At 36.5% G+C, this 111127-nt stretch overlaps 4 protein-coding genes, 1 long non-coding RNA gene and 1 other non-coding gene across 15 annotated transcripts; 3 read left to right on the top strand and 3 right to left on the bottom strand.

Annotated features, from left to right (window-relative positions):
- Positions 1-18731: 18731 nt before the first annotated feature.
- On the bottom strand, positions 18732-107578 carry LOC129012642 (olfactory receptor 4N4C-like). 10 transcript variants are annotated; one of them, XM_063651345.1, is made up of 6 exons: positions 107476-107507; positions 94911-95000; positions 82370-82464; positions 68647-68821; positions 33429-33550; positions 18732-19846 (listed from the first exon to the last, which is right to left on the bottom strand). In XM_063651345.1, the coding sequence occupies exons 5-6, from the start codon at positions 33441-33443 to the stop codon at positions 18887-18889; spliced, it is 975 nt and encodes a 324-aa protein (XP_063507415.1). In that variant the 5' UTR covers positions 33444-33550; positions 68647-68821; positions 82370-82464; positions 94911-95000; positions 107476-107507; the 3' UTR covers positions 18732-18886. The 10 variants fall into 10 exon arrangements, with proteins under 10 accessions (XP_063507415.1, XP_063507413.1, XP_063507420.1 ...); XM_063651343.1 differs by lacking the exons at positions 94911-95000; positions 107476-107507 and adding an exon at positions 93078-93157; XM_063651350.1 differs by lacking the exons at positions 33429-33550; positions 82370-82464 and having other exon boundaries at positions 107476-107496.
- Positions 30963-33726, top strand: LOC134738125 (uncharacterized). Its single transcript, XR_010123669.1, has 2 exons — positions 30963-31075; positions 33492-33726. It is a non-coding gene; the product is annotated as an uncharacterized LOC134738125 (long non-coding RNA).
- On the bottom strand, positions 35013-35954 carry LOC129012651 (olfactory receptor 4M1-like). Its single transcript, XM_054448562.2, has one exon. The coding sequence runs from the start codon at positions 35952-35954 to the stop codon at positions 35013-35015; it is 942 nt and encodes a 313-aa protein (XP_054304537.2).
- Positions 52313-52413, top strand: LOC129013468 (small nucleolar RNA U13). Its single transcript, XR_008493940.2, has one exon. It is a non-coding gene; the product is annotated as a small nucleolar RNA U13 (small nucleolar RNA).
- On the bottom strand, positions 68073-72884 carry LOC129012648 (olfactory receptor 4Q3-like). Its single transcript, XM_054448559.1, has 2 exons — positions 72784-72884; positions 68073-69036 (listed from the first exon to the last, which is right to left on the bottom strand). Coding segments are annotated over exons 1-2 (966 nt in total). The 5' UTR covers positions 72786-72884.
- LOC134738116 (olfactory receptor 11H12-like) lies at positions 97833-98813 on the top strand. Its single transcript, XM_063651353.1, has one exon. It carries the CDS (start codon positions 97833-97835, stop codon positions 98811-98813), a length of 981 nt encoding a protein of 326 aa, XP_063507423.1.
- Positions 107579-111127: the final 3549 nt, after the last annotated feature.

Genomic DNA, 111127 nt, shown 5'->3' with positions numbered 1-111127 from the left:
ATGAGGGAAAAGTTTTTGGGTAGATGGAGGAACAAAAGGGGAATGAAACCAGAAGGGAGAAAAGGAGGGTGTCCAGTGAGGGGGGAAAAGTTTTTGGGTAGATGGATGGCGAAAAGGGTGGTGAGCAGGAGAGTAGAGAAGGCTTTGCGAAATGACAGTGGGGAAAAATAGTGGGAAAAGTGTTTTGGGGTAGATGGAGGAAGAAAAAGGTGGCGAGAGGGAGAGGGCCAAATGTGGTTGAGAAAAGAAGGTAGGGGACAAAGTTTTTGAGTAGATCTTTTTCTGAGTTTTAAATCAGATTATTTGTATTTTTGCTTTGAGTAGTTTGAGTTCTTTATATATTTTGTGTTATATTAACCCCTTGCCTGATGCATAGTTTGCAAATACTTTCTTCCATTCTCTGGATTGCTGCTTCTATTGATTGCTTTCTCTACTTTGCAGAAGCGTTTAAGTTTAGTGCAATTGCATTTTGTCTGTTTTTGCCTTTTGTTGCTTGTGTTTTTAATGTGTATTTGAAAATCCCTTGTCCTAACCAATTTCACGATTGGTTAACTAACCATAGCTAACATTTTCCTATGTTTTCTTCTCTAGTAGTTTCATAGTTTCATGTCCTACATTTAAATCTTTATTTTCAGTAGATGGTAAGATAACAGCCTAGATGTATTCTTGTACATGTGGGTGTTGGGTTTTCCTAGCACAGTTTATTGAAGAGATTGTCCTTCCCGAATGTGTGCTTTTGGTGCCTTTGTTATAAAAGAGTTGACTGTAAAAGCTTGAATTTATTTTTGAGTTCTCTATTCTGTTTCATTTGTCTATGTCTGTCTGTCATTCGTCTATGTGTCTCTGTCTCTCTCTCTCTGTCTGTCCCCTACCTATTTTTTTTCTTTTGCCACTACCATGCTGTTTTGGTTACTAGATTTGTGGTATATTTTGAAATCAGGTAGTGTGATGCCTCCAGCTTTTTTCTTTTTATTCAAGATTCTTTTGTCTATCTGAGGTATTTTGCATTTCCATGTGAATTTTAGGATTTTTTTTTTTTTTTTGAGACGGAGTCTCGTTCTGTCGCCCAGGCTGGAGTGCACTGGCGTGATCTCGGCTCACCAAAAGCACTGCTTCCTGAGTTCAAGCGATTCTCCTGCCTCAGCCTCCTGAGTAGCTGGGATTACAGGCGTGCGCCACCATGCCTGGCTAATTTTTATATATGTAGTAGAGACGGGGTTGCACCATGTTGTTCAGGCTGGTCTCAAATTCCTGACCTCGTGATCCAGGCGCTTTGGCCTCCCAAAGTGCTGGGATTACAAGCGTCAGCCACCGTGCCCGGCGGTTTTTTTTTTCCTGTATCTATGAAGAATCTCTTTCCTAATTTGACATGGATTCCATTGATTCTATAGATCACATAGGGTGATACAGATATTTTAACGATATTCTTCTAGTGCTTGGACATGGGATATCTTTACATTTACTTGTGTCTGCTTTAATATCTTTCGTCTGTGTTTTATAGTTTTAATTGTGGGATCTTTCACCTTTTTGTTAAGCTTATCTCTAGGTATCTTTTTTGGGGGGCATTGGGTAACTATTGCAATGAAATAGCTTTCTTGATTTCTTTCTTAGGTGTTTCACTATTGGTGCATGGGTGTGCTACTCATTTTTATATATTGATATTGTATCTTGCAAACTTTATGAAATTTGTTTATTATTTCTAGTAGGTTTTTTTTGTGGAATCTTTAGGGTTCTGCATATTTATATGATTATGTCACCTGCAAACAGAGACAATTTGACTTCCTTTTATTTCCAATTTGGATGCCTTTTATTGTGTTCTTCTATCTAATTCCTCTAGCTAGGACTTCTAGTACTGTGATGAATAAAAGTGGTAAAAGTAGCCACACTTGTTCCAGATCTTAGAAGAAGAGCTTTTAACTTTTCCCCATTGATTATGATGTTAGCTGTGGATTTGTCATATATGGACTTCATTGTGCTGAGATTAGTTCTACTGTTGAGGCCCTCTCATGCATTTTTCAGTTCATCAGTTGCATTTTTCAGCTTTGAGGTTTCTGTCACCTTTTTGAATTACTTCTATCTCTTTGTTAAATTTCTTTGATAAGTTTCTGAATTACTTCTCTATATTTGAATTTCATTGAGTATCCTCAAAACAGCCATTTTTACTTCCCTGTCTGGAGAGTCTCACATCTTTTTATTTTTATTTTTATTCTTATTTTTTTTGTGACATGGAGTCTTATTCCATCACCCAGCCTGGAGTACAGTGGCACAATCTTGGCTCACTGCAACCTCTGCCTCCCACATTCAAGAAATTATCCTGTCTCAGCCTCCCAAATAGCTGGGACTACAGGCACCTGCCACCACACCCAGCTAATTTTAGTATTTTTAGTAAAGACGGGGTTTCACCTTGTTGGTCAGGCTGGTTTCGAACTCCTGAACTCAGGTAATCCACCCACCTCAGCCTCCCAAAGTTCTGGGATTACAGGTGTGAGCCAACACACCCAGCCGAGTCTCACATCTTTAGCTCTGGTCACTGGTGACTCATTTATTTTTGGGTGAGGTCATATTTCCTTGAATGTTCTTAATGCTTTTGAGCATATGTTCATGCCTGGGAGTTGAATAAGTGTGTATTTATTCCAGTTTTTGCCGTCTGTTCTTGTTTGTGCTTGTCCTTCTTCAGTCTTCGAGAAATTCCAAGAAATTCAAGACTGTTGAGTTCCCCAAGCCTGTGGTCACTGCAGCTGTTACAGCACCAGAGGGCACCTTAAGCTCAGGTTCACTGTGACTTTTGCAGACTGAGGTCCCTGGTGGCTGTGACACACTTGGAGAAGATAAGGGAGGGATTCCCTGGGTTCCCAGGCAAAGTTCTTCATTCACGTCCCTCTTCTTCCCCTTGCAATGAATCTTGGCACCAAGCTTTGTGGATCTGGGAGAAGTGTGATTTGGGCACTCTCATGGCCACTGCAGCTGGCGCAACACACCTGAAGCCCATAGCCTCCCAGACCAGAGCAGCACTGGGACTTTTCTGAGTCCTGTGGCCACTATTTTGCCTGACTGCTGCTGACTTATTTAGGTTTCTAAGCCAGGTTAGTCTGCTGGTGATGAAGCTGGCCTGGGTTTGGGTCCATCCCGCCAGGGTGGCAGAATTCCTTCTCCCTGCAGGGGGCTCTGTAGGTGTCTGGGAGCTCCTGCCTGGAATCAGGGCCACAGTGTTCTGCCTGATGCTGCGTCCACTGTGTTAGGTCTGATACTGGATTCTCCTCTTTCTTGCATAGGGAAGGAATTCTCTCTGCACTGCACTGCCTGGAGTTGGGATTGGGGTAACACAGGCAGCCCTGTGGCCACCGCAGCTGATGTCACATAGGAAGCCCACAGCCTCCCAGACCAGCACATCGTTGGTGGTTGGAGCTCACCCAAGGACCAAAGTGACTCTGGCCTGCCTGCCACTGACATTTACTTGGGGCCTGAGGCCACTTGAATCAGCTAGTGATGAAGCAAGTCAGGACTCAGGTTTGTCCCACCGGGTTAGTGGATTGCCTTTTAGACCAGGTCATGTCTAAATGCTCTATGGGCACTGGCCTGGAATCAAAGGCCATGGGGTTCTTCCCAGTGCTGTCCTTTACTATAACAGAGCTGGCACTGGGCTCCAAGGTAAAGTCCCATGGACCCTTCCTTGTCCCTCCTGCAAGAGGTGGACACATTCTCCGCACTGCACTGCCTGGGGTTGAGGGAGGGGCAGTGAAGGCACTGAAAGACTGTCTTTTCCCCTTCTTTAATGTGTCTTCTCTTGTTTTTAAGCTGAAACCAGGTTCTGTGATCTGTCCCCTGCTTTCTTTAGCTCTTGTGAAGGTATTATCTTGCTTGGATTGTTGGATGGTGGTTCAGTTTAATGTTCCCGCAGAGACGCAATCACAGAGATTCTATCCTCCATCTCGCTCCACCTCTTCTCATTTATTTAGTTCTTCTTCAATTTATTTCAATAATATTTTGGAGGTTTCAGAGTATGAGTTTTGAACTGCTCTTGTTAATTTCTAAATTTATTACTTGTTTTGTTGCTATTATAAATGGGATTGTTTCTTTAATATCATTTTAAGGCAGTTCATTGACAGTATATAGAAATAAAATTAATTTTTAGTATTGCATCTATATCTGGAAACCATGCCAAATTTATTATTTTGAATACTATTTTACAAATTTATTAGAATTATGTATATATAAGAGATCATGCCATCTGTAAATATAAATAATTTTATTATTTTCTTTTCAATCAGGATGTTTTTAATTTTCTATTCTTTACTAACTACACCTCACTAGAATCCGTAGTATAACGTTGAGTAGAATTTGCAAGAGTGGACATTCTTGTAACTAATCCTACCAGGAAAGGATTCACCCTTTCATTGCAGAGTGTAATGATAGCTGTGCGTTTCATAGATAACTACCACTAGTTTCAGGAAGTTATCTTACTGTCCATAACTGGAGTGTTTTCATGATGAAAATGTGTAATATTTTCTCAAATGCTTTGTCTATTGAGATGCTCATATATTTTGGTCTTTTATTCTATTAATATGGTGTTTGCATTCATTGATTTTTCAAATATTAAATCAATGGTGCATTCCTGGGGTCAATCACATCTGCACACAGTGCATAATCTGTTTTATATGTTGCTGGATTCAGCTTGGCAGTATTTTGTTGAGGATTTTTGATTTTATAAAACAATTAAAGATACTGGTTTATATTGTTTTGTGATTCAGTTTTGGGGACAGTAATCCTGTTTGTAAAATGAATTGGGAAGTGTTCTCTCCCCTTTTATTTTCTGTAAGAGTTGGTGAACAATTGATATTAATTTCTCAAGAGTGTTTGATTCACCTGGGAAGCTAGGTGAGATGAGATTTTTATTGTAAGGTTTTAAAATGACAACCCCATGTTTTAACCTTCCATAGATCTATTTATATTTTTTATTTCTCCTTTAGACTATTTTAGTTTCTGTCGTTCTAGGACTTTATTCTATCTAGGCTATCTTACTTTTTTGGCATAAGATTTACATTGCTTTCTCTTTTAATCATATTTATTTTGGAATACTGGCAGTGATGTGTTCTCTTTTATTACCAATTTTAGTAATTTGAGTCTCTTCTGTTTTTTTCTTGCTTGGCCTAAGTAAATATTTGCCAATTTTTTTTAATCTTTCCAAACATTTAATTTTGGTTTGTTGATTTTCTCTGTTTCGTATTCCCTTTCTTTCTGTTATCCTAACTCTATTTTCCCCTCTTCTTTTTTTTTTTCTTTTTTTTCTTTTTTTTTTTTTGAGACAGAATCTGGCTCTGTCACCAGGCTGGAGTGTAGTGGCGCGATCTTGGCTCACTGCGACCTCCGACTCCCTGGTTCAAGCGATTCTTCTGCCTCAGTCTCCCTAGTAACTGGGATTACAAGCGTATGCCACCAGGCCTAGATAATTTTTGTATTTTTAGTAGAGACAGGGTTTCACCGTGTTGACAAGGCTGGTCTCAAACTCCCGACCTCAGGCAATCCGCCCGCCTTGGCCTCCCAAAGTGGTGGAATTACAGGCATGAGCCACCCTGCCTGGCCAGCTTAATTCTAAAGAAATGTTTGTCTTCAGGAACATTGTATTTGGTCAACTAAAATTTAAGATTCTGGAGCTTCAGCTGTTCTCTTATATGAAAATAAAAGCATGAATTGGGAAATAATGAGTTCCCCAATTTTTTTGTGGGGGGAACAAAACAACTATCCATGTACATACAGTTTTTGGTTCCCCAGATCATTGAGCCAACTTGGCCAAAATAAGTAACCCCTCATTCCTTATCTCAAGAAGGTGGTCTTGCCTCGCTTGGAGAAGTTAAAATGAATTCACTGGATGTAGTTACTTTTAAGCATATCAGTTTACTTCATGTCCCATTTTCAACCAGTTACTGTATCTGGAATAATTAATAGAATTAAATTCTGTCACGCACAGGTAAATAAGTAAATTCTGTCATTTAATATCTAAATTATGTATATATATATTTACATATGTATATTTTACTTGTAATTCAATGAAGATAAGGCTTTGTATGTATGCTCTGTGTAAAATATGCTGTCTATATTCTCATGATAGTAAAGAATAGATTGAGTAATGGAATGTATTTGAATTTTACATATATCTTTCATTTAGTAGCAGAAATAAAATCTTAGCACTTGATTTAGTAAATTCCTCCATTTAAAATAAGATGTTACTTTAGCAGAAACAAAATTTATCTTAATGGGATGATAATTCACTAGTTTACCTCTGATGAGCATCAGCTAGTATTTAATGCATTGTGAAATTACACAGCATCAAAATAAAATATAATACAGTCAGTTAAAACACAAAAATTATCTTATTAATTTAGACATAAGAAGTTAGGTTATAAAATCAAGGTATTTTTGGTGTTTGTTTTGTTTTTAGGATATTAGCTTATACTACCAAACATGAACCATAGTAAAAGCTGTTCAGTAACACTTATCATTCCATTTTCAAATAACCTGAGTTTGTGTGTCAGGCTGAAAAGCTTTTAGATGAATGGTTTATGTTTCTGTATGTATCCAAATATTTGTATATCATGTAGACAGCCCAAGAAAATATGCACATATGTCAGCTATTGCATAGAATGGTAAAGAATACATTCTTAAAAGAAAGAAGAGAGTAAGACATATTCACTTAATGTTCCAAATAAGTCTCTAGTATCTCAAATGTACTATTTACCCATTACTTTCAAACATTATATCAGGGCCAGGCACTGTGGCTCATGCCTGTAATCTCAGCACTTTGGGAAATTGACGTGGGTGGATTACTTGAGGCCAGGAGTTCCAGGCCAGCCTGGCCAACATGGCAAACACCTGTCTTGACTAAAAAAACAAACAAACAAACAAAAAAAAAACTAGGCATGGTGGCACACCCCTGTAATACCAGTTATACTTGGGATGTTGAGGCACCAGAATCATTTGAACCTGGGAGGCAGGAGTTGCAGTGAGCTGAGATCATGCTACTGACTCCAGCCTGGGCAACAGAGCAATACTCTGTCTCAAAAAAACAAAACCAAAAACATTATAACAAGGTATGTGATTAATCTGAATTCAAAACATTTTAACATAAACTAAATTAAGATTATACAAAATTTTGCTTGTTATCTATTTGTTTTGAATTTACCAACAATTCAAATCTTGCTGAGAATATTTGCACTGTAAATATTTTTGTGATTATTGGTTATATTCAAATTCGCTCTCCTTTTCAAAGCAACGTGTATGAACTTATTATTAAAATTGTACATAGCTTGAAATAATATGTTGAATATAATTGTCTTGGGATACATTTATATATAATAATTAAAAGCACATTACAACACTTGTACCTGATCTTAATATTACTTAACCTTAGAAATATAGAATAAATGATAGGAATAATATGGGAGACAGAAGACTGTGTGAAAAGCCACGTATTGTATATCTCTATTGTTTTTATTAAACTTTTTTTCCCACTGCACTTACAAATAAATTTGTCATGGACCATGGTAATTTTTATTGTAATCTTACTGTAGGTACATTCTGTTAGCAGGTTAAATAAAATACATGATCAAAGTCAAAAATATATGCAAGGAAAATATAGAAAATTTAAGTTATAAAAAGCTACTGCTGGTCGCCTGTGGCCGGCAGGCTGGCAACCCTAACACAGGCAGGGCTGTGAGTGCAGTCGCCCAGGTCTGCAGCAGCAGCAGGCCGAGGCCAGTGGAGATGACCCCGATGAGCCCACTTCAGGTCGGGGCTGAGTGTGGGTGCATGGTTCCCGGCAGCGTGTGACCCAGTCCTGGCCAGCCGCCACCCTCTGCATGTGTAATTTTCCGTGGGCCCCAGGGCCGCCAAGAGGCCTTCTGCCTGGGGCAGTATCAAGGCCGCAGAGCTTTCCTCCAAAGCCACACCTCGACTGGAAGGGGCGAGTTCGAGGACCCTGTGAGTGGTAGCCATGGGCAGATGCAGAGCTGCCATTGTCACTTTGCAGTGCCTGTAGGACTTAGAGGGCCTGGAGCCTCGGTTCCCTGAACAGCACCCAGATCACCCTGTATCGGGGAACACAGTTCATTCCCCCCTTCCCTAACTCTGGAGTAAAATCTTGAGGCTGTCATCTGGGGAAGCCACCTTGTCCGTTCGGCCATGAAGACAGAAACTGTGCCATCGCTCCAGGAGACTCCAGCTAGATCCAGCTGTCACCTCAATAACCTGTTGAGTAGGCGGAAGGTGATGGCTGTGGGGGTCTTGTTTGCTGGCTCCTGGTCATACACCTTCTGGTCAGCGTGTGGCTGCTGTGCCTTCTATCTGCATTGCTAGTGGTGCTGGGAGGATGGCTGGGCTCTGGTGTCTCTGGAGTGGCTTCAAGTCCACTGCTCCTGGAAGGCTTCATCCCATTGGCCACCTGTCCTCTATGCTCTGAGGCAGAAAGACAGCTGGAACAGAAGATCAACCGCACCATCCAGATGTGATTATTTGAGATTTTGTATTATCCTGGTACCGTTCTGTGAGCCAGGAGCCAGCCTTTGCGGAGGAAATGGAGGCAGCCATGAAAGAGTTGGTCCAAGAGCTTCAGAGGAGGATGAGCATGATGGAACATCATGCTCTTGCCCAGAGTGTTCTGACTCTCTGTTGTTTTTCACCTGCAGAGCTGCATTCAGGCAAAGGAGGCCACTACAAGGAAGACTGGTCCAGTTGAGCCTTCCCACCTCTGGGAGGCTTACTGCCGGGCTACTGCCCCACACCCTACTGTGCACAGCCCCAATGCTGAAGTCACCTACACACGTGGTATTGTGAATTTGCTGCTTCAAGGGCTGGTGCTCAAGTCCCACTTGGAGACTCATACTGGATGCCATGTAGTGGTTGAACTCATCATATGCAGTGTAGTCTTACCACTGATCAGCTGGCTGTCAGATCCTGACTGGATCCACCTTGTACTCATCGGTATCTTTTCCAAGGCCAGAGATCCAGCACCCTGCCCAGCCAGTGCCCCTGAACAGACCTCAGTGCCCACATCTCTGCCACTGATTGCTGAGGTACAGCAGCTTCCAGAAGGGAGAGCTCCTTCTCCAGTAGCTTTTTCATTATTGATTCTATTTCACAGCTTGATGTTGGTCTAATCAGGGTTTGAATCTCTTCCAGGGATTCAATCTTGGGAGATTGTGTGTTTCCATGAATTTATCCATTTCTTCTAGATTTTCTAATTTGTGTGCATAGAGGTGCTTATAGTATTCTTTGAGTATCTTTTGTATTTCTGTGGGATCAGTTGCAACATCATTTTTGTTATTTCTGCTTGTACTTTTAGGTCTTCTGCTTTTTTTCTATGTTAATCTAGTTAGCAATCTACCAGTTTTGTTTATTTTTATTTTGAAGGACCAATTATTGGTTTTATTTACCTTTTGTATGTATTTTTGCATCTCAATTTCATCAAGTTTCTATTTGTAGTTATATCTGTTATTCTGCTAGCTTTGAGCTTTGTTTTTTTTTTCTAGTTCCTTTACGTACAAAGTTGGATTATTAAATTCAGATTTTTCTAACTTCTTGATGAAGGTATTTAGTGCTATAATCTTTCCTCTTATTATTTTATTGACTTATTTATATAAAAAATATTTATTTCCTGCTTTAGCTTCGTTTCAGAGATTTTGGTTAGTTGTGTCCCTGTTTTAATTTCAAATAATTTTTTTGATTTTTGCCTAATTTCAGTGTGCACCCATGAGTTATTCAGGAGCAAGTTGTTTACTTTCCATGAATTTGTGTACTTTCGAGAGACCTTCTTGATGTTTATTTCTAATTTTATTGCACTGTGGTTCAAGAATATGCCTGGGATGATTTCAGTGTTTTTGAATGTTTTGAGATTTGCTTTCTGAGCAAGCATGTGGTTGATGTTACAATGTGTTCCATGTGCAGATGAGAATGAATATTCTATGGTTGTTGGGTGGAGTGTTCTATAGATGTTTATTAGGTCCAATTAGTCAAGTGTCAAATTTAAGTCCAGAATTTCTTTGTTAGTGTTCTGCCTTAATGATCTATCTAATACCATCAGTGGAGCATTGAAGTCTCCGAGTATTATTGTATGATTGTCTTAAGTCTTTTGGTAGACCAAGAAAAACTTGTTTTATGAGTCTGGGTGCTCCAATATTCAGTGTGTGTACACTTAGCATAAAGTCTTCTTGTTGAATTGAACCCTTTATCATTATGTAATGCCCTTCTTTGTCCTTGGTAATTGTTGCTGGCTTGTTTCATATGCTATAAGAATAGTGACCCCTACTATTTTTTGTTTGTTTTTTGTTTACATGACAAATCTTTCTGCATCCCTTTACTTTGACCCTGTGGGTTTCATTACATATGAGATTAGTCTCTTCAAGACAGCAGACAGTGGTGTCTTGCCTTTTTATCCAACTTACCACTCTATGCCTTTTAAGTAGGGCATTTAGATAACTTATATTTAAGATTAATATTGATATGTCAGATTTTGATCCTGTCATCATGTTGTTAGCTGGATGTTTTATAGACTTGACTGTGTAGTGCTTTATGGTGTCTATGGGCTATGTGCTTAAGTGTGTTTTTGTGGCAGCAGATGTTGGTCTTTTGTTCACGTGTTTAGAACTCCCTTAAGGACCTGTTGTAAGGCTAGCTAAGTTGAAATGTATTACCTTAGCATTTTATTTTCTGAGAAGGATTTTATTTTTCCTTCACTTACGAAGCTAAGTTTGGGTGGGATATGAAATTCTTGGTTGGAATTTATTTTCTTTAAGAATATTAAAAATAGGCCCCCAATTTTTTCTGGCTTATAAAGTTTCTGCTGAAAGGTCTGCTGCTAGCCTGATGGGGTTCCCTTCATACATAACCTGACCTTTCTTCCTAGATCCCTTTTCTTTTGCATTAACTGTGGTGAATCTGAAGATTATGTGCCTTGTACATCTTGTACAATAACTAGCCAGGGTTCTCTGTATTTCTTGGATTTGTATATCATCCTCTCTAGTAAGATTAGGAAGATTTTCATGGACTATATATTTGAATTTATTTTCCAAGTTGTTTATTCTCTGTCCTTCTCTCTCAGTAATGGTAATGAGTTGTAGATTTGGTCTCTTTATGTAATCTTTCTGAGAAGTTTTGTTCGCTTTTAAAATTGTTTTTTCTTTATTTTTGTCTCACAGTGTTAATTCAAAGAACCAGTCTTTGAGCTCAGAGATATTTTCCTTAGCTTGGTCTATTTTGCTGTTAATACTTCCAACTGTATTATGAAGTTCTTCTAGTGAATTTTTAACTCTAGAGTTTCACATTGGTTCTTTCTTAAAGTGGTTATTTTGTCTTCCAGCTCTTCTCTCATTTTACTGGATTCCATAGATTGGATTTCAAATTTGTCCTAAATCTCAATGAGCTTCCATGACATCCAGATCCTGAATTCTATGTCTGTCATTTCAGTAATTTCTTATGGGTTAGGAATCATTGCTGGGAAACACACAATCTAACCTTGAGTGACCTTGAATATAAATGAGTTAAATGCTTCAATTAAAAGGCATAGAGTGGCAAGTCGGATAAAGAAGCAAGACCCAACTGTATTCTCTCTACAAAAGACCCATCTCACATGCAATGACATCCAGGGGCTCAAAATAAAGGGATGGAGAAAAAATAGACCAAACAAAAAGAAAATGGAAAAAAGCAAATGGTCTGATTCTAATTTCAGACAAAATAGACTATAAACCAATAACAATCGAAAAAGACAAAGAAGGGTATTACATGAAGGTAAAGGGTTAAACTCAACAAGAATACCTGACAATCCTAAGAATATATACGTCCAACACAGAAGTACCCAGACTTATAAAGGAAGTTCTTAGAGACCTTTGAAGAGACTTTAATAACCACACAATACTACTAGGAGACTTCAACACCCCACTGACAGTATTAGAGCATTGAGACAGAGAATGAACAAAGAGATTCAGGACGGAGCTCAACATTTGACAAAATGGTCCTAACAGACGTCTACAGTACTCGCCACCCAAAAACATTAGAATATACATTCTTCTCATCTGCACATGGCACATACTCTAAAATCAACCACACTATCAATCATAAAACAATTTTCAGCAAATTCAAAAAATCCAAAATCATACAAACCACACTTTCTCAGACTACAATGCAATAAACATTGAAATCAATACAATAAAATACATCAAAAGCATACGTGAAAATTAACCAACCTTCTCCTGAATGAATTTTGGGTAAACAACGAAATTCAGGCAGAAGTCAAGAAATTCTTTGAAACTAATGAGAACAAACATACTACATATCAAAATCCCTGGGGCACAGATAAAGCAGTATTAAGAGGAAAGTTTATATCACTTAAAAAAACTACATCAAAGATTGGAAAGATTTCAAATTAACATCCTAACATCACACCGAGAGGAACTAGAGAAACAAGAGCAAATCAGTCCCAAGGCTAGCAAGAGAAAGGAAATAACTGAAATCAGAGCCGAACTGAAAGAAATTGAGATGCAAAAACCCATACGAAAGATTAACAAATCCAGGTTTTGTTTCTTCAGAATAACACATCAGATTGACAGAGCACTAGCTAGACTAATAAAGCAAAAAAGAGAAGAGATAAAAATAAACACAGTCAGAAATGACAAAGGGAACATTACCACCAACCCCAAAGAAATATTTTTTAAAAACCCTCAGAGATTACTATGAACAACTCTATGCACACAAACTAGAAGAAATTAATTAATTATTGGAAACATACAACCTCCTAAGATTGAACTAGGAAAAAATTGAAACCCTGAACAGACTAGTAACAAGTTCCAAGATTGTGTTAGTAATAAAAAGCCTACCAACCAGAAAAAGCCCAGGATCACAGGAATTCACAGCTGAGTTCTACCAGATGCATAAAGAAGAGAGCTAGTACCTTTCCTCTGAAACTATTCTGAAAATTTGAGGAGGAAGGACTCCTCCCTAATTTATTCTATGAGGCCAACATCATTCTGATACCAAAACCTGGCAGAGATAAAACAAAAAAAGAAAACTAGCAAAAGAAAAAGAAAATACTAGCAAACTGAATCTAGCAGCATATTAAAACTCTAATCCACCACAATCAAGTAGGCTTTATCCCTGGAACACAAGGTTGGCTCAACATATGCAAATTAGTAAATGTGATTCACCACATCAGCAGAACTAAAAACAAAAACCGTCTAATCTTCAAAAAGGCTGACAAAAACAAGCAATGGGAAAAGCACTCCCTGTTCAATAAATGGTGCTGAGATAACTAGATAGCCATATGCAAAAAATGGAAACTGAACCCCTCCCTTATACCATATATGAAAATCAATCCAACATGGATTAAAGACTTAAATGTGAAACCCAAAACTATAAAAACCCTGGAAGATAACCTAGGAAATTCCATTCTCAGCATAACCCCTGACAAAGATTTCATGACAAAGATGACAAAAGCAAAAATTAATAAATGTGACCTAATTAACCTAAAAAGCTTCTGCACAGCAAAATAAACTATCAAGAGAGTAAACAGATAACCTATAGAATAGGATAAAATATTTGCAAAGGCAGGCCTGTAGTCCCAGCTACTCGGGACGCTGAGGCAGGAGAATTGCTTGAACCCAGGAGGCAACGGTTGCAGTGAGCCGAGGCCACACCACTGCCCTCCAGCCTGGTGACAGAGCGAGACTCCATCAAAAAAAAAAAAAAAAAAAGTAGTCAAGGCTGGGCGCAGTAGCTCACGCCTGTAATCCCAGCACTTTGGGAAGCCAAGGCGGGTGGATCACCTGAGGTCAGGAGTTCGAGACCAGCTTGGCCAACATGGCAAAACCCCGTCTCTACTAAAAACACAAAAATTAGCCAGGCATGGTGGCAGGTGCCTGTAACCCCAGCTACTGGGGAGGCTGAAGCAGGCAAATCTCTTGAACCTAGGAGGTGGTTGCAGTGAGCCGAGATCACACCACTGCACTCCAGCCTGGGTGACAAGAGTGAAACTCCATCTCAAAAAATAAAAAATAAAATAAGACATACACTTGGCCAAGAAGCATATGAAAAAAATGCTGAACATCACTAATCATTAGAGAAATGCACATCAAAACCACAATGAGATACCATCTCACACCAGTCAGATGGGCTAGTATTAAAAAGTCAAAAAATAATAGATCTTGCTGGCGAGGTTGCAGAGAAAAGGGAATGCTTATGCATTGCTTGCGGGAATATAAATGGTTCAACAATTACGGAAAGCAGTGTGGCGATTTCACACAGTACTTAAAACCAAAGTAGCATTCAACCCAGCAATCCCATTATTGGGTATATACCCAAAGAAATATAAATCATTCTACCATAAAAACACATGCACAAGTATGTTCATCATAGCAATATTCACAATAGCAACGTCATGGCATCAACCTAGATGCCCATCGATGGTGAACTTGATAAAGAAAATGTGGTACAAATATACTAGGGAATACTATGCAGTCATAAAAAAGAATGAGATCATATCCTTTGCAGCAACATGCATGGAGCTGGAGGCTATTTTCCTGAGTGAACTAACATAGGAACAAAAAACTAAATACTACATGTTCTTACTTATAAATTGGAGAAAACGTTGAATACACATGAACACAAAGAAGGGAACAACAGATACTTGGGCATAGTTGAGATTGGATGGTGGGAAAAGGGTGAGGATCAGAAAACTGCCTATCAGGTACTATGCTTGTTACCTGGGTGATAAATCTGTTCACCAAACCCCAATGACAAGCAATTTACCGATATAACAAATCTGCACATGTATAACTGAACCTAAAAGTTAAAAAAAAATAAAATTAAAAAAGTAAATGTTATCCCAAAACAAGCAAACAAATAAGGAAATCAAATAAAAAAATATCATTGTTTGGGGTCTAGTGGACTCACTTGGAGGTAAGGGGAAACTGGCTTTTTGAATTGTCAGAGTTCTTGCACTGGTTCTTTCGCGTCCCTTTACCTGTCATGTAATTTGAGTATAGTCAGTTGGCTTTGTTTCTGAATGTTTCCAGATAGCCAAGGCTTTGTGCAGGGTCTTTATTTGTGGCTGGATTCTTGCCTTTGATTTCACTGGGGGATATTAGCAAAATATTTTTGGTGTTGTAGCAGTTTTGGCTGCAATCCAGTAGATGTCGCTTAAGAGTAATGCACAGTGGATAGGCTGTTGCTCGGACCTGTGATTCCCATGTACTTCCTCACATCTACAGCCTGGTCTCCGGTACAGCAGGGAAAGAAGTGACCACCTCACCAGGTCCGCTCCTGAGCCTTGGTGGAAGCCCCTCCGATCACTAGCACTGCACCATCATTTCTTTTGCTAGGTGTTCCAGGCTGCGGGGCTCCCTCGGGCAGAGGCCACCGCAGGGAGACAGGCCACACCTTTTCCAGGCTCCTCCTGCAGAGGGAGGCATGCCTCGCTCCCACAGCAGCCCAGGAACTCATGCGGTTACCCATCTCAGTGCTCTGAGAGTGCGGGTTTCTCTTCCCGCTCTAGCGTTGGACCTGGGGCGAGCTCGGGCTTTTTATTCCTTCCCCAGCTTGGGGGAGCAGGGGACGGGACCTTGGCGGTGTCAATGGCAGAGGGCTTGTCAGTTGTCTCTGGGAACTCCACCCCAGAGAAATTCAGAGCCGCTGCCAATCAGAATGATCAGCCCAGGATGAGACGTTTGTGCTGTGGGCCCAAGCCGAGGGCCCTCCCTGGTGAAGAGGAGAGAGATCCGGGGCTTGTTGGGGGGACTGTCTGGCCTCCTCTCCATAGTGCAGCTGTGGCATGCTGGATGTGCAAGCACAGCAAGCAGGCTCTTTGTTCCCTCCCTAGCCTGGGGGTGGCAGCAGTGGCAGAGGGCCTGTCAGCTGCCTCTGGCAACTCCACCCAGAGCTACTGCCAAGGGTAAGGATCCAGGGGTGGGGCGGCTGTGCTGTGGGCCCAAGCCGGGCCATGTCAGCTGAAGAGTAGCGGGGGTCAGGGGCTCGCAAGGAAGACAATCTGGCCGCCTCTCCCTAGGACAGCTGCAGTCAGGCTCTTTGTTCCCTACCTAGCCTGCGGGGAGCAAGGAAGGGTCTTACACTCAGCTGGTGATGGCACAGGGCCTGCCGGTTGTCTCTGGGAGCTCTACCCCAGAAAAACTCAGGGCCACAGCCAAATGAAACATCAGGTGGGGGTGGGGCAGTTGTGCTGGACCCCAGGTCGGGAGGCCCTGTCCAGTGAGGAGTAGCTGGGACAAGGACCCACATGGAAAATAATCTGGCCGCTTTTCCGTATGACAGCTGTTCGTATGACAGCTGCCTTGCTGAAGGTCTAGGATAGTTCCCGTGCTCTTTGATCCCTCCCCAGCCTGAGGGCAGCATGTGGGAGACCACAGTACCAGAAATCTCAGGCCTATTGGTTACCTCTGGGTGTTCCTTCCCAAAGAAATGGAGAGCCCTGACTGGCCTGAGTGCTCAGGTGGGAGTGGGGTGGCTGCGTGGGCGACCCAGGCTAGTGGGTTTTGCCTGGCTTGATGAAGCAAGCGGGGCCTGCAGTCAGTCTGCTCCTCAGCACTGTGGATGCAGCCCCTATTCTAGGCGCATGCAAGAGAGCTGACCTCCCTTGGTGGTGGGGCTATGGCAGCTGGCACCAAGGTGCTCAGGGCCCCAAGGCTCACGGGGCTTCAGGTGAGCCTAGCTGCAGCTCTGCCCAGACTCATTTAAGCAAATTTTTTATGTATTAAATAAATTTTTATCGTTTATATCAATTTTTAATAATTTTTATTTTAATTTTTATGCATGGATGCCCTCTTATACAATCTTGGAGTAGGGAGAAAATATTCAACTTACATACAAACCTTATAATCGTGCAGAAAATAATCTCCACATCTATTTGCCATAGAAATATTTTCAGCGTTTTTCTGCCTTTTGCCCATATAAACTTTTTTCATTTTTACATATCAAAATATGTAGAAGATATCAAGATTTAATATACCTTTTTATTTTCATTTTCTTTGTCAAACTTCAATGGCCTTTCTCACCTCCAAGATTGCAAACTTTTTATCCTATATTTTACCACCATTTTTGTTTGTTTTCTGAAGAAGCTGTCAACATATAGACAGGTTTGTTGAAGACTTTTGCCACTAGCATTACAGATTCTATCAAATATACTCATACAAAATTTAACTTAGAAAAAATAATTAGAGAGACAATAACATGAGAGGTGCTCTCTACAATTCTCTTCATGCCAGACCGTGGGTGATTGATGTGTTCCTTGAGCCAAGAGCTGGGAAAGTGGCTTCTTGCCCTCTCGGTCTCCTGGTTATTGCAGGGATAGGTCACTTAGCAGGTTAGTTTTACAATGTTTTTCTGGCAACAATTTCTATAATAGATGCCCAGCATAAATAATGGTCTTCTATACTTGAAAAATTTTATAAGTACCTAATTTCTCACATTAGACCCCACTATTAATACAGGAGTTATTAAGAAATTATTTTTAGGCAGCTAGAAAGGGTAAAATAGTCCTAAGAAAGGCTTTTCCTTTTAATAAAAAAGCAGCCCCAAACCATTTCTTTTCTAACAGAAAGCAGCCTGAAAAGCCATGCTGGAAGCATAGGTATGTAAATTACAGGCTTGCAGAAGTAAATGCAGGTGGCTAAGAGCCAGGTCCACTCAATATGACTGTTCCCGCTCACTTTCCTTTATTGCCACATGTGCAGATGTCATGGCACCAGCCAAGCAAAGCCACATGTGCAGGCATCATGGCGACAGCCAGATAGAAGCTGCATTTGCAGAATAAAAGATTAGGGTGGGAGGACCAGTCTTTTCATGGGTTGTGTGAATGACACACCTGGTCAAAGGAATCCCCTGGGCCCTATGCAAATCAGACAGTACCTCCTAGAACCTCCCAATATAACTGACTGCTTTCCCCACAAGTGGGGTTACTCCATTCAGAGCCCTTCTCCCTCTGTATGGGGAAGCTCTTCTCTTCCCTCTTGCCTAATAAACTTTCTGCTCCTTAACCCACTCTGTGTGTGAGTCCGTGTCATTAATCTGCACAACATGAGACAACGAACCGCAGGTATTTCCCCAGACAACGAAGCTGCTTCACTATGCTGAAAATAACTGGAATGACTTATGTAATCTATAATACAATCTGTAGTACTAAATATCTAATAATGTCTAATAATCATCGTGAAGCTCTGAAGAAAAAATAAGTGAAATAATTTCATGACATTTTACCATGAAACAAATTGGCCGCCTTTCTTATCTCTCCACCAAATTTGGGGGGGGAATATATTTATTTATATATTGATTAAATATATATAAAATATATATTTATAAATATATAAAAATATGTTACTTATTTTATATGTATATGTAAATATACATATTTATAAAATATATAAAAACATTAAAATATATATAATTTTTAATATATTTATATAAAAGACTATAGTCTTTTTCACAACATACTTGCAACATACATTTGGTTTTTGATATTTTACAACTTATTAATCTCTGCCTAAAATCTTGCTGATGTTGCTCTAACCAATAGAGGAAAGCATTGTAGATGAACTGCTCCTTTGCTTAAAACATTAAAATGGGTTCTTACCACAATTAAAATATGAAAAATTCTTACCTCAGACTAAAAGACCCTTGCAGTCACATAAGACTTAACCCCTAAATTTCTCACACTTACTCATTATACTTCAACCACTCTGGGGTTTCCTTTATATTCTTTAAATTTAATAAGTTTATTCTCTCATTATGCGTAACTCTCCTCCATTGCCTACAATGGTACCTGGCAAATGGGAGGTACTCAGTGAAAAACAGGACTTGTTAAATGAATGATATGAATTCCAGCCAGAATTCCTCCTTCTCAGTTTCTTATTATAAAGTCCGCTTGACAGACTACATGTTGACTCAATAACCTCTTCATGGAAGTTTTCACTTCCTGGTTGCAAAGGGTATAAATCATAGGATTCATCAATGGAAAGATCACTGTGTGAAAGAAAGAAACCACCTTGTCAGCTGGTAAGGCCCTGAAGGGGCGCGTGTAGATGAAGATAGCAGGTCCAAACATAAGAAGTATAATAATGACATGAGTGGTGCACGTGGACATGGCCTTGTTCCTCGCTTCAGAAGCTGCCCTACGAACATGGCAGAGGATGACTGCATAGGAAGCCAGAAGCCCCAGAAAGCACAGGAGTGTCATCAGGCCACTGTTGAAGACTATCAGAAGCTCCATCACAAACGTGTCGGTGCAAGCCAGCTTGATGACCTGTGGGACATCACAGAAGAAGTTGTCCAGCTGGTTTGGGCCACAAAAAGGCAAGCGGAGGATGAGGACCACCTGGATAATGGAGTGGACAAAACCCCCGAGCCACAGAGCCAACATCATTGCATAGCAGGCTCTAGGGTTCATGACAGTCGAATAGTGCAGAGGCCGGCAGATGGCGATGTAGCGGTCAAAGGCCATCACAACGAGGAGTAATCCCTCCCCTCCTCCAAGGAAGTGCAAGAAAAAGAGCTGAGTGATGCAGCCTTTGTAGGAGATTACCTTCTTCGCAGAGAGGAAGTCCACCAACATCCGGGGAGCCGCAATGACGGAGTAGGATGCATCCAGGAAGGCCAAGTTGCCCAGAAAGAAATAGAGGGGGGCTGTGAGGCCAGGGTCTGACTTTATGGTGAAAATGATGAGGAAATTTCCGGGGAGGATGATAAGGTAGAAAATTAAGATCAGCACAAAGACCAAGAGCTGAATATCTTGACACTGAGTCAGACCAAGGAGGATAAATTCTGTCACTACTGTGTTGTTTGCTATCTTCATTTCTTCTGCCTGTAGAATATCAATAAAAGAGTTTATTTTCAGGCGTTACTTCTAGATTATAGTTCTTGAACTAAACACAAGGTATGCCACATTTATATCATTCTATCTATCTCAGCAACCTAAGAAGTCACTTCTACTGTTTATGCTTCCTCATGATGGCCAGCTCCCGGGTCCTGAAGCCACAGTCTTCCTTCTGTTTCAGTCCTGTGCTTCTGTTTCAGTGCTCACTCATGTGAGACTTGGATGCTTCTGCTCTGAATTTGGTCCTGATTTGTATGAGGCATATGAAAACTTTTCTGACTGAGAAAAAACTTAACCCTAGTTATTGAGGTCTTCATGTTTTACTTTGAATGGAAGATGAGCTGGGATTGAGAGCAAAGAAGAATGACAGAGCTTTTCAAGGGGACAGAAATGTTCCATTTTTAATTATAATGGTTATTATGTACCTATTTTTGTCAAAACTTATTGAGTATTGAACCATACAGCAATTAGTACAATTTGTTTTATATAAATGCTACCTTAGGAATGTTTATCTGAAAACTTTTATAAAGGCAACTGTACTTACCAGAAGTAATTCCCTTTTCTCTCTAGAATATCAACCAAATGAACTCGTCTAAATAAAAAGACTCTTGGTCACTCTGGAGAAAACAAGATCTGAGGCTTCTCTGTACAGTGGCCTCCAAATTGAGACTGTGCTCACGCTTGGGGATGTGCATGATAATTTATTGCTATGAAAGCAATAATAGGAGAATTTCTACAATTACATTATTGTATCCTATTCTTTGAAGTTTCATTTTTGAACATTTTACAGTTTACATAGAATCATGGTATAATTAAATATGAAATGCATAAAGAAGATACATATGTTTTTGATGCATGCTCAAAAAATGGTTTGTGGTTGAAGTAAAAAAAATTTAAAAGCTAAAGATCTTGAGCTAGAACAAAACACTACAATGTGATACAGAAAAATATTTCATATGCTTCTGTTACATGGCACATTTGTTTTAAAATAATGTGGAATATGAAGTGCAGAGTAGAGGGAAAGAGGTTCATTAACTAACTGAATGAGGAGACAGTGTGTAAGAGGAGAGGGAAAGAAACAAAAACAATGAAGTCCAAAATTAAGAAATCAAAGAAAATATTTATAATGGCACATCTATTTGAAACATCAAAAGATATGCTTTTTAAAATATATCTAACCCTAATGTATTAATTAATAGCAGAGGTTTTCAGGTATGGTCAAAATTGGGAATTATGAAAGAAGTACTTAGGCCAGGCACTGTGGCTCACACCTGTAATCCCACCCTTTTGGGAGGCCAAGGCAGGTGGGTCACTTGAGGCCAAGAGTTCGAGACCAGCCTGGCGAAACTCTGTCTCTACTAAAAATATAAAAATTAGCTAGGTGTGGTGGCAGGAGCCTGTAGTCCCAGACACTTCACAGGCTGAAGCATGAGAGTCGCTTGAATCCGGGAGGTGGCAGTTGCAGTGAGCCCATATCGCACCACTGCACTCCAGCCTGGGTGACAGAGCAAGACTCTGTCTCAAAAAAAAAGTATCTTACATCACATGTATGTACCTCACATAGACACACATAAATACACACAAACACATGTATTGTATCCTAACCAAAACAGAAGCATAAAATTTTACATATGATACTCTTCTTCTTTTCTTATTTCTTTTTTTTTATTTTTGGCACTTGGCCATTTATTGACCTTCATATTTATCAGTCTTTCTGTGCATATAAAACCTGCTAATAGAAAAGTCAGGAATCGCTCTCTGCTTACTCTTAAGTTGTGTGCATCTTGCATGTTATTATGCAGTTTGTTATTTCACACTTTCAAAATTTGAGGATGTATTTGGGTCATAGGAGCAACTTTTAAGTATCTCTGAGATTGGGAATTATAGGTTCTTGCACTGTACCTTGCATTTTATTCCCTGTCATCCACTTCTGCTCTCCCATTGACTGTAGTATCTGGAACCTGCTACCATCAAATATCTTTGATTCACTGTGTTCCCTTTGTGTACTTCCCTCTCAGATCTTTCGTTATATCGATAGTGCTCACATCATGCTCATTATGGATCCAGAGACCAAATATAAGTATTCATAAGATGGACATTCATAAGATGGACATTTTTGGCACTTGGCCACTTATTGACCTTAATATTTATCATTCCTTCTGTGCATATAAAACCTGCTAATAGAAAAGTCAGGAATCCATCTCTGCTTACTCTTAAGTTGTGTGCATCTTGCATGTTATTATGCAGTTGTTTATTTCACACTCTTCCAAAAACTGAGGATGTATTTGGGTCATAGGAGAAATTTTCAAGTATCTCTGAGATTGGGAGTTTCAGGTTCTTGCACTGTACCTTGCATTTTATTCTCTGTCATCCACTTCTGTTCTCCTACTGACTCTGTAACATCTGGAACCCACTACTACCAAATATCTTTGATTCACTGTGTTCCCTTTGTGTACTTCCCTCTCAGCTCTTTTGTTATACCAACAGTGCTCACATCATGCTCATTATGGATCCAGAGACCAAAAATATATATTCATAAGGTGGACATTCCTCTAGGTAAAATGAATTAAGTCCTAGCAAAATAAAAGCACAGAAATTCCTGCAAAGACAAGCTTGGTCTTGTCTATATTAGAAGAACATAAATATATTAGAAGGATCACTGTCAGTGGAAGCTGAAATAGAAATCTGAATGACTGCCATTTTCTCTATCCTATATTTCAATTTCAACAGAAGCAAACTTTCATCTGTTCCTGACAATGCTGGAGCAGCACAGAAGAGGAAAGAGTAATGGGTGGGGGCACACATGCATTCCAGCTAAAGGCTGCCCTGTACACTGCCCTGTACTCATGCTTAGAGTCTAGGCTCTTGTTAGAAAATTCATGGAGCAGGTATTTGGGGACTTGATTCCCATCCACAGGCACTAATTCACTCATTTTTCTTTATACTTCCTCATACCTCCTTTTAAAATATTTATTTTATGGCCTTCCACTCCCATCTCACTAAATATTTCTACACTTCATTTTTTAAGTTACACTTTTACTTAAGTTGATTCCTTTTTCTCTATTTTTATCTTCTCGCTTTTTCTCTCTCATATTTGTTCTCTAATTATTCCCCTTGCTTTCCTCTTATCTCTCTTCTATTTTTCTCCTTTGTTGCTTTTATTTCTCAATGTTCTTGCAGTTTCCAATATTTCTCCACTCTCTCTTCTTGTCTCCTCTATTTACTTCTCCTTTATTAGATCTCATATTTGCCTTCCCATTAATTCTGAGAAACATCACTATTGTTTTCTTTTGAAACAATAGTAAGGACAGCACATGAAGTTTCTTCACTCCAATTTTTCTAAGAGTTAAAAATAACTAACCCACCTTTCAGTACTAAATTACTTTCCTTGAATAGTATCCTCCTTAAAATATACTCTGTAAATACTTTTATATTATTTCCCATTACCTCAAATATTTTGTCTGTTTATAACTGATCTTAATAAAAGTGGCACCATTCACCTTTATGCTTGCAAGAAATTTCTCATTAATCCGCCCTACCAGCAAAAACACATTTTATAAATGTTCCCAAAATAAGAATAAGAATGTGATGCCTATTAATATGTGCTATCTAGTTTGTTACCCATAACCTATATAATCACTAATTTTTTGTGTGTTCTGAGAAATGTGGATAAAGTTAAAGAGTATCATGAAATCATTAACTGATACCAATGTTTATAATGCCATGATTTCTAGGCAAAGTAATGGATGTCATTTAAAAAGCCCTCATTTGGGCATCAGTCTATCTGGTTTTAAATTCTTCATTCTGCAATTTTTTTAACCCTGAGATCTTGGGAAGGTCATCTCCCTAGCCTGAGTTATTTTATCTCACTGCGTTGATTTATGAATATAATAAGATGAGAATGATAGCAATAATTAGCATATTGAAGTCCAACTAAACCAAAAATAAACAAGGAAAAAATGTAGATATTAAGAGGGCCTTTAGTTTCTAACAAGTAAATATATAATATAGATCCTCTGTCACTGCCTTTGAAATGAGTTACTAGGGTAATGGTAGCTATGTAAATTTAAGAGATTACAAGAAAAGAATTTATGGAGGCTTCACTTCAGCCAGATTGGTATATGGTAAGACTATTTGTAGAAGAACCTCTCATCCCAGCAGGTGTGGGAACTAGACAGAGCTAGTCTCCTGCAAAATCGTGAAGTTGGTGAAGATTTTCTCTGCACTCTGGCATTTTTGCATTGGATATGATTTCTGTTCCCGCATGTCTTTCAGTTAACAGATATAGGTTTAGGACCAAGTATAAACATTCCCTAGGCAATGTTAATAAAGGCTTTATATATTGCTAATAAATTAATTCTAAATATTAGGAGAAACTGAAGCTATATTATTAAGAACAGGTAAAAGGTGCTACTGTGTTATTGAATTCAGATTCAACATATTAATCTATTTCTGTTATAATTTTGATCTTTGCATTTCAAGGCAGCAGATGTCCCACCTGAGGTGTTACAATATCTGTTTCCATTTCTTCCTTCTTTATGTTCCTTATAAATACAGAGAATGGCAAAAACATTTACCTCTCTAGTAATCTAATGTTCTTCTCAGACAGCAGATATAACCTCCTTCTAATAGAAGGAACAATAACTGATTTTTCCTGATTTCATTCTTAAATATCTCTTCTCAAAGAGGAATATCTTACACTTTGAAATATGCAATCAATTTGTGATGCAATGGAGAATAATACACTTTGGGAATTTGAAGGCTAAAAAAGCTGCAAAACACTTTCAATGGGAATTGTGGAAATGCCAACAAAATGTAGTCAGAGAATGAGATTAGAAACATGTTATATATAAATAGTGAAGTATATATGATTTAAAAGTCACTATGTCACTTCTAAGTTTTAAAATCAACATTCTATCAGTGACAGAGATTACAGAATAGCCAACATGTTTATTAGGTCCATGTGGGCAGAAAGCCGAAAGAGGTTATTTTATTTCTTATGTTACTATTTTTTTTAAAAAGTATATAATAGGAAATCATTGATATATCAAGAAAGGAAGTAATGTGGTCAGGTAAGTAGTATGTTAAATTCAGTATCTTTCTGGTGACAAAGAAACAGTCAAAGAAAAATAAACGATGTTCACAAAGACTCTTTGGCATAATCCTTCTTGGAGAGGAGAACTGCATGTTGAAGGACTAATTCCTCACAAAGAGATGTATTCTTAAATACATCTTATTGTGGTCTTGGCATTTGTTGTTTTCATTTTAGGAATAAATGTTTCCTATGTTCCACTAAAGCAATGACAACTATGTTTTTAAGCTAAATATTACTAAACAGAAGAAAAGTAATTAATAATCCTATAGTAGAACACAATATAATTACATTTCAGTAGATTTATTTTTATTTCAAAAGATTTTTTATTCTAAAAATTAAAATACTAAACAATTTTTCAACAAACATAATGCATAATCAAAAATATTTTGTTCTAATTTATGTCCAATTCAGAAAATAATAAGTGGGAAAAATGGAACATGGGGAAAAAAGAAAAAGGGAGAAAGAGATACACAAAATCATAAAGGTAAAAAAAAAATGGGCGGGAGAAATGCAAGAACAGGAACATATGCAAAGACAGTAATGGAATAACAGGAAATAAAAAAAGACAGAGAGGCACAAAAATGCATATTTTGCAAAACTATATACCAAATAAACTAATAAATGCAGTGTTTACTTTCTTAAAAGAAACAGAAAACAAGTGATATAAGTAAAGAAACACATGGAAAAACATTCCCGTCTTTGAGTATATTACAGTCTTTCTTGCTACCGAAGACTTTTTGAAATATGATTTTTTCATAATTATAGACATAATTAGGGACTTTGCTTCCTAATGTTTTCCACAATACTTAAAATGCAGATAGTCTGATGATCTAAATTAATCCTTAGAATGAAGGCTTGTTATTCCTGCTAGGAAAGATTTGTCTCCCTAGACTATCTTAGAAGCTAAAACCATGAACCAGGCTGTATTGTAGTGTCTACAATGCAGCACCGAACAAGACAGAAAATATCCCTGTTCCTGGGGATTTTACATCCTAAAGCATGGAAACAGACAACGAACAAACATACCAGAGAGAAAACAACTGATTGTAATGAGTGCTATGATAAAAATATAAGAGAGCAGAATAGACTACTATTCCAAGTGAGCTGGCCAGAGAAGGCCTTTCTGACAAGGTGACAACATTTCAGTTAAGATCTGAATGACAGAACTACACCGTCTCTGGGAAGATCTGAAGATAGATTTGTTGAAAGCTCATGAAGGGAGAGACTGGTGCATTGAGAAGCAGAAAGGAGGCTAGTGTGGCAAGACAGTAGTGAGCAAATGGAAAAAATTGTTAGGGAAGATAGAGAGGTAGAGCTGATATAGGCCAAATGGCAATCGGTCAACATACTATGTGTGAGAGGTAACAGGCAGAGGAGTGTTCCTATCTGATTTACATGTTTAAAATGTTGCACTGGCTACTGAGTGAAAAACGGGCTATAGAATGCAAGAAGTGGAGGCAAGGGGAACAGTAGGGAGCATTTGAAGTACTATTAATATAAATAAGAGATGATGGTAGGTTAGGATAAGAGGTAAAAAAGAAGACAGAAGAAAGAATTTATACCAAAGATAAACTTTGGAGAGATGATGAATGGGACTTATTGAAGGACTGCATATGAGAGGTATGGAAGCAAGAGTAACTCAGAAATTTTAATGGCATAACCATAAGGTTGGAAATTAGGCAGTGTGCTTTAAACATACTTGACTTAAAAAATGTATTTAATTTTTGAATACCTAACATATTCACATTTTTAAATAAAAAATAATTCATACAGTGAGAAATTTCCTTCTTATATCTGTCCCTACATGCCCATTTCACCCCATACCTCAAAATTGGAAGCTAATATTAATTTTTGTATCCTTCAAGAAATTTATGTGTATTTACAAGCAAGCATGAAAATAAATTCTTGGTTGTATTTCTTAGAATATAATGTATATACATTAAAATACACATATTTAAGTGTTCAACTTGGTAACTTCTGTTAAATAGATGCACTTTAGAAATTAGTATTCCAAACAAGATAAAGAATATTTCCATCCCTCCAGAAAGGTTTCTTGTGATATTTGCCATCCACCCCACCCATCTATCATCTTAATGAGCTTTCATCTTCTAATTCCTAATAGCACAGATTAGTTTTGCCTTTTCTTGGATTTTATAAAAACAGAAGTATATGACATGTGTTATTTTGTATCTGGTTTTAAACTCAGCATTGTGATTTAGAGATTCATGTGCGTTGTTGCATTTTCTGTAGTTGTTTCTTTTTACTGTGGACTAATGTTTCATTATATACTTAACCCTAAGTTTGTTTATTATCATTTTATCCTTTTATGGACATTTGGGTTGTCTCAAATCTTATGCCACCAATAAGGTTTTCATTAACATGCTAATGTAAATCATTTCATAGACATGTCTTGGCTAAACACGGGTGGGATTATCAGGTCATAAGGTAGCTGTTTGTTTACATCTACCTGAAATTACCTGAAGTTTCTATTAAGTTTTTCAGAGTGGTTAGCCATTGTAAATTCCCAACATCAATGTATGAGAGTTCAAGTTACTCCAACAATTAATTCACCAGCATTTGCTGTTGTGTTTTACTTATGCCATTATATTTTCTGCATTTCTAACGCTTTGATGTCTTGTGCCTTCCTAACACTGGAGGAACTGTCCCTCCTATGGCTAGCCAATTCCTAGAGATGGTAAAAGCCTCACTTGCGACCTATCCAGAACCCATACTCCAGCCACTTCTTTTATCAGGCACCTATAGAGCTATTACACTCCAGGCCACTATTTCCCTTCCCTAATCACCCCAGGGCCAAGTACCAGACACTTAGAGACAGCCCCTAACCTCCGGAACCCACTGGAATTATTCAATCTAGCCAATTCTGAACATGCTGATCATGCCCCATCCATTTATTTCCACAGAAACCATGATAAAGGCTCTTACCTGCATTTTTCCCATTTCCCCACTCACCTAACCAACCTCCTATTTGTAGGGATTTGTGAGTCTAAAAACTTCTTCCTTCGTGACAGTCATTTCCATGGCTGTGTGTCTTACCATTCCCGATTAAAATAAATACCAGGCACCTTTAAAATAATTGGTGCAGCAGACAAGGCCTACATCTTGATGGCAGCTACATTGTTTTTGTCAGTAGTTGCCACAGACTCCCAACATAAAATTGTGGAGCTCGGAAAGCTGAGTCCTCCCAGTGCTGCTGTATAGTCTAGAGTGTCAAGTGCCTGGGACTGAGCACCTGGAGGCACTCAATATATTTCTCCATGTTGGTAGAGCATCCGGGGTCCAGGAGAGAGCACGTGATGGTGAGGATGTATTGGTAATTGGCTATATAAGCTTCTAGAAAGATTCCTCTGATGGGGATGAGAACTGACTGCCTTCCTAGTGCCATGGATGAATCTGGTCCACTGACCAGGCAGCAATAACAGGCAATGGGGAAACAGTCATTTTTATGGACGTGTCTAGTCTCCAATATGTTATATGTTCCTGGGGCACTTGATAAACCCCTTCCTCTTTTCCTTCTCTGCTATTTTGTCCTGTTCCTCAGAGTAGTGGGAGCGTGCTCTGCCTGAACACTTGATCGTGTGTTTTGGACCATTCCCTGCTGAGTAATGACGTGCATCTTTTCGTGAACTTGCTAATCACTTCTGTATCTTCTTTTCTGGAATGTCTGTTCACATTTTTTGCTGATTTTTCTTTACTTGAAGACAGAGAGAAACAGGGAGGTTAAGAGAGACAAAATTTTCCTGCCAGTGTATGATTTCCTTATTAATTTGATGATAGTGTATCTTTGACGAGCAGTAATTTTTAATTTTTTGAGGTTCATTTGATCACTTTTTATGATTATAGCTGCTTTTATGCTGCTTAATAAATCATTACTTATTCCAATTTTGTAAGCAAATATATTCTTCTATGTTTTCTTCTAGATACTTTATATTTCTAGTTACTACATTTAGGAGTATAATTCAGCTCTGAAGATGCCTTTATTTGATTATAGTTTCACTGAGATAAAAACTATTTTCTCTTGTCATAATATAACTCTTCACTGGTTTACATTTTTGTTGTTAAAGAAGTTAGATCAGTCGGGTGTGGTGGCTCCTGCCTGTCCCAGCACTTTGGGAGGCTGGGGCGGGTGGATCACTTGAGGCCAGGAGTTCAAGACCAGCCTGGCCAACATAGCGAAACCCCTTCTCTACTAAAAATACAAAAATTACTCAAGCATGGAGGCATGGGCCTGTAATCCCAGCTACTCAAGAGGCTGAGGCAGGAGAACCACTTGAACCTGGGAGGTGAAGGCTTTAGTGAACCGAGATCGAGCCACTGCCCTGGAGCATGAGATACAGAGAGTGAGACTCTACTACAAAAAGAAAAAAAAATGAAAAAGAAGAAGAAAGAAAAGGAAGGAAGGAAGGAAACCAGTGAGATACTATCCTGACTGCCTTTCCCTTGAAGATGATCTCTACTTTCAACGTCTGCTTAGTTGTCTTTATTGATCTGCAGTTCTACTATTATGTGCCCAAATGTGCATCTTGTTTGTTTTTTGTTTTGTTTTTTGTTTTTTTCTTGTCGCAGAGTCTGGTTCCGTCGCTTAGGCTGACACACAGTGCACTGTTGGGATCATAGCTCACTGCAGCCTCAAACTCCCAGGCTCCATTGATCTCTCACCTCAGCCTCCAGAGTAGCTGGGACTACAATTAGGCATCACCACCCCGGCTAATTTTTTTTCATTTTTTTGTAGAGACCGGGTTTCACCGTGTTGTTCAGTTGCTCTCAAACATCTGGGCTCAAGCGATCTGCCTGCCTTGGCCTCCCAAAGTGTTGGGATTACAGGTATGAGTCACCACACCTGCCCCCTAAATGTGTATTTTAAAACATTTATCCTATTAATATTTTGGTGGGATTCCTGATTATGAAGTTTTGTGGCTTTTATTAGGTTTGGAAAAATGTCAGCAATATTTCTTCAATATAGCCTCCGCTACATTTTATCTACCCTTTCCTTTGAAATTAATGAGATATATTTAGATCGTTGTGTTCTATTTTCAATATCTTAGTCTCTTCATACCAGTATGTCTCTTCCCTGCATAATTCAGTTCCTTAGCTGTATATGCTAAGTTACTGATTCTAATTTACAACTAAATACATTTGTTGAATTTTTAATCTGAATCTGAATTTCTCTTTTTCTTAAGATTTTCTGTTTATTTTTACAGCGTCTTTGTCCCTCTTCATATTTTCATTCCCTTCTTTTTTTAAACATACCAAATCTACTTAATTTACATTCTATATCTCTTTGGTGGTTTTGGTCTTTCTCTGTGTTGTTCTTCTGATTCTCCCTCACAGAGCCTTGCTTTATTGTGTATTCACTCATGTCTGACTGTAAGCTCTTCTTTTTTTTTTTTCTTATTATTTTTTTTTGAGACAGTGTCTCACTCTGTTGCCCAGGCTGGAGTGCAGTGGCACCATCTCTGCTCACTGCAACCTCCACCGCCGCCCGGGTTCACGGCCTTCTCCTGCCTCAGCCTCCTGGGTAGCTGGGACTACAGGTGCCCGACACCACTCCCTGCTAATTTTTCGTAATTTTTAGTGGAGACGGGGTTTCATCGTGTTAGCCAGGATGGTCTCTATCTCTGACCTCTTGATCCGCCGGCCTCGGCCTCCCAAAAGTGCTGGGATTACAGGCGTGGGCCACCGCGCCCGGCCACCTCTTACTTTTTGAAAGTCTATCTACAGAATATTCTAAGTCCTGGAATAAATGTAAGAACCTCCAGAAGATACTGGTGTTTCTTTCTGTAAAGAGACGTTACAAGTCTGGAACCAGAAACTTTGAACAAAATTATTAGCATGCAGTGAACAAAATTATCAACTTGTGATGAATTTCAAACTCAAAAAATGTGTGATCCCACTTGTGTTTCATTAATTTTTGTTTTCTCTCTTTTGCGTTTTTGAGGTGGTGGGATTTTTTTAAAAGTTATTTTATACTACCCTAAGAATATATATCCTTTGGGACCTTAGGTAGTTTTGGAATATATCATTGGGTGAATATACCATGGTGTGAATCCTGGGCTCTGTCTGCTATCCATCTGCAGCCCCACCACCAGGCTTGAAAACAGAATGTAAGTCTTCACAGTAAAAGCTGGTTTCTGTTCATTTATTTCTCTGGTTTCCGAGTTTTATATTTTTAAAGATGTTTATCCAAAACATATATTTTCTCTTCTTTTTTTAGTGAGAGATCCACAGGATGGAAATGGAGTACAGTTCTATGGTTTCTGCATTGTCAGAGCAGATAGCATTTTGTACAGTTCTACCTTGCTTACCTTAGTTTTAGTCTTAGGTTTATAGTTTAATAAGCCTAATATTGGATTAAATACAGTAGCCCCCTCCTATCCACAGTGTCTACTTTCTGTAGTTTCTGTTGTCCATGGTCAACTTCAGTCCAAAAAATGTTAAATGGAACATTCCAGCAGCAAACAATTCGTAAGTTTTAAATTATGCCCCATTCTAAGTAGCGTGATGAAATATCAAGCTTTCCTTCTCCATTCTTCTAGGGACATGAGTCATCCCTTTGTCCAGTGTATCCATGTTATACATGCCACCTGCATGTTAGTAACTTAGTAGCCACCTTGGTTATCAGTTAGACACAGCATCACAGTGCTTGTGTTCAAGTAATCCTTATTCTATTTAATAATGGCCCCAAAGTGCAATAGTAGTAATGTTGGCATATTGTTATAATTGTCCTATTTTATTATTAGTTGTTATAAATCTGTTACTGTGCCTAATTTATAAATTAAACTTTATCATAGGCATGTATGTATAAGAAAAACAGAGTATATATAGGGTTTGGTACTATCCATGGTTTCAGGCATCCACAGGTGTCTTGGAACATATCTCCTATGGATAAAAGAGGACTACTGTGTGTATATATGTGTGTGTGTGTGTGTGTGTGTGTGTGTGTGTGTGTGTGTATACCCAGCCTTTTGTCCTAGTCACATGTTTGAATGTAATTTGTTCTCTGGTAATTTCATCAAAAGAGTTCTTAAAAACAACGTTCTCAGATTTTTGTTGCATATTTAAAACTTCGTGGCCTTTTTATTTAAATGCCAGTTTTGTGGGATATAAAATCTGAGGGTTACACTTATTTATGTAAAGCATGTTGTAGCTTGTCTTCACCTGGACCTCTATTTAGCGGTAATTATATTTTGGAACAATGCATGATAGGCCAACTGGCCTGCTTACAATGGAGCTGGAGGGGTGAGACTTTATAAACCTTGTTAAAGAAAATCCCTGAGAAAAAAGATTACCAGTGATACTTGTTTTGTTCTTTATATATTCATATGTTTTCAACTTTTAATGCATATATATTATTTTAGTCATTAAAAAAACAAAAATCTTTAATTTTGTTTGAGCAATAAAGCTCTTTTTTAACCAGATGTAATAATAAAATTCTGGTTAATATTGAGATTAGCAAAAAGCCAGAAGATGAATGAGATTTGGGTTCTGAAATCTCACACAAGTCAGTGTATAATTGAAAGTATAATCACAATACTGAACTAAAGATAATTTACTCAATCGGGATATTGCTGATTTTAAACATAGTAGCTCAGCGGCAGTTTTGAAAGAAGGAGGAGTAGGAGAGACTGAAGGGGGGAAAAAAAAGAGATTAAAAGACATTTAAAGTAACTGAAAGAAAATGTAGGAGTTATATAGGGAAAAGGAGTCCTGAGACATATTTTCTATTTGACTGCTGAGGATACTGAGCTATTTGGAAACAATATTCAATGAGACAACGTTGCATATGAGGTTAGCACCTATTTCTTCTACACTAACCTGCCTTATCCCTGCCCATTATTTAAGTCAGGGTTTCTCAGCCTGATGGAGTTCTTTATTCTCAGCACTATTGACATTTTGGGCCAGATAATTCATGTGTGAGTCAGGGGCTGGGGGCTGTCCTGTGCATTGTAAGATGTCTAAATAGTACAAGATGCAATATACGTCCTCAGTTGTGACCACCACAAATGTCTCTGGGCACTTCCAAATGTCCTCCAAGGGGTGAAAATGCTCTCAGTCCTTATTCCAATTATGTCCTCCATGAATCAGGCTCAGTTATTACTTACTAGAGTTTGCCAAAAGTTCCCCTTTTTCTTTACTGATATTAATTTCTAATTTCAGATAATATTCCTAAGTAAGCAATTAGTTACCACACTACTATGTTTATGGCTTTTTCCTTTGTATTACTAGCTTCAATATTTTCAGTAAATATCCTTCTATGGTACAGTGTGCTGGTGTTTGAAGAGCATATCAAATCAGTGGTCTCTTTCCCAAGAACATCAGTCCTAGTTTGATGAAAGACAAGTGACACAATGAATAGAAGTCTAGCTAGATCAAATACAGAGAAATGACAGTAAGATGATAAAAGATTTAGAAACATAACTCATCATTTTATATTTTATATATATAAATCTTTTTTACTTTATATTTTTTCATGCTGTGTTACAAAATGTTAGAGAAGTCTACTGTTTTATTCACTTCCAGGTGATGAGAAGTCAACTCAAAAATCAGGACTCATAACATCAATCCGTGCCTTTGGGTTCCTAGAAAAGAAGTAACACAGCATTGAAGATCGAAGAAGGTCACCATAAGGAAAAATTCCCAAAGCGAAAAACAAGCTTTGTGTACCACCATTCCATCCTGTGCATCCGAGGTACACTGGGTCTGGCACAAATTACCTCCTCAATTAATAAATAAAATCTCTGTAAATAAATAGTAACTCTAGGAATAGTTATACCATTTATTTTTATACATTCATTCCCAATGTTGACAAGGATCTAATTCACTTAAAATTTAGTCCATATTACATTATCAAATTTAAAAAATAAGACTAAAGCTTAATACACCCAATGCATTCTTGCCCTTCAATGAAAAGATTCCCTAGTTTTGAAATAAAAAACTAATAAATTTAAGTAAAAAAACATATAAAATCAAATGTTCTAATCTACCTCTTACATTCTGAAGCTTGGAGAGTGAGTTTTTAGTGCTTGAGAACAGGAAATCAGTCCCTAATAATTCTCTAAGGGATCATGGGAACGAATACATCTAGGTTTCTCAGTGGGAAAGAACTCTGAATTAAGTACTAACAAAAACAGCACCCTGCCAATTTAAGTCTAACATGAGAGGCAGAATTAGCAATTATGGAAAACATACAAAAGTGGCAAAGGAGATGATAGTTTAGAAAAAAATTACACGGCTAGATGTCTACCAATCCCAGTCAACCTAGAAGCTTTCTCCCCAAGCCTGCTTTCACTCTGAAGGATGTTGTAAGTAGGGGCTGGCTATAAAAATTGCTAGTTGCCTGGAGGCTTCATCTGGAATGACATGAATCTCATGTATCAGCCAAATTATACTCTGCTTTGAATTCATAAAAATTGTTTTCATAATGTGATAAAATTTTGAGTTCTGTCTCCAAACTGTTGAATAGACATCACCTGAAATATAAACTGAAATACCTTGTATAAATGAATCCTCATTTTCCATCAACTCTGGAAATAAGAGGAGATAAAGGACAAATAATCTGTTTTCAGACCCAGCAGTTGTTTACCAGATACCATTCCACTGAGCCAACACTGAAACATGACAACAATATTTATTTGCTAACTTGAAGCTAGCTGCACCCATATGCTTGCCATTTACTTCATATTTGTAATGGACACGTCTCCATGTCTTATTTATTTTTCTCAACATGTTCCCCTCAAAGCCAGAGCCTCTGCAGAGTAGTTACTCAATAAACAATTAGTTAAAATGTACTTTAGCAGATTATTATTATATCTCAAATTCTAATAATGATCTGTCAGGAATTTCAGGGTAGGTGTGAGTAAATTTATTTTCATCTTAATGCCTCTATCTTTTCAATATAAAGAGGAATTAATAGAGAAAAATTATAGTAAAATTTTAAGAACACAAATGAAAGGAGGAAGTGAATGCAGCATTATTACTGCAAATACTTCCTGCTTTAGGACAATGATCCTCAGGAGGACTATAAAATGTATAATCTATCTTTCACTTCTCTTTACACAAAATATATTTGGTGACCAACTTCCTCATGGCTGCCTTTACTTCCTTGTTTCTCAATGTGTAAATAATGGGATTAAGTAAAGGGAATATTACAGTAAGAAACACAGACACCACTTTATCTAGGGAAAATGAGTCAAATGGGCGAGCATAAATGTAGATGGATGGCCCAAACATTAGCACCACAATGGTAATGTGGGAATAGCAGGTGGACATGGCCCTGTTGGTATCCTCACCTGAGCCTGAATGTTTCTTGAGCAAGGCCAGAAGGAAGGCATAGGACATTAACAGAGCAATAAAACACACCACAGAGATCAGACCACTACTACAGATCATCACTAACTCCTCTGGGAAGGTGTTGGCACAGGCAATCCGGACAACCTGTGTGATGTCACAGAAGTAACTGTCTAACTCACTGGGCCCACAGAAAGGAAGTCGAACAATGAGAGCCACCTGTATTATAGAATGAATGAAGCCCCCCATCCAGGAGAGAGCCACCAGGATACAGCAGAGACGTGGATTCATGATGGTAGCATAGTGGAGGGGTCGACAGATAGCAGCGTAGCGGTCAAAGGCCATCACTGTGAGCAAGAACATCTCCGAAGCCCCAACAAAGTGTGAGAAGAAGAGCTGTGCAATGCATCCACCAAAGGAAATTATCTTCCTCTCCACAAAGAAGTCTATGAGCATTTTAGGGGCTGTAATGGAAGAGTACCAAATATCAAGGAAGGCCAGATTAGCCAACAGGAAATACATAGGAGAAGTCAGATGAGGGTCTAGCCTGATGGTGCAAATGATAAGGATATTTCCTGGTAGGATGAACAAATAGAAGGATAGAAATATAACAAATAGGACTAGTTGGAAATCCCGAGTCTGGGACAGGCCAGTGAGAACAAATTCTGTCACCTTGGTGTAATTTGCAGTTTCCATTTCTTCAATTTACTCTTTTCATAATATAGCTATGAAAATTAAAGAAACTATAATTAGTCCACATAGCATTTACCTAGAGTTATATCACTGCTTTCAAAATTGTCATACGTTCCCTGTCACTAACAGGTTACATGAGGATACATTTGGTTGCCCATTTTATATTTGATAAACCAAGAGGGAGAGAGTATGTGATTAACTTATAAATTGGAAACATTAAAACTATATGAAGTGTGGCATATATTTGAAACTCAAATCTCAGCTTGTTAATGTTAAAAATCTTACTTTTTCTGAAATTCGGCAATGCACTACTTCTTCCCCCAAACATCTACATTAGTAAGCAATATGTGAAAGTACTTCTTAGTGTAGCCAAATTTTAGACTGGCAATCAGAGGTGTGGCCTCTTTTTTCTAGATCTTTTTTTTGTTGCAAAATCTTGCCAACCTGGAAACTTAGGCTTGCATTCTAATAGCACACATACAGATCTAGCAGTATTTTAGTTGTGATACAGAAAAGAGATCCCAAGGCTTCATAAGTAGTGAATGGACATTTTTTTCCATAACCGTAACCAAAACCTGTACAGCTTAATCCTTGGTAACAGGTAACCAGCCACAATATACAGCTATGCAAGGCCCTATATAAAAAATTCTTCTAGCTGTGACCAGATTCATCAATACCTGATACTACATTGAGTATAAAATTTGCTCACCATTGCAGGAACATAAGTAGGTGTAGTGATCTGAGAAATGAGTATGCTTGCTACCCAATTTGATTCTCAGCTGATCTGCTCTGCTGTTTCAAGGTGACAATGGGAATAATATTATTTTTAAAATTTTGCTTACTGCTCTGTATTGAACCTGACACCACTAAGTAGAACAAAACTTGTCAAATAAAAATGACATTAGAGTTCACGTTACCAAATATGCTTTTCTTTAAGTAAGGTTAAAAACTGCCACACCAAAGTAAGTTTTGTTGTAACCAACATCAAATACAAAAGAGTTGTTTCTTTTCTGTTGATGTGATATTTTATGATATTGCCTCTCCTATTACTTAAAAAAATTAAATATGAAAAGGAATTTTTAAAAAGTTAAGGTTCTGTAAAACCAAATAGATGTGGCTGTGTCCAAACACTTATGGGCACTCTGTATACTACTGAGAAAAGAAATTAAATGCACCATTTTTGGAACCTACTGACTCAATTTATACATAATTTAACAAACATAGATAAATGAATTTCAGTATCTTATAGAAGCATTGTATTTTGAAGAAGGGATGGCTTACTACAAGCAGACACACACACAAAAAAACAGTGTTTTCCAGGAATCTGGTAGCAAGCGGAAGAAAGGTAAAAATACTCAGAAATTGAGTAGTGTGGGACTATTTAGAAAAGGGATCAATTTCCCCATGTCCATAAATTGCCCAGTGTGGACCTCAGTGAGTTAATTAAGCATATTTAATAAGATTGAAAAATTTAAAATTTGGTTTAGGAAGATTTTAATCAAAAGAAAGATAATAAGGTTATCCAGAATGACACATTTCCTAAGATTCCAAAAAACAATGATCTTATTGTACTTACCTGGAGGAGGCAGCTCATAGCCCCCATAACTAATAACACAACAAGTATAGCTTATAATTATATACTTGCTGTGTTATTAGTTATGAGGGCTATGAGCTAGTTGTGTACTAACTCATTTACATTCACTGATAAGTCAACTATGAGGTTCCAACAATCAAATAAATTTCTACCAAAAACATCTGAAATATTATGATTACTCACCTCATTTATATATTTTGCTATTATGCTATGTAGTTTTTGACGAGATGGAAGTGATTATTTGTTCCTAAGTAAATAATTGTCCCTTTATTATTGAAAGGAAATGAATATTTCAAAGCGGTAAATACCATTACAAGACCATATGCTTTTTTTTATTATTATGGGGACATGATGCAATGATTCTGAGTGTCGTCACACAAAACACCCCTGCCTCCTCTGCTCTACTCCATACCCATTCCACGAAAACAGAAGTAGAAAATGGCACTAATCTAGAAAGAATTTAGGTGAATTAGTGTTGAAGTCTTGAAAAGACAAACATACATCAGGTATTATGGAATCGAAAGGGTGATTTTACCAGAAAAAAGTGTCAAAGAGATTTTCTTTTGTACCTCAGTGTTCAAGATATGTCATAAAATTAGAAACTAATGATGTATACTTTTCATTAAGAACCAAAATCAACCACATTTATTCCTTAGGACAAAAATACAAAGGATTCATCCCTCCACACTCCTTGATGAGTGTCTCTGTCCTCCTCCCTTCACAAGTGTCAAGTGGAAAAGAAATATTTTGCTGGAGCATCTCAATCCAATAGTCAGGCAGCCAATCAAACCCCCGACTCCCAAAGCTAGTAATGCTCAGCCACTACTCATAACACACACACACACACACACACATATACCACTACACCATGTCACTTCCTCAAGGAAGAACAAACACCTAGTTTCCCTACATTAACATAACCATTACCTAAAATACCATAAATCATGCAACAATTCTTATTCTGTCCAGCACTTGCATTTAAAGCATGTCAAAACAAAGCTATCTACATGTGATATTAAAAGTCAATTCCTAAATGTACAGCTTCTGTGTCACTTCTATAAACTATTCATTTGTTTATCCCACAAATATTTAGAGAGTATCTACTATATGCTACCTGCTGAGACGCAAAAATGAACAAGGAAGAATCAATCTCTGCCTCATCAAACTTCCATTCTGAAAATATAGACAGACAATAAATAAGTAAACAAGCAAATAAAAATAAAATAAAATATAAATAAGTAAAATAAAATAATTGCTACTAGTGCTAAAAGACAAGCAGGATATAAAAAGAAGGCAATGGTAGAGTAAATGATGATGGGGGTGGTATGTGTGTGACAGAGTATTTTAGAAAAGGTTCTGAATTGGTGACATTTTTCTAACTTTGAAAGTTTGAAGAAAAGCATTTTAGGAATAGAGAATAGTAAATGAAAAGGCCTTGTGTCATGAAAGAGTTTCTAAGAACTGTAGAAGACCCAAAACTAGTAGAAGCGTAAGAACAAAATAAAGATTTAGTCAAAGACCAAGTAATGTAGCCCACAATAATAAAATTTGATTTCCAATTTTCTTTCAATATGTTTTACAATAAAACTCAGGAGAGTTTTACTGTACAATTTGCAATTTAGAAATATCACCCTGGCTGCTATGTGAATAAATTGGAGTAAGACAACATTACAGGAAAAATAAAAATATATATATATGTATATATATGGCTTAAACTAACAATACAGCAATAACTATTTGGAGAGAATAATAATTTGTTTAGAAAATATTCAGGAGATGCAACTGGCAGGATTTATCAATGGATCATAGGTTGCTATTGTCATACTACCAAAGGCAGCTGGAATTTGAACTCCACAATGGCAATTTAAAAATATTGTTTTCCTATCTTCTGTGTCTAAAATGAGGTTCATCCAGCACATACCACGTCCTTAATAAAATTGGGCTAAATAAACTATACATACTTGGGTATGCTCTGTAACACCCCAAGAAAGGCTGGGAATTGTGCCAAGAAAACCCAAAGCAATTATGTTTATGGGAAATTCTTGGGGGAGATAAGCCACTCATGAAGATTGACTTAGGGCATTTTTTTCTAAGGTTGCCATTGAGGAGGGGATGTCTATTTCAAATCAGTGCTTACTCTTAGAGCAGTGGTTGGATAAGTTGCCTAAGAAGATTTACTTCATCTTACATCCACCCACCTACTCTTCCTAAGCTTCTGCTCCTCTTTTAACAACATCTAGAAAATTCCCATTCTTAATCTATAGGGACGTAGTACCTAGAGGATGACTATGGAAATACCCAGGAGTACAGGTGCATTCCCTGTAGGTGAGGGAACTGTGAAATCTCCTCAAGAGAAGCAATGCTTTGGGGGAAAACAAGAATCTGCGTGATGTTGAGGTTGTGAAATCTTCCTCTATGACAGTTTCTTCATAGCAAAAGGAGGGATTTTAACTAGAATTTTAAGAATTGTTCTACCTCTAAAATCCTATGATTCCATTAAAGTAAAAGTAGGTTGAGAGTAAAATTCTCAGAAAGGTATATTAAGAAAGATTTGGGTAGCAATAGGGAGAAACAGTGATGTAATCACCACTGTGGATATATACAACACTTCTTAGAAATAATGCGAATTAATTTTCCTATTTTTAGGATATTGAGCTCACTTATTCTGTGGGATGGTGAGGAAGGAGTATACAGAAGCATCTTCACCATATAGATGGGTATAGGAAACCCGGGGACCTCGAGTGTCATAAATAAATGAGTAGCAGAAAATATCAAGATGTAGTTATTACATTGATTTTCTGTATGCATTGTTGCCCACAGTAAACAAGGCAAGAAGAAACCATTAGGATCAGAGAAGAGCTGATCTCAGTATTAGACTATTTTGAAGATCATTGCCGCTTATTTCTCTTTTAATATGCTTTATTATTATTATATTATATTTAATAATATACTTTAATATGTTAAAGTATATTAAAATTAATATATAGTAATATATATTAATATATTATTAAAGTATATGAAAATATTTTATATACAACTAATATATATTTTAATATATTCTTTTAATTTACTTGAATATATTAAAGTATATTAAAAATATATTTTATATATAATATAAATTATATATATTTATAAATCATAACTACATATTTACATATATTACATATTTCTATATTATAATATATATTATATTATATATATTTGCTGCTTATTTCTCTTTTAATACACTTAGATATGGGGTGTTAGTGCTGTCAACTGAAGAATGATGAGGTTCATAAATTTGGAAAGGAGGACCTTTATTTCTCATAGAGTGCAGCCCGCAGGGTGGCTGTTATGACAGGCTGGGAAATATAGCCTCTGGCCAGGAGCCAGAAACAAATATTTCAAGACAGTGTCAAAAGGAATATGTACAGAGTGAGGTGGCCAAATGCATATGCTCAATAAGCTATAGGAGGAATTATGAATATTTATGAAAGGACAACCATGCACATGCACAATTGTGCTTCATGCACCTTCATGAGTATCATATAGTTGGTCTCTTATCAGGAAGGAATGCTGGTTAGTTGCTGAGTTAAAACCACAAAAAAACAGGGAGAGCTTCAGTGGTTGGTTGATATCAGCAGTGGAGTCTTTCAAAAGAGCTTGTTTCTATTTTGCACTTAGGTAGGAAAGTCTAATGGCAGTTAAGTGAGGGCGGGGATGTAAGCAGGCACGTCTGACCGCCTATCTTGTCATGGATGAAAACTCAGCTTTTAAGGTTACTCTGGGGTGCCCTTGACCAAGAGAGGGTCCATTCAGTAGGTTGGGGAGCTAAGGGTTTCATTTTTATTTTATTTCTCAGTGCCTTCATCCTAACCACAGCTGAACACTTACTAGCTATGTAACCCTGGACAACTCACTTACCTCTGCCTCAGTGTGCCTCATCAGTGCAATGGAAATAGTAACAGTACCTACTTCATAGGTATTGTAGTGATTAATGCATATAATGCTCCCCACATTTTTCCCAGACCCACAGTCCTGTTACGTTGTTGATGTATCACTATTTTTAAATCCTTCAGCTATTCTCAGAAGCTTGTTTTCTAAAATGCCTGAAATTTTGTATGAATTTTGTATATATAAGTTCCATAAAAATGTCATATTTCTATGGCTCCCATAATAGTGCTCTGTTTACACCTCCAGCACAAATTTTAACTCATTACATTGTAATTTTTCAGTTTGTATTTTGCAAAATATAACAGAAACTCTGAGCTCCTTGAGGTCATGGAGTATGTCTCATTTATATATCTACTGCCTAAAGTAGTTCCTAGCATGCTATGGTCTTCAATATGTGTTTGTTAAATGGATGGATAGATGGATGGATGGATGGGATGATTACATGGATTTTTTTATTGAATAGATAAATCAATAGACTTTGACAAAAATTAAACACCACAACATCTAATTGTTTTTATTAATTCATTTAGTCTTTCCCTACTCTGCTACATAATTCCTAATTTTGCTTTTTGGAATCCTTTTTGTTAAAATACATATTTCACCCACATTTATTTCAAGTAAGAGTCTCTTTGCTTTTAAGTTTCTTTTTTGCTTTTGTACTTATTTTCAAAATTTTTACTACTACTAACACTAATCCCTTTGAAATGAAATATTTCAAGCCTCACCTTTCCCATCCTCTTCACAGAGATCATGCTGAATAACTATAAGAAGAAGTAACTAAAGATTTTGAGGTTTTCCTGACTTTCTTCCAGGAGTAAAAGGATTCAAAATTTTGGAAGTTTATTTTAATAATCTGTCACACTCTGAAGACCCATAAATTGAAAAAGCCTTCTCTGAGCTTGTTTACAAATGGTTCATCCTATGAGTATAAAATGACCAAGCTGTCTCTTCAATGCCCTGTTCAACCCTGACTTTAAAATGCTGTAATTATTGAGATCAAGGCTGAGAACAATTTTTCACCCACTCTACAGCTAAGACCTGCTCTACACTATCATCACATTTCCCTAAGACATTTCCTTACATGCTGCTTTCTGTTTCTTACCACTGATCTCTGAGCATTTTACATAGTTATTCCCATCATTATATCTATCCTACTGTCTCAAAAATAGGATGGTTTATGTAAATGTTATAACAACATTCCACCTAACAATTACTGTGACAGTCTTAGTGCCTTCAGGAACTATGGGGAGGAGGTAGAAGAAGCCTCTTCCACCACCCACAGTGGAGGACTTTATCCTCTACATGTTGGTATATATCAGTTTCTGCCCTGATGTAACAGTAAACTAACTAGCAGCATGGGCTGTAACTGCAAAAATCAATCCTCTGGAGGCAAGGGGAAGCCAGGTAGGAACATAAGCTCTGAGGGAATAATTTAAAAGTCGATTTGCACTTCATCCAAAGAGCATAGAAACACAACTTTTGAGTTTCACAGAAGAAGTAAGAAAAATGGTGAATTTCCCAGGATTAGGGGTGGAAAATGCTACGATGTACAATATGTGTTCTCTAGAGTATGACATGCATTTTCAATTCTATTGTCCCAGAGGACACAACAAGTTGTGCTGGAACAAATGGTTAACCAGATTTTTAAAAAGAATTATATTTTATAACTTATACTTAACATAAATTGCAAAGGAGTAATTTTTTTAATTACTAGAAATATAGAGAGACTATTTAAATTATTTTGGAATAAATAAAAACTTTTAAGTATATACTGCCCCATGAAGGAAAAACAATAAGAAAAGAGTTATAGCATATTTGATAATGAAATTTAAAACTTTTCAATGGCAAACACAAATATAAGGGAAAATGTTAGAAATTAAAACAATTTAAAATTACTAGAAAATAAAGACAAATTTAACAGGAAAATAATAAACAAAAAAATAAATTTAAATAACTCCATTATATAAGAAGCACTTAAAAATCAGTCATACTATGGCAAAAATAATAATGACAATAATGCAATTTCAAAGTGGGTGAAAAACTTGAAGACATTTCTCTAAATAAAATATACAAATGGCCAACAGGTATATGCAAATATGGTCAGCATCACTAGTTGTCAAGGAAATGCATATCCAAACACCAATGCGACATTGCCTCATGCCTATTAGCACGGCTATTATCAAAAAACAAAAGAAGTGTTGGCTAGAATTTAGGGAATTGAAACTCCTATACACTGTTGGTGGAAATAGAAAATGGTGCAGTCACTATGAAAAATAATGTGTCAGTTCCTCAAAACATTAAAAACAAAATTATTATATGATTCAGCAATCCCACTTTTAGGAATATGTCCAAAAGAATTGAAATCAGAACCTCAAAGAGATACCTTCACACCCATGTTTACTACAACATTATTCACAAAAGCCAAGATATGGAAACAGCCTAAAAGTCCATAGACAGATGAACAAAGAAAATGTGTTAGACATCAGCTAGAATGGCAAAGTAGGTGATCTCAGTCTTTATTCCTCCCACAAGGAACAACAATTGGGCAAATATCCACAAATGAAAATAACTAGCAGAGATCAGGAATCTACTTCAGAAGTTAAAACAATAGAGCAGACAGAAAAACTTCAAGAATAACCACAAAAAATGGTAGAAAAAAGTTTCATTTTGCCTGTGTCATCTCCTTCAGGCTGGCAGTGCTCAGTATGGAGAGGTCACTGCTCAGCTTGCAAGTTCCCCTTGCAGAGAAAAGGAGAGTGGAGTGAACCATTTTACCCAGCCTACTGGAGCATTGCCCAAAAAACCAGTTTAAGTTTCACCCATCCCAGATTGCTAGGGAGACCAACATAGCTGAGAAATCTGTAAACTGCTGGTAACAAAGAGAAATGATGAGGTCTATCAGTATCAGTCATTTGGTAGGAATCAATGCAGTCCCCAATAGCCTGATCTGAGCAGAATTCCAGTAGCCTTCTATACCGAGGACCTCAACAGCCCTCATGGATGTAACACAGGATTCTTTGAGGGCCACTTTGCCAAGTGGAAATCTCGATGGCCAGCAGAGCCTGTGCTGAGGCTTCACTCAGGCCCTCTGAACTCGTTCTGCTCATTTGGCCTGGCAGGCTATGCTCCACTCATGCTCACTTGCCCAGATCCCATGACACCCACCGTAGCTCAGTGCACACCCATGGTTGGTTTGGGCATGCTATGACTGACTTCTGCCTTGAGTGCTGACATCTGGATAAGGGGGATGGAGCAGTGCCCAAAAACTCAGAGATGCCAGCAACTGTGGAGCCCGAAGAGGTGTTACAGCTTTTGCTCTGGGAGTCAAGGTCTGAGCCCCCAGGAAGTGTTACAGCTCTTGTTCATTCTCACTGCTGGCCGCTTCAGCAAACGGGGATGTGTCACAGCTCATTCAGTCCTGCTGCCCACAGCTCAGCAATTGGGGATGTGTGGCACCCAGCATTTTTTTTTTTTTCCACTTCTGTAGCTTGGTGAACAGGAGTGTGTCTTAACAGCTCTTTTCACACCCACTATTCAGTGGATTCTGGATTCTTGTCCTGCAACCAACAGGAATGAAGCATGCAGACACCACAGAGTGAGCAAGGCTGATGAGATTTTTATTGAGTGGCAGAAAACCTCTTGACAACGAGAGAGTAGCCAAAGTGGGTAGCCCTCTGTGTAAGAGTGGGGCTGAAAGCAGAGAGCCATCTGTGAGGCTGAGTCTGGGCTTTTTATGGGCTCAGAGTGGAGGAATCTGTGCTGATTGGTTCATGGGCAGGCCTGGAAAAAGCACCGTTTAATTGACTAAAAGGCACTGAGGAAGTTCTCACTTGGGTCATGCACTCCACCTTGAACTGGTGGCTTGGTTTTCAGGCTTCAGGTTGTCTTTGGCTTGAAGGTTGAGATTCACCAGGGACTTATCCCTGTCTGCCTAGGAATCTGTCTGTCTCCTGCCATTATCAGCTGCACATACCACACTGCTTTCACTACCAAGGAACCCACAATGATCACTGCACAAACTATAGTACTTAACTCCACAGAGGACTCCAGCAGGTTCAATCACTGACAAAATCAACACCCAAAGATCACAAAGAAGCAGGAAAACATGACACCACCAAAGGAAAAAAATTAATTTCTAGTAACCAACCCCAAAGAATTGGAGATCTATAAATTGCCTGGAAAAAATCAAAATAATTACCTAAGGAATCGGGGAACTACAAGAGAACACAAATAAATAGTTTAATGAAATCAGGAAGACAATCCAAGAAGAAAATGAGAAGCTCAATAAAGAGACAGAAAATATTTTAAAAAGAACCAAACAGAAATGTTGGAGCTGAAAAATACAATAGCTAAACTAAAAAAATGTAATAGAGGCTTGAACATCAGACGAAATGAAGCAGGATAAAAAAATAAGTGAACTCAAAGACTGAGCATTTTAAATCATCCAGTAAGTGGAGATAAAAGAAAAAAAAATGAATGAAACCTACAGAAGCCATGGAATACTATCAAGAGAGCTAACATTAGAATTATAGTAGGTTCAGAAGAAAAATAGAGAGCATTAGATAGAAAGCTTATTTAAGGAAATAATCATGGGAAACTTAGCAAATATCAGGAAAGAAATGAGCATCCAGATGGATGAAGCCTAAAGTTCTCCAGTCAATTCAACCAAAAAAAGAATCCACAAACATACATTATCATCCACCTGGCAAAAATCAAAAACAAAGAGAGAAGCTTGTAAGCAGCAAGAGAAAAGAATCATGTCATATAAAGAAGGACCCAAATAAAGCTATCAGTGGATTTCTCAACAGGAACTTTGAGGATCAGGAGAGAATGAAATAATATATTCAAAGCGATGGAAGAAAAATAAAACTGCCAACCAGCAATATTTTGCCAGCAAAGCTGTCCTTCAGAAATGAAGAAGATAAAGACTTTTTTCGAAAAAAAAAAAAAAAAGTTGAGTGAGTCTTCACTATTGCTTGCCTTACAAGAAATGCTAAAGGGGGATTTTTAAGATTAAATAAAAGGCAGCTAATTAGTAACACTAAAACATATAAAAATATAAAACTGGTAAAGTATATATATGGTTAAATTTAGAATATTCAAACACTATAATGGTGGTGGTGTAAATCACACCATCATTATAAAGTTATAAGAAGAATGTATGAAAAATGACTAGCTATAATAAATTCTTAAGACATACAAAAAATGTAAACTGTAGCATCAAAAGCACAATGTAAGAGAAGGGAAGTAAAAGTACAGAGCTTCTTTAGCAATCAAAGTTAAGATGTCATTGTTTTTAAATGAATTGGTTAAACAATAAGAATATTTATGTAAGCTTCATGGCAACCACAAATTAAAAACCTATAGTAAATACACAAAAGATAAACAGAAAAGAATCAAAGCATACTACTGAAGAAAATGATCAAATCACAAAGGAAAACAACAAAGGAGTGATAAAGGAATAAAGGATCTACAAAGCAACCAGAAAACAATTAATAAACTGACAATAATAAATCTTTACTTACCAACTATAAATAAGCAAATTTTGTCAATCAAAAGACAAAGAGTGGCTGAATTGATTTATGAACATAAAATCCAAGTAAACGCTGCCTGCAAGAAACTCACTTCACCTTTAATAACACACATAGACTAAAAGTAAAGGGAGAAAAAACAAAAATATGCCATGAAAATGAAAACCAAAAAGAGCAGTAGCAGGTACATGTGTATCAGACAAAATAGACTTTAAATACTGTCACAAGAGACAAAGAAGGTCACTAGATATTGATAAGAAAGTCAATTCATCAAGATAATAGAACAGTTATAAATATGAATATACCCAACATCAGAGCACCTAAATATATAAAGCAAATATTAACAAATCTAAAGCAAGAGATAGACTGCAATGCAATATTAATAGAGAACTTAAATATCTGATTTTCAACAATGGCTAAATCATCCAGAAAGTATATTATTAAGAAAACATTGTCTTGAACTACTTCAGACTAAATGAATCTAATAGACATACACAAAATCTTCGATCCAACAGCAGAAAACACATTCTTCTCAAGCTTACACAGAATATTCTCCTGGACAGATTGTATGTTAAGCCACAAACAAGTCTTAAGAAATTTCAGAAGACTGAAATCATATCAAATATATTTTCTGACCATAATGGTATGAAAGTAAAATCAATAATAACAGGAAAACTGGAAAATTCATGTACATATGGAAATTAAACAACAACCAATGGGCCAAAAAAAGAAATCAAAAGGTAAATGTAAAAATATCTTGAGACAAATGAAAACGGACATGACATACAAAAAGGTATGGGATGCAGCAAAATCAGTTTTAAGGGAGAAATGTATAGTAATAAATGTTTACAAAAAAAAAGAGGAAAGATCTCAAATTAACAACCTAACATTACAGCTGAATGAACTAAAAAAGGAACAAACTAAGCCCAAAGTTAGAAAAAAAGGAAATAAGAAAGATTAGAAAAGAAATCAATGAAAGTGGGACTAGAAAAACAGTAGAAAAGATCATGAAACTAAGACTGATTTTTGGAAATATAAATAAAATCAACAATACTTGATCTACACTGAGAAAAAATAGAAGACTTAAATAAATAAAAGCCAAAATGAAAAAGGAGACATTACAACTCATACTACAAAAAATATAAAGAATCATAAGATAATATCAATAACTGGATAGCCTAGAAGAAATGGATAAATTCCTAGACACATACAGCCTACAAGACTGAATCATGAAGAGATAAAAAATCTTAACAGTAATGAGTAAGGAGATTGAATCAATAATAAAATCTCCTATCAAAGAAAATCCTAGGACCCGATGGCTTCATAGTTGAATTCTACCAAATATTTTGAAAAGAACTAATACCTATCCTTCTGAAATCCTTCCAAAAAGTTGAAGAGGAGGGGATATTTTAAAACTCATTTTACAAAGCCAACATTGCCTTCATACCAAACCCAGATAAGGACACCAACAAGAAAAATAGATTATAGGTCAATATCCCTTGTGAACAAAGGTCCAAAAATCCTCAACAAACTACTGGCAAACCAAACATACCAGGACATTAAAAAGATTTTGCATCATGACAAAGTAGGATTTATTCCTGTGATGTAAGAATTATCCAACATACACAATCAACAAATGTGCTACACCACATTAACGGAATAAGAAATAAAAACCATGAGATAATCAAAACAAATGCAGAAAAATCATTAGACAAAATTCAACATTCTTTCACAATACATAATTTTCAACAAATTAATTATAGGAATGTACCTCAACACAATAAAGCCTGTATATCAGAAGCCTATGATAAACATTATACTCAATGATGAGAAATTGAAATGTTTCCCTCAAAGATCAAGAACAAAACCACTCTCCCCACTTCCATTCAACATAGTACTGGACGTCATAACCAAAGTAATTAGGAAAAAGAAATAAAGTGCATCCAAATAAAAAAGTTAGTGTCTCTGTTAGAAGACGGCGTGATCCTATGTAGAAAGAATCCTGAAGACTCCACTAAAAACTGTCAGAACTAATAAGCAAATTCAGTAATTTTGCAGACTACAAAATCAACAGAAAAATTCAGTTGCATTTCTTTACACCAATAATGATTTATAGAAAGAAAAAGTCAAGAAAAACTTATTACGAGCACATCAAAAAGAATAAAATACTTACAAATAAATTTAACTAAAGAGGTAGAATATCTGTACACTGAAAAGTATAAAACATTAATGAAATAAATTGTGGAAGACACAAATAAGTGAAACATATCCCATATTCATGAACTGGAAGAATTAATGTTGTTAAAAAGTCCATACTATGAAAATGATCTGTAGATTCAATGCAATCCCTATCAAAATGGCAATGAATATTTTTCACAGCAATGGAAAAAATAATTCTGAAATTCATATGCAACCACAAAAGAGCATGAAAATCTTAAGCAATCTTAAGTATAAGTACAAAGCTGGAGGTATTAAACTTCCTGATTTCAACTCCATTACAAAACTGTAATAAAACAGATGTTGCTGGCATAAAAACATACAGACCAATAAAACAGAATTGAAAGCTCAGAATTAAACTCACATACATACAGTCAGCTAATTTTTTCAACTAAGTTACCAAGAATATACACTGTAAAGGACAGACTCTTCTATAAATGATGTTGGGAAATTGGATATCCACATGCAAAGAATCCATGCTTCTCTTAATTCCAATCACAAAAGTTAATTCAAAGTGGATTATAAACTTAACATAAGACCTGGCTCCATAAACTCCTAGAAGGAAACATGGGGAAAAGTTCCTGGACATTGGTCTCATCCTTATTTGTTTGATGAACGGGAAATCTACAGAAAGGGAGAAAATATTTGTATACCATACATCCAATAAGGAGTTAATATCCAAAATATATACAGAACTCATACTACCAAATGGCAAACAAACAAGATTCTAAATGGGCAAAAGATATTTTAAAAATGATTTCATAAAATGGGCAAAGGATCTGAATAGATATTTTTCCAAAGAAGACACACAAATGGCCAACAGGTATATGGAAAAAATGCTCAAAATCAGAAATCATCAAGACAAATCAAAACCTCACTGAGATATCACCAACGACCTGTTAGATTGCCTTTTATCAAAAAGTCCAGTGATAACATGTGTTGGCAAGGATGTAAAGGAAACCTGATATGGTTTGGCTGTGTCCCCACCCCAATCCCATCTTGAATTCTAGTTCCCGTAGTCCTCACATGTCATGGGAGAGACCCAGTGAAAGGTAATTGAATCATGGGGGCAGTTTTCTCATGCTATTCTTGTGATAGTGAGTAAGTTCTCACAAGATCTGATGACTTTACGTGGGGCTTTATCCTTTACTCAGTTCTCAGTCTTCTCTCTCTTGCTGCCATGTGAAGAAAGACATGTTTGCTTCCTCTTCCACCATGACTGTGACTGTAAGTTTCCTGAGGCCTTCCCAGCCATGCTGAAATGTGGGTCAGTTAAACCTCTTTCCTTTATAAATGACCCAGTCTCAGATATGTCTTTATTAGCAGTGTGAGAACGGACTAATACAAAACCCTTGTAAACTTTTGGTAGAGATATAAATCAGTGCAACCATTATTGAAGGCAGTATGTAGCGTCCTCAAAAAATAAATAAATAAATAAATCTCTCATATAATACAGCAATCCTACTTCTAGGTATGTATACAAAAGAAATAAAACCACTATCTTAAAGACACATCTGCAGTCTCAAATTTACTGCAGCATTGTAACACTAGCCAAGATATAGAAACAACTTAAGTGTTCATCTACAGATGCATAGATTTTTTAAATGTGGTACAAACACACACAATGGATTATTCAGCCTTTAAAAGAAGGAAATCCTGCCATTTGCCGCAACATGGATAAACCTGGAGGACATTATGCTAAGTGCAATTAGCCAGACACATAACGACAAATACTACATGATATCCCATACAGGTGGAATATTTAAAAAAATCAAACTCATAGCAATGGACAGTAGAGTGGTGGTTAGCAGGGGCTGGGAAATTCCAGGAAAAAGAAGATGTTCATCAAAGGGTACAAACCTTCAGCTACAAGATAAGTACTGGAGACCAAATGTACAGTAGCTTCAAATTTGCTAAGAAAGTAGATCTCAAGTGTTAACACACACATATACACACATTATACACAAATGGTAATGATGTAACATGATGAATGTGTTAATTAGCTTGGTTGTGGTAATCATTTCATAAGTAGGCATATACCCTAAATATATGCAAATTTTATTTGTAAATCATACCTCAATAAAGCCTGAAAAAAATTGTAGTATATATATGCAATGGAGTATTATTCAGCCTTTAAAAAGCAAGATACAGAAGGACAAATACTGCATGATCTCACTTATATGTGGAATCTAAAATACTCAAACTGAAGGTAGAATGGTGGTTGCCAGAAGTGGAAAGGGAAGAGAGAAATGAGGAGATATGGACTAAAGGTTACAAAGTTTCAGTTATGCAAAAATGAATGAGTTCTGTAGAGTTAATGCACAACATGGTGTCTGTATTACAATGCAATACTGTATTGGACAAATGAAATGTACTAAGGGAGTAGATCTTAAGGGTTCACACCACACACACAGAAACATAACCCTGTGAGGTAATGGATATGTTAATTATCTTAAATGTGATGATCATTTCACAGTGTATACATATTTCAAAACATCAAGTTGCACACTTAAATATGTATGATTCTTATTTGTCAATTATACTTCAATAAAACTGGAAAAGGGGAATGAAGGAGAATAAGCTAGAACTTGTGGCCACATGCTGGTTGACCTCCCACTGAAGGTCATTCCTCCTTTCAAATGGCTATGATAAATACCTCTTTTTGGGTTTTCCGTATTTCCTCCCTCTCTCAGTCCCTTCAGGCACAATGGTGTAAACATCTCCACCGCATCTTACCCCTGATTATAGCACTGGCCTGTGTGGTACTCTATACCTATAAACTCATAGACAGCATCTCTTTAAATAAATCTTTATCAAATTATCCTATATTAAGTGTGCCATTAACTTCCTGTTGGAACTCTAAATGATATAATTTTCTATAAATGTATCCTTCCTTGAGTGTATCAACTTGTTTCATCCTATTGACTGTAGCTTTACAACTAAGATGCTTCAATATATGAGATAATATAAATTTTCACCCTCTCCTTTCTGTTTTATGAACCTGGAGGGCTTCCATCTTCTGCTTTCATCCATTTCTGTTGTCTCCTATGCCTACTATACATCTGTCATCTTAAAAGTGCCTTTTGATCCCTTTGTGGTTCATAAGCATGATGACTGAGTTTTTGCACTCCTGTGTGAGACGTAGCTCCCTCAAATCTTATGACATACACGTATTACCTGACTCACATGAAAAAAGAAAAAAGAGATTGGGATTTTTGTAAAGTGGCTTTAGCCACCCTGCATTGCATATATTAATTTATTGATCTCATTTCTTCCTCTTGTTTTGCTGGGATACATTATCCCACACTTTCAAAAAAAAAAGAGTACTTATGATGTAAACTTTATAAATTTTTGCCTGATTAAACATGCTTTATTCTATCTTCCTGATAGATTTGTTCTGTATAGAATTCTAGGCTGAAAATCAGCGTGAGAAACTTTTCCACTGTATTCTAAGGATGAGTTTGCTACAGAGCACACTCATGCCATTTGAATTTCTGTTCATTTATGAGCTATGTGGTTTTTTCTTAATGATTTTACAATATTTTCAATTGTTAAGGTGATAAAATTTCATAATAACTTGCCTTGGGATTTTTTTAAAATCTTGTGCTGGGCGTTCAGTAAATCTTTCATATCGAGAAAATTAAGCTTTTCTGTTCTAAGAAATTTAATTTCATTGTTTCTTTTAAATCCATCCTTCTGTTTAATTTGTCCTCCTGGAATATGTGTGAGTTGAATGGTTTGCCCCAACTTGATTCCTTGTGTTTCTTGTTTTCATCTTTCATGTTTTCTGTTTCTTTGACATTTTCATTCTACTTTCATAGAGACAGTGCTTTTATGACTTCTTTGACTACTTGTTTTATTTCTTTTAATGTCGTATTAATTTGTTTTAATTTTTATTGTTCTTTTTGATTTTATTTACCTTCCAAAAATAATTTTTCTATATTTTTTCAATGCACCATATTCTTATTTAAAGATTACAAATATTTTCTTTCATTCATGATAAGATACAGTTTTTTACAGTTGTTTTTTTTTTTTTTTTTCCCTGAATTACCTATAATTCCACCAGTTTCCTTTTGGCTTTTTTAAAGGCTTACTTTTCTCTTTTTTTCAAAAGCCTTATGTAATTTTAGATTGATCTCTTCAGCCAGCTTACTAATTGGCAGGCTTCCGGTCAGGGTTGCAGTAGAAAAGTAGCCATTTCACTTGTAATCTCTGAAGGCAGATGTGACATTAACATTCAGTTTCTTCAACAAAGGTGCCAATATTCTGTCTGTGACTCATCGGCTACCATTAGCATCTGGGAGCAGAAAGAGGATGGAAGACTGAACTGCTCCATTCTCTTAATCTTCATTAGCAGCCCTGAACCTCACCTCCCCCTGACCTGGCATCCTGCATCCCAGTCATTGTAGGGATTCCAGGAAGTGAATCTCTCCCCTTTTCCTCACTATTCCTCTTGTTGGTAATTCAGACTTAGCCTTCCCAACCCTGCTAAACCAGTTGCTACTTTTTTATCTTACCTTTTCCAAACTTTTGTTGAAATCTCTTCTCTGCATCTAACTGCTGTCCTGTTCCTTTGTTCCTGTGGGTCTAAGCCATTTTTTTCCTACAGCAAGTGTTGTTGTTGTTGTTAATACTTTGCTCTTAGGAGGGAAAGGGAAACCTAATGTATTCTATCATTTTTAATATAATTTGTGTGTTTGTTGTTTATCTTAAAAAATCAGGAGTTAAAAAAAAGATAGAAAGACCCTGTTGCAAAGGGAAAGTAATATGAAAATAACTATAAGGACATGCAATAACTATAAGGAAATTTTAATCATCAAAATGTTAATGGTGATCATGTATGAGAGGGCTTGAGTAGACAAACCATTTTAAAGACTTTTCAAAAGCCCCACCAACAAACTACTATTAACATAAGATTGTCCACTTGGCTTCAAAAGGAATATCTTTTTCTTATAAGGTCATTCTATATTATTGAATTGAAATTTAAAAGAGCCTGAGGCAAGTCAATGCAATATTTTAGTTGGGCCACCATAAATAATGTCAGGTCCCCATTACTAAGGAAAAAAAATAGAAATTGGAGTTACAATCAATAGATTTTGACAAGTACCTACTGTGCAAGCACCTCTATTCCATACATGAAGAGTAGAAAAGAATATATATCACTTATATTCCCCCTAAGTTGTAGATCTCAGATAAAAATCCATTAAAAAAGAGAAAAATGTAAGTGATATCTTATAAATTGCATACAGGATTGCTTAAGGCATATAGAAAATAAATGTTGAATAAAAATTATCAGGGCAGAATTCTTGAACAATATGAGTCATGAGACAAGATCTAAGAAAATTTCTCAGAAGAAAAATGTGTTTTCCAGAATACTGAGAATACTTATCTATTTTTCAACTTTACTAAGAATACCACAAAAAGAAAATGTGCCTATTCCATTTTGTTGTTTTAAGGAACTGAAGACAAGTTCAACTAAAAATTTATAATAGAATTACATCTCCTTAGTCATTTCAGTGGTACAAATATCAACTCATTTTAGTTGCTTTAATCTAGTCTGTATTTTTATTGCCAAAAAAAGTAAGATTTCTTTCAGTAAAGATAGTATTATAGTAATGGGTAGAAGAGTATTCAAATTCTCCAAGAGGGTCTTTAAAGAAATTGCTATCCACCTCAAAATATGTAAAGTTCTATTTTTTCTCCTGCACAGAAACCATGCTTTGGGCAATTTGTTGATTTATACTAACCCACTTCATTGTAGGAAATATATATTTCTATGTCTGCATTTGTTGTATTGCATTATAATTATCTCCTTGCAAATCTGTTTCCGTGACTAGATTTTGCAATATTTATAGGAAAAGACTAGAGAAGGAAGAAAAAGAAAACAAAAGAAGGAAGGAAAGAAGGAGGGAACAAGGTGCAGCTTCTGGTAAATTAGACTTCTTTTTTGAAGAGACATGATATGGTGAGAAGATATGATCAGGGATATCTTTCTCTTATAACCCCACTCTAAATTATTGAATGGTAGCTTGAGAGTTTGATGTGAATAGAAGGGATCTAACGAGGTTAAATGAGATATTGAGTAGGAGTGTTAACTTTTTTACTCTAGAAGAGAGGATAAACCTTGCCAAGTATGGAAAGATTTAAGTTTAGCCTGTCTAAAATAGCCTCAAATTATTTCCTGTTAGACAAAATACAAAAGCTGCATTTTAGGAACTTTTTTTTTAACTATTAATAAATTAGGGATCATTGAAGGTATCCACTAATTCTCTGATTTTGCAATTCTGACAAACTATCCTCTCTGCTTTTCCTTCAAGGAGATCTTGCTACTCCATAGCTGCCTCATGGCATTCTTTACATCCTCATTCCTCAGAGTATAGATGAGTGGGTTCAACATTGGGGTGATGGTGGTATAGAACACAGACACAGCTTTATCCAATGGGAAAGTAGTGGATGGATGGAGATAAATAAAGATACACGCAACAAAGAAGAAAGTTACTACAGTCAGATGAGATCCACAGGTAGAGAGCTTTGTGTCGGCTCTCTGCAGACTGTTTTTGAAGACTAAACAGAATGACTGTGTAGGAGGCCAAAAGAATGAGGAAACACCCTAGGGAGATGAGACCACTGTTGGCAACTACCAGCATGTTTACCAGAGTTGTATCAGCACAGGCAAGTTTTAGGACTGGGTGGACATCACAAAAGTAATGGTCTATAACCTGAGCATTACAGAAGGGCAGCTGGAAGGTCATGAGGGTCTGAACAAAGGAATGACCCAGGGCCCCCAACCAGGACAGTGATGCCAGCACAGTACAAGCATTAGCACTCATTATGACAGTGTAACAGAGGGGTTGGCAGATAGCAGCATAGCGATCAAAAGCCATGACAGTCAAAACAAAAATCTCAGCACAACCTAAAAAGTGGAAGGTAAACATCTGAGTTATACAGCCCCAGTAGGAAATAGTCTTTTTCTCAGAAACAAAGTCTGCAATCATCTTGGGTGCTGCGGCCAAGGAATAGGCAATGTCCACAAAAGACAGGTTACTGAGGAAGAAACACATGGGTGTGTGTAGTCGGGGGTCAGAAAAGACCATAAGCAAAATGAGCAAATTTCCCACCACGATCACGACATAGAAGAGGAGAAATAAGACAAAGAACATCAATTGCGCTCCAGAATCTTGGGAAAGTCCCAGGAATATAAACTCAGTGACATTGTTGGCCACTTTCATGGGGCCCCAGGCAGGACTGGTGGAGTGACTCTGGTTCTCTGCAAAAATAAACACATGTTATAAACCATTGTAAGCAAGGTAAAGCCTATCAGTAAGAGTCTTGTGAAAATACCTACATGATGTTAAATATGGTAGAGAAAGTTCTTCATATTTCTTGAACATAGTTCATGAGTATTTTTCTTGTTATTAGCTTGATTTCCACATTATTGACTCACATTTGAATTTCTTTCATAATTAGTCTTATAGTTCCTTTCTTCCATACAAGAACCTAGAGAATCTGAGTCTTTTTTATTGAATTTAATGTTTTTACCTAATCAGTGCTCTCCCTCCCCCCACCTCCAACTTCTCTTGTCAGAAATTTACTTTGGAGTGAAAACTTTGTTTATTTAATTAATTTTTTGAGGCTGTAAATAAAAGCATGAAGTCAGAGTATATGATCTGATGTATAAAATTTCAGAATCCTTCAAGTATAATATATACTACTCACTTATAGAAAAGTAACATTTTGTTTAATCAAGAAAGGAAGACTCAGTTTCCAATTTCTCAATTAGAAAAAAAAAGTCTCAATTCAAGTAAAAATTAAGTCATTTTTAGTGCTTATAAATCAACGTTGAGGAAGTTTGAATCATACGCCTGGACCTGCTGGTTGAAAATTCCATTGTGCTTGCCAATAAGGAATACATGAGAAGTGATCAATTTATACAGAGAAATACTTTTTTCTATGTTGCTCTGAAGAGTTGAAACATTTAAAACTTCTCATTGAGTTCCCTATCATCCTCAATCCCTTTGCAGGTCCCTGTCATCCTCAATCCCTTTGCCTTGAAAAACACACAGATAACTCTCTGTCCTTGTGATCACAGGAAAAACTAGGAATGAAATTTATCATACAGATAATGTTAGAAATGATAGTTTAAAAATAAGTGTCTGAAGCCATTTTATAAACTGTAATAGGAATGCTTGCATCATACAGAGAAAAATAAAGGATAGAAATAATCAGGAAAAAATTCTTAAAGGAGATTAATATTAGACAAGATCTGAAGTTTCTTGAAATAAAAATGGCTTTTCTGAAATATGAAAATTACTAGCTATTTTCCGTCTTTACTCAGAATACCTCTTTTCTGCATGGATAGCAGAAAGAGCACTGCCCAGAAGCTGAGTGGTGTAAGTTTGAGTGCCCTCATCAGCTTTATAACTTTGGGTAAATCTATTTATCTTCCCTGGATCTCAGTTTTCTCATCTATAGAAGATGAATGATAAAATTTTTTACCTCACAAAGGTGTTTCAGAATTAAAATGAGATCTATAGAACATGTTTTGAATTTATGAGGTGTTTCCTTTTAATTTGAATCTATCAAGTGGAATCTCTCTAGTAAGCACAATTTGTAATTTGGTGCATTTAGTTATTATATAAAAGCTATATAATGTAACTACTAGAAAATATTAAAAACATATACAATTTTATTTCTGAGATAATAGCTATAAAAATATGTGCCAATCTCCATGAAAGAAATATCATTAATAGTAGCTAACATTTACTGAGTATTTTACCATGCACAGAATCGTGTGCTAAACTCTGCATATGTTACTTAATTCCATCTTCACAACACTATCATAATTTTTATTATCTCCATTTTATGGAGCAGAGCACTAAAGATTAAAGAGGCAAATTGCCCAATATAATTTTCAGCGAAAGGACTGGTATAATTCTGGTATTCTTTTTCCAGAACACGCATAACTTACATATCTTTAAATAAATCATAGGTAGATAGAAAGATTAGATAGATAGATAAATTTCCCATAAAAAACTGAATTTATTATTATTTTTTAATTAATATTATTTTTTGGAGAGGAAGTCTCACTCTGTCACCCAGGCTGGAGTGCAACAGCGCGATCTCGGCCCACTGCAATCTCCGCCTCCTGGGTTCAAGTGATTCTGCTGCCTCAGCCCCCCAAGTAGTTGGAATTACAGGAACCTGCCACCACAAAAAGAACTGAATTTAAACAATTGCTTTCTTATCGTGCAAAGTCCTTCAATTGGAGAATATGTTTCACATTCCTAAAATCTTTTAATAGTCTGTGCCCTATACCAGCAAAGCCAAATTGTGCTCAGTCATCACCAGTTGGCAAAATCATGAGCGCTGAAAAAATGTTTAGGTAAACAAAAAACACTCATATTGTACTTACTGTATGCCAAGTTTGATTCTAGATGTTTTAAATTTAGCTCATTTAACTCCCATAATGATCTTATAAAGTAGTCTATCACTACTATTACCACTTCAGAAATGAGGAAACTGAAGCACAGAAAGAGTAAGTAACTTGCCCAAGGTTATAGATCTAGTGATTGGCAGAGTTGGTATTTGAACCTACGCAATGGGTCTTCAGGATCTATTTTCCTAACTACTATGCATATCCTGGGTCTGATGGCATCAAAGCCACCAAATATCTTTTTCATTTGAAAGCCTTAAACTTTATACATTAATCAAAAGACTCCTTTTCTTCTAATCATGAAAAGTTTTTTTAATTATATACACTATTTAGAGACAAAGACTATAGCTACAACTGGCAAGATCAGCACAGCATACAGTCTGTACCCAACTTTTCTCAAATTAAATTTACAGTGGAGATGTAATAACAAGTGATGTGATACTGATCGTTAATTCAGTCATTATTTGATTTGGCAAGTACTGTCAATCAAGTGGAGGAGGTCCACATGTAAACTGTGACAGTTCTCCGTGAAAGGGCTCAGGAAGGAAGCCCAGCAGAGACAGGATTGCCTTTTCAAACTCTGTCACTGAGTGGAATTCTGACAGATGAGTTAGAGTTAACCTGATGATGATGAGGATTGCAGGGTGTGGGCACAGAAGAATAGACAGGGCAGGAAGAACTTTCCAGGCCTAGCAAATAGAATATGTGAAGGTAAAAATCATTACACCAGCCTCTTTGGGGAGTGCCAGCAAGTTGAACATGATTCAACACAGAACCCACATAGGAAAGTGTCAGGAGATGAGGCTGAAAAGAAGGCAAGTCTAGATTACAGAGTCTTGTGTGTTAAGCTTAAAAGTTAGCAACTGAATTAACTGGGGTGCCATAAAGAAAGATCCAGTCACAGGAGGAGAGTAGCTGCGATGGAAGGTGGGGGAGAGAAGTTGTGAAAAAGAAGACGCCTGGAACCCCAACTCGTCTACATTCAAATTTCGGCTTCACCATTTACTAATTTTATGACTTTAGGCAAGTGACTTCACTTCCGTTTGCCTCAGTTTTCTCAAGTGTAAAATGTGGATAGGAATAGTACATTTATATAGAGTGTTATACATATTAAATATATATTACATGTAAAGGACTTATGTGCATAATGTACTTTAAGTGAATATATAATTATCATTATGCATCTTAGCTATCAGAGAAAATGTTGATTGGAAGGAGAGACAGAAGCCTGGATAGGAGTCGTCTTAGAACACTAACCTCCTTACTATGTTAATCTCCTGATTCTCACCTATATGCATGCTCATGCTTGTCCAAATCTTAGACTGTGTCTACTGCTCACATCTACCCTCTCAAATATACTCCTTTGACTGGAGCAGCAACAGAGTACATTCTATATCCTTGCATAGACGTATTAAAGAGTTCAAGCATGGATGCCCAAAGATGTTTGGGCAGCTGCTCTATTCACCCTGAGTGGTGACAACTCAACTTTATCTAGACTCCTCCTGAGGAGTTCATCAAATTAATCAAAGTCTAGGACCCAAGATCTTTTTGCTATCTTTGCTGGGAGAAACAGCACAGGATTTAAAGATAGAACAACTCACAGCTCTGCCTCTTCAGGCTGTGTAACATTAACATAACTTTTCTAACATCTATTAACCTCCCCTGTGAGATAATGCTATCCATGGTAAAACTAAAATTAGATAATGGACAAAAAAGCAATAAACAATCTGTCAAACTAACTCTTGATCATTTTTGGGGTAGAATTTCAAGAACTCCAGTATCAGACATCTCAACTCTATGAACCAGAGCCTCTATGGGGTGGATTGTTTCTACTGGTCTACCCAGGTTCTTAGGTTAAACTTGATCTCTCTAAGACAATGCTAAAGAATATATATTGGTTGAAATAAGATTTGCGTAGTTAAAGAAAAATGTTTCCTCCTTTGTTTAACTCCATGAGCCTACATAAATTATTTCCAATAGAACAATTTCAAAGAATGCAACTCTTGGAATCTTCTGGGAAAGAGATTGTCTTAGTTCCTCTCATGAGGGATTTACAAAGGGCAGCCATATACTATTCTGGATCTCTTTCCTAACAGCAAGTTCTATCTCATGGAAAACTTTTCGTGCAATAGTGTTCTTGACTTCAATATCCCTCGTAGAGACATTATAACACATGTGCATGTTTTTATGTCTCTTGTTACCTGACATTATTTTATTACTTATTAATCCCCTCTTGTTCCTCTAATTGGCCCCAATTGGGGAAACAATTACTAATCTTTGTGGAGCTGAAAGATAAAGAAAAATATTGAAAAAAATCTGCAAATGAGTTAGCATAGCACAATGTATAGATTGCTTAAGGTATCATCTATTTGATTTATATTTCATAAGTACCAATATTAATTTATCCTTTCACTTAATACTTACTAAACATATTATCTGTGTCTGGTACTGCACTGTGAATATAAAAAGAGGAGTACGACCCAACTCCTGACATAAAACCATTTATTTTACAGCAGTAGTTTTAAATGACCTCCCTAAATCATCTTAGACTGAAGCATAATTGATGTTAAGTCCTATACTTATCTATGTATAAAGGATTTTAGAGATTGTTTGATTTTTTCACACTCATCTAACCATTGGGAAACAAATAAGGTACAGAGAGGGAATTAAATTATCTAAGTTTACAGATGGTGGTAAACCTAGTAAACCTAGGACTAAATTCCAATTGAAATTATATTGATACACACTTTAAATTGTAATATACTATTTCTTAAATTAATTACTAGAACAGATGTTGTAAAGCAGGTGAAGAATTTACAGAAGTAAATAATTTACCTTTGAATATAATTTGAATCAATGAAAATTGACCTTGCCTCTTTCACTGGTGGTTAAGGTATCATTCTAGATGGAAAGCTTACCCTGGACTTTTTCTTGAGTGTGGTCCCACCGCATGTATTTGAACAATCCGAGATCTTGGATCAGAAAAGCCTTTGAAATAAAAATGTGATTGATAACAAGATATGCACACTAAAAGACCGAGATTTATATAATGATACTTCTTTTATTTACATACCACATTTCCTCTTGTACAGCCTAAAAAGCAGTCTTGAATTTGTTTTCTCTTTCTCTCTCTTCTTTCTCTCTCTCTCTCTCCCTCAGAAAGATAGTATTTTATGAGTTTACACCAACGCCATAGCTTCTAACCTTGGTATACAAAGATTTCTACATTCCTGGCTGCCAAAGGGAAGAAACTCTCAGCAATCTTTATGCATCATCAAAACCCTGAGGGAAATGCTGGACAAGTGATTGAGTAAGCAGTTGGAGAATATGATTAGGGAGAGAAAGTGCAAGTGTAGTCTCTACTAAATAACTCCTTGTAAAACCATGCTGAAAGCTGGCTGAAAACAAGACTTTTAATTAGAGTATTGAAGGTGAAAAGTTGGTCAATAATTCCAGCAGAAGTAGCAGCATGTTCAGAGACATAGAAATATGAGGAAGCTGCACATGGTTCAGAGGTTCAAACAGTGGAACAGGATTGGGCAAAAATTGGAATTAAGATTGATAATTGATCTTGGAACAAGTTTTTCTACTAGAACAAGGCCTAAGGCGCAGAGTGGGGTTGTAGTATGAGAAATCTTGGTTATTATCCTAGATTTTCTTATCACCATGCAGACCCTGTACCCCTACAGAATCTCATATGTGTACCAGAATCTGAGGTAGGATAGAACATGCAAACAAGAAAGTATAGGTTTAATGAAATAAGAGGGAGAGGCTGGTAGGGTTCGGATGTATACGCTAATCAACTCAACTGAGCCATTTTACTATGTAGACATATTTATTTCAAAATATCATGTTGTACATGACAAATATTTACAAGTTTTACATGTCAAATAAATAAATAAGAAATCATGCACAGATGTGAACAGAGTGGGGGGGAGTCAATATTCACTTAAAGAGATAAAAACTAGAAATGCACTGTATTTATGTTATAGATTTCACCACTTCCTCTAAGTAATGGAAGCTCACCAGGTATTTTCAAGTATTTATTTACAGAATAATTACAAAGAGCTTTTTGGGAACATAAAGAACATAACGGCAATAAATTAAATAACTGCCATGAAAAAAATAGACAACTTGAGTAAGCCATTTCATTAAGGAAGAACTAATGAAATCTGAATTAAAGTTGCAAGGTAGTTAGTAATAATGCATCAATATTAGTTTATTTGTTTGACAAATGTACCATAGTAATATAACAATAAGGAAAATAGCATGAGGTATAATTATACTCTGCGATATTCAACATTTCTGTAAATCTATAACCATTCCAAATTTTAAAAATTATTAAATTTAAAAATGATTTTATAAAATCTTTGAAAGCATGTGATAAGCCAGAAATTTTGGGAGGGCCTATAAACATCAGCTTTATTTGCTCCCTTTCATTCTTTTTTTAATTTCGACTTTTATTTTAGATACAGAGGGTGCATGTGCAGGTTTGCTACGTGGGTTTATTTCACCAAGGTAGTAAGTATAGTACCCAACAGGTAGTTTCCCAACCCATCCCCCCCACCCTTCCTCACACCTCTTGTAGTCCCCAGTGTCTATTTTTCCCATGTACATGTCCATGTGTGCTTAATGTTTAGCTCTCACTGGTAAGTGAGAACATGTAGTATTTGGATTTCTGTTCTTGCATTAATTTTCTTAGGATTATTGCCTGAAGCTTCATTCATGTTGCTGCAAAAGACATGATTTCATTATTTTTTTTTTTTGGTTGCATAGTGTCTGATAGTATGATTCTGATAGTATGATTCTGATAGTATGATTCTGATAGTATGGTTCTGTCTTTGCTGAATAGTGCTGAGAAGAACATACAAGTGTATGTGCCTTTTTGGTCTTTTTGGCATAATCTATTTGGAATAATCTATTATATATATAAAATATATTTTATATATATATCTATTAATATATTATATATATTATATAATATATATTTTATTTATATATTTTATATACATATAAAATATATTAAATATATATATACAGTGAGAGAGAGAGAGAGAGAAAGAGGATTGCTGGATCAAATAGTAGCTTTGTTCTAAGTGATTTGAGAAGTCTCCAAAATTCTGCCCACAGGGGCTGAACTAATATACATTCCGAGCAACTCTGTGCAAGCACTCCCTTTTTTCTACAGGCTCTCCAGTATCTGTTGTTTTTGGACTTTTTCATAGTAGCCACTCTGATTGGCATGAGATGGTATCTTATTGTGGTTTCGGTATGAATTTCTCTGATGATTAGTGATGATAAGCATTTTTTCATATGTTTGTTGGCTGCTTGTATGTCTTTTTATTGAAAAGGATCTATTCATGTCCTTTTCCCATTATTAATAGGGCTGTTTGTTTTTTGTGTGTTGTATTATTTAAGTCTATTTACATTTGGGATATTAGACCTTTGTCAGATGCATAGTTTGCAAATATTTTCTCCCATTCGGTAAGTTGTCTGTTTCCCTTCTTGATAGTTTCTTTTTCTGTACAGAGGCACTTTCGTTTACCTAGGTCCCACTTGTCAATTTTTGGTTTTGTTGCAATTTCTTTGGGGGACTTAGCTAATTTTTTCCCAAGGCCAATGTCAAGAAAAGTAACTCCTAGATTTTGGTCTAGGATTTTCATAGTTTGTGGTCTTATATTTAAATCTTCAATCTATCCTGTTAATTTTCTTATATGCTGAAAAGCAAGGGTCTAGCTTCATCTTCCTGCACTTTGCACCTCAAGGAATTAGAAAACAAAGGACAAACCAACTCCAGAGCTAGCAGAAGAAAAGAAATAACAAAAATTAGAGAACAACTGAATGAAATTGAGGTGCAAAAATCTATACAAAAGGTCAATGAAACCAAGAGTTAGTCCTTTGAAAAAATAAGATTGTTAGACTGCTAGTTAGATTAAAAAATAATAATAAAAAAGAAGATCCAAATGAGTACAGTCAAAAAGGACAAAAATGACATTAAAACTGATCCCACAGAAATACAAAAGATCCTCAGAGAATACTATGAACAACTCTATGCACACAAATTAGAAAATCTGGAAGAAACTGATAAATTCCTGGAACAACACAATCTCCTAAAATTGAATTAGAAAGAGATTGTAACCCTTAATAAGTCAATATCAAGCTCTGAAATTGAATCAGTAATTAAATAAGAAAACTCTACTAACCAAAAAAAGCCCAGGACCAGAGGGATTCACAGTTGAATTGTACCAGATATGTAAAGAAGAAATGGTACCAATCCTACTGAAACTATTCCCAAAAAACTCGAAAAGGAAGGGCTCCTCCCTAACTCATTCTATGAAGCTAGCATCAGCCTAATACCAAAATCTGGCAGAGGCAAAACAAAGAAAGAAAACATCAGGCCAATATCCTGATGAACATAGATGCAAAAATCCTCAACACAATACTAGCAAACCAAATTCAGCGGCACATCAATAAGTTAATTCACCACGATCAAGTAGGCTTTTTTCCTGGAAACAAAGAGAGACTTGAAAATGCAAAAGGGAATACAAAAAGCTATTGCTTGTCTTAAAATAATGCTACCAATTCCAGCTATCAACTGGACATTTAAAATGATTTGCCAAGACTATACATTTTGCTATGAAAGAGAACATCAGAAAAAGGGGATGTTACAGCCAGATTATACTAAGAGAAAGCCTGGAGCTCTATGTCCTTGAAACATGCCTGCTAACCCCTAGCACCACTCAAATCTTTCTGTAACTCACACAGTAATCTTGGGCAGTTTCCTGCACTTCAGGATATTCAAAATATTATCTTCGGGATATCATACTGCTCTTCAGGGTATTCATCGTATGCAAAAAACTCTGAAAATGTTGAGTAGACTGAAGCTAAAGAGAAGAACATGATGTTCCAGGTATGCCATTCTCACCCTCACCCATGCTATTTAGAAATCTCCCAAATGGCAGCCTAGTTCCTAGTCTGTGAGGAGTCCTTCTGTAGCAATATATACATATACACATACATACATATGGCTTCTTAAATATAAAGTCATTAACTTCCAACACAAAAATAAAAATACATCTTTTGTCCCTATATCAAGAAAGCTCTTACATGACCAGGGTTATTGCAATTTTCCAGTATATCCTAGTATTAGATGGAGTTTCAGACATTTTATTCAAAGGTATATTTTTCAGCTAAGTAATCATAAAAGCCTCTCTGTGGCAATTCATTAGGAGATAAAGTGACAAAATATAAAAAACATTGTAAAAGTTTGTCATTATCTCATTATATAGTAAATAGAATAAAGACATTTTCATAGCCATAAAATATTGCAAGGATCCTATGTCATAGATCGATAATCTTAAATATAAATGCTTAAGTTAACCTTTTTAGGGATCTTCCAGCTCTGAAGCTCCTATACAGGTATCATAGAAATTAAATAATCTGGCCAGGTGTCATGGCTCATGCCTGTAATCCCAGCAGTTTGAGAGGCTGAGGCAGGCAGATCACCTGAGGTCAGGAGTTCAAGACCAGCCTGGCCAACATGGAAAAACCCCGTCTTTACTAAAAATACAAAAATTAGCCAGGCATGGTGGCCAGCACCTGTAATCCCAGCTACTTGGGAGGCTGAGGCAAGAGGATCACTTGAACCTGGGAGGCGGAGGTTTCAGTGAGCCAAGATCATGCCACTTCACTCCAGCCTGGGAGACAAGAGTGAGACTCTGTCTCAAAAAAAAAAGAAGAAAGAAAGTAAGAAAGAAAGAAGAAAGAAAGAAAGAGAGAAAGAGAGAGAAAGAGAAAAATAAAGAAGAGAGAAAGAAGGAGAAAGATAGAAAGAAAGAAGAGAGAGAGAGAGAGAAAGAAGCAATCTGTATAATTGAGATAAATACTCTAAGAAAGAGAGAGAGAAAGAAAGAGAGAGAAAGAAAAAGATAAAAAGAAAGAAGAAAGAAAGAGAGAGAGAAAGAAAGAAGCAATCTGTATAATTGAGATAAATACCCTAAGAAAGAAAGAGAGAAAGAAAGAGAAATTAGATAGGAAGAAAGAGAGAGAAAGAAAGAAAGAAAGAAAGAAGGAAAGAAAGAAAGAAAGAAAGAAGCAATCTGTATAATTGGCATAAATACTCTTTCTGGGGAGAAATAAAATATTAACTTAATTATATAATTACTAGCTTTCTTTTTTTTTCTTTGAGACCGAGTTTTGCTCTTGTTGCCCAGGCTGGAGTGCAGTGGTGTGATCTCAGCTCGCTGCAACCTTTGCCTCCTGGGTTCAAGTGATTCTCCTGCCTCAGCCTTCCTGAGTAGCTGGGATTACAGACATGCACCACCACGCCCAGCTAATTTTGTATTTTCAGTAGAGATGGGGTTTCTCCATGTTGGTCAAGCTGGTCTCAAACTCCTGACTTCAGATGATCTGCCCACCCTGGCCTCCCAAAGTGCTGGGATTATAAATAGCTTTCTTGATTGATTGCATTTTTTCTAAGTGGTCATGGGTAAGTCATTTAACTCTGAGTTCATTCTCAAAAATGAAGTTAGGTAAATTTATTCCTCAAAGCATGTTTGAGACTCAGAGGTAATAACTGTGAGTATCTCAAAAATGAGTGCTTTCAACCACAGTTCATTTCTTCCTCCGTTCCTTTAGAGGTTAAAACTCTTAAACATTATGGTCAGTTGAAGAGCCAGCTTATCTATTCACCCCCACTGTAACTCCACTCAAAGAAAAACTCAGTGTGAAACTGGGTACCTCTTCTTGGGAAGCCTCTACAACAGAATACTAACAGCTTCCATCACCCCAGCACTCCTGGACTTCCTTTGTCTCACACATAAACTTTGTTAAGAGCATATGTTCGTTAGAGTGATGCCTGACTACATTTCTAAAACTTGGGCACTGTGGAACACAGTTCTGAGGTAAATACTACTACATAGGTAGTTGTTACTGTTCTAAGGCTTTGTTATAACAGAACAAAGAAATTCACACTACCTCAGAAGAGGATCTGATGAGACATCAGAAGGAACTTCCTAACACTAGGAATCATTAAATGCTGGAGGAACGGAACACAAAGAGATATATCTTCTTTCATTTGAATAGATTAAAAAGTGGAAAAAATTGAATAAATTAAGAGTACTTAGAGGCATAAAGATAGAAAAGTTGATCTTTCAATTAATTCTTGTTATCATTTGTGGCCAGTAAATTCTACTGAGTTCTTGAGTCCTCTCGATTATGGTCAAAAGGCATAGGTGGCTTTCTAGAGTGCCACCTATGCTTTTAAATTGTAATCAAGAGTGATCCATTATAATCTTTATGCTATCTTCTCTTTTATACCAAAGACATCAAAATGGTTTTTACACATGTACAAGATGAGTTGAGAGTCTTGCAAGAAAGAGTATGTTTTTCAAATCACCTCTTCTGCTCATTCTTTAACAAGGCAATGGAATGCCACATGGTTTTATCGTCAGCTTCTTCATAGCTGTCTTCATATCAGTATTTCTGAGTGTGTAGATGAGGGGGTTCAACATAGGTGTAATCACCGTGTAAAACAAGGAGAATATCTTATCCACAGAGAAGCTGCAGAAAGGCCTCAGATAGATGAATACGCATGGCACGAAGATCAGGCTGACCACTGTCAGATGAAAAGCACAGGTAGAGAGGGCCTTGTTCTGGCCCTGGAAGAAGTGTGTTCTCAGGGTGATCAGGATGATAGCATAAGAGAATAGTAAGACCAAGAAGCAGACAAGAGACAGCAGACCACTGTTGGCTATCATCAGCACCTCTACCACATAGGTGTCCATGCAGGCCAGCTTGATGACCTGTGGGACATCACAGTAGAAGTTGTCCACTTCATTGGGGCCACAGAAAGGCAGCTGGATGACTAGTATGACCTGCATGATAGAGTGGATAAAACCCCCACACCAGCAGGCAAGAACCAACCAAAGGCATAGCTGGGGGTTCATGACTGTAAGGTAACACAAAGGGTTACAGATGGCAACATACCTGTCATAGGCCATGACTGTCAGCAGAAACATCTCACTGGCTCCTAGAAAGTGGAGGAAGTAGATCTGGGCCAGGCATCCTGAAAAAGAGATGCTCTTGCCCTGCTGTAGGAAATCCCCTAACATCTTTGGCACAGTAACACAGCTCAGGCTTAGGTCAATGAAAGAGAGATGACCTAAAAAATAATACATAGGAGGTTGGAGCAGGTGAGCATGGGCTTGCACTGTTACCACTATCAAGAGGTTTCCCAGGATGATAGCAATGTAAAAAAACAAAAATAGTAAGAAGAGAAATAGCTGCAGCTCCCAAGAAGATGATAGGCCCAGAAGAACAAATTCTGTCACGTTAGAATCTTGTTCTTTTTTCATCAAGCCAAGAATATCAAGTGACCTAGAGAAAGAAGAATTAAATCAGAACAAGGGAGATTTAAGGTAGATATATATATTTACACTATATATATATATATATAGTATATAATATATAAATTACATAAAAATTATTTTAGCAAGTTCTATGAGGTAGTATAGGCAGTACACTCATATTGATAGAACGAGGAATTTTGTTCATTTCTTCCAACTCTTTATTCCTGTAGTACTTTTAAATTGCATTCACAATAAACTAGAAAGAAACACAATGACCTGGACATGAGGTGATAAGTGCTAATCTTTCCATTTCTTTTAATAGACAGAATAATGTCCTCTAAGGACAAAAGTTCTGGAATGGAGTATCTAGATCGAATGCCTAGCTCCACCATTATCAATGGAGTACTCTCAGGCAAGGAAATAAACCTCTCTGAATTTTATTCTTTGGTTATTCAATTTAATGCAGAGTTAATGGTATCTCCCAAGATTGTTTTGAGAATCAAATGTAATGCCTATGTGCACCATAAAAAAAAAACTAGGTCTCTCAAGATGAGGAAATATCTTACTCCTCTTATCCACAACACAATACTTACTGCATAGCAGAAGCTCAATAATTTATCAAATCAAAGGAAGAATGTTTTGTAAACAACAAATTGCTATGTTGTACAAAGGTTAGTAGTTACTATGAATAAATATATTAGGAAATAAATCATTTAGGAAGGATTGAAAAAGAGCTCATATTTTTTGTCTTTACTATCCCAGGTCACAGAAATTGGGAAGTTTGTAAAAATGAGGTGAGAAGAATTAGTCTCAATCTTTAAGATTTAGGGAAGCATCAGACTCTGGATGAGTAGGTCAATGATTAAAAGACACTAATCCCCAAGAGAAGACACCAAGAGCCATGACCCATATCATGGAGGCATGCACAAAAGCCCACCATCACCCTTTTACAGGACAGAGTAATAAGAGAAACCAGAGTTGTGTTGCTTCTGGACTTTTCAACAACCATAGATACTTAAGAAAATAAAAGATTTGCTAAGATATTGTTAGATCTATTTTCCCCTGCTCTACACTCACATTCATCCCCAACGTTTGGTGACAGTACCTTGGATTACAAACAGAAAATCAGAGAACGTTGATACATTTCTTCCATTGAAGTAGTTAAAAATTAGTAGATGCCTCTCTGTCTAGAATTTTTTTTATCTAGAACCAGCTATAGACAAAATATGAAATAAGACAAGATTTTATTTTGTGTCCCAAGCTTTGTAATCCATGTTGCACTTGGTTCTATCAAGTCATTCAGAGAATGTTATCCAATAAAATCCTTCATACTAGATATCAGGTATTTACACAGACAATGCAGGAAAGTACTTAAATTCTAAAAATGAAAACCTCTAATGACAAGAAAACTTTCTCTAGGATGTTATTCCAAAATAAGCCAGTGAGAGAGAGATTTGGGGCTCAAGCCACCTTTGGATGCCTCTGTCATACCATGTTTGTGACCATCCTCTTCATCTGCCTATATAGCCAAGTGCACAGCTGCATCTAAATCTATAATTTCATAACTGATAGAAGGAATCACCTCACTTTCTAAAATCAATTGGAAAATAAAACAAAGCAAGAAATACAAGTTAGGGAACGATTTGCTGTTATATGTACAGCCTTACTTCAGCTCTGCTAAATTGAAAATTCTCTAATCTTTTTTGGATGCACCAAAGATTGTAAATTTCCATAAGAAAACATCATTTTGAAGTTCTTTCCAGTTATCTAAAATGTATAATTAACAGGGGTCAAGTGTCATTAAAATTATGGATCTAATTTTTAAAATAATCTTGGGGAAACTGGAAAAATCTGAGAAAGAGAAACCAAAGTTTTTTTTTTTAATTAAAAAAGGTTTCTAGAAACCAGAAAACAATGAGAACACATAACCCTACACACTGTTATAATTTAGTCTCAGAATATGGCTGAGAAACAATGTGATTATTTCCTAATGTGAAGGCATAGTATACCAAGGGTGTATGGTACACTTGTTTTTTCCACCCAACATATGCTGAGAAAGAAAAGATTATATTAAAACAGACAATATTAAAATTAAATAAATCAGAAGGATAGATTAAATAAGAGAAGAATATGTAAAATATGTTATAACCCAAATTACTACAATTTATAAGCCTGAGTTTATGGCTTACTTGCTTAAAGTAAGATTTAATATTAGGAAATTTCAGTACTATAAATATTCTGGACAGTTCCTAGGTGATTACTCTGATAAGATTTTGATTAATAATGATATAAAAATCTTCACAATTACATAAGATAAAAATAGGCAGCCCTGTATGTTAGTTATTTGAGTTTTAATCAAGGTAAGGGCTGGATTCTGGTTATTCTTGGATTTTTTTTAATGACAATAAATTTGCAATCTTCAGACAATATGAAACATAATACTAAACAATATAGAAAGCTCCCTTTTAGGTTTAATAACATTTCCACATTTGGCAGAGTCATCTCCCAGCTTCTGTGTTTCTGAAGTCTGATCACAGTAAGAAATTAAGCCTGTGACTGTTCTGTGAAGAATGAAAAGAACAATACACCCATCAACATGAAGGATGTCTACATCCCAAAACTAACCCCAGTCACAACATAATTTCCCTTGCCAAAGCCCTGCAGAGCTTGGAAAGCCACATTCAAAAATATCAGCTCCATTATCCCATTAGCAGTAAGATCAGACCCTATCAAGCATTTCATGTTTCATATCCTAAAAATAACCTAAGAATGTGAAAAAGTCAATAAAAATATTTTAAGTACACAAAATGAGCCAAAAAAATTGAGAATGCTTAATGCAAAATGAAAGTCTTTATGGAAGGGTCCTGCTTGGAGAGAAGAGGACAAACTAAAGCACCTTAAATAATCAAAGGCTACTTGTGTACAGCTGAGCAGCTGGTCTCTCTTCTTTCTAAACAGGGAACCAGAGATGTTTATGAGGAAAATATGAATAAAAGGAGTAAAATTTTTCTCCTGGTACTTGTGCATGTGTGTGTTTTAAGCATAACAGTATACCATATTTTGCTGTTATGTTTGTCTTGTATTTATTTTGGTCTGTGTGGAGCTAAATGCATTATTAGAGGAGGAAATTTGACTATCTCAACAATAGAAAATGATTGGCTAGCTGGAGTTTCAATTGCATATGAATTCCTTTTAAACACATTTGATGCATTTTTAAATTTCTCCTGAAAACCAAGAAGTGGACACACCATTAGTTGAAGATGGTACCTAGAGTGGTATTCTCTATTGAGAAAGAAACAATCTTTCTGCTCTAAACTTCTTTGGCCTTGTTTGGAACATTGCATTCTATATGGCACCTGTGGAACATAAAGAGGATTTTAGTAAAAAGAAACTTTAATAATTAAAGAAATGGAAAACAGAATCTAGAAGGGACTATAGCAGAATTAGGTAGTCTTAAGACAACATTGCCATGAAACCCATGCCTTCAGTTATGTGAATTTAGTCCTATCTTATCCAAATACTGCAACTATCTTCTAAGATGCCACTAGCCCTAGAATTCCTTGATGCTATAGGAATTTCACTGTTCTGTGAATGTTTCTAAGAGTAAATTTAAAACAACAAAACTCAAATGATCTCTTAAATTTAAAAATGATCAACACCAGAGTATATAGAGAAAAAGAGTGAGGACAACAGTAAACATAAAAATAGCATCAGAGTCAAACAGAGGAGCAGGAAGGGGAGGGGAGATTTGAATAAACATATCTGAGAAACCTACATCTTTGCTTGTCAGAAGCTATGTGGTTTCAAGGAAGGAAGATTTTATCCTGCCATTCATCCTACCAACCCTCTCTTCAGCCTCAGGCCAGCAAAATGGGCAATCCTCAGATGACCATCGCAGCTGCCCAGCACATGTCTTAACTGCTTCCTTATAAGCCAAGCCCTAGCTGAAGGCTGGCTGTACGAACTGGAAATATCTGCTATAACTAGGACTCTAGCTGTTTCAGAGGTTTTTATGGTTCTTACAACACTGCTTAGCTTAATGAGCCCTGGGATTCCCTAGGCTGCTGCTGTTTGAGTTGTATTAAATTTAGTTATTGCTAGGAAGTTGACCTTGGGATCTGCAGGCTGTGAAGCAATTAGACCTGTTGCATAACAGAACCCACTTATTTTACTTACTTTGGATTGATTGATTTGTAATTTGTCATTGATTTGTTTGTATATGCCATCCATTTTCCATGCCTCAGTCTGTATCTGAAGAAGATTCTCACTGGTTTTTATCTCAACCATGCTCCTTGAAGTAGCAGAAGCTGAAGGATAAATACCAACCTAAGGTATTTATCTCTGGGATAATTCCAGGGATAGCTTGGTATTTATCCTTTAAAGTAATATAGAGTCTTGACACAACACTTGATCTCTTAAAACCTCAAGCAGCTTACCTACTGGCATTTATTCATGGATCGTATCCAGAAAACACAGCTGTTGTCATTAGTAATTTAATTTTTTATAGACTGACTGTCAAAGTCTAATTTTTAAATATCATGAAACATAATTCTCAAATACATATTGAACACATCAAAAACTGTATTTAACTAATTAATGAGGGATAGCAGGATAACAAAGCCCATATTCAAAACCCGTATTCAAAAAAGCCCATATTCAAAAAAGAATACGAAAAGTGTAATTTTACATAATTAGAGCAAAAAATGAACACTAAAATAAAATTGTTAAATTAGACGTAATCCAGTTAATGTCTCATGACACAGATTTACCCATGTAACAAAACTTCACGTGTACCTCTGAACTTAAAAGTTAAAAAATATCAACATGACAAAAATATTAATATTCTTTCATACAGCTGTAAAAAGGAGCAATATGACCTTAATCTTTGGGGTTATCTTTTCTACCACACTAAAAAGATACAATTTAGCAGTTTTCTATAACATCTAGCTATATGTAATTATACAATGTCTGAGATTCCATAATTTGTATATAGTAAGTTAAATAAAATCACATTTGCTAGAGTCAGATGACCCTTAGCTGGGCTTGCTAAACAGTGTTTTTTGTTTTGTTCTGTTATTTTTTATTTCTTTGGGTACATAGTATGTGTATATATTTATAGAGTGTGAGATATTTGGGTACAGGCATATAATACATAATAATCACATCGTGGTAAATGGGGTATTCATCCCCTCAAGCATTTATCCTTTGTGTTACAAACAATTCAATTATATTCTTTTGGTTATTTTTAAATGACAATTAAATCATTATTGACTATAATCACCCTTTTGTGCTATCAAATACTAGATATTATTTATTCTTTATATTTTTTGTACCCATAACTATCCCCATTTTTCCCCATCCCACACCTTCACCATCCTTCTCAGTTTTTGGTAACCATCATTGTACTTTTTATCTGTATGATTCAATTGTTTTAATTTTTAGTTCTGACAAATAAGTGAGAATATGGGAAGTTTGTCTATCTGTGCCTGGCTTATTTCACCTAACACAATAATCCCCATTTCCATCCATGTTGTTGCAAATGATCTCATTCTTTTTATGGCTGAATAGTACTCTATTGTATATGTAAGTACCACATTTTCTTTATTCATTCATCTATTGATGGAAACTTAGGTTGTTTCCAGATCTAGGCTATTGTGAACAAAGCTAAAACAAACATGAGAATGCAGATAACTCTTTGATATACTGTTATTTTTTCTTTTGGGTCTACATCTAGCAATGAGGTTGCAAGATCATAAAGTAGCTCTATATTTAATTTTTGGGGGAATTTCCAAATTGTTTTCCATAGTGGTTGTACTAATTCACATTCCCACTGACAGAGTATGAAAGTTCCCTTTTCTCCTCTTCCTCACCAGCATTTATTTTTGCCTGTCTTTGGATAAAAGCCATTTTAAATGGGGTGAGATGATATCTCATTGTAGCTTTGAGGTACATTTCTCTGATGATCAGTGGTGTTGAGCACCTTTTTATATATCTGTTTGCTATTTGTATTGTCTTTTGAGAAATCTCTATTCAGATCCTTTGCCCATTTTTAAATTAAATTATTAGGTTTCTTTCCTATAGAGTTGTTTCCTGGTTATTAATCCCTTGTCAGATGGGTAGTTTGCAAATATTTTCTCCCATTCTGTGGATTGAATATTCACATTGTTGATTGTTTTTCCTTGGATGTGCAGACGCTTTTTAACTGGATGTGGTCCCACTTTTCCGTTTTTGCTTTGGTGGCCTGTGTTCATGGAGTATTGCTCAATAAATCTTTGCCCAGACCAATATCTAAGAGAGTTTCCCCCAATGTTTTCTTTTATTAGTTGAATTTTTTGAGGTCTTAGATTTAAGCCTTTAATCTATTTTAATTTGATTTTTGTATATGCCAAGAGATAGGGGTCTTGTTTCATTCTTCTGCATATGGATATCCAGTTTTCCCAGCACCATTTATTGAAGAGACTGTTCTTTCCTCAATGTATGTTCTTGGCACTTTTGTAGAAAATGAGTTCACTGTTGATGTACAGATTTGCTTCTTGGTTCTCTATTCTGTTCCATTGACATGTGGGTCTGTTTTTTATGCCAGTATCATGCTGTTTTAGTTACCATAGCTCTATGGTGTAGTTTAAAGTCAAGTAATGTGATTCATCCAGTTTTGGTTTATTTGTTCAGGATAGCTCTGGGTATTCTAGGTCATTTGGGCTTCCATATCAATTTTAGGATTGTTTTTTTCTATTTCTGTGAAGAATGGCATTGGCATTTTGATAGAGGTTGAATCTGTAGATTGCTTTTGGTAGTATAACATTTTAACAATGACTGTTTTGGAATATCTTTCCATTTCTGTGTGTCTTCTTTAGATTCTTTCATCAATGTTTTACAATGTTTTATAGTTTTCATTGTAGAGATTTTCACTTTTTTGGTTAATACCTAGGTATTTAATTTTATTTGTAGCTATTGTAAATGGGATTACTCTCTTGACTTGTTTTTCAGACAGTTCACTGTTGACATATGGAAATGCTACTGACATTTATGTTGATTTTGTATCCTGCAACTTTACTAAATTTGTTTATCAGTTCTAATAGTGTTTTTGTGGAGTTTTTAGGTCTTTCCAAATATAAGATCACATCATCTGCAAACAAGGATAATTTGACTTCTTCCTTTCTAATTTGGATGCCTTTCATTTCTTTCTCTTGTCTGACTTCTTTAGCTAGGACTTCTAGTACTATAGTAAATAAAGCGGTAAAAGTTGGCATTCTTCTTGTGCTCCAGATATTAAAGGTTTTCAGTTTCTCCCCATTCAGCAAAATTCTATCTGTGGGTCTGTCATATATGGCTTTTATTATGTTGCAGTTTGTTCCTTCTATACTGAGTTTTTTAGAATTGTTATGATGAATGAATGTTGAACTTTATCAAGTTTTTCAGCATCAGTTGAAATGATCATATGTTATTCTCCTTCATACTGTTGATTGTTTATCATATTGATTGATGTGCACATATTGAACCATTCTTGCATCCCTGTGATAAATCCTACTTTGTTTGTTGTCATTTATTTATGGGAGCTAAAAATTAAAACAATTGAACTCATGGAGACATAGAGTAGAAGGAAAGTTACCAGAAAGTGAGAAAGATAGTGGTTGGGGGGATGGGAGGACAGGTAAGGATGGTTAATGGGCACAAAAAGTAGTTAGAAAGAATGAATAAAATCTAGTATTTAATAGCACAAGAGGGTGACTATTGTCAATCACAATTTAATTGTACATTTTAAAGTAACTAAAAGAATATAATTGAATTGTTTGTAACCCAAAGGATAAAAATGCTTGAGGGGAATGGATACCCCATTTACCATTATGTGATTATTATGCACTGCATGCCTGTATCTAAGTATCTCATGTACTCAATAAATACATACACCTACCACGTACATACCAAAGTATAAAATAAATTTAAAAAAAAGAAAGAAAAGGCCAGGCATGGTGGCTCACACCTGTAATCCCAGCACTTTGGGAGGCCGAGGCAGGTGGATCAACTGAAGTCAGGAATTCAAGACCAGCCTAGCCAACATGATGAAACCCCATCTCTAATAAAAATACAAAAAAAAAATAGCTGAGCATGGTGGTGGGCATCTGTAATCCCAGCTACTCAGGAGGCTGAGGCAGAAGAATCACTTGGACCAAGGAGGCGGAGGTTGCAATGAGCCGAGATGGAACCATTGCACTCCAGCCTGAGCAACAAGAGCGAAACTCAAAAGAAAGAAAGAAAAGGAAGGAAGGAAGGAAGGGAGGGGAAGGGAAAGAGAGAGAGAGAAAAAGGAAGAAAGGAGGAAAGAAAGAAAGAATGAAAGAGAGAAACTACAAGGCAATAACTTGACCATAGATGCAAAAATTCTCAACAAAATACTAGCAAACTGAATCCAACAACACATTAAAAAAACAGTTCACCACAACCAAGTGGGTTTTATTCCAGGAATGCAAGGGTGATTCAGTATAAATGATCAAAAACTTTAATACATTACACCAATAGAATAAAAGCCAAAAACTGTATGATCATTTCAATAGATGCAAAAAAAGCATCTGATAAAATTTATCATTGCTTCATGATAAAAATTAAACAACTTTAGGCATAGAAGGAGCATACCTCAACATAATAAAGGCCACATATCAGAATCTCACAGTGGAAATCATACTGACGTAGGAAAAACAAAGTCCTTCTTCTAAGAACTGAAAAAAGACAAGGATGCTCACTTTCACAACACCTATTTAATATAGTACTGGAAGTTTTGGCCAGAGAATCAGCAAGAGAAAGAAATAAAAGGCATTCGAATTGGAAAAGAAGTAGTCAAATTGTTTCTCATTGCAGATGACATGACCTTATATAGAGACAAACATAAAAACATTATCAAGACAACTCTTAGAAGTGATAAATGAATACAGTAAGGTTGCAGAATACAAAATCAACATACAAAAATCAGTAGCACTTTTATGTGGTAATAATCAACTGTCTGAAAAGAATTCAAGACAACAATCTTATTTACAATAGCTCCAAAATAAAAAAATATAATTCTTAGGAATCAATTTAACCAAGGATGTGAAAGATATCTACAATAAAGCCATAAAACATTTATGAAAAATTTTGAAGACAGAAATAAATGGAAAGATAATCCTGCATTCATGGATTCAAATAATTAATACTGTTAAAATGTTCACACTACCCAAAACAATCTATGGATTTATCAAAATACCAATGACATCCTTCACAGAAATAGAAACAACAATCCTAAAATTTGTATGGAACCTAAAAAAGACCTTGAATAGCCAAAGCAGTCTTGACCCAAAAGAACAAAGTTGGAGGCATCCTACTACCTGACCTCAAAGTATATGTAAAGCTATAGTAACCAAAACAGCATGATACTGGCATAAAAACAGATGCATAAACCAATGGAATAGAATACAGAGCCCAGAAATTAATCCACAGGTGATACACAGTCACCTAATATTTTGACAAAGCTGCCAAGAACACACAATGGGGAGAGAAGAGTCTTTTCAATAAATGGTATTGAGAAAACTGGGTATCTATATGGAGAAGAATGAACTTATACCCTTATTTCATACCATATACAAAAAATCAACTAAAAATAGTTTAAACACTGAAACATAAGACCCAAAGCTGCAAAACTACTAGAACGGAAAACATAAGAGAAAAACTACACAACAGTGATGTAGGCAAAAGCTAAGGAAAGAAAAGCAGAAATATACAAATGAGGTTACATCAAAATAAAAAGCTTCTGCTCAAAAGAAACAACAGAACCAAAAAATGACCTACAGAATGGGAGAAAATTTTTGCAAACTATACATATGATAAGGGGTAAATATTCAAAATATATGAGGAACTCAAGCAACTCAATAGCAAAAAACACCACCACCACCAATAATTCAATTTAAAAGTCAGGCAAAAAAAACCTGACTAGACATTTTTTAAAATATGACATGCAAATGACCAAAAAGCCTATGAAAAAGTCCTGAGCATCACTGATCATCAGGTAAATGTAAATCAAAACCACAATGAGATAGCACCTCAGCCCAATCAGAATGTTCATGATCAAACAGACAAAAGATGGCAATAGTTGGTGAGAATGCAGAGAAAAGGGAACGTTTATACACTGTTGGTGGTAACGTAAATTAGTACAGTCATTATGAAAAACCATATGGAGGTTCCTCAAAAAATTAAAAATATATATAGTGTATGTTTAAGTATACAGTAGGCATTCAGTAAATATTTGTGGAATAACTAAATGCCAATTAAATTTCTTGTGCTCTACATAAAATTCAACTCAAATATCTCTAATAACTCTGCAGGTACAAATATTTGATGACCAGAGAATGATTTCTTTTTCTTCAAAATAGATATAGGGAGTATTATGGTAAAGCTTACCACTGTAGCTATAATGACAATCCCTTTCACTACTTAATTATTCCTCAGGAAGCTTTGACAATACATGGACATGAAAGAAAAAAGAAAAGATCTGCTTCTACATTTTCACTATTCTTTAGGGCATAGTAGGAACTGGCTTTTGATTGTGAAAATTCAAAATGATATCCTCTTTTAAACAAACACTATCGAAATATCACAAGAGAGACAGAGCGCCAAGTCCCAAAAGGCTATGATGCAAGTAAATAGATATATAACACACTCACTTGAGCTTGCATTTCGACAATTAATATATCCTTTGAAGGTGGGGAAAATCTTTCAGGGTTTACTTTTTGCAACCCATGAGAGATTACAAACAGGATCATGCAATTTCTTGGAAGTTCTTCACATGTCTTTGGCTCTGTGGAATAATATTTTGTCTCCTGTACCTGACCTTCTCAGCATTCACTCAAAGAGCGACTGGGAAGTATATAACAAGTGAGTCACCCAGTTTTTTTGCAAAAATCATAGAAAATGTTTTCTTCTTGTCTTTGAGAAAACTAAGAATATATCTCAGAATGAAATGCTGGCAAAGAATGAAGCAAAACTTGTGTATCATCAGCAACACAATATTTTAAATGTTGATTTGGGAATGTTAGTATAGGTGGGGGGATATTTTAATAAATACTTGAATTAAAAAAAAAGAATGAAGCTGAAAAATATAAGTTTTTCTTCTCGTTTCCCTGAATTCTGGAAGATATTTTTCAATTATGGTTCTTATCCCTTTAAAATAGGAATAGCCATATATACAAAAAGAATAGTATTTCAAATGAAGATGTATATGAACTGATGAATTGCTGGAGAAGGGTATATTTTGGTAATTTTTGTTACTTGATGAGCAGAAGAAATATGGCATATTTCTCTTTCCAGCAATATTTTCTTTCTCAAGCCCAAATACTGATTTTCAGTTCCATTATGTTAACCAGACTTGGTATTACACAAATTAGTTATTATTTAAGAAACAAAAATCTTCAGCTCATATGACTTTTTCTTGTTTATGTTGTTATTTGGGCTAGAAGTTAACCGGAGAGTAATCAGGGGAAAAGTTTCATGTTTCAGATTTGCCTAGATAGGAAAGGCCTCAGAGAACCACCACAGTGAGATGCAAAATAACACCAAAGGTCAAAGGAAGAAAAAGGAACATGTGGAAGAAAGCGGTGAATAAAAAAACACGGAAACTTTCATAATATAAACTTTATCTGCCTTTCTTATTTTCCTGCAGCTGACTTGACCATGGTTAACAAATAACAAGCAAGTTGAACTTGGCCACTGTCATGCAGACCAGCTGTTCTCCCTAAGGTCAATGTCAAAATGGGCATATGAAGTTCATACATTCACCTGGAAGCGTATAAAAATATTTAGTCAGAGCAATTTAAGGGCCAAAGTATGGCACACTTCCTCACAGCATATAGTGTATCCAGCTGCCTAAAAATAAAAGAATGTATTTTTTATGCTAAACATTGGTACAGATACATGAAACAGCATAAAAGACCATATATCCTCTAATGAAAGAGTTCTTTCTTATTACCACTTTAAAACACTACAAGTAACCTGGAGTAGCTGAAATTGAATGTATTAATTTGTGCTTTGGCATGGCACTATATTGAGAAAGAGTATTTTTAAATATCTTGGTTTTGTATTTTATTTTTATATCACTAATAAATAATAATGAATCAGGTATTCGTAGTACTGTTGAAAGAACTTCATACCCAGATAAATATAGTATCAATAATGCAGGTAAACAGAAGACAGAGTAGACTCATTGTATATAGGTAATTTATTGGAATCACAAAACTTTGCATTCCCAGTTTTAAGTCTAGTGTTCTTAGCAAGAAAAAAAACTCTCCATAATTCATATTTTCCCACCTTTCTATTGTTGTGATTTATTAAAATAAATACGTCTAGGAATTGAGCCATGAAAGTCACAGTTTTGTTGTTTAAACAAAAGTCTAATGGTTTACTACTTTATAATATACATGATAAAGAATTTTGGTTGTTTCCAAGAAGAAACAGCGTGCTCCATTTCATGTTTCAATTACCTCTGCCATCTCCATGTCTTCCAGACTAATGAATGTGTCCAGCATGGAAACTATCAATTTTGTTAGCTACTTTATCCTCATGGGCTTTCCCTCAAGCCCAGAAATGCAACTCCTCTACTTCGGTCTCTTCTCAGTAACCTGTACTCTCACCCTGATGGGAAATGCAGCCATTGTCTGTGCTGTGTGGTGGGACCAGCACCTTCACACTCCCACGTGCACCCTCTTGGGAAATTTCTCTCTCCTGGAAATATGTTATGTTACTACAACTGTTCCTAAAATGCTGGCCAACTTCCTCTCCACAAGCAAGTCCATCTCATTCATGAGTTGTTTTGCACAGTTCTACTTCGTCTTCTCTTTGGGGTATGATGAGGGCTTCTTCCCTTGCATCATGGCCTTTGACAGGTATCTTGCCATCTGCCACCCTCTACATTATCCATGCATCATGACGAAACAAGTATGCACTGGCCTCATCATCTTTGCATGGTCATGTGGTTTTGTAATCTTCCTAACTTCAGTTATTCTCATTTCACAGCTATCCTACTGTGGCCCAAATATTATCAACCATTTTGTTTGTGATCCTGTCCCATTGATGATGCTGTCCTGTTCTGAAGACATCATCACTCAGCTCGTTTACTCCACATTCAATTCTATCTTCATGATCGGCACCTTTCTCTTTATCCTTTGTTCCTATGCTTTGGTGATTCTGGCTGTAATATGGATGCCCTCAGAGGCTGGCAAACAAAAGGCTTTCTCCACTTGTGCTTCTCATTTGGCAGTTGTCACCTTGTTGTATGGCTCCATCGTGGTGACGTATGTTAGTCCTGGATCAGGACACCCAGTAAAAATGCAAAAAATCATTACCTTTTTCTATTCTGTGATAACACCTCTCTGCAATCCTCTAATATATAGTCTCAGGAACAAAGAGATGAAAAATTCTCTGAGGAAAATCTTCAGGACTGGAAAAGATGTTAATAAAATATAATAAAATAAAATATAAAAAAGAGACTTAATTAGACATGAATATTTGTCTATGGATTTATTATTTTATTTAAGAACTGCTATAATAATGAGCCATTAACATCTTAAACACCACTCACCACAATCTGCATTACTGTGGTCTTATTTAAGAATGTTTCAACAGTGAATTAGATTTTGCATTGAAGTGAATAATAAGTGTGTAAAATTCTATGTCTATGCTAATCAGAACCTGTATATGTAATTCCACTTTTTAAAAAGAATAAAGACGTCTGTTTTGTATTACTGAGCTAAAGCAATTGATAACACATGTGACAGATATCATAGACTGCTCTCACAATTAACACTATAATCCAGTCATTATCCACTAGGAGATACTGGCTGAAAAATAGCCAAGTTTTAAGAAGTCCAGCTTGTCAAAATGTAGCAAGCGGTCTTTACATTATGTAAATAGGCCAATAGCCTTAGTTTGATATTCAGTGTTTTTTCAGAGAGTACACAACCAAGAATTAGGAATTTAAAGCGGATTCATTACCTGGAATATAGTGCAGCAAAGACCTAAGCAAAAAGGCGAGCATTACTCAGGATATAGCTTGCTTTGTTGTAAACCCAGTTTAAACACAGGATTTGGTATCATAATTAATTTAGTATTAATACTGTGTGACTTATTTGAGTACTGCTGGGCAGTACTAAAATAAAATTCTTAAAATCCATTTTATAAAATATTTGACTAATATCTTGCTTTAATTTTGACTTTTGTTTTGTTCTATGGCCATTTTTTCAAATACAACTCTCAAAAACTTCATGAAAAGGAATCACAATATGAAAGGCAATTTACAGAATTTTAATTTGTAAGCCCTCATAGCTATTTGCTCCACAAAATGAGGTGCAACTGCAATTAGTTTTTGTGTCATAAAGAAGCTGAGTTGAGAATATTTTCTGGGTTTGAAAGGCAGGATTTATGTGAGTTCTGGGGAAAAGAGAGGTTGTTTTATTATACTTCACATGTGAAATGTAAATTAAATAGCTAAATACTTGCCTGAAAAACTCTTTTATATAGGAAGAAAATACAATTTAGAACTTCATTCAAACTGGCTTCAACGGTGGGCTCTCTTTAAAGTGCTGATAAATTTAACACTGAGTTTCACCTGTCCATGCCAGTCTTGTTTACCTTTCTTAATTATATGAGAAGAAATCATAGAAATTCTTAATAAAATAGAATCTCAACTGTTATAAATATGCACAGTGCCCATATTTGTAATTATCTTCAAGTTGATCATTAACCAATCTTATCTTACTAATATTAAATTCTATCTCATATTGAGCTTGCTGGCACTTGATAGAAAGAATTGAAAACTATTTGATACAGTAAAAAGCATCTCTGTAAGATACAAACATGCCTTCATTGTGACAATATCTCTTCCTCAGTTCATACCTATGGCTTCATGGTATTTCACACAACCAGCTAATAAAGGAAGAAAGAGCCTCAGGCTTGGCTCACAAATGGATTGTCTGAATCTACACTTAGACAAGATAAAAACTGACTAATGCTGCAGCTTAACACCTCTCCAGGGTAGCCATAGAGTGCAGTGGTGAGCAAATCCTCGTAAACTGATGATTTGGTGGCAATATACTTAGTTGTCCACTTTGAATGTTGGCAGAAATAGCTTGCTATGCAAAATAGATAAGGATATGTGTAGAATAATGATCGTTGTAAAAAAGCTTCACTAAGCAAAGCCCCCCAAAATACAGAAAAATTAGATTTAATGAAATTTGAGGTGGAGACCTATGTATGGGCCTATGAGAATAAGCACAAAGTATGCAGATCTTTGTTTCTCAACTCTGTGCCCATTAGAGAGTACCCTCCAGAGTGGAGGCACTCAACAGCTAGGTGAAAAGAATGAGTCATCTAAAAATGTCAGTCAGCTCTGATTTCATTCACCTCAGAGCTTATAAAAGGGAATATAAAGAAAGTTGTATAAATGGAAAATATGCATGAGCCAAAAAATACAGGCATTATCTTACCAAGGTTGGTGACAAATCACTGAGCCACTGAAGATGCAGCCTCAATGAGAAACCAACGCTAAGCCCTCAATATGGCACCAATCTTTGAGAAAACCAGCCAGCAATGGGTGAAAAATTGATTACATCAAATTCCTTTTACTTTGGAGGGTGCAAAGTGCCATGAAGGAGTATAGTCAATCTCTACTTCTTCATTTCATATTCACTCTCCAACCCCCTGTGATCTTGCTTTCTATCTCCTCTGTTCGACTAAAACTTCTTTTCATCATGTTTCTGTAGAGGATTAACAATAATCATCATAAGGGTATTTTATCTTAGGTACAAGAAAGTATAGTAACTCAAATAGATTTTCCAATCTACCATTATTTTCATTAGTCAACATTATCTTAGCCAGAGAAGATGTGAACTCTACATTTTGTAATTCTACATGTTTGAGTTTGAAAACCTTTGCTATAGACTGGGAATAAGTTGTTCTTGGATCAGTTGCTTGGGATGCAGCAAAAGCAGTGTTAAGAGAAAAGCTTATAGCACTTAACAATTACCTCAAAAAGTTAGATATATCTCAAATTAATGACCTAGCATCCAACAAGATAGCTAGAAAAACTAAAACAAAGCTAGCAGAAAAAAAAATAACTAAAACCAGAGCAGACCTGAATGAAATAGACAAGAAAATTAATACCAAGAATCAATCAAACCAAAAGTTGATTCCTTAAAAGGATAAACAAGATTGATGGGATGCCAGCCACAGTAACAGAGAGAGAGAGAAGATTCAAATAATCACATTAAGAAATGACAAAGGTGACATTACAAATGATCCGAGAAATACAGAATATCCTCCAAGACTATTAGGAACAACTCTATGAACACAAACTACTAAATCTAGAGGAAATGGATAAATTTCTGGAAACAACCTCCCAAGACTGAATCTGGGAGAAATTAAAACCCTAAAAGACCAATATTAAGGTCCAAAATAGAAGCAGCAATAAAAATCTACCAACCAAAAAAGTCCTAGACCAGATGGTTTCACAGCCAAATTCTACCAGACATACAAAGAAGAGCTAGTACCAATTCTACCGAAACTATTCCCAAAAATGAGGAGAATGGACTCCTCCCTAACTCATTTTGTGAAACCAGCATCTCTTTGATACCAAAATCTGGCAAGTGAAAGTTTATAGCTACAAGTGCCTACACCAAAAAAGTAGAAAAATTTCAAATAACCTAGCGATGTATCTTTAAAAACTAAAAAAGCAAAAGCAAGGAAACCCAAATTATTAGAAGAAAATAAATAATAAAGATCAGAGTAGTAATAAATGAAATGGAAACAAAGCATACAATACAGAAGATCAACAAAGTGAAAAGTTTGTTTTTTGAAAAGATAAACAAAATCAACAAAACTTTACCTAAGAGAAAAACGGAAAAGACCCAAATAAATAAAATTAAGACATAAAACCAATTCTGCAGAAATTAAAAGGATCGCTTGCAATCATATGCCAATAAACCGGAAAATCCAGAGAAAATAGATAAATTCTTAGATACATACAACCTACCAAGTTTGAGCCATGAAGAAGTCCAAAACCCGAACAAACCAATAATAAGTAATGAGATCAAAGCCCTAATAAAAAGTCTCCCAGCAAAGAAAATCCCAGGACGTGGTGGCTTCTCTGCTGATTTTTACCAAATATCTATAGAAGAATTAATACCAACACTACTCAAACTATTCCAAAAAATATAGGAACACAGAATTTATCCAAATTCATTCTATTAGGCCAGTATTACACTGATACAAAACCAGAAAGAGACGTATCAACAGAAGAAAGATACAGACCAATATCCCTGATGAACACTGATGCAAAAATCCTCAACAAAATACTAACAAACTAAATGCAACAGCACATTAAAAATTTAATTCACCATGATCAAGTGAGTTTTATTCGAGAAATGCTAGGATGATTCAACATATGCAAATCAATAAATGTGGTTCATCACTTAAAGTTAAAAAAAAAACCATAGGATCATTTCAATTGATGTTGAAAAGACAATCATAAAATAGGAGAAAATATTTGTAAACTATCCATCTGACAAGGGATTAATAACGAGAATATAAGGAGCTCAAACAACTCTATAGGAAAAATCTGATCATCCAATTTAAAAATGGGCAAAAGATCTTGCTCAAAGGAAGACATATAAATGGCAAACAGGCATGTGAAAAAGTGCTCAACATCATTGATCATTAGAGAAATGCAAACCAAAACTACAAGATGAATCATCTAACCCTAGTTAAGATGGCTTATATCCAAAAGACAGGCAGTAAGAAATACTGGCTAGGATATGGAGAAAAGGGAACCCACTGTTGGTGGAAATGTAAATTAGTACAATCACTATGGAGAACAGTTTGGAGGTTTCTCAAAAAAAACAAAAATAGAGGTACCATATGACCCAGCAATGCCATTGGTAGGTATATACACAAAAGAAAGGAAATCAGGATATCTGAGAAATACCTGCACTCCCATGCATATTGCAGCACTATTCACAATAGCCATGATTTGGAAGCAACCTGTGTGTCCATGAACAGATGAATAAATAAAGAAAATGTGGTTCATATACACAATGGAGTAATATACAGCCATGAAAAAGAATGAGATCCTGTTATTTGCAACAATATGGATAGAACTGGAGGTTATTATGTTAAATAAAATAAGCCAGGGACAGAAAGACAAATTTTCCACGTTCTCACTTATTTGTGGGAGCTAAAACTTAAAATAAGTGGATTCATGGAGATAGAGAATAGAATAATGGTTACCAGAGACTGGGAATAACAGTAGGGTTAAGGGGAGGAATGGATAATGGGTATAAAAATACAGTTAGATAGAATAAATAAGATCTAGTATTTGATAGCACAACAAGGTGACTATAGCCAAACATAATTTATAGTACATTTAAAAATAACTAAAAGAGCATAATTGCATTGTTTGTAACACAAAGAAAGGGTAAATGTTTGAAGTGATGGATATCCTATTTACCGTGATGTAATTATTATACATCGTATGCCTGTAGCAAAATGTCTCATGTACCCCATAAACATATACAGTCACTGTGTACCCATAAAAATTTAAAACGGAAAACATAAGATAAACAACCTGATATTAAAACTCAAGTGACGAATAAAAGAACAAACTAAACCCAAAGTCAGCAGAAGGAAAGAAATAACAAGGATCAGAATAGAAATAAACAAAATAGAGACTAAAACTACAATAGAAAAGAACTCAATGTAGTAAAGAGTGTTTTTTCAGAAGGATAAACAAACCAAGAAATCTTTAGCCAGACCAAGGAAAAAAGAGAAAGGACTCAAATATTAATACAATCAAAAGTGAAAGGGAGACATTACAACTGATACCATAGAAATATAAAAGCTCATAAGGAAAAAAAGCTCATAAAACAGTACTATGAACAATTGTACAGTAACAAATTGAATGAAGTAGAAGAAATAAATAAATTTGAAGATACATGCAAGATACCAAGACTGAATCATGAAGAAAAAGTATGAACAGACCAAAAATGAGTAAGAAGACTGAATTGTAATAAAGTCTCCCATCAAAGAAAAGCCCAGAATAGCTTTACTGTTGTATTCTACCAAACATTTAAATAATTAGCAATCCTCAAACTCTTCCAAAAAAAATCTAAGAGGAAGCAATACTTCACTTCCAAACTTTTTTTACATGGCCAACGTTACTCTGATACCAAAGCCAGACAAGAACAAGAAAAAGAAAACAAAAGAAAAATTACAGGCCAATATCCCTGATGAACATAGATGCAAGAATCCTCAATCAAATACTAGCACACTGAATTCAACAGCATATTAAAAAGATAACTTACCATGCTCAAGTGGATTTACCCCAAGGATACAAAGTGGATCAACATACATAAATCTATAAATGTGATATACAACATTAACAAAACGAAGCCCAAAAATTATATAATCATCTAATTAGATGCAGAAATAGCATTTGAGAAATTCAACATTGCTTCATGAAAAGATTCTCAACAGAGTTGGTTTAGAAGAAATATACTTCAACACAATAAAGACCATGTATTACAAGCCTACAGCTCACACTATACTCAATGTACCCTCCAAATCTCAGGCTGAATTGTGATCCCCAACGTCAGAGGGGGTGCCTGGTGGGAGGTGTCTGTGTTATGGAGGTGAATCCCTCATGGGATGGTGATGGTATCCAACCCAACCCTCAGGAATGGGTTTGTATTTTACCCATAGTAGAGTTACCATCAGATCTGATGGTTAAAAAGAGTTATGGGACAACCTCCTCTCCACCTTGCTCCCTCTCTTGCCATGTGACACACCAGCTCCCCCTTTGCTTTCTTCAATGAGTAAAAGCTTCCTCAGAGTTCAGAAGCTAAGCAGATGCTGATGCCATGCTTGTACTGACTGCAGGACCATGAGCCAAATAAACCTCTTTTGTTTATAAATTACTCGGTCTCAGGTGTCCCTTTATAGCAATGTAAAATGGACTAACATAAATGTTATTGGTGATTTATGCAATGGCCATTTTAAGGGTGTGGTGGGGGGAAGCCATATTTAAATAGATTGGAGGTTAGAAAGACATGAGGAAAAGATGCAGATTCCTTACTGTCTCTCAAGTATGGCAGGCATGCTCCTGCCTTGTGGCCCCTACACATGCCATCTCCTCTGCCTGGAATGCTCTTTTTCTAGATATTTATATTTCTTTCCCCCACACTCCCTTCAAACCTTTGACCAAATATCACCTTTTCAGTGAGGCCTTTTCTGACTAGCTATTGAAAATTCCACCCAGGGGAATTGAGAGATATTGGTCATAAGCTACAATGTTTCAGCTAAACAGGATGAATAAGTTCTGGAGATCTTCTGTACAGCACAGTGACTGTAGTTAATAGTCATGTGTTATACCATTGTCCCTAAATATCTGCAATATCTGGGGGGCAATTGGTTCCAGGACTCCCCAAGGACACCAAAATCCTGGGATGTTCAAGCCCCTTATATAAAATGATATCATTTTATATTTGCATGTAACCTGTGCATATTCTTCCATACACTTTAAATCATATATAGATTACTTATAATACTAATTAAATATAAATGTTTTATAAATAGTTGTTATACTGTATTTTTTTATTGCTTTTATTGTATTTTTTGTGGGTTTTTTGTCCTAATATTTTCTATCCAGTTGGTTGAATGCCTGAATGTGGAACTCATGGAAGCCATAAAAAATGATGAGTTCACGTCCTTTGTAGGGACATGGATGAAATTGGAAATCATCATTCTCAGTAAACTATCGCAAGAACAAAAAACCAAACACCGCATATTCTCACTCATAGGTGGGAATTGAACAATGAGAACACATGGACACAGGAAGGGGAACATTACACTCTGGGGACTGTTGTGGGGTGGGGGGAGGGGGGAGGGATAGCATTGGGAGATATACCTAATGCTAGATGACGAGTTGGTGGGTGCAGCGCACCAGCATGGCACATGTATACATATGTAACTTACCTGCACATTGTGCACATGTACCATAAAACCTAAAGTATAATAATAATAATAATAATAATAATAATAAAAGAAAAAAAAAAAGAAAAAAAAAAAAAAAAAAAAAAAAAAAAAAAAAAAAAAAAAGTATACTTGAAATTGTAGAAGAGATTTTAAATATTCTCACACAATAAAATGAAAGTATGTGGAAGTGATAAATATGTTAATTAGTTTGAATTAATCATTTCACCATGTATACATATCAAAAAATCATCTTGTATGCCACAAATATATACAGTTTTTTAAATATAAAATAAAAAATATTCAATCACCTATTATAAAGCAAGCACATATTGAACAAGTGTCAAGTTAACCTCATATACTGGATAATGATTCCATGGAAAGTAGCCTTGCTTAATTGGGAAAAGACCCAAGTGACAGAGTAGCTCCCTATGGAAAATTGTAACTGGTTTAAATGACAGCTTAAACTCCAGAATGTCTCACCAAACAGTCAAATATATCTCTGTTCATAAGTACATTGCTCAATGAATTGTTATCAACTGATACTCCTGTGTAAAGGTACCTAGTTCAAGAAACTGAATGTTATCAGCATCCCAAAATCCCAACCTTTTCATTGAGGCTTTCCCTAACTACCTATTGAAAATTGCGCCCAGGGGATATGGGGAGACATTTGTCAAAGGGTACAATGTTTCAGCTAAAAAGGATGAATAAGTTCTGGATATCTACTGTACACCATTAATCTTAAGAGAGATCTCAAAAAGGAAAAGAACTCACAAAAAAAATTGCTATAAAGGATACACATGAAAGGCGCAGAAGGGAGGTGGAGGGAGTGCAGAGAGCTGTGGGCTGAGTCTGAGCCTCAAGGCTTTTTCAGCATGACACCACAAAGACTGTTGACAAGCAACCCTGTGCCCCATTTACTAAGCTTAGGCAATTCACTTTATATATCAAAATTTTATCACTACCCAACACTGATTTAAGGACTCAACACTCTGACTTGAGAAAACCTAAAGTACAAAAAGTTACCTCAAAGGTGAGTGAGACTCTCTAAGGAGCTCAAATATATGTCTTCAATGTGTTCTAATTGCAAATTACTTACAATTTGGCACAACATATTGGGAGAGAGGAGTAGTGGAATGGTAAAAATCAAACCTAACCTCAAAATATTGTAAATTTTGGCTCTAAGATCATTCTCAATGACCCAATATGTGCAATGAGGCTCTTCTCTTCCTCCTCCATGTTACAGATGGAAACACGAAAGACTAAGCCATTCACATTACCCCAGGGAAGGCAGAGGGAAAGGGCAGTCCAGGTGTCCTGAACTGTACTGCTCACAGGGGAGGCCTGGCCCACCACTAAATCTGGATACTTCCAAACCTATCCTTAGATGAAAACTATATCTGGGGACCATTTTGAGAGGTGACAGCGTGCTGGCAGTCCTCACAGCCCTCGCTCGCTCTTGGCGCCTCCTCTCCCTGGGCTCCCACTTTGGCGGCACTTGAGGAGCCCTTCAGCTCACCGCTGCAATGTGGGAACCCCTTTCTGGGCTGGCCAAGGCCGGAGCCCACTCCCTCAGCTTGTGTGGAGGGAGACGCGCAAGCGGGAACCGGGGCTGCCTGCGGCGCTTGCGGGCCAGCTGGAGTTCCGGGTGGGCGTGGGCTTGGCGGGCCCCGCGCTAGGAGCAGCCGGCCGGCCCTGCTGGCCCCGGGCAGTGAGGGACTTAGCACCTGGGCCAGCGGCTGCGGAGGGTGTACTGGGTCCCCCAGCAGTGCCAGCCCACCGGCGCTGCTATTTCTCACCGGGCCTTAGCTGCCTTCCCATGGGGCAGGCCTCCGGACTGCAGCCCGCTATGCCTGAGCCTTCCCCCCGCCTCCGTGGGTTCCTGTGCAGCCCGAGCCTACCTGACGAGCGCGGCCCCCTGCTCCCCGGTGCCTAGTCCCATCCACCGCCCAAGGGCTGAGGAGTGCGGGCGCACGGCGCAGGGCTGGCAGGCAGATCCACCTGCAGCCCCTGTGTGGGATCCACTGGGTGAAGCCAGCTGGGCTCCTGATTCTGGTGGGGAGGTGGAGTGTCTTTATGTCTAGCTCAGGGATTGTAAACGCACCAATCAGCACCCTGTGTCTAGCTCAGGGTTTGTGAGTGCACCAATCGACACTCCGTATCTAGCTGCTCTGGTGGGGCCTTGGAGAATCTTTATGTCTAGCTCAGGGATTGTAAATACTCCAATCGGCACTCTGTATCTAGCTCAAGGTTTATAAACACACCAATCAGCCCCTGTGTTTAGCTCAGGGTTTGTGAGTGCACCAATCGACACTCTGTATCTAGCTGCTCTGGTGGGGCCTTGGAGAACCTTTGTGTGGACACTCTGTATCTAACTAATCTGATGGGGACGTGGAGAACATTTGTATCTAGCTCAGGGATTGTAATAGCACCAATCAGCACCCTGTCAAAACAGACCACTGGGCTCTACCAATCAGCAGGATGTGAGTGGGGCCAGATAAGAGAATAAAAGCAGGCTGCCCGAGCCAGCAGTGGCAACCCGCTCAGGTCCCCTTCCACACTGTGGAAGCTTTGTTCTTTCGCTCTTTGCAATAAATCTGGCTACTGCTCACTCTTTGGGTCCACACTGCTTTTATGAGCTGTAACACTCACCGTGAAGATTTGCAGCTTCACTCCTGAAGCCAGCGAGACCACGAACCCACCAGAAGGAAGAAACTCCGAACACATCTGAACATCAGAAGGAACAAACTCCAGACGCGCCACCTTAAGAGCTGTAACACTCACCGCGAGGGTCCGCGGCTTCATTCTTGAAGTCAGTGAGACCAAGAACCCACCAATTCCGGACACAATTTCATTTCAGTTGGTTTTGGGTCCTACTTTCTGCCCAGTGGTCAAACCCAGAAACCCAGTCAGGACCTAGTTTCAATGAGTGGCTCTGAGCTTAGCTAATTAATGGCTTTCTGGCCCAAAAATCTTCTTGTTTTTGTTTGGTTAATTAATTGTTTACTGTTGCACTAAAATACTTTGTCTTACCTGACATGAGCGATCTCAGGATTATCTTGGCACATTTGGTTATGTGGTTTGAGCCCTTCCAGAGTGTTACTGTCTACTAGCTACCCATTAAAATTTAACAAGGCAGAAGACAATGAGCTTGCTAGAGATGTCACAGAGCCTTTGTTACCATGGCAATAATTGTTGGACCAGATCACAGAAAAGGAAGTAAGAGACAAGAAAGAGAAAGGTGCAGGAAAAGCTGAAGCATAATAGTTTTTCAAAACAGTCTCTAAACTTATAATGGAGTAATGTGTTTAAACTTGTGGAGAAAACTACTTTATGAGAAAGGCTGATTTTCCAACATCCTCTTAAGGAGTCTTGCACTGTCACCAGGCTGGAGTGCAGTGGCGCGACTTCGGCTCACTGCAACCTCCGCCTCCCAGGTTGAAACGATTCTCCTTGCCTCAGCCTCCCAAGTAGCTGGGATTACAGGCACCCACCACCATGCCTGGCTAGTTTGTTTTGTATTTTTAGTAGAGACCAGGTTTCACTATGTTGGCCAGGCAGGTCTCGAACTCCTGACCTCATGATCCACCCGCCTTGGCCTGCCAAAGTGCTGGGATTACAGGTGTGAGCCATCGTGCTCAGCCTACATTTCATCTTAAAATAAAGGTAGACGAATCGGGATTAATTTGCAAGCACACTGACTATTATAATACCAAGAAGTTCGTATGAAGGCAGATAGATAGCTATTAAAACGGCAGAAATTCAACAAAATTTTTAGTAGATGATTGTGTCAGTGAGAAATAGTTTTGATGTGCAGTATGAAACCCCAAATATTCCAGGGGCTCCTGCAATGTGTAAACTTGGAGTATCCTTGACTTAGAACTGAAAGAACAGCAGGATTGGAGGTAGGAGAAAGAAAGAACCTAGTGATCTAGGTAATGTCACTTTGGAAAACATTTGCTCTAAACTGCTCCCAGCATCAGTGAGTAGAGCTTGGGGGGAGTGAGTGTGTATTTCAAAGCCCAGGGCTTTGGTCAGTGTGAATGAGACAATGAGGATTATCCTGCCCTCTTGTGCTTCTGAGCCAACATGCCAGGGCTTAAAGAGGAGAGGAAGGAAATGAAGAAGTCACAGAGTGCCTGATTGAAGAAGCAAAGTGCAGAAACACACCTTCCTCCCTCCTCCCTATAGAAGTCAACCTCCCCCTAGACTGCCCATCACTATCAGCATGGGATGGTAGTATATTTACTTAATAGCTAAAAGTGAATAGAGCTTAAAGTTTAGCCCTCAGGTGGGATTTTGCCGACATAGACTTCATAGGACTTTTTTCCTAGCAGAGTGGCCTGTTGCACTGTGAGCTTCTTGTGTCAAAGTTTAATTAATCTTATCTCTCTGGAGTCTATTCAAATGCATGTTCATTTAACCACGCTGTTTATGAAGTATAGTGGTTTAGTGACAAGATTATTTAAGAAAAAAGCCCCAAAGATAACTTATATTGCTGACCAGAGTAAATTAAAGGTGTAAGCATTTAATAATACCTAGAAGCCATACTCAGAATAGGTATAATTTTTACTAGTTAGTCTAATCTTTTGAAAGAAACATCACAGTTAGAAATGAAAAAGGCCATGTTATCACTGACCCCACAGAAATAAAAAATAACCATCAGAAACTACTACAAACACCTCTATGCACACAAACTAGAAAACCTATAAGAGATGGGTAAATTCCTGGATACACCAACAATGTGCTCCAAAATTGCATCAGTAATAAATAGCCTACCAACCAAAAAAATGTATATTTTAAAAAGCTCAAGACTAGATGGATTCACAGCTGAATTCTACCAGATACGCAAAGAAGAGCCAGTACCATTTTTGCTGAAATTATTCCAAAAAACTGAGGAGGAGGGACCCCTGTCCAACTCATTCTATGAGGCCAGCATCATCCTGGTACCAAAACCTGGTAAAGACACAAAAACAAAACAAAAAAAACTTCAACCCAATATCATGCATGAATATTGATATAAGGCAGCTTGTGATTAATATCATGACAAAGACACAAAGATGGCAAAATAAAAATGCAAGGATGGGGCCGGGAGCAGTGGCTCACACCTGTAATCCCAGCACTTTGGGAGGCTAAGGCAGGTGGATGACAAGGTCAAGAGATAGAGACCATCCTGGCCAATGTGAAACCCCGTTTCTACTAAAAATACAAAAATTAGCTGGGCATGGTGGTGCATGCCTGTATTCCCAGCTACTCAGGAGGCTGAAGCAGGAGAATTGTTTGAACCCAGAAGGTGGAGGTTGCAGTAAGCTGAGATCACGCCACTGCATCCAGCCTGGTGACAGAGGGAGACTCCATCTTCAAAAAAAAAAAAAAAAAAAAAAAAAATGCAAGGATGGAAAAGGTTCTTTGGTTACTGGAAGAGGGGAAAACATTCTGGGAAAAAAATGTCTTTTGAACTGGACCTTGAAATTTCGAGGATTTGTACAAGTGTAGATGGAGATAAATAGAATTCCAAATACAGAAAATGATCACAAAGAAGAGAACATGGGAAACTGAAGCTATTCGGAGGATGAAATGTTGCCTACTGTCTAATTTGTCTGTAAAAGAGAGTAAGGAAAGATAACACCAGGAAAGTCATTTGAAGTCAATTTGTGGAGAACCTGGGAACTTGAAATCATTGACGGCTTTTGAGCAGACAAGATCAAAGCTATGTTTTAGGAGTTTCTAAGTATTATGACTCAGTGATAATAAAGGTCTGAATAAACATTTTCCTCCATAGTCTCTCAAAGTGGAAGTTTGCTTTTAGACAGATGCGTGTGGTCCTAGGGCATATATCCCTGATGTCCTCAACTACTTCACAGCACTTGGTATGAGCATTCACTCACATATGAGTGTTTAATTACACTATGTTGGCCCCTAAATGCCATAAAGTAAAAATAGAAGGGACACTAATAAATAAAAGTAAATACTTCTCTCATATTAATTGGGAAGTCACATGTTCCTCTGAAGTATTTTTGTTAATTAACTTAAATGTTGCTACTTCTTATACTTTTTTCTCATATCTAAAGGATTCTGGCAAAAAAGTGCCATACTTCTAAAAGTTATTTCTAAATTCTGTAAGTTTTTATTCAATGCGTGACAATGTTGGAATCTCAGTATTTTCCTCACTGGGCTGTATATCCTCCAACATATGCACAGTAAGACTTGAAATGTTCCTAAACATTATGTCAGAACTTTTGGTAACATTTTGTGTCTTATTTCTCCTCAGACTGTGTCTTCCAGAAGATTTTTTGGAATCTGTCTTGTGGGCAAGCTCTTTGTAAATAATGATGCCTTAGAATAGTTGTCATTAGTCTTTACTGATTCTTCAGAGAATATGTAATCATTAACTTTTTAAAGATTCATCTTGGAAGATAACTTTCCTAATGCTACGGAGGCTACCTCCCAGGAGAATGTGAGTTTTATAAAATGCATTTTTAATTTTGGGGCTACAATAAAACTCTATCTAGCTGGAGGCAGAATATGGTTTATAAAATAAATCATTTAGAGATTTGGTTCATGTCAAAACGATGATGGCTTCACATTTTGAGCACTGCTGAGAATCATGACACTCGTGTCAATCCCTTTTCATTCCATAATTTCTTAATGTTGGTTAATGATTCTGGTTGGAAGCCTATTAGAGAGACATATATTACTAAAAGAAGAACAAACATAAGTTCTAACTAGTCATACCAAAAGACTTCCCAGAGCACTGGTGTAGAGAGCAAGTTGGAAGAAAAACTTTTGAAAATTTGTGTTTCTGCTCAAAATGTCCTCTTGACATCTAGGACTCACATCCCTCCATATTTCTGAGGAAAAGAAAAGTTTTTTTTCAGGTAACTCAAATCCCTAATATATTTTTATAAGAGTGTAGGAGGAAGGAAGTTTACCTATAACAAAATGAAGTGTTTGATTTCTGTCATTTGGTAAAAATTTTCCATTTTACAAAAAGCATATAAGGAAAATCAATCTCAAAATTTTATGAAATACCTTCAAAAATAAAGTTTAATGTCTAGATCTTTGCAAACTTCTGTACATAATGACTAAATCAATATTATATTGATTTTATCAATATAATAATCACTATATCAGTTTCTGAAATTAAGGTAAAAGATTAATCAGAAACTTAAAGCCTTCGCTTTCTACAGAAAACATTGCAGCTTTACAATATTAATATTAAAAGTCGATATTGGTAAGTAACATTAGATAATCACTTAAGCTAACAACAGCAGCAATAGAAATTCAGAGATAATGGCTTTAACGTGATTGCTACCAATTTATTTTAAAATATGTACATTTCTTTTGCATATGTAATTAATGTTAAGTAATATGTTTAGCTGAAATGTAAATGGTCAAAACTTTCTTTACTGAGTCTATTGCACTATAAGTTGGGTTTGCAGTAAGAAACTAACACATTTGTGTCTTCTCAAAGTACTAACTTTGAGTTGTATGCTGTCCAGAAACTATATTAAATCATTTCTGTCCCAAAATAATGACCTTACAAAGGGAATTTAACCTTACCTAGTTCTATCATGATTGCATATTAAGGAGAGATTTAGAAGCTGGCGGAAGTTTGTTTTTGTTCAATCAGCTACCTACTAAGCCCAAAACTCATATACTGTATAGCCAAGAAAAAGTAAACTACGTTCTCTTCCTAATTATTCTTTTGAAAAATGACTTCATGTTCATTGTCTTCTCTTCATTCTTAAAAAAGCAACTCATTTTGTGAAAGAGTCCTGATGGATAATGTGTCTCTCGACCTTGCAGGTCTCTGGCCCACTGAATGTCTCTGAGCCAAATTCCAGCTTTGCTTTTGTAAATGAATGTATACTCCAAGGTTTCTCTTGTGAGTGGACCGTTCAGATCTTCCTCTTCTCACTCTTCTCTACAACATATGCACTAACCATAACAGGGAATGGAGCCATTGCTTGTGCCCTGTGGTGTGACTGGCGACTTCACACTCCCATGTACATGTTCCTGGGAAATTTCTCCTTTTTAGAGATATGGTATGTCTCTTCTACAGTTCCCAAGATGTCGGTCAACTTCCTTTCAGAGAAAAAAACCATCTCCTTTGCTGGATGTTTTCTCCAATTTTATTTCTTCTTCTCTTTGGGTACATCGGAATGCTTGCTTTTGACTGTGATGGCCGTTGATCGGTACCTTGCTATCTGCCGTCCCTTGCACTATCCTAATATCATGACTGGGCATCTGTGTGCCAAATTGTTCATACTGTGCTGGGTTTGTGGATTTCTGTGGTTCCTGATCCCCATTGTCCTCATCTCTCAGATGCCCTTCTGTCGTCCAAACATTATTGACCATGTTGTGTGTGACCCAGGGCCACTATTTGCATTGGCTTGTGTCTCTGCCCCAAGAATCCAACTGTTTTGCTACACTCTAAGCTCATTAGTTATTTTTGGTAACTTCCTCTTTATTATTGGATACTATACTCTTCTCCTGAAAGCTGTGTTAGGCATGCCTTCAAGCACTGGGAGACACAAGGCCTTCTCTACCTGTGGGTCTCACTTGGCTGCGGTATCACTGTTCTATGACTCTCTTATGGTCATGTATGTGAGCCCAGGACTCGGACATTCTACGGGAATGCAGAAAATCGAAACTTTGTTCTATGCTGTGGTGAGCCCACTCTTCAATCCCCTTATCTATAGCCTCCGCAATAAGGAGATAAACGCAGCCCTGAAGAAAGTTCTGGGGAGTTCCAACATAATCTAAGGCATATTAGATTATTCCTCCATGATCAGATCTGTACAGTCTAACAAAGAGAAATCAGAATTATATAGTTATTTAAATCTGAACAATATGGACCTAGTGATATTGACTATATCAGACTATGAAATTAAACACCTGTTGGGCCCCTTACAAATTAAAGTTGCCAAATTATATAGATAAATGGAAGCGTGTGGTTTCCCTTTGGCACCTAGACTGAGTATTAACTGAGGAATACACATATTTGGGTGTTTTCTGGATGGTTTCCACCTGATTCATCTGTGATAAAAATTCTTTATGTTCTATTTGACTTAAATTTATTGTTCTGAGATTGACAAAATTATAGCTATGTTATTTTGTTTGGTTGGTTGTAAATAAAAGAAGAAAAAATATATTTTCTGATGGTGATTCTTATCATATTTGGCTTTATTATTTTGGTGACATGGTCATTACTAATACATAAGCCCTTATAAGCAATTTATCAACATTTTTGTAGGATAATAAAATATTCTAGCCTAATGACATCCAAATATTACCTCCTTCTAAGCCCCTAAGGGGCAGATTCTAATTCCATCTATAATAATATCAGTCAAAATATTCAGAAATGCATTGTTCTAAATGCCTAATATTTTTACCCTAAATAAGGTATCACCAAAAACATGATGGGTCAATTTATTGAGTTTTAGATAATGGAATATCTCCCCTAAAAATTGGACAGGGCAATGGTGTATTTGTGGATACACTATTTAAGTTCAAAAAATAAAATAAAATCAATGGCAGTTGATTGTCATTTGTTGCTAAAAGAATGTGAAAATAACATGAAGGAAAATTTTTAAAGGAAAAAAGCATTTATAATTCAATTGCTCTAATGTATCTATTTTTGTTAATATGTCTGTTTCATGTGATTTAATGTTGAACTCACTCCCATTTATAGCAAGTTTTATAATTATCATTCATAGAAAGCATAATATTTTATTGAACTAACATGCCGTGAATTGTGAATTTTTATGTGGTGAGATGAACATTGTCCTAGAGGAAGGGCCTTCCTTCCAAGAAGCTAAGAGCTGACTAGTAAAAGGGAATTTTCAGAAGGGATATTAGGAGAAAAATGAATGCCTCTACTACACAAGAATGACTTCTCACAGAATTTGTACTGCGGCATTCTGGGGTAAGGTTACTGAACACTCCAACATCTTCCTTCCTTCTACCACCAATCTTTTTGTTGAATATCACAGATATCCCATTTTTTGTTATAAAATAATATCTCAATAAAATCTCCATAAAGATTTGCCTTGATAATATTTTGCAAACCTAAATTAGGACTCATCATCCAATCCAAAACAGACTGTCCCAGAAAATACAGAATATAAGAATATGATGTGTGTGCAACAATTTTCCTTACAGATTTTTTGTCTTAGAACAGTTTATTGGGAAAGAGATCATTATTCAGTTCAAAAGGTAAGAATGCATTTGTGAATGGGGGCCTGTACATTCCAGGTAGAACAATTATTTGCTCCTTTGATGTAAGACAGTATCAAGCTTTTACTCAATCTTATTAGAACTCTGCAGTATCTCTCACTTGTATAGCCGCTGAGGATCTTTCCTGTTTCTTTACTCCATTCCAGGGTATATGACTTTTAAGTAACCAGAGTTCTGACCAGCAAACAGACTCAAGAAGAACAGGTAGTCAAGGCAGGCAATATTTCCACCACAGTTTCAGAACTCCCTACTTTGTATTACTAAGTTAATACATTTGTGCAGCCACTACCTTTGCAAAGGTTTCTTCTTACAACCTCAAATACTATGACTGGTTCACAACCTTTTCCATAGTGCTAAATTATTTGACCAAACACTGCATATATACTATATTTTTTCAAAGCCAAACTGTATCCGAAAGAGAGAGAAGGAGAGAGAAAGAATAGCAGTAAAAATACAGTGTTATTTCAGGTTGATATTTAAAAATAATTGTGCTGGTTAATGGTTTCCTTGGGGGAAATGACAATTGAAAGTCGGTATTTTCTACTTTCAAATACAAGTCATGGTGTTTATTAGCTGCCTTTAAATGCTCGTTAAGCTGAACAAACTTTGACTCTACCCTCAATTACAACTAATTCCCTCACAAAGCAAAATTTATTTGTACAATCAAGCATTATGTACATTCAAGATTACTAGAAAACTTAGGACATAAGGTGCAAGTGTGACAATATTATGAGAAAAGAAAGAGTGTGTATTAGTTTAACAGGTTTACATATGCAAATTCACCACCACAGGGTTTGTTCTCTTGGCAACATTGAAAATAATAATAATTAACATTTTAAGGCACCTGTTTTGTGTCAGGCAATATTCCAAGTCTTTTCTATGTATTATTTTATTTCCTACTTATGAAACCCAAAGAAATCAGGTTGGTGTCTCTAATTTTTGAAGAATGAAACAGGCAGAAAAGGTAACTTGCCTAGTTGGAGATGGCATCTTGTCTCAGGCAGGCTAACAATGGAGCCCACAGTTTTTACTACTATCTGGGGAAAGGACCAACACTATAGAAAGAAATAGATTGGATCAAATCTAAGTCACTGATTGTGTGAGCTTATGCAAATTATTTGACCTTTCTGCCAAGATTTGTTTAGACTATAAAATAGATCTAATTATAATCCTTTTGTCAGACAGTGGATTTGATTAATAAATGAGGTAAATCAAAGTAGAATCTTACACATAGTATTCATGGAATCTATTTCTGTTAATACTATTAATGTCTTTCATTTGTATAGCTCTTCGGCATTTCCCAAACACTTTTACATAGTTGTTCAGTTCATCCTCACAAATTCTGTCACACAGTTAAGGTAAACATTCCCATACTCATTTCATCGATGAGATTCAAAGAAATCAAGTATACTGTCCAAGGTCACCCATAGTAAGTGAAGGGGCCAGTTCTTCTGACTTCAAGTTCAATAAGAATTCTCCTGTACAGTACATCCTATTCTGGGAAATGTGGCTAAGTCCTGTGTAGCTAATTTCAGAACTACATGGCCGTGCAAGCCAAAGAGCTGGATTTACCCCAGAAATAAATACTGTAGAGAAGAAATGAGTGAAGTAGAAGAACTAAGGGATTTCTTTCCAGTAGTCTTAAGGTAATAACTACTCAAATTATACAAATATTTATGTAAAACATATTTCACGTGCAAAATATGTCACTGAGTGAAAATGGCAGATCATCAAACAATATTATTATATAATCTTACACAAACATGTAGTCATCGGATTATGTGTAGCTAAGATTCGTTGTTTCCTCTTTTATGCTAATATTTTTATTTCCTAATTTTCCCACGACAAATATACATTTTTCATCCAATTTACAAATGACATGGAGTTAAGAAAAAATTAGTGTTTACAAATGGATGTATAATTTAAAGCAATGCTTTTAGACACACCACTTACCCACACTTCCCTTCTACTTTGTGTGTAAGGAAAGGATAATGCTACTGTCTTTGGTAAGCTTTTACCATGTCTTTACAGAGCTTCTCAAGTACTTTTCCACATGGAGTCACATTGTGGAGAGGAGCTAATTTGGTACCCTAGTCCTTCTATTTCACTCAGAACCAGCTCTTTCTGAAAAGGAGAGAGTGGTCCTTGGTAGCAAACCCTGGCCTTGTGGTTTTAGTTCTAGATGCTTAGAACAACAACAACAACAACAACAACAACAAAAGACAGAGACAGAGAGAGAGAGTGGAGGAACATGTCATACAATCAAATGAATCTTCGCAAACAAGAACTTTACCCAGGGACCTCCCATCTACAGTTGTACACATCTCTCCCTCCAAGCTCCCTGCTTATTACTAATACAAGAACCAACTTTAATTAAAAGAGAGCTTGAATTGCTATGTTTTGGATACCTATCTTTTTTTTATTATACTTTAAGTTTTAGGGTACATGTGCACAACATGCAGGTTTGTTACATATATATACATGTGCCATGTTGGTGTGCTGCACCCATTAACTCATCATTTAGCATTAGTATCTCCTAATGCTATCTCTTCCCTCTCCCCCAACCCCACAACAGGCCCTGGTGTGTGATATTCCCCATCCTGTGTCTATGTGTTCTCATTGCTCAATTCCCACCTATGAGTGAGAACATGTGGTGTTTGGTTTTTTGTCCTTGTGATAGTTTGCTGAGAATGATGGTTTCCAGCTTCATCCATGTTCCCATTTAAGAATTGGGAACAATTCTTAAAAATCAATGTTTCCTCTCTCAAAGTCAGGTTAAGGAGTAGACATTGCCTGATTTCTATTAAATCCTACTAAGATTCTGCCAGATAGTAGAAAACATTGTAATACAAATTGAAAACCATCTTTATTCCTGTCATTTATCCATTTATACAACATGTATTTGTTGAGGACCATGGTGCACTGGGATGTGTGGTACTAATCAGGGATACATGGTGACCTAAACTAGACCTGGAACACTCTTCTGGAGCTTACAGTCTAGTATAAATCCTAAACCCTGAATAAAATAGCCAGGTAAATAAATGCCAAATTAATCATTCAGTAAGTGTTATAAAGGAAAGGTACATTAAGGCCTAACATGATTCAATGGAGATGGTGCAGGGAACTCTCTCTCACTCTTCATACCATAAAAGGCTTCTTGAGAGAGGAGTGCTCGAGTTGAGACCCCAGAAAAATGAATAACTTACTTTAGGTAAAGGGAGATGAGGGTGAAAAGTAGATTTCAGGCACAGAGAATAGAATATTACATGATTTCATCTCCCTTTTTGAAACAGTAACTCTGGCCACGGTAGTGAAGAGTTTAGAGAAGGACAACGGCAAATGTGAAACTAATTATGAGGCAAGTATATTTGTTTTTGTTTTTTGTGTGTGTATTTTTGCAAGACAGGATGAAATTTTTTCTATTTTTAAAATAAATAAATTTATCTTTGTTCTTTGGAAGACCTCTAGTAAAGAATAAAAGTCATGACATATTAATCCTTAAAATTGTTATAGTTGCTCAAAAAAGAAACTCAAAAACTAAAATTGGATCCAATCAACCCAGATAAAACACTGATAATTATGAAACTTTCGCTCAAAATACAATGATAAGTGCAAAAAAGCAGCGACTATTTAATCATGCCCACCAACAATGTGCAGTGTCCTCCAAGGGCCAAACACACTCCAGGTGGTGGCCATGGGTGGAGGAGAAGAGGACTGGGGTTTTCTGTGGGGTGATGACAGTGTTTTGGAGCTCGAAAGAGGTGGTGGTTGCACAACACTGTGAATGTGCTAAATGAGGCAAGTATATTTGAAAAAGATGGTGGCGGTCAACCTCTGCAGGTAGAGGTGGTGGTAGAAATGGAAGGAAATGCATATTATTACATATTGGGGAAGTAAAATGTGTTTAAAGATTTGAAATGGAGGTGGAAGGTTAGGAAGATGGTCACAGATACCTTGCCATGGCGCCTCACCCTAGTACTTCAGTGCATGCCAGCCTGACTTCCAGGGTTCACCTCTGCATTTCCTCACCTGAGGGCTTTCTCTGATCACAGAAGCCGCTTTTGCTGTCCCTGCTGCAGGTTGGGCATGCTGAGGAATCAATGCCTCTAGGAGACAGTCCATAACTAATGACTATCAGAAACCATTATACAAATACCCTTTACCTCTCAGCATGTTTCTGAGATGAGTTTTCTACACTGGCTCTCAGAGTTATTCCAAGTTTAATCCACAGTTATCCATTCTGTTAACTGCTTCATTGTTCACTATAAGGGTCTTTGCCCCACTTTCCAGTTCTCTTACCAGGGATTCTGGTACCTACCAAATGAATCACCTGCAGGTGAATCTTAGTCTCCGGATCTCCTTTCAGGATAGCACTGTAGTCATATGAATGGGAATCCATTCTCTTAGAAATGCAAGAAGGGAATGTGGTTGGGAAAATTCATTAGATCAATTTTGGAGTTGAGTTTGAGGAGCCCCTGAAACATTCAAGTAAAACTACCATCCAGAAGTCAAATATTATACCATGTAGCAGTTGTCATCTGGAATCCTGAGGATGCAATTTGTATTAACAGTTTGATATACTCATTGGCAAATAAGTAATAACCAAAGCTTTGGAGAAGAAAATGACCTAGAGGATAGTATAGCATTGAAAGTTGTGAAGGCCTGGAACTCAGCCTCACAGAGCTTCAGAATTTAATGGCCAAATAAAGGAAAAGAAGCCCACAAATTAAATAGAGGAGTTGTAGCCAGAAAGGTGGGAATTTTCTGGGCAATCAGGAGGGAAAGTAGAACAGAGTTGACACTGAAGCCAAGGGAAAAAACGTGTTGGAACAGCAGTGCTGAATTCTGCTGAGAAGAGATATATCTTGAAAAAAAAACATGTCCATAAGACTAAGAGACATGAATGTTATTGGTGATTTCTGCAATGGCCTTTGCGGAGTTATGATGGGGAGGGAAGCATATTTAAATATATTGAATGTGAGGCGGGCATGAGGAAAAGATGTGGCTTTCTTGCTGTGTGTTAAGCATGCCAGCCATCCCCCTGTCTTTTGGCACCTATACATACCATCTCCTCTGCCTGCAATGCTCTTTTGCTACATATTTATATTTCTTGCCCCAACACTTCCTTCAGATCTTTTCTCAAATATCACCTTTTCAGTGAGGCCTTCCCTGACTAGCTGTTGAAAATTATACCCAGTGGGGATGGAGAGATATTGGTTAAAGAGTTCAAAATCTCAGCTAAAGAAGATCAATAAGATCTGGAGATGTACTGTATAGCATGGTGACTGTAATTAATAATAACATATTGTTCAGTTGTCTCTTTATATCTAGGGGAGACTAGTTCCAGGTCACCGTGGAAACAACAAAATCAGCAGATGCTCCACCGCCTCATGTAAAATGGCGCAGTATTTGCATATAACTTACACACATCCTTCCATGTAGTTTAAATAATCTCTACATTTCTTATAGTAGCTAAGACAGTGTAAATGCTACGTAAATAGTTGTTATACTATATTATATTTGAATTATTTTTGTCATATTGCTATTTTTATTTTTTTCTAAATATTTTCCATCTGTGATTGATTGAATCTGCAGATGCAGAACCACAGATACTAAGGGCCAAAAGAATACTTGAAAATTGCTAAGAGAGTTGATCTTAAATGTTCTCACAACAATAAAATGGCAAGCATGTGAGATGACAGATATGTTAATTAGTTTGATTTAATCACTTTGCAATGTATATGTATATCAAAATATCACCTTGTATACCATAAATATATACAATGTTTTGCAATTAAACCTTAATTAAGCTGAGGGAAAAATGTACACCTGCCACCTGCCACCTCCAACACACACTTCCTATTGACCTGATCCTTCTAATTTTTCTCCATCTTTACTCATCGCCCCCCCAGCATGCCACATAGTTTATTTACCCCTGTCTTCCCCCATTAGAATATCACTTCCACAAGTCAGGAATTTTTATCCATTTTGTTCACTGCTGTATTCATGAGTATTTAGAGTAGTGTCTGGAATGTTAACAATTATTATTGTTGAATTAACTAATCAGTTATTAATATTTTAAAAATATAAATAATATAAACATGTATATTAACTTTTGCATTTAAATGCCATTAGAGCCCAACTATAAATATAAGTATAGATGGAAGAGGAAAACTTAAATGGTTTTATCCTTATATTCTTTTTGCCAATATGTTTTCCCACATTTCTCTACAATAAACTTCTACACTTTTATAATGTTGACAGTAAATATTTCTTAAGAAAAATTAACCTTAAGACAGAGCTCAAAAAAATAAATAATTCACAAATAATTGCTGTGAAGGCTACGCATGGAAAGGGCAGAAGGGAGGTGGAGGGAGTGCAGAGACCTGTGGGCTGAGTCTGAGCCTCAAGGCTTTTTCAGCATGAATCTCAGCAAAGACAGTTGTTAAAAAGGCCTGCCTCCCACTGCCCCTGCTGTTCACTAAGCTTAGGCAATCAAAGTGTACCAGTGTTTTTTCACTGCCCAGCATATACTGATTTAAGGACTCAACACTCTGACTTGACAAAACCTAAAATATGAAGTTATCTCAAAGGTGGGTGAGATTCTAAGGAGGCTCAAATATATAGTCCTCAATTAATTCTCACTTCAACTTAGTTACAATCTGATACAACATATTAGGAGACAGGAACAGCACAGTGGTAAAAATCAAACCTCACCTCAAAAGATCATAAATTATTGCTCTCAGATTAGTATTAACTGATACAATATGTACAGTGAGTATCTTCTCTTCCTCCTCCCAAATTACAGAAGAGAACGTGAAAGACTAGGAGCCATACACATTACCCCAGGGAAAGCAGAGTGAAAGGGCAGTCCAGGTGTCCTGAACTGCACCACTCACAGAGGGGGCCTGTCCCACAACCAGCCAGGTTATTTCAACCTATTTTTACCTGACAAAAAGGATCTGGGGCCTTGGCTCCACTGAAGGTAGGCAGTTTTATTCTAACTGGTTTTGGGTGCTAGTTTTCTGCCCAGTGGTCAAATTCAGAAACCCCATCAGGACCTAGGTCTCCACCTGGAGCTCTTAGGTTATCTAATTAATGGCTTCTTGGTCCTCAAGGAAGGGTTTGTTGTTTTTTTTTTGCTTGTTTGATTGGCTGTTTGCCATTGCATTAAAATTCTTTGTCTTACCCAGCAATTGATGAGTTCAAGGCTATCCTGGCACATTTGGTGATGTGGCCTGAGCCCTCCCAGAGTGTTACTGACTGAGACCAGCTACTAACTAAAGTTTAGTGAAGACAATGAGTTTGCTGGAATGTCACAGAGGTTTGGTTGCCATGGTAGTGATTGTCAGATGAGATCACAGAGAAGGGTGTAAGAGAAAAGAAAGAAAAACATACAGCAAAAGCTGAAGCATAATATTATAGCAAAATATATACATGTATTTTATATATATATGTTATATATATATTTTATATATATGTTATATATATATTTTATATATGTTATATATATTTTATATATGTTATATATATATTTTATATATATATGTTATATATATATTTTATATATATGTTATATAGATATTTTATATATATGTTTTATAGATATTTTATATATATGTTATATAGATATTTTATATATATATGTTATATATATTATATATATGTTTTATATATATTTTATATATATGTTATATATATTTTATATATATAATGTGTATATATATTATATATATATAACGTATATATGTTTTATATATATATATAACGTATATATATACACTGTCTAAACTTACAGTGGAGTAATGTGTTGAAACTTGAGGGGAAAATTACTTTTTGAGAAAGACTGACTTTCCAGCATCTTCTTGGAGAGATGTGGTTTCATGGAAGAATGGTGTCTGAGCTACATTTTGTCTTATTCTAAAAGTAAAAGGAATGGGACTGATCTGGAAGAACATATATTCTAGATCAATACTAATACCAGACTATTGTAATACCAATTTATAAAAGGAAGCTAGGTATCCATTAAAATGATAGAAAATCAACAGGTGTTTTTTGTAACAGATCATTGAGTTGGATGTGAAATGGTTTAAAGCTTTAGCTATTCCAGGGGCTTCTCCAAAGTGTAAACTTAGTGTTTCCTTGAGTTAACACTGAAAGGAGAGCAGGATTGAGGGATGAAAGAAGGAATCTAGTCATCTGGTAATATGGCTCTGGATGATGTTTGCTCTAAATTGCTCCCAGCATCAGTATGTGGAAGGTGGACAGAGTGTGTGAACTTCAGAGCCCCTGCAGGGCTTCAGTTGGTTTGAATAAAATGATACTGGTTATCCTGCCACCTTGTGGCTATGGGCCAACATGCCAGGGTGTGGAGAAGGAAGGGAGGAAATTAATCACAGAGTTGCCTGACTGAAGAAGGAAAGCTCAGAAACACATCTTCTTCTCTCTTCCCTATAGAAGTCAACTTGCCCATCACTTGATTAGCTAAAAGTGAATAGGGCTTAAAGTTCAGTCCTTGAGTGAAATTTTGCTTATATAGCCCTCCCAGGACTTTTGTCCTATCAGAGTTTCTTGTTGCACAGTGTGCTCCTTGTGATCAAAGGTTAGTTAATCTTGTCTCTCCAAAATCTAAAGTTTAAATCCTTATTCATTAAATCAGGCTGTTTATCAAGTATAGTGCTTTACTAACGAGATTATTTCAGAAATAAGCAAACAAAACAATAAGACATGTGCTGTTTGTTTTTTGAAACAGGGTCTTGCTCTGTTATCCAGGCTACAGTGCAGTGACACAATCACGGCTCACTGGAGCATTGATCTTGTGGCTCAAACAATCCTCCTACCTCAGCTTCCCAAGTAGCTGGGGCCACAGGTGTATACCAACATGCCCAGCTAGGTATTTTTATGTCTGTCTGTCTGTTTGTTTGTTTGTTTTATTTTGCAGAGTTGGATGTCTCTCTAGGTTGTCCAGGCTGGTCTCAAACTCCTGGGCTCAAGTGAACCTCCTGCCTTGGCTTCTCAAAGTGCTGAGATTATGGGCATGTGCCACTACACCTGCCCAATATTGTTGACCAGAGTAAAGAAAAGACATAAACACCCAATAACAGTTAGAAGCCATATTCAGATTAGCTATAATTTTCACTAGAACCATCCCAATCTCTTGAAAGATAAAACATCAAATTAAATGTAGCCAAATCTAATTGCTTCACCTCTGATTTTTTTTAATCACTTGAAAAGGGTAATGGTTCCCTCACATTTTGTATAAAAAATCTACTAGCACAGAGCCTGGCTAGGGGAAGGCTCAGAAACTTGAATGTTAAATAGGATCCCAGGTGATTCTTACACACACTGAAGTATAAAGGTCACTGGACCATTCTAGTGACCATGGGTCCCCTCTGGTTGGCCTGTAGTTGTAATCTATGGGAACAAATTTCAAACTACCACATCTGAGGAATAAGTGGAGGTTGGGAGGTTACTTTTAGAAGGTAATTGGGAATGTACTCGAATTTGAGATTTGTTAAAGTTCATTTTAGTTATCACATATGAAAGAAGAAGCACACATGAGGAAAGGAGAGCTCCAGGGCTCAATGATAATTCAGTATGCCACAAGAGAACACTGAGACACAATTAAATGAAATCACAACAGTGTAGATGAGCAAGATAAAAATATTGAAGTAAAGATATAGAAATTTTACAAGAAGAAACAATTAGAAATTCTGGAGCTAAGAATTCTATGACCGAAATAAAAAAAAATCACTAGTGGGTGTTCAAAAGTAGACTTGACCAAACAGAAGAAAGAATCAGCTAATCCAGACACCAGTCATTTCAAATTATATAGACAAAGGAGCAAAAGAAAAAAGAATGAAAAAGAGCAAATGAACCTATGGACTTAAGGGACATCATAAAGTGAAATAGTATACTGATCACAAAAGTTCCAGATGGAGGAGAGAAAAATAAGAAGGAAAGTACAGTCCTGGCTAAAAGCTTGCCAAATCTGTAGAAGGAAAAGGACATACAGATACATGAGGCCAAATGGAACTCAAATAAAACAAATTCAAGGGAAGTCCACACAAAGACATGTTATAATTAAATGTCAAAAGTCAAAAAGAGTGAATTTTGAAGAAGTAAGACAATGCTGAAAGAGAAAAATTCTCAACCAAGAATGCAATTTCTGGAAAAAAATTTTCTTCAAAAATGAAGAATAGATGAAGACTTTCCCAAACAAAAGCTGAGAGAGAAAACTTCATCACCACTAGATTTGTCATAAAATAAATGACAGGCGAGCTCTTTGACTCAAACAAAAAGAAACTAAATAGCAAAACTAAGCATATTAAAATATAAAACTTACTGGAAAAGCTAATTATTTAAACAAATACAAAATTGTGCAACATTGTAATGGTGGTGCACCTTTTTCTAATATGAAAGTCAAAAGACAACAAAGTAGAAATTATTGTAACTACAGAAGTATAATAGTAGATATACACATATAAAAGATGTAACTGTGACATCAATAACAAAGTGGGAGAACTAAAAGTGTAGAATTTTTATGTGATTAAAGTTGAGTTGTTATTAGCTTAGAATAAACTTTGCCTCCATATATATGATGTTTTACATAAGCCCCAAGGTAACCAAAAAATAAAATACTACAGAAAATATACAAAAGAAAAAGAAAAGGAAATAAATACATATCAATACAAAAATATCAATAAACACAAAAGAAAACAGCAAGAGAAAAAAGAAAGACAAAAGAATTATAACACAGAAAGAAAAAATAAAATGAAGTGCCATAGCAAGTTCTTACTTATTAATACAACTTTGTAAATACAGTTGTCCCACAGTATCCC

The sequence above is a fragment of the Pongo pygmaeus genome, chromosome 15, assembly GCF_028885625.2.
Source record: "Pongo pygmaeus isolate AG05252 chromosome 15, NHGRI_mPonPyg2-v2.0_pri, whole genome shotgun sequence".
NCBI classification, from domain to species: domain Eukaryota; kingdom Metazoa; phylum Chordata; class Mammalia; order Primates; family Hominidae; genus Pongo; species Pongo pygmaeus.
The sequence above is the reverse complement of the archived record's forward strand: the minus strand, read 5'-3'. Positions and strand labels throughout refer to the sequence as shown.

Bases quoted from the DNA above. Each gene is read 5' to 3' on its own strand.
- LOC129012651 (XM_054448562.2), bottom strand. From the start codon at position 35,954: ATGGAAACTGCAAATTACACCAAGGTGACAGAATTTGTTCTCACTGGC.
- LOC129012642 (XM_063651341.1), bottom strand. From the start codon at position 94,967: ATGAGTTGGACAGGGGTCCCTCCTCCTCAGTTTTTTGGAATAATTTCA. The intron at 19,847-94,910 runs GTACTGGCTCTT...GATATTCTACAG, and splicing joins GAATAATTTCAGCAAAAATG to GCAGAAGAAATGAAGATAGC.
- LOC134738116 (XM_063651353.1), top strand. From the start codon at position 97,833: ATGTGTCTCTCGACCTTGCAGGTCTCTGGCCCACTGAATGTCTCTGAG.